The sequence below is a fragment of the Paroedura picta genome, chromosome 1 (genome assembly GCF_049243985.1).
Source record: "Paroedura picta isolate Pp20150507F chromosome 1, Ppicta_v3.0, whole genome shotgun sequence".
NCBI classification, from domain to species: Eukaryota; Metazoa; Chordata; class Lepidosauria; order Squamata; family Gekkonidae; genus Paroedura; species Paroedura picta.
This window is the reverse complement of record NC_135369.1, coordinates 15,479,412-15,591,947: the sequence shown is the minus strand read 5'-3', so window position 1 is coordinate 15,591,947 and position 112,536 is coordinate 15,479,412. Positions and strand designations below refer to the sequence as shown.

Here is a 112,536-nt window from a genome sequence, read left to right as displayed (position 1 = left end):
TGCCGCTCCCAACAAGCTGCCTCGCAGCGCTTTACAGAAAAAAAAAACATCATACTCTCCATAAAAATATACACAATAATTACAATTTAAAAACCAAAATACACAATAATTACAATTTAAAAACCAAACCAGTCCATTACTCCCAAAATTAAGAAAATCAGTGAATAAAGAAGAAAAGAAAAGGGTGCAAAAGTCACAGGAGATTAAAAAAAAATAAGGCCTAGGCCGATGGTGCAAAATCAAAGGAAATCAACATTTTATTACTCAAAATTCTCCAAAGATTCCCTGTGCATTTCATCAACAGGCTTCATCAAGGGAATCTGTAATGTATTATATATACAAATGCACTGCTGAGTTGACATAAATACGGACATAGTTAAAATTATATTTATTATACATACTTAGTGGGAGGTACATTTCTGGGTAGTGGTGTGTGTGAACGAGATCTTGGGGTGTTTGTTGACTGTTAGCTAAATATGAGCAGGCTGTGTGATGCAGCGGTAAAGAAGGCCAATACAGACTTGGGCTGTATCCACAGAGGCATCACATCAAATGGCCAGATGTGCATAGATCCGCTGAATCAGGGGTAGTCAAACTGCGGCCCCCTCCAGATGTCCATGAACTACAATTCCCAGAAGCCCTGCCAGCAAATGCTGGCAGGTGCTTCTGGGAATTGTAGTTCATGGACATCTGGAGGGCCGTAGTTTGACTACCCCTGCGCTGAATACTGCATTGGTCTGACCCCACCTGGAGTCTTGGGTGTAGTTCTGGAGGCTTCACTTTGAAAAGCACATGGACAAAATTGAGAGGGTTCAGAGGAGAGCAAGGAGGATGATTTGGGGCCTGGGGACCCAGCCCTGTGAGGAAAGGCTAAGGGCCCTGGGAATGTTCAGCCTGGAGAAAAGGAGGCTAAGAGAGGACATTATTGCTATCTTTAAGTATTTGAAAAGTTGACCTTTATCTGCATAGGATAGGACCCCACAGTAATGGCTTTAAACAACGTGTAGAACCGGTTTTGTGCAGTGGTTAAGAGTGGTGGCTTCTAATTTGTCAAGCCAGGTGTGAATCCCCACTCCATCACATGCAGCCAGTTGGGTGACATTGGGCTAGTCATAGAGCTGTTCTTACGTAGCAGTTCTCTTAGAGCTCTTTTGGCCCACCTCCCTCACAGGGTGTCTGCTGTGGGGACAGGAAGGGAAGGGCGATTGTAAGCCACTTTTGAGACTCCTTCGGGTAGTGAAAAATCGAGTATAAAAACCTACTCTTTTTCTTCTAGAACGGTAATGACTAGATATTGAGGGGGGAGGATTCACAGTCCAAGTAGTCCATGTCTGACCCTTGGGGTGACGCCCTCCAGCGTTTTCATGGCAGACTCAATACGGGGTGGTTTGCCAGTGCCTTCCCCAGTCCATTACCCTTTACCCCCCAGCAAGCTGGGTACTCATTTTACCGACTTCGAAAGGATGGAAGGCTGAGTCAACCTTGAGCCAGCTGCTGGGATCGAACGCCCAACCTCATGGGAAGAGCTTCAGACTGCATGTTTGCTGCCTTACCACTCTGTGCCACAAGAGGCTTTGATCTTTAATTTATTTATTTATTTATTTATTTATTTATTTATTTATTTATTTATTTATTTATTTATTTATTTATTTATTTATTTATTTATTTATTAGATCCTCCCATAGATTCTAATTAAAAAATTCCAGAAATAAATATAGCACCTTACTCCTTGCATATCATTTTAACCCCATCCGTTTTTAAGTAAAGTACTAGCTTTTTTGTAAAGCTCTATTTGTGAAAGAAGATCCGTCTACCAAGTGCTGTTGACAAAGGTGCTTCAACAGAACACCCCCCCTTCAGAAGAAGGAAAGAAGAAGAAGAGTTGGTTCTTATATGCTGCTTTTCTCTACCCGAAGGAGCTCAAAGCGGCTTACAGTCGCCTTCCCATTCCTCTCCCCACAACAGACACCCTGTGAGGTGGGTGAGGCTGAGAGAGCCCTGATATCACTGCCCGGTCAGAACAGCTTTATCAGTGCCGTGGCGAGCCCAAGGTCACCCAGCTGGCTGCATGTGGGGGAGCGCAGAATCGAACCCGGCATGCCAGATTAGAAGTCCGCACTCCTAACTACACTACACCAAACTGGCCATTTCATGCTTTGCTTCTGGCTTGTAAGAAATAGGCAGGCCAGAACTTTGGTCTTCTTCCAAAGACTCATCCCGAATTGATTCAAATGAGTAGCCGTGTTGGTCTGAAGTAGCACAATAAAATCAGAGTCCAGGGGCACCTTTAAGACCAACAAAGATTTCTTCAAGGCGTTAGCTTTCGAGTGCAAGCGCTCTTCCTCAGTCTAAGAACTGACCATCGTAACAGTAGGAATATATAAGCAAAAGTTACATTCGTAAACTGCATCACAGACTCCAAACAGAGCCACGTGATAATGAAGCTGGTTTGGCACTCGAAAGCTCACGCCCTGAATAAATGTTGGTCTTAAAGGTGCCACCGGACTCTGATTTTATGGCCATCCTGAATTGGAACACCATCCACAGAATATCTTTTATTGGGATCAACCAAATTGGGATCAACCAAACGGGATCAACCAGACGGCGGCGTGTTGACTTCAGAGTTCGCCAGACCTCTTTCTTTAGGCGGGATGTTACAAAACAATTTTTTCTAAGATGTTTTTTGAAATCCTTCAAGATAGGATGATGAGCCTGCATCGTGTGCCGAACGCCTGCTGGCTCCCAGTTACGCCCTTGGGGGAGGGGGAGGCACAAATTTACAGGCATTAACAAATCCCTACAATCATCTCTAATTACTCTCAAACCCAGCCAGGTTCAAAAATCTCTTTTCGGGGAAAGAGCACGGAAAATAGTTGGCAGCCTTTGCATTACCTTAGGAAGGAAATTTAAAATCTGGCGAGAGAGACGGAGAGTCGGGACAAATTCTGTATTTTGGCTCATGTTGTCTTCTCAGGCTTTGGAGGGTTGCCAACTCCAGAGTGGGAATTCCAGGAGATTTGGGGGTGGAGTCTGGGTAGGGTGGCCAGGTCCCCTGATGGGGGATGGGGGGTAGGGTTCTCAGATTCGGGGACAGAGCCTGGGGAGGACAGGTGCCTCAACAAGATACAGTGGCTGCTGTCCATCCCCCAAAGCATCCATTCTCTTCAGGTGATCTGATTTCTGTAGTGAGCTGAAATTCCAAGGGATCCCCAGTGCTGGCAAACCTACATCTGGGGAGGGAAGGTTTAGAAAGGGAAACGGGTGGAGGACAGTGGAGTACAATGCATAGATGCAACCTCACCCAGGGGCCAGCCAGTCCCTCTGCAAGGCCAGCAACAGGGCAGGGAGGCCGAGGCCTTCCCCTCATAAGGACACAGGAGAGCCCTGCTGGGTCAGACCAGGGAGGGCCCCTCCAGTCCAGCCTCCTGCCTCACCCAGGGGCCAGCCAGTCCCTCTGCAGGGCCAGCAACAGGGCAGGGAGGCCGAGGCCTTCCCCTCATAAGGACACAGGAGAGCCCTGCTGGGTCAGACCAGGGAGGGTCCCTCCAGTCCAGCCTCCTGCCTCACCCAGGGGCCAGCCAGTCCCTCTGCAGGGCCAGCCACAGGGCAGGGAGGCCGAGGCCTTCCCCTCATAAGGACACAGGAGAGCCCTGCTGGGTCAGACCAGGGAGGGTCCCTCCAGTCCAGCCTCCTGCCTCACACAGGGGCCAGCCAGTCCCTCTGCAGGGCCAGCCACAGGGCAGGGAGGCCGAGGCCTTCCCCTCATAAGGACACAGGAGAGCCCTGCTGGGTCAGACCAGGGAGGGTCCCTCCAGTCCAGCCTCCTGCCTCACCCAGGGGCCAGCCAGTCCCTCTGCAGGGCCAGCCACAGGGCAGGGAGGCCGAGGCCTTCCCCTCATAAGGACACAGGAGAGCCCTGCTGGTTCAGACCAGGGAGGGTCCCTCCAGTCCAGCCTCCTGCCTCACCCAGGGGCCAGCCAGTCCCTCTGCAGGGCCAGCCACAGGGCAGGGAGGCCGAGGCCTTCCCCTCATAAGGACACAGGAGAGCCCTGCTGGGTCAGACCAGGGAGGGTCCCTCCAGTCCAGCCTCCTGCCTCACACAGGGGCCAGCCAGTCCCTCTGCAGGGCCAGCCACAGGGCAGGGAGGCCGAGGCCTTCCCCTCATAAGGACACAGGAGAGCCCTGCTGGGTCAGACCAGGGAGGGTCCCTCCAGTCCAGCCTCCTGCCTCACGCAGGGGCCAGCCAGTCCCTCTGCAGGGCCAGCCACAGGGCAGGGAGGCCGAGGCCTTCCCCTCATAAGGACACAGGAGAGCCCTGCTGGGTCAGACCAGGGAGTGTCCCTCCAGTCCAGCCTCCTGCCTCACCCAGGGGCCAGCCAGCCCCTCTGCAGGGCCAGCCACAGGGCAGGGAGGCCGAGGCCTTCCCCCCATAAGGACACAGGAGAGCCCTGCTGGGTCAGACCAGGGAGGGTCCCTCCAGTCCAGCCTCCTGCCTCACCCAGGGGCCAGCCAGTCCCTCTGCAGGGCCAGCAACAGGGCAGGGAGGCTGAGGCCTTCCCCTCATAAGAACATCAGGAGAGCCCTGCTGGGTCAGACCAGGGAGGGTCCCTCCAGTCCAGCCTCCTGCCTTACACAGGGGCCAGCCAGTCCCTCTGCAGGGCCAGCAACAGGGCAGGGAGGCTGAGGCCTTCCCCTCATAAGAACATCAGGAGAGCCCTGCTGGAGCAGACCAGGGAGGGTCCCTCCAGTCCAGCCTCCTGCCTCACACAGGGGCCGGCCAGTCCCTCTGCAGGGCCAGCAACAGGGCAGGGAGGCCGAAACCTTCCCCTCATAAGGACACAGGAGAGCCCTGCTGGGTCAGACCAGGGAGGGTCCCTCCAGCCTCCTGCCTCACACAGGGGCCAGCCAGTCCCTCTGCAGGGCCAGCAACAGGGCAGGGAGGCCGAGGCCTTCCCCTCATAAGGACACAGGAGAGCCCTGCTGGGTCAGACCAGGGAGGGTCCCTCCAGTCCAGCCTCCTGCCTTACACAGGGGCCAGCCAGTCCCTCTGCAGGGCCAGCAATAGGGCAGGGAGACCGAGGCCTTCCCCTCATAAGGACACAGGAGAGCCCTGCTGGGTCAGACCAGGGAGGGTCCCTCCAGTCCAGCCTCCTGCCTCACACAGGGGCCAGCCAGTCCCTCTGCAGGGCCAGCAACAGGGCAGGGAGGCCGAGGCCTTCCCCTCATACCATGGACGAGAATGCTGGAAGGGAAGGGAGCATGTGAAGGGTGGGCGCTACTCCAACAAGAGCTATTGCATGCTCAATCAATGACTATTCCAGAAATACGAAAACACTGCAGGAGCTCTAAGAAGCCTATTTGGATGAACAGAGAACTTCAAGAGGAACTAAGAAAGAAAAGGAAAATGTTCAGGAAATGGAGGGAAGGACAGAGCTCTAAAGAAGAGTACCTACAGGCTACTAGGCACTGTAGATCAATCATCAGAAAGGCCAAAGCTGAGAGTGAGCTAAGATTGGCCAGGGAAGCCCATTGTAACAAGAAAAGATTTTTTAGTTATGTGAGGAGCAAACATAAAGTAAAGGAGGCAATAGGCCCACTGTTGGGTGCGGATGGACAAACTCTAACGAAAGATGCAGAGAAAGCAGAAAGGCTTAGTGCCTATTTTACATCTGTTTTTCCCACAGGTCAAAGTGTTTAGGCACATCTAGAAATGGCTGTAGCCAAAGGATAGTGTCTGGGTGGCAGGTTAACATGGATAGAGAGGTTGTCGAGAGGCATTTAGCTGCACTGGATGAGTTCAAATCCCCTGGTCCAGATGAAATGCACCCGAGAGTACTCAAAGAACTTTCCAGAGAACTTGCACAGTCCTTGTCCATCATCTTCGGAACCTCTTTAAGGACTGGAGATGTCCCGGAGGACTGGAAAAGAGCAAACGTTATTCCGATCTTCAAAAAAGGGAGGAAGGATGACCCTGGAAACTACAGACCAGTGAGTCTGACCTCTGTTGTGGGGAAGATAATGGAGCAGATATTAAAGGGAGCGATCTGCAAACATCTGGAGGACAATTTGGTGATCCAAGGAAGTCAGCATGGATTTGTCTCCAACAGGTCCTGCCAGACCAACCTAGTTTCCTTTTTTGACCAAGTAACAGGTTTGCTGGATCGGAGAAATTTGGTTGATGTCATTTACTTGGATTTTAGTAAAGCTTTTGACAAGGTTCCCCATGATGTTCTGATGGATAAGTTGAAGGACTGCAATCTGGATTTTTAGATCGTTAGGTGGATAGGGAATTGGTTAGAGAACCGCACTCAAAGAGTTGTTGTCAATGGTGTTTCATCAGACTGGAGAGAGGTGAGTAGCGGGGTACCTCAGGGTTCGGTGCTCGGCCCGGTACTTTTTAACATATTTATTAATGATCTAGATGAGGGGGTGGAGGGACTACTCATCAAGTTTGCAGATGACACCAAATTGGGAGGACTGGCAAATACTCCGGAAGATAGAGACAGAGTTCAACGAGATCTGAACACAATGGAAAAATGGGCAAATGAGAACAAGATGCAATTTAATAAAGATAAGTGTAAAGTTCTGCATCTGGGTCAGAAAAATGAAAAGCATGCCTACTGGATGGGGGAACGAGACCTTGGGGTACTTGTGGATTGTAAACTAAACATGAGCAGGCAGTGTGATGCAGCGGTAAAAAAGGCAAATGCCATTTTGGGCTGTATCAACAGAGGCATCACATCAAAATCACAGGATGTCATAGTCCCATTGTATACGGCACTAGTCAGACCACACCTAGAGTACTGTGTGCAGTTCTGGAGGCCTCACTTCAAGAAGGACGTCGATAAAATTGAAAGGGTACAGAGGAGAGCGACGAAGATGATCTGGGGCCAAGGGACCAAGCCCTATGAAGATAGGTTGAGGGACTTGGGAATGTTCAGCCTGGAGAAAAGGAGGTTGAGAGGGGACATGATAGCCCTCTTTAAGTATTTGAAAGGTTGTCACTTGGAGGAGGGCAGGATGCTGTTTCTGCTGGCTGCAGAGGACAGGACACGCAGTAATGGGTTTAAACTTCAAGTACAACGATATAGGCTAGATATCAGGAAAAGATTTTTCACAGTCAGAGTAGTTCAGCAGTGGAATAGGCTGCCTAAGGAGGTGGTGAGCTCCCCCTCACTGGCAGTCTTCAAGCAAAGGTTGGATACACACTTTTCTTGGATGCTTTAGGATGCTTAGGGCTAATCCTGCGTTGAGCAGGGGGTTGGACTAGATGGCCTGTACGGGCCCTTCCAACTCTATGATTCTATGATTCTATGATTCTCATAAGGACACAGGAGAGCCCTGCTGGGTCAGACCAGGGAGGGTCCCTCCAGTCCAGCCTCCTGACTCACACAGGGGCCAGCCAGTCCCTCTGCAGGGCCAGCAACAGGGCAGGGAGGCCGAGGCCTTCCCCTCATAAGGACACAGGAGAGCCCTGCTGGGTCAGACCAGGGAGGGTCCCTCCAGTCCAGCCTCCTGACTCACACAGGGGCCAGCCAGTCCCTCTGCAGGGCCAGCCACAGGGCAGGGAGGCCGAGGCCTTCCCCTCATAGGAACATCAGGAGAGCCCTGCTGGGTCAGACCAGGGAGGGCCCCTCCAGTCCAGCCTCCTGCCTCACCCAGGGGCCAGCCAGTCCCTCTGCAGGGCCAGCAACAGGGCAGGGAGGCCGAGGCCTTCCCCTCATAGCAACATCAGGAGAGCCCTGCTGGGTCAGACCAGGGAGGGTCCCTCCAGTCCAGCCTCCTGCCTCACACAGGGGCCAGCCAGTCCCTCTGCAGGGCCAGCAACAGGGCAGGGAGGCCGAGGCCTTCCCCTCATAAGGACACAGGAGAGCCCTGCTGGGTCAGACCAGGGAGGGTCCCACCAGTCCAGCCTCCTGCCTCACCCAGGGGCCAGCCAGTCCCTCTGCAGGGCCAGCAACAGGGCAGGGAGGCCGAGGCCTTCCCCTCATAAGGACACAGGAGAGCCCTGCTGGGTCAGACCAGGGAGGGTCCCTCCAGTCCAGCCTCCAGCCTCACACAGTGGCCAGCCAGTCCCTCTGCAGGGCCAGCAACAGGGCAGGGAGGCCGAGGCCTTCCCCTCATAAGGACACAGGAGAGCCCTGCTGGGTCAGACCAGGGAGGGTCCCTCCAGTCCAGCCTCCTGCCTCACACAGGGGCCAGCCAGTCCCTCTGCAGGGCCAGCAACAGGGCAGGGAGGCCGAGGCCTTCCCCTCATAAGGACACAGGAGAGCCCTGCTGGGTCAGACCAGGGAGGGTCCCTCCAGTCCAGCCTCCTGCCTCACACAGGGGCCAGCCAGTCCCTCTGCAGGGCCAGCAACAGGGCAGGGAGGCCGAGGCCTTCCCCTCATAAGGACACAGGAGAGCCCTGCTGGGTCAGACCAGGGAGGGTCCCTCCAGTCCAGCCTCCTGCCTCACACAGGGGCCAGCCAGTCCCTCTGCAGGGCCAGCAACAGGGCAGGGAGGCCGAGGCCTTCCCCTCATAAGGACACAGGAGAGCCCTGCTGGGTCAGACCAGGGAGGGTCCCTCCAGTCCAGCCTCCTGCCTCACACAGGGGCCAGCCAGTCCCTCTGCAGGGCCAGCAACAGGGCAGGGAGGCCGAGGCCTTCCCCTCATAAGGACACAGGAGAGCCCTGCTGGGTCAGACCAGGGAGGGTCCCTCCAGTCCAGCCTCCTGCCTCACACAGGGGCCAGCCAGTCCCTCTGCAGGGCCAGCCACAGGGCAGGGAGGCCGAGGCCTTCCCCTCATAAGGACACAGGAGAGCCCTGCTGGGTCAGACCAGGGAGGGTCCCTCCAGTCCAGCCTTCTGCCTCACACAGTGGCCAAACAGATGCACTAGACCTCTGGAGGTCCATGGGAGCTCTGGCAGGGGCTCGTGGCCTTTCCTCTCCTACCTTAATGGATTTGGCCACAAGCTAAGGAATTGCTTCTACCCAGTGGGCTTAGTGGATATGCCATGGACATAAAAAATCAACATGGAGGACTTGGTTGTGGCATGGTATGTGGATCCAGGCTGTCTTCACAGCTCCTGCCCTTCCTTCCTTCCTTCCTTCCTTCCTTCCTTCCTTCCCGTTTACATAAGGCAGAGGTGCCCTGATAGTAAAGGTGTGGGGGGGGAGTGAAAGTTCCATGCAGTGATGTCACTTCTGGTGACACGTCACTTCAGAAGGGCGTGGCAGGGAGGCGTGGCCAACGCACATCACTTCCGAGGGTCCTCGTAGCCAGAAAATTAATTTCAGAGGCTCCTCCACGGACAGAAGGTTGAAAAAGGCTACTCTAGAGGTCCACAAAGAGGGCAGAGAGGCCAAAGCCTTCCCCCAGCGTTGCCTCCTGGCCCTCCACTCTCCTGCCCCCAATCTCTAGGTTTTTCCAGTCCTACTCTGGGGGCTCAGTTTGGCCTGAGCAGCTGCTGCTTGGTGACTCTGAATGGAAGTTTTCCCAAATGCTCCCCCCCACCCCGACCCAACCAAGACAAGAGCAGGCCCTGTTCCCCTTCACAAGGAGGGGGCCTGGGTGGGAATCCAACTCCTGTTCAAACGCCCTTCCTTGACGGGAAATGTAAGAGCCGGTTCAACCGAACAAGGGGACGCCCCGGCTGGATTTCGAGCCCAGACTGGTATTTCCAGCTCTGCCTCCGCGCCGGGAGAGATCAGATGTCTCCTGCACTCAAACCCGGATTAGATTAAAGGGAACTTCAAACAATGTCTCTTGTTACAGCCCCTCGGAGGTAGTGATTAGGGGGAGGGAAAATAATCCCTCCGTCGCACACCTGCTGCCTCCCTCGGCTAGGGTGGGGGGCCTTCGGAGTCCCAGAGGCCTCCTTTGTGTGGTGGGGGGGGGGGAGAGGCGGGCTGCAGGGGGAGTTGGGTTTAGAAAGATGGGGAGGGGGAGGCGGTGGCCATTTGGGAGCTCTCAGGGGAGATTCGGCTTGCCACCTGACATGTCGAATCAGATCTGATCATGCACCTGCAAGGCTCATCTCTCGGAAAGGAACGTGGGCAAGGTGCCACACGCTAGATCGCTTCTGACAGAACCTCGGGGGTCTTGACGGTCTTGACCAGGGGTAGTCAAACTGCGGCTCTCCAGATGTCCATGGACTACAATTCCCAGGAGCCCCTGCCAGCATTCGCTGGCAGGGGCTCCTGGGAATTGTAGTCCATGGACATCTGGAGGGCCGCAGTTTGACTACCCCTGGTCTTGACGGTCTTGACTTCAGAGGAAGCTGTGATCGTGCCTCTCCAAACCAAGGGGCTCCTTCAGAGAGTAGAGATGGGCCTGAAATTTCCCTCGTTCTAATTTCTCCCTAAGTTTTGAATTCCCTTTCAAAGACTCCAGGAGAACCAGCTTGGTTTAAGAGTGGTGGCTTCTAATCCAGCAAGCTGGGTTTGATTCCCCGGCCCCTGCACAGGCAGCCAGCTGGGTGTGGTTACAGTTGTTAGAGCTGTTCTCGCTGAGCAGTTCTCTCAGGTCTCTCTCAGCCCCACCCGCCTCAAAGGGTGTGTTGCAGGGAGAGAAAAAGAGTTGGTTTTTATACCCCGCTTTTCACTGCCCGAAGGAGTTTCCAACCAGCTTCCAATCGCCTTCCCTGCCTCTCCCCACAAGAGACACCCTGTGAGGTGGGGGGGGGGGTGGCTGAGAGAGCTCTGACAGGACTGCTTGGTCAGAACAGCACTATCGTCACCCAAATGGCTGCATGTGGAGGAGCGGGGAATCAAACACTGCTCCTAATCTCTCCGCCAAGATAGATAGATAGATTGATTGATATAGATTGATTGATTGATTGATAGATTGAGAGAGAGAGAGAGAGAGAGAGAGAGAGTTTGAATCTAGTGGCATCTTTAAAACTAACAAAGCTTTCTTCAAAATATAAGCTTTCATGTGAGCGTCCTGCATAGTGCAGGGGGTTGGACTAGATGACCCGGGAGGTCCCTTCCAACTCTATGATTCTATGCGCAAGCACACTTCCGCACGTGAAGGCTTACACCTTGAATAAAACTTTGTTGGTCTTGAAGGTGCCACCGAACTCAGACTGGGCAGTGTTGTTTCAGAGCAGCATGGCTGCCCACCCGAATCTAGACAGATTGACAGACGGGGTGGCAGTTTGGGAGCTTGGATGGGAGATTCAGTTTGCCACATGACATGTTGAATCAGATTTGATCACGTACCTGCACGGCTCAGCTCTCAGGAACAATTACAAGCAAAATACATAGACACATGAACGGTGAGGAGGATTAGTGAGAGTCAGTGAGGGCACACCAAACACAAGAGAAACATCTCCCCCCCCCAGTGGAGGCCAATCATAGGTCATATAGAACCATCGAGTTGGAAGGGGCCATACAGGCTATCTAGTCCAACCCCCTGCTCAACGCAGGATCATAGAATCATAGAACCATCGAGTTGGAAGGGGCCACACAGGCCATCTAGTCCAACCCCCTGCTCAACGCAGGATTCGCTTAGAGTAGCGATCCCCAACTTGTGGGCTACGGACCACATGTGGTCCGTCAACTAATTGGAGGTGGGCCGTGAAGGATGCCTTCTCCACCACCACTACCCCGGCCCTTTACTTCATCCCCCCGGCCCTTTACAACACACTTTGGGTGTCCTTGTCTCCCATCCCTCCCAGATGGGACTATCTCGTTGCAGAGAAACAAGCTCAGGGTTCCCATTGATTTGTCATTGTCATGAGTTAAAATTTCCATGAAAATAAAATGTTCCTCATGTTCATTGTTGTGGCGTGTCTGTATCTTATTTTGAAGGGATGTTTAAACATTACCATAGCGATCAGAGAGCCTTAGGGCAGTGGTTGGGAGTAGAGGAGTAAACTATCCTCCCCCCCCACCGGGCCTCAATAAAATTGTCAAGCGTTGAGTGGTCCCCGGTGATAAAAAGGTTGGGGACCACTGGCCTAGAGCATCCATAGGAAGTATCTGTCCAGCCGCTGCTTAAAGACCACCAGTGATGGGGAGTTCACCACCTCCTTTGATGGTGAAAATTTCTTCCTGATATCTAGCTGGTCACGTTCTTTCCCTGCCCTCTTCCAAGTGACAACCTTTCAGATACTTCAAGAGAGGCATTCTGTCCCCTCTCAGCCTCCTCTTCTCCAGGCTGAACATTCCCAGATCCCTCAGCCTTTCCTCACAGGGCTGGGTTCTCAGACCCCAGATCTGACTCTCCCAGGAATTAGTTCAGCACTCTCCCCTTGTTCGGATGAACTAGCTCTTCTATTGTGCTCTCCTCTGCACAATGTTCAATTGCATAAAGTTATTTTGGTGGTTGTTTTATCCATGCCCTGGATCCCTGGTGAGCCCTGGTGAATCACCACCCAGAAAGGATCTTGGGTGCAGTAATAATTTAACATTGTTTTCCCCACACACAAAAATATGATTTCATAATGAGGCTAACATATCACTAGCAAGAAGCAGATTTTTTCCATGTTCCAATTCAGGAATTCATTTGAGAAATTATCCTGGTTCAACCAGAATACACTGAATCATAGAATAGGAAGGGGCCTCCTGAGTCATCTAGTCCAACTCCCTGCACTATGCAAGACACTCACATCCCTATCGCTCATCCCCTGTAACTTGCCACCCCCTTGAGCCTTCACAGAATCAGCCTCTCCATCAGATGGCTATCCAGCCTCTGTTTAAAAATTTTCAAAGATGGAGAACCCACCACCTCCTGAGGAAGCCTGTTGCACTGAGAAACCGCTCTAATTGTCAGGAACGTCTTCTGAATGTTTCGACGGAATTTCTTTTGCATTAATCTCATCCCATTGGATCTGGTCTGTCCCTCTGGGGCAAGAGAGAACAACTTTGCTCCATCCTCTGCATGGCAGCCTTTTAAATAGTAGAATATGGCTATCAGATTACAGTCGTCTCCTCTCCAGGCTAAACAGACCAAGCTCCTCCAACCTTTCCTCATACATCTTGGTCTCCAAACCCCTCACCACCTTAGAGCAGTTCCCCAGTGGCTTCCTCAGGAGGTGGTGGGTTCTCCTTCCATGGAAGTTTTTATGGAGAGGCCAGACAGTGATCTGACAGGAATACCGATTCTGTGAACTTAGGCAGATTGTGAATGGATGGGCAGGGCATCCTCTGGGCATAGAATTGGGGTCACTGTGGGTGGGCAGGCAGTTGTGCATTACCTGCATTCTGCAGGGGGTTGGACTAGATGACCCTGCAGGCCCCTTCAAACTCTATGATTCTAAAGATTCTATGAATAGAGGAGAGGTGGAAGGCAGCACAGAGAAAAATAACAACAGCACAAAAGGCAGGGGGAAATGCCTCGTTAAGTGTTCTGTGGATGCTTTGTAAGGATGCCAGCTTGCAAATTAGGACGATTAATCCCTCCTTTGGTATACATAACCTTTCTGCGTGCCGGAAGTGTGATGAAGGGGGTGGTGGTCTGGCATTTGGGCCCAAAACAGGGCTCATTCTGCACAGGTTGGATAATGCACTTTCAGGGTGCTTTTGCAGCTGGATTTTCCTGTGCGGAACAGAAGAATCTGTTTCTATCTATTCTGTGCAGCATGGGTACAAGTCTGGGGTTTAGATTTGTGATATTTATCATTTTACTCATTTCCCTCCCTTTCTCTGCGGAGCTCAAGGCTGTACACAATTCTCCTCTCTTCCAGTTTATCCTCAGCAACCTTGTGAGGTAGGTTTGGTTGAGGGACTGACGGAAGGAAGGAAGGAAGGAAGGAAGGAAGGAAGGAAGGAAGGAAGGAAAAGAGAGAGGGGGAGGGAGAGAGAGAGAAAGAGGGATACAGAGGAAGGAAGGAAGGAAGGAAGGAAGGAAGGAAGGAAGGAAGGAAGGAAGGAAGGAAGGAAGGAAGGAAGGAAGGAAGAAGAGAGAGAAAGAGGGATACAGAGGAAGGGAGGGAGGGAGGGGGGAGGAAGAGAGACAGACAGACAGAGACTAGTCCCCCCAGTGCTTTTGAGCACCTACAAAGTTTGTTTCTGCAGCCCCCTTCACCCCTCCCATATTCAACCCAAAGACAGCATGAAAACCATCACATGTCTTGCCCGGTTTGATGCTGCCTCCCCACGGAATGAAAGCTCCAAATAAGGCTGCCAACCTCCAGGTGGCACCTGGAGATCTCTTTGGTATTACGCTGCGTCTGCAGACAACCAAAATCAGCTCCCCTGGAGAAAATGGCTGCTTTGGAGGGCAGACTCTGTGGTGTTAGGCTCCTTCTCCTCCTGCCACCCCCAGGCTCCGACCCCCACATCTCCAGATATTTCCCAACCCAGAGTTGGCCACCCGAGGGCCAAAGGGGAGGGCGGTATATAAATCTAAATAAATAAATGAAAGCAATTTTATCTCCTTTCTTTCCTTCTGCTGGGAAGCTGGACTGGAGTCTTCCAGGTCCTAATCTGGCCACTATGCTCATTTTGCCCCCCCCCCTCCCTGGTACTCCATTCATTGGGAATAGCTATTGACTCCTTGCTGTTGGCTGAGTAATCAACACAACAATGGTGCTCGAGGATCAGTTTCCCTGGAGAAAACAGCTGTTCCGGAGGGACTGGATACCTGGAGGAGGCAGCGGTACTCTCATCTGTACATTTCTTGAGGGTCTTGCAGGGGCACGTGGCTGGCCACTGTTGTGAACAGGCTGCCAGCGTTAGAGGGATGCAGCTCTACATAGGCCCGAAAAAAAGTGGATTCAGAAAATCAGAGTAAGTTTAGAAGACAGAAAGGATTAAAAGGCTTGAGATACACTGCTGTGAGAAGATTCAAATGCTCTTAAAAATAAGCAATAAATATACAGAATCACAGAATCAAAGAGTGGGAAGGGATCTCCAGGGTCATCTAGTCCAGGGGTAGTCAACCTGTGGTCCTCCAGATGTTCATGGACTACAATTCCCATGAGCCCCTGCCAGCAAACGCAGGCCATTCGAATTGCCTGCCTATTGCAGGGGGTTGGACTAGATGACCCTGGAGGTCCCTTCCCTGTCTATGACTATATATTTATTGTTCTTTATGCCGCTTTCTTTATGCTGCTTTCCTTCCCCGTCCCTGACGCCAGGGAAGGCTCCGGCTTTGTAGCAGAACACGCATCCAAGATTCTGTCTTGGACCTCTTCAACGGAAAGGTTCACTCAGTAGCTGAAGGCGTTTGGGAAACGGTTTCTCTGCCGGAGAATTTCTGCCAGGAGACCATCCTGAGATGACTAGGCAGGATTATATTTGTCATCGTATTTCTCGTCTTGAAATAATTTATGAAACTCCCCGCCTGCCCCGTGAGGTACGGGAAGCGTCGCTTGGTTTAATCAAGAGGGACCCGAGAAATGCATCCAGGGTTCATGATGAGGGTCTCCTTCTTTTACCACTGGCCCCCCTCGCTAGCAGTGCAACACAATAGACCCAGCACTTGGCTCAAGAGACCTGGGTTTGAATGTGTAAAGATCCATTTGTCATTCATTATTTTGCTTCCTTTGTTTATGCCCTGCCGGTCTTCAGTGGAACAGGCTTCCTCGGGAGGTGGTGGGTTCTCCATCTTTGGAGATTTTTAAACAGAGGCTGGATGGAGAGGCTGATTCTGTGAAGGCTCAAGGGGGTGGCAGGTGACAGTGGGTGAGCGATAGGGTTGTGAGTGTCCTGCATAGTGCAGGGGGCTGGACTAGATGACCCATGAGGTCCCTTCCAACTCTATGATTCTATGATTCTGTGATTCCCCAAGGGGGACCCAAAGGGGCTCCCATCATTCAGGTCTCTTCCATTTTATTCTCACAACAACCCTGAGAGGCAGGTCAAGCTGAGAGCTGTGTGACTGGCCCAAGTTTACCCAGTAAGCTTCCACGACAGAGGTGGCCAAACAGGCATCTCCCCGGATTCTAGTATGATATTTTAGCCACTGTGCTACTCTGGGTCTTCCTCAGTATTAATAGATTCTCACACACTCAGAGATAAGGATGTCAGCTCTGGGTTGAGAAATACCTGGAGACTTTGGGGGTGGAGCCCAGAGTGGCAGGATTTGGGGCGGGGAGGAGACCTCAATGGTGTATAATGCTAGTGAGGTCACCCAAGCAGCCATTTTCTCCAGGGAAACTCATCTCTTTAGAAGATGAGTTAGACATTCATTCATTCATTCAATTTCTAAGCTGCCCATCCCAGTTACCTGGCTGTACAATTCCAGGGGATCCCCGGGCCCTGCCCAGAGGTTAGCATTCCTATTACAATTGATCTCCAGATGCCCAAGATCAGTTCCCCTGTTTAAAATGGCTGCTTTGGAGTGTCATTGGTCTGGTATTATAATCTACTGAAGTCCCTCCCCTTCCCAACACCCCCTCCCCGGAAATTTCCCCAACCTGGTCTGGCAACACTAGTTGGACTAGGATGGGAGAGATCAGTCACTGAGTGAACCTTGGCCAAGAACTCTCCCTCTAGCCTACTTTACAGGGGTGCTAGGAAGATCAAGTGGAGGGGAGAGAGCTAGATATACCATCCCGGGCTACTTGGAGAAAGGGTGGAATAACAAAGTAATAGATTGATTACACTGTAAACATCCCTCCGTTCCTCTAAAGTGCAATTCTTATCCTCCCCCCATCAGTTGTGAGCTGAGAAAGGGCACTCTGTGTATGCTCAGAGGTAGCCTCTCCTTGAAAACTGGTTCGGATCTAGATCTTGCAGAACGAAGAGTGGGTGGAAAGGATCCTCCTCCCTTTTCACAAAAGCCCATTCCGCTAGGGGGCACGCCAGAGCCACGCGCTAATAATCCTCCTTCCTCAGTAAGAAACTACAACTCCCAGAAACCTTTGCAAAGAAACCATGGATCTAAACCTGGCCGCACACCCCGTTAATTAATCTCTCCAGGCTCGGCCAGGATTGGAGGGTTTGGAAGGCGCAAGGGGGACGGCTGGGCCCTCGATTGGCTGTCCCTGTGGCAACAAAGAGGCTTGGGGCGGGGAAGCGGCCGGCAAGCCCCTCCCCTCCATTGTGTTCCAAGTTCTTGCCGAAAGCTCGCCTGGGCGAGCGGAGGGGAAGTTGGGGCTGGAGCGCGCTGAGCCGGAGCGCAGCCGAATTGCGCGCATCCTACGCTGGCGTCGAGAAAGGAGCGCGCTGAGCCCGTTTTTGCAAGGGGGCAAGAAATGCAAAGAGGCGCTGGAGGTGCAAAGAAAGCCAATAGCCCGGAGAGTCGCGGATCTAGACGAATATAGATCTTTGGATCCGCGCAGTCCGAAGGCGCCCCTTCCCTCCAAGCGCGGGGCTGGCGACTTGCTCCCGGGTGGAAAAGTTCGCTGCGGAGCGGAGGGCGAGGCAGACGCGGCGCTGCGTCGGGGATCGGCGGCTGTGGATGGAGCCGGCCGCTGAAGCGCAGAGGCTGGCCGCGCAAGCAGAGCGCGCCCGGGGAAGGGACATGGCCACGCGGAGCCCGTGCGCAGGTAAAAGCGCTCCCGCTCGGGCTCCCGCGCGCCGGGGGGTTCTTGGCCGGGAGCGGGTGGCAACTGGGCCGGAGAGCTGCTCCGATCGGGTCGCGTCACTTCCTAGCTCCGCGGGAGTGCTGCCTAGTGGTCGGGGAGGTCCGCGCTTGGTGGGATCCTGTGCCCTGACGGGGTTGGATCGGGACTTTGCGAGAGTTTGGGAGGGGGGCTGGAAAATCACTCGTCTCTACCCCCAATCCCGGCTCAGGTGGGAGGCCAACGGGATGTGCACTTTGAGTGCATTTCAGGAATGGATTTCCTTGTCCCGTCCAGAAAAAAAGCCCATTGAACCTGTATTAGCCAACGTGTGCTGAATGAGTTCCCGGGTTCCTTTTCCCTGCTCTCGGGGGAGGCAGAAAGAATGCAGCAGGTTGCACTGGAGAACCTGGAAACTGTGGGGTCTGCCAGGTATTCTTAGAGGGGAGGAGCTCCCTGGCTGGTCCCAGTTCTCTCAGAGCTCTCTCAGCCTCATCTACCTCTCAGGGTGTCTGTCGTGGGGAGAGGAAGGGTGGACGATTGTAAGCCACTTTGAAGCCGCTTTGGGTAGTCAAAAGCGGGGTACAAAGCCCAAGCGCCTCTTCTTTTTCCGGCTATAATGTGAAGGGAGCGGGGTCTAGTGGTAAGAACTGGGAAGCATGAGTCCCAGGTTCTAGTCCTTATTCCATCTCGGGAGGGGAGGGGTCAGGTCCGGGATGCCAAGTTGGCGGCAGATTTCCTCAAGGATTACGAGTTAGGGGTAGAGCTGCACTGACTCTGTCCCGAAATAACTTAGATAGTGCAGAACCAGCCAGAGAGGAGTACGATTGTTGACTTTGTACCTAATCTGCCACGCAATATAGACTGATCCGTAGCCACTGTCCCACGTGCGGTGTTTTGGCCGTGCGACATAGCCCTGCATAAAGTGGCTGGCTCATCTTAATCTTCGTTAGCCGTAATGAATGCGCTGTTATTTTCCTTGTGCGAAGGACTTCCCAGATGGGAGTCAAGAGGGGTTTAGGGGGGTGGGCATCGGCCAGCCAGAGGAAAGAGGTGTCCGGTGCATCTGTTTGGGAGCGAAAGGAGCTCCCGGGCTTGGAGGTTTGGAACTTTTCCAGTTGTTGCTAACGATAGCAGATGCGGTGTTGGGGCTTGGAGGTTTTCCCATGAGGATCAGCCAAGGGGAGGTATCGTCTGGGCTCTTTCCGGCTCTGCTCTCGCCTGGAGGATTTTCATGGCTCCGAGAATCGCTTGATTTGCTTCCATCTCTGATGCCTGAGTCAGAATCTTTTCCCCCTGCCAAATATCGGGTTTTGGCAATTTGGGAATGTGCTTTGAGTGCAGCGAGAGGGTAGTTAGCTCTCCGAAATGGTCAGCGGAGGGTTTGTTGTTGTTGTTTTTAAATCCCCTGTGCTTAATCCCGACAGCGGTTTTCAAGTGGTGTTATTGCTCCGCAAGTCGATTTACTTTTCTTTGCCAGCTAGTTATCCTCGTGTTTGTGAGTTCTGGATTTCAGGTGGGCAGCCGTGCGGGTGTGAAGCAATAGCACAAATTTAAGAGTCCTTTGGCCCCTTGGAAGACCAAGAAAGTTTAAGGCAAGATACGAGATCCGAAGAAGTATGCTGGCACACGAAAGCTTATCTCTTGAATAAAATTTTATTGGTCTCAAAGGTGCTACTGGACTCAGACTTCGTTTTGCTAGTTCTAGGTTTACTTATTTCTTTATGCTGCTGCTTCCGTCTGTTGCCCACGTTTCCCCCTGAGGAACATTGTAAACACATAATACATGGCATCCTGTGTGTGTAAACACCAGTTTAATACACTGTACTGCCTTGACATTATGAGAAGTCAGGGGTCACTGGAAACGACAATAATGCTAGGAAATGTTGAGGGCGGCAGGAAAAGGGGAAGACCCACAGTAAGAGTCAGTCGAGGAAGCCACGTCCGAAAGGTTGTCGACAAAATTGAGAGGGTGCAGAGGAGAGCGATGAGGATGATCAAGGTGCAGGGGTGGCAAAACTGTGACTCTCTAGATGCCCATGGACTACAGTTACCATGAACCCCTGCCAGCATGGTGCTTGCGGGGGCTCATGGTCATTGCAGTCAGTGGACATTTGGAGTGCTACAGATCGGCTACCCCTGATCCGGGGCCTGGGGACCAAGCCCTGTGAGGAAAGGCTGAGGGATCTGGGAATGTTCAGCCTGGAGAAGAGGAGTCTGAGAGGGGACAGGATGGCTCTCTTGAAGGATCTCAAAGGTTTCCCTTGGAGGAGGGTAGGGTTTTTTTATACCCCACTTTTCTCTACCCGAAGGAGTCTCAAAACAACATATCATCGCCTTCCCTTCCTCTCCCTGCAGCAGACACCCTGTGAGGCAGATGGGGCTGAGAGAGCCCTGATAGAACTGCTCAGTGAGAACAGCTCTGCCAGGACTCTGAGTAGCTCAATGTCACCCAACTGGCTGCATGTGGAGGAGTTGGGGAAACAAACCTGCCTCTCCAGATTGGAAGCCACCACACTTAACCATGACACCGTGCTGGACCAGCTCAAAGGTGAGGCACATCTGGGGGTACCCTCACAGCATTCTTTAGGTCCCCATGGAGCTGCAATTCGGATTGATGGTATTGGGGGTGGGTGGCATTTCAAATCAGAAAGAATGAGACTTCCCCATTTGAATGAAAACCCAACCGCAAGGACCCAAACTCTGCCAGCCAAGATCCTTTGGAGAGTTACCAGCTGGCAACGACACCAGTCTCTCTGTCTTTTACAAGTCTGTTGTCCCGCCTGAGTCTGCATGAGAAAGACAGACAGGACTGGAGTAAGCGAAGGTCTTTCCGGGATGCTCCCAAGAAGAGAAAGGGAGGCCTTGGAGAGTTGTGCTTGGAACAGGTTTCCTACAAACAGACCACCGCAACCCCCAAAGCTGTGGGCCTGCTGACCCCCACCTCGCTTCTGGAGAGTACCCAAAATAAGGTCACGGCAGACTTAACCTTAACGCACCATCTGTCTTTTCTGCTCCCCTGGCAAAGGGGGGGTGTGTCTACAGAAGGGTTGTGGCTGCAGCTCAAGAAATTTCGGCGCAGGGAAGCCAAGCAGCGTCTTTCAGATTGTTGAAAATGGAACTATTAGTTTTGTTGGTTTTTAATGGTACCCCCTGCATGGGAAGCAACTGCTTCACCCTGCCTCATGTTCAAAGCTGTTCCAAATCTACCGGGATCTTAGTGCCGGCTGTGCTTTTTGGTATCCGATGGAGCTGCTCCCCCAGAGCCATATAAACATCTCCAGCAGATGTTGACTTCATGACAGTCTTCTTCAGAGAATAAATCTAGCCTGGTGATTCAGGGTTTTTTAATTCCAGACCTTCCCTGTTTAGTCTGAATGGACTTCAGGGCCATGGATGACAGGTTTATAAGTGACTCCTAGCCAGAGTGACAGAAGCAAAGCGAACCTCCATATGCAAAGGAAGTAAACCTCTGAGTTAGCAGAGCCAGGAGGCAACCTGGTCTTTATGCTTTAATGTTGCCCCTCCAAAGGAACTAATCGGCCACTGTGTGAGTTGGATACTGGACAAAATGGACCACTAGGCTGATCTAGCAGGAAATGTTCTTATGTATAAATGTTGCTGGTCCTCCAGAGGATCTGGATGAGGCTGTTGCGTGAGGCAGGAGGCTGGACTGGAGGGACCCTCCCTGGTCTGACCCAGCAGGGCTCTCCTATGTCCTTATGAGGGGAAGGCCTCGGCCTCCCTGCCCTGTTGCTGGCCCTGCAGAGGGACTGGCTGTCCCCTGGGTGAGGCAGGAGGCTGGACTGGAGGGACCCTCCCTGGTCTGACCCAGCAGGACTCTCCTGTGTCCTTATGAGGGGAAGGCCTTGGCCTCCCTGCCCTGTTGCTGGCCCTCCAGAGGGACTGGCTGGCCCCTGGGTGAGGCAGGAGGCTGGACTGGAGGGACCCTCCCTGGTCTGACCCAGCAGGGCTGTCCTGTGTCCTTATGAGGGGAAGGCCTCGGCCTCCCTGCCCTGTGGCTGGCCCTGCAGAGGGACTGGCTGGCCCCTGGGTGAGGCAGGAGGCTGGACTGGAGGGACCCTCCCTGGTCTGACCCAGCTGTGCTCTCCTGTGTCCTTATGAGGGGAAGGCCTTGGCCTCCCTGCCCTGTTGCTGGCTCTCCGGAGGGACTGGCTGGCCCCTGGGTGAGGCAGGAGGCTGGACAGAGGGACCCTCCCTGGTCTGACCCAGCAGGGCTCTCCTGTGTCCTTATGAGGGGAAGGCCTCGGCCTCCCTGCCCTGTGGCTGGCCCTGCAGAGGGACTGGCTGGCCCCTGGGTGAGGCAGGAGGCTGGACTGGAGGGACCCTCCCTGGTCTGACCCAGCAGGGCTCTTTTTTATGTTCTTAGGAGAAGGTTTTGGCCCCTATGCCCTCTTGACGACCCTCCAGGACACTGGAGGAGCTCATTTGAGAAATAATTGGGAGTTCCTAATCTCAATATGCTAACTACGCACCTCCCCTGACGCCCCCTATAGGACGTTCTTCTCAGGCTGCTGCAGCATGCACACCACAACTCTTGCATATTCCGACAAGATCCACCCAAATAGCTACCTTCCCCGGGGCCTGTCCATTAGTGTGTTTGGTGCATGTCAAATAGAAGGGTGAAATGAGCAAAGAGAACCACCCACGTCAGAAGGAGTTGCGGCCGCCTGGATTCCGCATGGACCTTGATTCCAGGAAAGGCATGTGTTTTCCATTTAGGTGAGCCGTAAATATTGGATGTGGCGGCAGGAGGGAAGAAATAAAGTCCGTCGAAGGGAAAAAGAGATGATGGAGCAGAATCTTTTGGCTGGCTCTCGTAAAAGAAGCTCCAGTTAAGGGGGGTATTGAAGTGGGTGGGCTTTCGGAGACCCGGTAGGTCAGGAAAGGGGGGGGGGTCTGCTCTGTGCGAGGGGCTATGGCTCTGTGGTAGAAATGTTGGACATGTATAACAGGCTTTCTCAACCCGGTTTTTGTGAAACTGGGGGGGTTCCTTGACAGCTCTAGCATCATAGTGCTGGAAGGGGCCTCCTGGGTCATCTAGTCCAGGGGTAGTCAACCTGTGGTCCTCCAGATGTCTATGGACTACAATTCCCATGAGCCACTACCAGCAAATGCTGGCAGGGGCTCATGGGAATTGTAGTCCATGGACATCTGGAGGACCACAGGTTAACTACCCCTGATCTAGTCCACCCTCCTGCACTATGCAGGACACTCACATCCCTATCGCTCATCCACTGTAACCTGCCACCCCCTTGAGCCTTCACAGAATCAGCCTCTCCGTCAGATGGCTATCCAGCCTCTGTTTAAAAATTTCCAAAGATGGAGAACCCACCACCTCCCGAGGAAGCCTGTTCCACTCAAAAACCGCTCTAACTGTCAGAAATTTCTTCCGGGTGTTTAGATGGAATTTCTTTAGAATTAATTTCATCCCATTCGTTCTGGTCTGTCCCTCTGGGGCAAGAGAGAACAATTCTGCTCCATCCTCCATATAGCAGCCTTTGAAATACTTGAAGATGCTGATCAGATCCCCTCTGATAAGCCCTAGTAGAGTTTTCTCAATGGGTGGGAATTAATTAATTTTTTTGATATATTTTTAAAAAATTTTAAACATTTATCAGGTGATATGACAATAAATGGTCATATTTCCCCAACCCACCCTCCCGAAATGGCCAAGGATGGGCCTGGGGTGGGTGGGAGGGGAGGGGTCCCAGTTGTGCATATCCACAGCTCTGCTTCCCAACCATATTCTGCATGATCACACCACTTCTGGAGTTTCTTGAAGCCTGAAGAAAGTTTTAGGGGTTTCTCAGTGGTAAAAAAAAGAAAGGTTTAACGCTTTCAGTCTCAATGTTTTGAAACCTGGGGCTTCCTTCCTGTGAGGAATTCAGTGAAGGAGACAACAGACTTATTTGGTATGTCTTTGGGGAGGGAGAAACACAGAGATCCCTGTGGCCAGGTCCATCTGGACTTTTCTTAATTTATTCTTATTTTTGACGTTCTGCTCCACAGGCGCCGGCGTGTGCTGAGGCCATGCGTGGTGGAAGAGGGCCGCTGTGCGATCGTCTGTCTCAAAGGCTGTTTTCTCTCTGGGAGGCTTGAAGTCTGTGCTTCTGGCAGGGCACTGCGGGGATTGAGAACTGGAGGCCGGGCGTCGAGATACTTTTGCCGGGCCCTCGAGAACTATCCCAGGTCTTCCCAGCAGGACACGCAGACAACCCGACTCTCCGCTCCAGCCCAGCACTATTGCACAAGTAGGACTTGAAGGCTCTGTGGCCCAGTGAGAGGACGCATCCGGGCCTGGCGGTGCTGTGAGGGGTCGGTCGGCGGCACCTGTGCTATGAATTGGTGTTTCTGGACTCTCTACCTCGGCCTGGTCTGCAGCAGTTTCGCTGAGGGTAAGAATGTGCGTCTGAGCTGTCATTCAGTGGGTCAAAATGACAAAAGAAAACTATAAGGGAGTCAGCTCCCATGAGAACAGTTGGTTCCAAGTTTCATCCTGACTGGTGATTATTCCTTCGTGGTGTAGTGGTTAAGAGTGGAGGCTTCTTTCGAGTCTGGCGAGCCGGGTTTGATTCCCCGCTCCTCCACATGCAGCCAGCTGGGTGACCCCCGCGCCAGTCGCAGTCCTGATAGTGTGGTTCTCACAGAGCAGTCCCGTCAGAGCTCTCTCAGTCCGTACCTCAGGGTGTCTGTTGTGGGGAGCGGAAGGGAAGGTGATTTCCCACTCCTCCACATGCAGCCAGCTGGGTGACCCCGCGCCAGTCGCAGTCCTGATAATGTGGTTCTCACAGAGGAGTCCTGTCAGAGCTCTCTCAGTCCCATCCACCTCCGGGTGTCTGTTGTGTGGAGAGGAAGGGAAGGTGATTGTAAGCCACTTGGAGATTCCTTTGGGCAGTGAAAAGTGGGGTATAAAAACCAACTCCTCTACCTCTGGTTTGTGGCTGTTGTTTCTTTCACAGCTTTTGTCCTTCAGCCTATGTGGTGGCAATTTTTCAGTTGTAATAGGTTGTAATAGCTCCCATTGGGCACATGCTGCTGTAGTTGCTCCTACACCTTCCCTAGCACCTACCACACGTTGGTAGGAAGTCGGCATGGCCAGGTTGAATCTTTTTCTACCCAGCAAGGCTTTTGATTGGCTGTGAACACTTTCAAAATTGCTTTAGCCGCCTTCACGGCATAAGGATCTTCAGAAGAAGAGTTGTTTTTTTTATACCCCACTTTTCACTACCCAAAGGAATCTCAGAGCAGCTTCCTCTTATAACAGACACCCTGTGAGGGAGCTCTGAGAAAACTAATCTGTAAGAACAGCACTACCAGTGCTGTGGTGAGCCCAAGGTCATCCGGCTGGCTGCACATGAAAGAGAGGGCAATGAAACCCGGCTCACCAGATCAGAAACAGCCACTCTTAACCACTGCACCAAGCTGGCTGTGTGACTGAAGGCAAGCTATACTTACGCAAGAAATTATTTTTAAACAGTGTGTTCATTTTAAGGGCATCCTGTTGACTGAAGCATCTGCTTGAAAGGCTGAAGTGTTGCATTTGAATTTTGCATAACCTCACTCCCCAACATTTTGAGGTTGGTCCACCTCGAGGGGCAGCCATAGAATCATCGAGTCGGAAGGGACCTCCTGGGTCATCCAGTCCAACCCCCTGCACTGTGCAGGACACTCACAACCCCCTCGCTCATCCACTGTCACCTGCCACCCCCTTGAACCTTCACAGAAGGTTCCATCTTGAGGTTGCTTCATTAGAATTCCACAGGGTTCCCACAGGGTCAAGAAATCGGGGACCCCTTCCCTCCTTTTTCCCCACTGGAGATCAAGCTTCTGCGAGCGTATCTTTTGCAAACCTGAAAGCTACAAACGCCATTTTTCAGAAACCAGAGCTGAATTCTGAACTGACCGGCACAATTGGAGGATCTTGGCCGACGCACAGGCCTGAATACAAGGGATGATTTTGCTCACACTCAGAAATACCGTCCCGTTTCTGTGCCACTGTTTTCCTGGCCACTTGCTGCCGGCCCCTGGGCGGTGGGAGCTGTCACTCTAACTTCCTCGTGCGCTCAGCCTGCCTAACCAGCTGAGTTTGTGACTTGCCCGTTTTCTCAAGGGCTTTGACTTCCCCCTCTTAATAAGCGAGTTCATATTCCCGACATAATTCTTCCTGTCAGGGCTCCTTGCGCCTTTAAAAGCGTCTGAACCGGGCCCCTGTCACAGGGCTCTATGAGCAGGCCGGAGGGATCCTCCAAGCGATGCGCCTTCTCTTCCCCTCCTGTGCAGCCCACTAATTAGAGACTTCCACTTCCCCAGTGAGGATTGAACCGGCGGCCCCTTGCCAAAGAGGGTCGCATCGGGAAACTAGGAAGCGTTGACAGGAGTAACGGCACCCCACAACGCGTCTCGGATCTTGGGGAAATCTAATTATCCGGCTGCGTGTGAGGGGAGGCGGGGACGTACGGGCATCAGGATTCCTCGAGCACATCCTGAGTTTTCGCAGTTGAAGCTTTGGCCTTTTGCTAGCTGCAGAATGGTTCGCTTAGTGGATTTTTATTTCTCATCCTGTTCCCATCATGAGAATGTTTGCCTTTGTTTATAAAATGAGCGCTCCCATCCATCACTAAAAAATGCTTGAGAGGCATTTGCTAGAGTTGCGCCCAGTCACAACATGTGTCATTACACACACATAAGTCCTTCCTTCCTTCTCCCTCTCCCTCCCTCCCTCTGTATCTGTTTTCCTCCCTCTTTCTCTTTTCCTTCCTCCCTCCCTCCCTCCCTCTCTTTTCCTTCCTTCCTTCCTTCCTTCCCTCTCTACCTCCCTCTGTATCTCTCCCTTTCCTCCCTCCCTCTTTCTCTTTTCCTTCCTTCCTTCCTTCCTTCCTTCCTTCCTTCCTCTGCCTTCCTTCCTTCCCTCTTTCTCTCTCTCCCTCCCTCCCTCCCTCTGTATCTCTCCCTTGCCTCACTCCCTCCCTCTTTCTCTTTTCCTTCCTTCCCTCCCTCCCTCCCTCCCTCCCTCCCTCTCCCTTCCTTCCTTCCTTCCTTCCTCTGCCTTCCTTCCCTCTTTCTCTCTCTCCCTCCCTCCCTCCCTCTGTATCTCTCCCTTGCCTCACTCCCTCCTTCTTTCTCTTTTCCTTCCTTCCCTCCCTCCCTCCCTCCCTCTCCATTCCTTCCTTCCTTCCTTCTCTCTTTCTCTCTCTACCTCCCTCTGTATCTCTCCCTTTCCTCCCTCCCTCTTTCTCTTTTCCTTCCTTCCTTCTCACTCAAAGGATCTTGCAGCAACATTAAACCCACAGAAATAAGGTCAAGACAGCATAAGGTGAGAATATACAATATTAAGCTAACAAAAAAACAACTCAGGCATGTGGATTACTGTTCAAAACAATTTGGGCTTGCCTACACTGCAGAAACAACAAGACTGGCAGGTCATGGAAGTCATCCATGACTGCATTCTGTAGGGTAGGGGCCACAACTAAGAAGTCCCTTCCCCTTGGGTCAGCCTTCCTTGCAAGTTGTGGGGTGCAGGGGGATTGAACTCTCTGAAGCTTATGATACCTTCTGTCAATTTTCTACCAGCAGGTAACGGTGAGGCAGACCCCCGCGCTGTCGTAGGCCGAACAGGCGAGAGCGTCATTTTGGGCTGTGACCTCCTCAAGCCAAACGAGGCCAGTCCCCCCCTCTACGTCATCGAGTGGGTGCGTTTCGGCTTCCTGCTCCCCATTTTCATCAAGTTTGGCCTCTACTCTCCACGCGTGGATCCGGAGTACATTGGTGAGTCGGTATTGCAGCCCGTACTGTATTGACGAGGCAAGCTAATTAATTGATTTGACGGCGGACAGGGAGGTGGGAGGCGCGTTTCTGATATTCCTAGAAATACGGACATGGAAGGTAACCAGCGACCCGGGCGAGTATGCGAAACTCCTGTAAACTGCTGGGCTCCATTATTATAGCTTCGTCACTTCGGTGAGATGCCTGTAGCAGTAAGATAAAGATTTGCTCATTTAGCTCATTGTTTGCCTTGTCAGTGCCAGTTTTCCAGTTTCTCCCGTCCCCTTGTAGACACAGATCACACCCATAGAGTGTCAGTTAGTTTGGAGGAGGGAGGAAGAGCCTTTACCTGGCATAGAGGCAGTCCTACGTTCAGTCCCTGGCATCTCCCGTTAAAAAGGACCAGGCAGTAAGTGATGTGAAAGACCTTTGCCTGAGACCCTGGAGAGCTCCTGCCAGCCTGACCTTGATAAACCAAGGACCTGATTGAACATCTTTATGTGCCCTCTGGCACAGCTTGTGTGGAGTTTGGGGGCTGGGTTGTCATCAGTATGCAGACGACGCCCAGCTCTATCTCCTCATGGACGGCCACCTGGACACCCACCAAACCATGCTAGATGTATGGAAGCCATAGCTGGGTGGATTGAGCAGAGTCGTATGAAACTCAACCCTCCAAGATGAAGGTCCTGTGGCTGGTAGGAAAGTTCTTGAGATTTAGGGGCAGAGCAGACAGAGCGTGCAGGGACATAGGGTGGCCATCTCCTGTTTGAGAAATACCTAGAGATTTGGAGATAGAACCTGAGAAGGGCAGGGCTTTGGAAATGCGTTCTCTACTGAGTACAATGTATAAGTCCACCCTCCAAATCACCCAATTTTGGGCCGGGAGATTATTTTTAACCCCAGAGGATCCCCAAACCCTGCTTTGTGATTGGCAACTATTTGGGCAGAACTTTCCCTTCCTTGATTTGGACCTGTTGGGCAATTGATAATCTAGGAGCATGGCAATCTGTGCAAAGTACCACCCAGGTGTGGTTGAATCTGCGGATGGCGCTCAATTTCTAGAAGGGATAAAAAATTTTTGCCAGTACTGTGGCAATTCACAGGGAGAAATGGCCCCTACCAAATCTCTCCTTCCTCGTTGCTAGATAAGCCCAGGATCTCTTCAAATCATAGAGTTGGAAGGAACCTCCAGGGTCATCAACACCCTGCAAAATGCAGGAATTGACAACTCCCTGCCCACCCACAGGGACCCCAAACTCCTGCGTTGCCCTGCCCTGAATCTCCTGGAAACCTCTACTAAATCATGGCTGTTTCAACACTGTCTTCTGAACTGTGAATCCTTACGATTAACGTCCTTTCTCAGGCGCCTCCACTCCAATAAGAAACTTTCCACGGGGGTGTGATCCACACGGACCCCTGGAGGATTCTGGGACGGCTCCCTGGGCTTGCCAGATTAGGTGACACGTGAGGCCTGCAGTGGCGTGAGTCGCCCACCCTGCGCTGTCAGATCCGATCAGGGAGAGGGCCAGGCAGCCCCCGACGGCTCCAGGCCATGCAGGGACAGGGTCTCTTGAGTGTGGCAGAAGAGCAGGCAGGCCCGTTCCCAGCGGAAGCGGGGCTCTGCACACATCAGTGGGCACCCATTTGAGCGAGGCAGCAAAAGCCCCCGAGCACAGCCTGCGCCTCACTCAACCCACCCTAATTGACGGGCTGGTGGGTTACTGTCTGAGGGAGTGACACTCGGCTCGACTACCTGCCCCCGAGGCTGAGAAACAAGCCAGGCTCGGTACGGTGTGCGCCTGGCTGAACTTAATAAGAACATGAAAAGAAGAGCCCTGCTGGAGCAGACCAGGCACCCCTCTGGTCCAGCCTCCTGCCTCACACAGGGGCCCATCGGTTAATCTTGAGCAGCCATTCTCAATTTTTTTTACGGCGGAGGAAGCCCTGAAACATTCGTCAGGCTTCAAGAAACCCAGAAGTGGGGCGATCGTGCAGAATGGGGTTGGGAAGCAGAGCTGGAGACACACCTGCCCAGGGCTCCTCCCCTTCCTACCCCCTCCAGGCCCATCATTGGCCCATTTGGGAAGGGAGGATGGGCCGACAATGGGCCGAGGATGGTCGTGTCATCCGATAAATGTGTAACAAATCTAAATAATTTGGAAAATCATGCCAGGGGCGTCAAGGAACCCTGGTTGAGAAGGCCTGCTCTAGAGGGATAGGAACAGGGCAGGGAGGCCGAGGCCATCCCCTAATAAGAACATCAGGAGAGCCCTGCTGGGTCAGACCAGGGAGGGTCCCTCCAGTCCAGCCTCCTGCCTCACACAAGGGCCAGCCAGTCCCTCTGCAGGGCCAGCAACAGGGCAGGGAGGCCGAGGCCTTCCCCTAATAAGGACACAGGAGAGCCCTGCTGGGTCAGACCAGGGAGGGTCCCTCCAGTCCAGCCTCCTGCCTCACACAGGGGCCAGCTAGTCCCTCTGCAGGGCCAGCAACAGGGCAGGGAGGCCGAGGCCATCCCCTAATAAGAACATCAGGAGAGCCCTGCTGGGTCAGACCAGGGAGGGTCCCTCCAGTCCAGCCTCCTGCCTCACCCAGGCGCCAGCCAGTCCCTCTGCAGGGCCAGCAACGGGGCAGGGAGGCCGAGGCCTTCCCCTCTTAAAGACACAGGAGAGCCCTGCTGGGTCAGACCAGGGAGGGTCCCTCCAGTCCAGCCTCCTGCCTCACACAGGGGCCAGCTAGTCCCTCTGCAAGGCCAGCAACAGGGCAGGGAGGCCGAGGCCTTCCCCTAATAAGGACACAGGAGAGCCCTGCTGGGTCAGACCAGGGAGATCCCTCCAGTCCAGCCTCCTGCCTCACCCAGGGGCCAGCCAGTCCCTCTGCAGGGCCAGCAACAGGGCAGGGAGGCCGAGGCCTTCCCCTCATAAGGACACAGGAGAGACCAGGGAGGGTCCCTCCAGTCCAGCCTCCTGCCTCACCCAGGGGCCAGCCAGTCCCTCTGCAGGGCCAGCCACAGGGCAGGGAGGCCAAGGCCTTCCCCTCATAAGGACACAGGAGAGCCCTGCTGGGTCAGACCAGGGAGGGTCCGTCCAGTCCAGCCTCCTGCGTCACCCAGGGGCCAGCCAGTCCCTCTGCAGGGCCAGCCACAGGGCAGGGAGGCCGAGGCCTTCCCCTCATAAGGACACAGGAGAGCCCTGCTGGGTCAGACCAGGGAGGGTCCCTCCAGTCCAGCCTCCTGCCTCACACAGGGGCCAGCCAGTCCCTCTGCAGGGCCAGCAACAGGGCAGGGAGGCCGAGGCCTTCCCCTCATAAGGACACAGGAGAGCCCTGCTGGGTCAGACCAGGGAGGGTCCCTCCAGTCCAGCCTCCTGCCTCACCCAGGGGCCAGCCAGTCCCTCTGCAGGGCCAGCAACAGGGCAGGGAGGCCGAGGCCTTCCCCTCATAAGGACACAGGAGAGCCCTGCTGGGTCAGACCAGGGAGGGTCCCTCCAGTCCAGCCTCCAGCCTCACACAAGGGCCAGCCAGTCCCTCTGCAGGGCCAGCAACCGGGCAGGGAGGCCGAGGCCTTCCCCTCATAAGGACACAGGAGAGCCCTGCTGGGTCAGACCAGGGAGGGTCCCTCCAGTCCAGCCTCCAGCCTCACACAAGGGCCAGCCAGTCCCTCTGCAGGGCCAGCAACCGGGCAGGGAGGCCGAGGCCTTCCCCTCATAAGGACACAGGAGAGCCCTGCTGGGTCAGACCAGGGAGGGTCCCTCCAGTCCAGCCTCCTGCCTCACCCAGGGGCCAGCCAGTCCCTCTGCAGGGCCAGCCACAGGGCAGGGAGGCCGAGGCCTTCCCCTCATAAGGACACAGGAGAGCCCTGCTGGGTCAGACCAGGGAGGGTCCCTCTAGTCCAGCCTCCTGCCTCACCCAGGGGCCAGCCAGTCCCTCTGCAGGGCCAGCCACAGGGCAGGGAGGCCGAGGCCTTCCCCTCATAAGGACACAGGAGAGCCCTGCTGGGTCAGACCAGGGAGGGTCCCTCTAGTCCAGCCTCCTGCCTCACCCAGGGGCCAGCCAGTCCCTCTGCAGGGCCAGCAACAGGGCAGGGAGGCCGAGGCCTTCCCCTCATAAGGACACAGGAGAGCCCTGCTGGGTCAGACCAGGGGTCCCTCCAGTCCAGCCTCCAGCCTCACACAGGGGCCAGCCAGTCCCTCTGCAGGGCCAGCCACAGGGCAGGGAGGTCGAAAGCCTCCACCCTGCCACAAATCTTGCTGGTCTTTAAGGTGCCCTAGACTCTTGCTGTGTTCTTGAGTGTACATTTATTAAAAAACCTGTTCTGTAATTTAAAACCTGTTTACTTGGGGGATAGCTTTGGAGCTCATTAACGGATTTTATTTCAGTTTATGTTGGTTTTTAATCTGTCGCAATGCGCTCTCACCCGTGTTAGTGCCGAAGTGTGTTTTGATAAGTGTGGTTTGTCGCTGTAGTAGCCGCACATTTCTTTTTCTTACAAGAATGCTTTCCTGAAACTTATTTGGCTTTATTTGGGGTGGGGGGTCTCGTTGCAACCAGCATATAGGAAGAAATTTTAGTTCCCTCTTTTGCCTTCTCCCCCACCTCGCCCCGACCTCTGTTTTGTTATGAACATCTGAAGCCGCTTTAACCTGGTCAAAGAGCGTTCTGAGACTTGGGATCCGGCAAATGTCAAGTTTCTAGACCTCAGTGTGACAGTCGGTTTGTACTCCTTACTTTCAGCACTGGGCTTCCCTGCCTTCTGAAAGTATTTTGCGGTTTTCTTTCTCTTCCTTCTCCCACTCCCTCCCACCGCACTGCAACCCAGTGATGGTATGAGCAATATTGCAGGCAACACCAGAAATTCAGGTCAGAGATCTGGGCCGGAGAGTAGAGGGAGGTGGCCCCTTCACGGCCTCCGTGGGGAGGCCGCAGAGCTGGGGCTCAACTGGGGGCCAGCATAAAGAGCTTTTCTCTGCAGGGGGCCCCAATGTTGGATGGATGCAGCTCTTGAAGGCCTTTTGTTTCTGTACTAATCTGCTGGTGGAGGGGGGGGCTGTTGTGGCTCAGTGGAAGAGCCTCTGCTTTGCTTGCAGAAAGTCTCAGGTTCAATCCCTGGCATCTCCAGGTAAAACGAAAAAAGGTGCCGACGTTTCCTGAGACTCTGAAGAGCTGCTGGCATTCAGAGTCGACAGCTTCGGGTTTTGTTGGGGAGCTGTGGGGAGCTGTGAGGAGAGCTCTTGCTTTGCATGATGAAGAGTCCAGATTCTGCCCCAGGCATTTCCGGTTAAGAGGACCCGGCAGGAGGTAATGGGAAAAACCTCGGCCTGAGACCCTGGAGAGCGGCTGCTGGTCAGAGTAGACAATACTGACCTGGAGTGACCCAAGGTCTGGTTCTGTATAAGGCAGTTCTAGGTGTGTTTGTCTCACTGTAGAGCCCGGATTGTTCGGCAGCTGTTCATAGAATCACAGAATCATAGAGTTGGAAGGGGCCATACAGGCCATCTAGTCAATGCAGGATCAGCCCAAAGCATCCAAGGAAAGTGTGCATCCAACCTTTGCTTGAAGACTGCCAGTGAGGGAGAGCTCACCACCTCCTTAGGCAGCCTATTCCACTGCTGAACTACTCTGACTGTGAATTCCCCCCCCCCCCCCGATATCTAGCCTATATTGTTGTACTTGTAGTTTAAACCCATTACTGCGCATCCTCTCCTCTGCAGCCAATGGGAACAGCATCCTGCCCTCCTCCAAGTGACAACCTTTCAAATACTTAAAGAGGGCTATCATGTCCCCTCCTGGTAACCCGGAGGGGAACATGCTGAGAGGTGTATGGGGGTGGGGAGAGATTCTATTTGGTGCAGAAACCAGCCCCAAAGGGGAGCTGGGTGCCAACATCCTGAATCCCCCCCCCTGCTTCCCAGTGCTGTTTTGAGCATATGTTGAGCTTCCCCACATACACTTGTTCTCTGCAAAGGAGATCAGGGATCCTGCTGCTAGGAGAGCAGAAAGGGAGGATTTGGAGAGTTGCTATTGTTGTCTTTCCTCTCCCCATTGCTTAAGTTGCCAACCTCCAGGTGGAGCCTGGAGATCTCCCACAAATACAGCCGATGGCTAGAGCAAGTCAGTGGGTTCTTTGGAGGGTCGGCTGTATCGCATTATTCTCTGGCGAGCACCTTCCCAAACCTCAGCCTCCATACAACCTCACAGATCTCCAGGAATATCCTGACACGGAATCGAATCTCTGTCCCTTCCAGCATTATGACAATCCTCCTGGTTTTACTGTTTCTGCAGTGTTTACAGAGCCCTGTGTCTTATTCTGTCCTTCTCAGATATATCCAGTATATTCTGCCCAAGTCAGCCTGCCGTAATAAACATTTAAACAATTTAACAATAAATATAGATAGCAATGTCTTATCTCTTCTTTTAATTGTCATAGAACATCCAAAATGGCCTCCGGATTTAAACCGTTTTCAAAGGTATTTTCATCAGTGGTTGTTATCAGTGGTTGTTTTTCCAACTTAATATTTGCTGGTGAAGTCCTTCACTAGGATCTATTCTTCTTCACAAAATTTAAACAATACATATATTGGCCTTTGGCTCACAGGTATGCTAAGCAGCCAGCCTAGAGGTGGCCCTTACCATCCCTCCCTTTCCGAAAGCCCAGGCTTCGTTGCCTGCTCAGTCCTAGAGGGTTTGAAATTCAGCATTTCTCCTTCTGCTCTTGAGTTTCTAGTCCTCAAGCTTTTTTTGTGAAAAGAACACAGGTTTATGTCTGGGGGTCTATCATGGTTTGAGAAGAAGTTGGTTTTTATTCCCCACTTTTCACTACCCCTCCCTTCCCTTCCTTTCCTCACAACAGATTCCCTGTGAGGTAAGCGGGGCTGAGAGAGCTCTGACAGAACTGTTCTGTGAGAACAGCTCTTAACAGGACTCCTCTGGGTAGTAGAAAGCAGAATACAAAAAAAAACCAGTTCTTCTTAAATCATAGCAAGTTCATCAACATCAGAATTGGTACTGCGACTTTTGGAATTATGTGAGAGGCTCCAGAGTGCAATGGTCATTTGGGTCACTATTAGAAAAGAGCCGTTTTAGAAAAGCAGCACCTGACGGCTCACTCCTTCATATAATTGAAGTAGAAAAGAGCAGCAATCCAGTAGCAATTTGAAGACTAATAAGATTTGTGACAGAGCATCAGCTTTTATGATTCACTACTCACTTCCTCAAAAATTTGTGGCAGGATATAAGTTTTCATGAGTCATTGGTCCCTTCAGATATCTGAAGAAGGGAAAGGTGACCAATCCCTAGGAAGATAGGTTGAGGGAGTTGGGAATGTTCAGCCTGGAGAAAAGGCGGTTGAGAGGGGACATGATAGCCCTCTTTAAGTATTTGAAAGGTCGTCACTTGGAGGAGGGCAGGATGCTGTTCCCATTGGCTGCAGAGGAGAGGACACGCAGTAATGGGTTTAAACTACAAGTACAAAAAATTCACAGTCAGAGTAGTTCAGCAGTGGAATAGGCTGCCTAAGGAGGTGGTGAGCTCCCCCTCACTGGCAGTCTTCAAGCAAAGGTTGGATACACACTTTTCTTGGATGCTTTAGGATGCTTTGGGCTGATCCTGCGTTGAGCAGGGGGTTGGACTAGATGGCCTGTATGGCCCCTTCCTACTCTATGATTCTATGACTCCCGAAAGTGTCCATCTTTTGTTAGCCTTTAAGATGCTACTAGCCTCTTGGTCTTTTCTGCTGCTACAGACAAACCCGGCTGCACATCTGGATGGATTTTAGGTCAGTAAATATCCAGCATAGCAGGCAGCAACGGATCTGATCCCTTCTCTCCCCCCCCCCCCTTTAAATCTTGATGTCTGGGGGCCCTTTTCTTGGGTGGTGGTGGGGAAGCGTAATTGTTCGCCGGCATCTGAGCAAGTTGGGACGGGCGCATCGGTTGCGGGACGTAAATGACAACTTGATTGGGCCGGCTCTTTTGTAAGCCGCAGTCACGTTCAGGCTTGTGGCCCGGCAGTCGCTTCAAGGTTGTTCTCGGGGAGGGGATTTTCAGCCAGCTATTAATTGGCGGCCCTGGGGATTTGAAGACGGGCCTTGGGCAGCCGCAGCGTAGGCGGAGGATGTTCTTCTGGTTGTCGGGTAATTAAAAGTGGGCCACGGGCAGATTCCCCTGGGAGGCCTGTTGACCGTTAACAAAAGGAATCGGCCACGTGGGCAGTGAGCTCTCCTCCGTTGTCAGTAGAAGTAGGGGAGAGATGTCTTACGCAGTTCACAGAGGACAGCGTTTATTTATTTATTTATTTAGATTTATATACCGCCCTCCCCGAAGGCTCAACGAAGCGTTGAGGCCCGTGGCTAGGAATTAAGGAATTTTGGGGGGGTGGTTGTTTTTTTTTAAGCTGCTTCGGAAGGTCAGGGGTCCCCAACATTTTTGGGCCTGCAGGCTGTGGTGGGCACAGCCTCAAAATGGCTGCCCCCAGAGGAAGAACCAGAGTGTTAGAGAGCGAGAGATTGTACATAACTCTGAGAGTAAATTTTCGACATGTCTGGAAGAAGCTCTATTTAACAGGAGTCCCTTTAAAATCTGTGCAGCTAATCAGAAGTCCTGCCCACTTTCTAAAAGTACTTGGCAGCTGCCTTGGTGCCCAGGGCCACCGTGTTGGGGACACCTGCTGTGGGCCGATATGAGGGAGGGTCTTGCTTCTCCGTCCCCCCAAACTCCTGTTCCCATTTATGTGGCTGGTTTAGGAAGCGAGTCTTCTTTCTCATCCTAGGTTTCTAGCCCTCGTGGAGGGCAGAGATGTAAAGTGAGTAAAAAGACAGGAAGTTGAGACAGGGCTGGAAAATAAAGCTAGAGGTTCACTTCTGATGTCTGTGGAACTTTGATTCACTTAAACCAATGCCAGAGTTATGGTTTGAATACCCTTGGCCAGTGGTTCTCAACCTTGCTCATGCAACCCCCAGCTGTAAAATGATGCAAGTGTTCTTTCACAGAAATTAAACCGAAAATGACCAATGGCGTGAAGATCCCTTACTCATGATTGTACATAAATTGGTTTTTTCCCAGGGTTTCTCAGTTCAGTTCTGCCTCTTGTCCCACCATGCCCATCTTGCTCTTTTCCGCTGCTCCAGACAGACGAACGCTCTATCTCGATCTACCCCGCAAGTTTGTTGTGTGGTGCCCCCCAAGCTGCTTGCCCTGCCACGACCCCCGTGAAAGGGTCAATCGAACCCCAAAGGAGTCCCGACCCCCAGGTTGAGAACCACTGCCTTTGACTCTGTTTGCTGTGAAGGAGATGCTAAATGGTTTGGGTGCACGCACTTGTACATGGAAAAAAAAGAAACTCTCCAAAGCGGGGAGGGCAAGGCCAGGCCCCTGCCGCATCTTAGGGGTTGGCCGTAGATTCGCCAAGCGGCTCTTTGAGACGTCGAGGCCCTGTGGTGCAGAAGGCCAGGAACGGGGGAGACGGCATTTCAGAGGTTCCCATGGCAGCGGGCTGTGCATGTTTTAGCACTCCCTCATGGCCTGGGTTGGGGGAGTTGGAGGAGAGGCCCAGGGCCGGGTTGGCGGGAGCGAGCGAGGTGGGTGGGTTGGCTGAGCGGGATAGCAGCTCCCGTCTCCTTCCTGCACCCTGTGAACCGCCAAGGTCGGCCAAAGGGAGTCTAAAACGTCGTTGCCATGGTTCCCAGGTGGTCTTTCCCGAAAGCCTTTGGCAGCTGCGGGTGGGAGAGGCCTAGGCATGCTCTGGGAGACAACGGGCCGCCGGTGGGTCTTCGCCCAAATGAAACCTTCAGAGGGTAGCCGAGTCATGTTGGCCTGCAGTATGAGCCCCGTAGCACCTTCGACTAAGCTAAAAAAGACTCTCTGGTCTCCGTTTCGACTTCAGTGCGCCTGGCAGGGGGAGATCGAACTCTCGAAAGCGTAGGCCTCAAAACTCTTGTTGGCACCTGAGGTGCCGATCCACCCCAATCCCACTGAAGAAGAAGAAGAGTTGGTTCTTGTATGCCGCTTTTCCCTACCCGAAGGAGGCTCAAAGCGGCTTACAGTTGCCTTCCCTTTCCTCTCCCCACAACAGACACCCTGTGAGGGAGGGGAGGCTGAGAGAGCCCTGATATTAATGCAGAAGAAGAAGAAGAGTTGGTTCTTATATGCCGCTTTTCCCTACCCGAAGGAGGCTCAAAGCGGCTTACAATCTCCTTCCCTTCCTCTCCCCACAACAGACACCCTTAGAGGGAGATGAGGCTGAGAGAGCCCTGAGATTACTGAAGAAGAAGAAGAAGAGTTGGTTCTTATATGCCACTTTTCCCTACCTGAAGGAGTCTCAAAACGGCTTCCAATCGCCTTCCCTTTCCTCTCCCCACAACAGACACCCTGTGAGGTGGGTGAGGCTGAGAGAGCCCTGAGATTACTAAAAAAGAAGAAGAGTTGGTTCTTATATGCTGCTTTTCCCCACCTAAAGGAGGCTCAAAGCGGCGTACAGTCGCCTTCCCTTTCCTCTCCCCACAACAGACACCCTGTGGGGTGGGTGAGGCTGAGAGAGCCCTGATATCACTGCCCGGTCAGAGCAGTTTTATCAGTGCCGTGGCGAGCCCAAGGTCACCCAGCTGGCTGCATGTGGGGGAGCACAGAATCGAACCCGGCATGCCAGATTAGAAGTCCGCACTCCTAACCACTACACCAAACTGGCTCTGCACACAAGTTTCCAGCCCTTCCAGGGCTCAGCCCCCAAATGTGAGCTGCTTCCACACGCTCCTCTTCAGCCAGTTGGTCGCACACTTGTGATGGCTAGTTGTGCCCGTTGGTCGGATGCCTCTGTCCTGCAATACGAGCCCTCCCGCGTGTGGGTGAATGTCCTGAAAGAGACTTAGAGGTTTACCGGTTAAGAGCGGCGTCCTCTTAATCTGGGGAACCGGGTTTGATTCCCCGCTTCTCCACATGCAGCCAGCTGGGTGACCTTGGGCCGGTCCCAGTTCTCTCAGAGCTCTCTCAGCCGCACTTATGTCTCCTCTGGGGTGGGGAGGGGAACGGAAGGTGATTGTAAGGCGCTTTGAGACGCCTTGGAGTAGTGAAAAGGGGGATACAAAAATCACCTCTTCTCTCTTCCTCTCTCGCTTGGGGTTGTGCACAAAATTGATCATCGGTAACCTCGTCACTGAGGATTGAAGGGAACAGATGCCAGGTAATGAGTCTGGCTCAGAAGCAGCTCAGAGGGTCTCCCCCCCTCCCAGGCTTCTCATAATTATACATTAAATCCTGCCAAGTTCATTTTATTTATCCACAAATCCACCCACCCGCTACCGAATGCTGTGGTCTCCGCCCCTTATTTTATACACGGCAGTGAAATTCTGTGCTGTCTTAGAGCGTCATTAACCAACCCCTATCTATTCCAAATGTTTTATAAGGACTTGGCCAGCTCTGGAAGGGGGGGGGAGGCTTATTCAGCCCCTTCCCCCTCCCTAAATCTGAAGGCCATTGGGTTTTCACACCTGAGTGCTCTTACGTTCCCTCTGAACATGGAGGTTCCATTTAGTAGCAGTCATGAGGGTTGCCAGCTCCAGGTTGGGAAATAACTGGAGTTTTTTGGGAATGGAGCCTGAGGAAACTGGATTTGGGGGATGGGGAGAGACTTCAGTGGGGCATCATCCTGCAAAGTCCACCTTCTAAGGTAGCCATTGTTTCCAGATGAGCTGATCTCTGGAGATCAGTTGTAATCCCTGGAGATCTCCAGCTCCCACCTGGCGGTTGGCATCCAGTAGTGCGGAACGCATCCTGCTGTTTCTGACCCGGAAACTGTTGAGGCATCTTTTGACCCGTTGATACTCTATGGTGGGACCACTTCCAGCTTGGTACTTTTAACCAAAAGAACCAGAATCGGAGGCTACGGCAGGGGAGGCTCATAAGGCGTCCAACCAGGTGTTCTTCTGGCCATGTGTAACAGGGGTAGAGAGAACCAGAACCAATGGGATGAAATTAATTCAAAAGAAATTCCGTCTAAACATCCTGAAGAAGTTCCTGACAGTCAGAGCGGTTCCTCAGTGGAACAGGCTTCCTCGGGAGCTGGTGGGTTCTCCATCTTTGGAAATTTTTAAACACAGGCTGGATAGCCATCTGACGGAGAGGCTGATGCTGTGAAGGTTCAAGGGGGTGGCAGGTTAAGTGGATGAGTGATAGGGTTGGGAGTGTCCTTCATAGTGTAGGGGGTTGGACTAGATGACCCAGGAGGTCCCTTCCAACTCTATGATTCTAACCTTGGCATGAGAATTGGGGAGCTAGAAGCAGGGCTGTGTTTTCATCTTTGAAACCAGGCTCCCAGAACATGGCTTAAGCTCCCCAGACTCTCTACTGGTGCCGGTTTTGTTCCCTTGCTTGTGCGGGTGTGTATACTGAAGCAACTGCTTGAGTTAGCCCTTTGGGAACGCATCATTGTTTGCTCAGCCAGTCCTGGAGATCAGAGTCGGTATTTATAACCCGGCGGTTTTATGTGGTTTGAGCATTTGATCCCCCCCCACACACACACATACACACGCACATACTTTCTGGTGAGGGAGCATCAAGTTCTCAGGGGTGTGGAGAACAGCTCCTCTCCGTTTCTCATAACATGAGACATGGGAAGGGGGGAGCGGGGGGCGCTGGAGGAAATGGGTTGTCCCGGGTTGGACAAACAAAGCACGCCTTATGGGCTCCGGGGCCTCAAGGTGTGTGCCGATGGCCAGAGAGGATTGTCAGGTAGGGTTGATCCGTTCCCCTGGAGAAAATGGCTGCTTCAGAGGGTGGTTTCTTTGGCATCATACCCGGCCAACACTATTTTCCCCAGACTTTACCCCGAAATCTCCAGGTATTCCCTAAGTGGGTGTTGGCAACCCTATGTGTCTGCCTGCTCTTTGGAGCAATCCTAGACATGCTAACTCCTGGGGGAATGGGGTTTGGATGGGAGGGATTTCAGGTATAGTGCTATAGAGCAGGGGTGGCCAAATATGGCTCTCCAGAAGTCCATGGACTACAATTACCATGAGCCCCTGCCAACACACGCTGGCAGAGGCTCATAGACTTGCAGCCCGTGGATTTCTGGAGAGCCATAGTTTGGTTACCCCTGATATAGTCTGACTATAGCTGTCTGGTAGGTTATAAATTTAAAATATATATATTTTAAAAAACTTCCAAAGCAGCTTTTTTTTCTCAGGGGGAAATTATCTCTTTTGTTTGGTGATCATTCATAATTCTGGGAGGTCTCCAGGCCCCACCATGAGGTTGGCAATTCTGGAGCATCCAGGAATATCTTGATTTGGGTGCCAGCCCCGAGTTGGTAAATCCCTGGAAATTTGGGGGTGAGGTTTGGGTAGAGGATCAACCTCAACAGGATCTACCCAGGAAAAAAAACAACAACTATTTCGCCAGTGGAACAGATCTCTATCTGGAGATCAGTTGTAAATCCAGGAGATCCCCAGCCCCTACCTGGAGTTGGCAACCATAGCTGAGGAACATCAGGTGGAAACTCACTTGTAGCCCTTGGTGGCTGCCCGAAATTTTTAAAATTCCCTAGCCCCTGGATAGCACTAGATCCCTCTGAGTAGGTCTTCTGGAGACCCTTCAACGTATTCCTACCTTGGTTTTGAAATTGTTGATTTATTGCTCTTAGTTGCTTAATCTCTTGTCTGTATGGTTTCACATGTGTACCCATTGTAAACTACCTTAGGCAGTTCTCCAGCTGGAAATTAGGCTGATTAAGAAAAAGAGCCGTGGAAACACAATGGAACCTGTCTAAAATAAAACTTTAGCCCTGAAAACGAAACGGGGCCTGTCTGTCTGCTGGGGCTTTTAAAGGTAATCTGAACTGGCAAGCATCTTTTAGAGGAAGTGGTGTGGGGAGATTTGGGGTTTGTTATTTTATTTCTGGTTTTAAACTGTTCAAAGTTTGAGTTGGAGCATTATTTCTTTATGTATTTTACTTTTGACGTACACCACCCTAAGCCGACTTTGGGAAGGCAGTATATAAATTGTTATTCATTGTTTCTCTAAGCCGCCTTGAACCACCCGGAAATACGAGCTATAGATGCTTTGATTAATGAAACTTCCTGGTTCAGGGGCAGTCTACCTCTGAATATCAGATGCTGAAGATAACGCAAGGGAGGCTTCTATGAGGATTCCCTGCAAATATTTTGCTAAGGAGGGGTTGGATCAGGGGTAGTCAAACTGCGGCCCTCCGGATGTCCATGGACTACAATTCCCATGAGCCCCTGCCAGCAAATTCTGGGAATTGTAGTCCATGGACATCTGGAGGGCCGCAGTTTGACTACCCCTGGGTTAGATCCTGCTGATGTTAATGGGGAGTGGTTTTCCTCTGGTGTAAGGATCTCAATATTGGAGGGGATCCTCTGATGGATTAGTGGGAGAGCTGCCCTGGCCTCAGCCATATGCCTGGCAGAAGAGCTCCGTCTTGCAGGCCCTGCGGAAAGCTGGTAGATCCCGCAGGGCCCTTAGCCCAATTAAATGGACGCTTGGTGTGACCCAGAAGGGTATGGTAGACCGGTCTATCAGTAGTTTTTCACCGTGACTACTAAATGGAACTTCCATATGCAGGGGCAGCCTATCTCTGCTGGACGAAGGAACAGTACAGGTGGGCTTCCTGGAAGCGTCTGACTAGCCATTCTTGTGCTCTTTTGAGAGTGAGACTGACGGGGACCTTTTGTCCTGCAGGCTGTTCTGCTGGTGCCTTTGAAACGATGGATCTAAAGCCCTTGAGGCTGTTTGTACGGTGAACTTGGGCTGGCCTTGCCTTCGATCGTAAAAGTATTAAATAGGTTCACGCGGAGGGCAGGAAGCTACTGGTGGGATGGGCAGCTTTTTACGAGTCTCAGCGAGCAAATAAATGCCATATTCGAGCTTCCTGCCCTCCTTCTGCCCCCCTGTTCCCTATGCATTTGCAAACCCCCAGGTGGGGCGAATAAACCAACGGAAACCAGTTACACCCATGAAAATAGCAAGGAAGCTGTCCAATAAAGTTGATTTATTTAAAAAATTATAAGCCTAGTCTCTTAGGTTGTCTTTGTGCGACGTGATTTACATATTCAAAACAGTGATGGAAATCACCAAATCACCAGGGCCTGCAAGACGGAGCTCTTCCGCCAGGCGTTTGGTTGATGCTAGGGTGGGGGGGGAAGGTTGACCGGAGTTTTGGTCTGGGGGTCCCGCCCTATTTGAATGCCCCAGGGTTACACTAAGATCAGGAGATTGTTCCTCGGTCGGGAGCAGCAGAGTTGGGTTGGGGGGGGGGGGGGAATTATGATTTTACCGGCATCTTATAACTGGGATAATTGTGATTATTGTTACTGTGGTTTTAATGGGGTTTCATGGGATATATATTGTTTCATGGTTTTTATCTTGTAAGCTGCCTCAAGGCAACATCGTCGTGAGAGGCAGAATATAAATATAAAAATAAATAAAATGAATAAAATAGGTACCTAAGGTTCTACCCCGTTTTCAGCAGAAAACTTCCTCAAGGGCTACTCCTTTTTCAATCTATTAGTAAAGTAATCAGTTCTATAGGCAAGGAGAAATTCTTGTTTCTTCTTGTATAGATTACTTTACTAATAGAGTGAAAAGGGAGAAGAACCCCTTGAGGAAGGCTACCTCAGAACACATGGTAGAACCCGACATACCTGTTTTGGTGATCTCCATCGCTATTTTGACGTGTATATCGTACTGCCCAAAGAAAATCTGAGAATCCACATTTACAATTTTTTGTGCCATATGGAGGATGGAGCAGAATTGTTCACCCTTGCCCCAGAGGGACAGACCAGAACTAATGGGATGAAATTAATTCAAAAGAAATTCCTTCTCAACATCCGGAAGAAGTTCCTGACAGTCAGAGTGGTTCCTCATTGGAACAGGCTTCCTCGGGAGGTGGTGGGTTCTCCATCTTTGGAAATTTTTGAACAGAGGCTAGATAGCCATCTGACGGCTGATTCTGTGAAGACTCAAGGGAGTGGCAGGTTACAGTAGATGTGCGAGAGGGTTGTGAGTGTCCTGTACAGTGCAGGGGGTTGGACTAGATGACCCATGAGGTCCCTTCTACCTCTATGATTCTATGATTCTAGGTGGGGCCTGGACTTCTTCCAGAAGGAAAGCTGATGACTACGATATAGGGATCTTTTCCTAGGTTTGCCACCTTCGGGCTGGGAAATACCTGGAGATTTTGAGGATGGAGCTCTGGGTTGGAGGAGAGACCTCAGCAGGATAAAATGCCACTCTCCAAAACTGGCATTTCCTCCGGGGAAACATAGCTTCCCAAACTCCAGGTAGCAGCTGGAGATCTCCTGGGGTTACAATTGATCTCCAGGTGGCTGAGATCACTTGTATAAAATGGCCGTTTTGAAAGGTGGACTCTGTGGCATTCTACCCCAGCCGTTCTCAGTGGGGGGTCCTATGGCCCCCTGGGGGCTTGGGAACGTTTTATGGGGGCCACAAAGAGAAACATCTGGTAGAAAACCAGCACAACACGACTGGCCAGGTTGTAACTTTCTCTGTGCTATGCATGGATCACACTGCAGGGCTTTCTTTCTTTCCGAAACATAACTAAAACATTCCAAAAATACTGTGCACACCTGTCCTTTGAGGTGGTACAGTCATCTCTGCCGTTCCAGGGCTCTACTACCTTTATTCCACAGCAGATCCTACCCCTGCAAAGACGTATCTGCCAACCTTTCACAGTTGACAAAGGAATCGCCGTTAAGGAGCACACTCCTCTTTTCATATCAAGGCCCGCTGCATGAGCACCCTCCCCTTCCTTCCCTCTGTTGTTACCTCTCGTCAGAGGCTCTACCCTGGCAGCAATTTGCGCATCCCGGCCTCCGTTTTCCCCAAAGTAGCCTGTCCTCTAGTGATTTTTTAAAAGCCCGAGAGGGTGTTTGTTCATTTGCGTTTCAAGATTTAAGAGAGAGGCCTGTAATTATTTCGCAGTATGCCATCAGCTGCTCAAAATATATCTTGGCTTCTGGGGGATGTGAAGCATCCGGCTGTGCGCTGCAGGGGGTCCCATAGTGCTCGCGCACAGGCGCTTATGAGGGTCACCATCACAGAGATGAGATGCCTCCTCTGTGAGCTGTAATTTCTTGAGACACCGGGGAGGGAATGGAACTTTGAAAAATGACAACCCTAGATTACTTAAACGAGACATCCCCATAAGGCAATAAAGGGAAACTGTGGTTTTTCTGGAACAGAAGCTAACATGTCTCCGTGGTAAATTACAGCTTCACTCATGGGAGCCGACCGCTGTACAGGTGCCAACCTGAAAATGAGCAAAGTCAACAGCTGCCGGTCCACGTACCTTCTCGGTGGTGGCCCCCTGCCCGAGGAGGTTAGGAGGCTTTCTGCACTCTTGGCTTTCCATACGGTACTGTTACCTCCACTCTTGAGAGGAGACCGACAGGGATCATAGCAAGGTTAATTATTCCCAGCATTCCACCGTTAAGAAGGGTGCATCTGCCCACCAATCTCCAATTTTGATGTCTATTTCCCTCACCTTGTTTCTTCCTGGAACTAAACCCCAAACAAATAGTGACCATATAAACGGAGCTTGTTATTCCAGTTTGGTCCTTGCGTCTGTTAAACACCTTTATGAGGCTGTATGCTGATTTGCTTCCCTTCGTCCACCCATCGTCCACCCTGCCTATACACCCAGAAGAGCTCTACGCTCTGCCACCTGCAACTGGCTACGGATCCCTGGCCCTAAAGAGGCACATCGGACCTCAACAAGGGCCAAGGTTGACTCAGCCTTCCATCCTTCCGAGGTCAGGAAAATGAGTACCCACCTTGCTGGGGGGTAAACGGTCATGACTGGGGAAGGCACTGGCAAACCACCCCGTATTGAGTCTGCCATGAACACGCTAGAGGGCGTCACCCCAAGGGTCAGACATGACTCGGTGCTTGCACAGGGGATACCTTTGCCTTTACCTTTATTTTACCGTATAACCCGCCATGACCTAGCCAGACAGGTAACTTCCACCACTTCAAAGTATCTAAAGAATTGTGCACTTGACATTTTAGATTTTGAATAAAACTGTCCTTGAAATTGGTCCTGCTGCTTCAGACTGATGCAGCTACCCACCCATATCTATCTATATGCAAAACAGAGTTATTCAAGCTGCTTTATCTACATAGGCAGCAGAATTGCACTGGACTGAATGATTCACAAAGTTATTTGGAACAATTATGAGGCCCTGTTGTCTTTAGTCCTGTGCAGAGCTCTCTGAAACCAGGGTCCTGCTGTGGAACTTTGCATTCCTGAACATGTCATGTTCATATTTATGCTTTGCTTCAGTTCTGCTTTTTAGACTTCGACAGCACAAACCCCGTTGCCTTGTGCCTTGAACGTCCCGTCCGGGTGACTGCATTGGCTCTCTCTGTGTAATTCGCCTTGAGCCCAAGTGAGAAAGGTGGACATTAAATAGGGGCGGCCAAAGCATATAGAAACCCCTGGTGAAATTTCGCTGCCTTACTTTCTCTTACAAGTACTGAAAGTATGTAGATCGGGGGTTTCTTGACGGCCCTGGGAGGGTTTCCCAAGTAAGTGGGAATTAATTCATTTTTAATATACTTTTAATTTTAAAAATGAGCATCTTGTGGCGCAGAGTGGTAAGGCAGCCGCCTGAAAACTTTGCCCATGAGGTTGGGAGTTCGATCCCAGCAGCCGGCTCAAGGTTGACTCAGCCTTCCATCCTTCCGAGGTCGGTAAAATGAGTACCCAGCTTGCTTGCTGGGGGTCAACGGTAACGACTGGGGAAGGCACTGGCAAACCACCCCGTATTGAGTCTGCCATGAAAACGCTGGAGGGCGTCACCCCAAGGGTCAGACATGACTCGGTGCTTGCACAGGGGATACCTTTACCTTTACCTTTTAATTTTAAAAAAATATCAGGTGATATGACCATTCATTCATTCATTCATTCATTCCTTTTTTATACCACCCTCTCGTAAAGGCTCAGGGCGGTTCACAGAACATAACAGAACAATACATCGAATTCATCGATCATAATGAATAACAGTAAAAACAGTAATGAATAGAGAAAACCTTCAGCATGTAAACAGTCTAACAGGGCCATGGTTAGTTCAGGGAGGGACGATCGGGGCCCAGTAGCTGTTTTTTAGTTTTGGTTGACCTCAACCAAATGCCTGGTGGAGGAGCTTCCTTTTGCAGGCCCCGCGAAACTGTTTTAGGTCCGTCAGGGCCCTGATCTTCTCCGGAAGCTCGTTCCACCAGGTGGGGGCCGGGACAGAAAAGGCTCTGGCCCTGGTTAGGGTCAAGTGAACTTCCTTGGGGCCAGGGATCGCTAGCCGGTTGGGGGTGGCGGAGTGTAGGCAGAGAGGCGGTCCTTAAGGCCATGGTCATGTCACCTCACCCCTCCCTCCCAAAATGGCCAATGATGGGTCTGGAGGGGGCAGGTCCACAGCTCTGTTACCCAACCATATTCTGCATGATGGCAACACTTCTGAGGTTTCTCAAAGCCTGAAAAATATTTCAGGGGGTTCTCAATGGTAAGAATAATTGAGAAAGGCTGGTGTAGATCTATTCTTCCCCATATCGGACTTGCCATAAAAACCTGGAGCCCCTTCGACACAGACGCGGTGGTTCTGTTCTTCCTCTGTGGTTTCCTGCCCTGCAGCAATTCACACATGGATGGTTTTTAGACCCGCTGGTAAAGCACTGTTAAGAGTCCCAGCTGCTCCCCATTATTTCTGCTGCCGACCTCTCAAGATGAGTGAGGTTAGCAGTAAATTTTATGGGTAGCCCTGTTGCCTTAGCTACATCGTGAGGGCTGTGAAACGCCCACCCCAAGGAAATCACTTTTGGCTCCCCTCGCCATCTCTCGGTTTGCCCTCAAAAAAAAAATCATGGCGCTTCTAAATGAATTGCTTCTGAGTACGTGCAGCGGGTCTCGTGTCCGTCCACTTAACTTTTATCATAGTTTTACATAGCAGCAGATGGAGACAAAATCCAAGATGCAAGGTTCGCCGGGGAGCTGGCTTTGCGTCCAGTAGCACGTCAGGGTAGTGTTGCAGAACCTGTGGATTGGGACCCGCAAGTGGGTTGTGAAGGCTCTACCCTTTGAATGGGTCGTTCTCTCTCTTTCTCTTGGTCATCGGCAGCTCATCTTCTTGCCTTCCCACCCCCCTTCCTTCCTTCCTTCCTTCCTTCCTTCCTTCCATTCTGGACACCTTCCTTCCTTCCTTCCTTCCTTCCTTCCTTCCTTCCTTCCTTCCTTCCTTCCTTCCTTCCTTCCTTCCTTCCACTATTCTGGACATTGCATCTTTTCCTTCCTTCCTTCCTTCCTTCCTTCCTTCCTTCCTTCCTTCCTTCCTTCCTTCCTTCCTTCCTTCCTTCCTTCCTTCCTTCCTTCCTTCCTTCCTTCCTTCCTTCCTTCCTTCCTTCCACTATTCTGGACATTGCATTTTTTCCTTCCTTCCTTCCTTCCTTCCTTCCTTCCTTCCTTCCTTCCTTCCTTCCTTCCTTCCTTCCTTCCTTCCTTCCTTCCTTCCTTCCTTCCTTCCTTCCTTCCTTCCTTCCTTCCTTCCTTCCTTTATATTTATATTTATATTTATATTTATATTTATATTTATATTTATATTTATATTTATATTTATATTTATATTTATATTTATATTTATATTTATATTTATATTTATATACCGCCCTCCCCCAAAGTCTCAGGGCGGTTTACAGGGAACAAGAAACAGGTACAGATAACATGCTTTGTGACCCTGAAAGGGGGGGGGGGAGGTTGGGGAACATGTCCAGCAGCTAATGGCTTCATAGGTGTAGCAGGTAAGAGGTGGGAACAGAATGCCACTTGGTTGGGGCTAGATCAAAATGCATTGCCATGTTAGTCAGTCTGCAGCAGTGGAAAAGAGCAGGAATCCAGTAGCCCTTTAAAAAGTAACAACATTTGTGGGAAGGGCCATTGCTTTGAAGAATTTTTATTTTTGCATAGAAAAGAGTGAGATTGGCATGATGGGACAAGGGGCAGAACTGAACTGAGAAACCCCGGGGGGAAAACAATTTATATCCAATCCTGAACAATGGATCTTCACACCATTGGTCAGTTTTGGTTTAATTTCAGCGAAAGAACCCTTGCATAATTTTATGACTCGGGGTCACTACAACATGAGCAACTATATTAAAGGGTCGTGGCATTAGGAAGGTTGAGAACCACTGAGTTATTGGGTTGATGAATGCCGTCATCTTTGGTGTTATTTTTAGTTTTTGTATAACTGGGGCTTTTATGGGGTTTTAATGCTGTATTTTATTGGTTTTTATGTGTAAACCACCCTGAGACAATTTGTCCTGCAGGGCAGTATAAAAGTTTATTTTATTTATATATTCATTTATTCATTCATTTATTTATATTTGGGTTTATATACCGCCGTTCCCAAATGGGCTCACAGCAGTTTACAAACAATCAAGGAGTAAAAACACAGTAAAACCCCCATAATTTCTCTGAATAATATTGCTACTAATAATAAATAAACAAACACATAAAATAATAGGAAATTGAGAATTTCGAAGTCCTAGCTTGCTGGATTCCTGGCAAATAGATGGGGAAGAAATGGAGATAGTGACAGATTTTATTTTCCTGGGCTCCAAGATCACTGCAGATGGGGACTGCAGCAAAGAAATTAAAAGACGCTTGCTCCTGGGGAGGAAAGCTATGGCAAATGTAGACAGCGTCCTAAAAAGCAGAGACATCACCCTGCCAACAAAAGTGCATTTAGTCAAGGCTATGGTCTTCCCAGTTGCAATGTATGGCTGTGAAAGTTGGACCATAAGGAAGGCCAAGCATCAAAGAATTGAGGCTTTTGAACTCCGATGCTGGAGAAGACTCTTGCGAGTCCCTTGGACTGCAAGGCGAACAAACCGATCGGTCCTAGAGGAGATCAGCCTGGACTGCTCCTTGGAAGGCCAGATCCTGAAGGCGAAACTGAAATACTTTGGCCACCTCATGAGAAGAAAGGACTCCCTGGAGAAGAGCCTAATGCTGGGAGCAATTCAAGGCAAAAGAAGAAGGGGACGGCAGAGAATGAGGTGGCTAGATGGAGTCACTGAAGCAGTAGGTGCAAGCTTAAATGGACTCCGGGGAATGGTAGAGGACAGGAAGGTCTGGAGGATCATTGTCCATGGGGTCGCGATGGGTCGGACACGACTTCGCACCTAACAACAACAAGCTTGCTGGATAGGTGAATCTGAGAGTCAAATCCCATAATAAATATAGTATTTATGTGGCAGGAAAGGGGGAGGGCATCTAGTATTGTCAGGGATCCTAAGCATGAAGCTGGCTTCCGTCAGCGTATGAATTCAGTTTATCCAGATAATCTGCAAGGTCATGAATGCTTCTGGCCCGTAGGTTTTGAAAAGGTTTTCAGAGGGAAGGGGGAGAATACGGTGATCATCCCATGCTAAATCGACTGTGTGCAACTGAGCAAAAAATCACCGCTTGTAAAACCATCCTGACTCACCTGTAACAACAGAGATGACTGGGAGGGGGTTGTGAAATTGTGCCTAGTCTTTAGGGCTGCCAACCTTGAGATCGCCTGGATTTGCAATTGACCTCCAGGCGACAAAGATTTGTTCTTCTGGAGCAAATGGCTGTTTTGGGGGGTAGACTCAATGGCATTATACCCTGCTCAGGTCCCTATTCCAACCCCAGCCTTCCCTGGCTCCACCTCCCGAAAACCTCCAGAGATTTCCCAGTCCCGAACTGGCAACCCTGCTGGTCTTTCTGACTAGATAGGTTCTAACCTGCCCATTCCCGACCCACCTCGGAAAAGTCTCACATGTTGGGGGAAGGGGGTGATTCTTTGAATGGGGAGGATTTTATCCCACCCGGAAGAAGCTGGCCATCTCTGCTTTAAGTTCATCCTGTTTTGTCCCCCTGCTGCGCTTATGGAAGAGCTTTGCTTTAGCCAGAGCTCTCCCTCAAAACAAGCCTGCGTTCATCAAACGAAAGCTGTCCCCGTTGTGATCAAAAAGCTTGATTGTCGTTGTTCTTTTTTAAAACAAACCTGATGTGTGTATAGGGTTGCCAGCCTCCGAGCGGGGCCTGCAGACCTCCAGGAATCACAGCAAAGATCAGTTCCCCTGGGGGAAAAAGATCAAGATGGGCAACCAGGTTTGTCTGCCTGCAGCTGCGGGAAAGCGCGAGAGTCCAGGAGCACCTTCAAGGCCAACAAAATTTGTGGCGGGGGAGAAGTTTTCCGGATTCATGGCTCACGGACCTGAAGAAGTGAGCTGTGACTCACGAAAGCGCCTCCCCTGCCACAAATTTTGTTAGTCCTCCAGGTGCTTCTGGACTTTTGCTTGTTCCTGAGGAAAAGGCGACTTGGACTCTACTGCATTTTAACCCACTGAGGTCCCTCCCTAAATTCCCCCCTTCTTAGACTTTACTCAAAATCTCCAGGAATTTAGCCCATATTGAGTTGACAACTCCGTTGATAAGTCTTTTTCTTTTTGGCCATTCATTCATAGATATTTTTCTTTTGTTCTGACGGATTGGATTGTATGTCTTTCGGGGCGGGAGGAACCATTAGGCTGCCCCAGTCTCAGAAGAGGGATGGTTCAGGCCCCGCTTGGGTGTCTGGGACCCTCCTGAACTTTCCGGGCGGTTACTGTGGCGAGAACCGTTGGCCTTCTCTCCTCTGTCTTCCTTTTTCCGGGTCACCGCCTTCCAAGAGAGGCGTCTCTGCCCGGCCGTCTAGACCACCCCTGTGAACCCTTCCTTGTTTGCAGCTGCTTGTGGGAAGCCGGCTTGTCTTGCTGCAGCCCGAGGGCTGTGCAAAGACATTTCCGGAAAAGCATCGGTTTGCTCTTTTTGCCTTCCTCCTTCCATCTGAGAAAGTCCCAAGGAAGTCCTTGTTCATTTGGCTGGGCAAAATGACACTTGCTCAGTGCCTTAAGCCTACTTTATTCTCTCTCGGGCTAGCCTGACTCCCATGTAGGGTTGCCAGCTCTGGGTTGGGACATGCCTGGAGTTTTGGGGGCGTGGATCCTGTGGGCTGTGTGGTGTGGCAAGGGAGGGGACCTCACTGGGGATATAATGCCACATTGTCCACCCACCCCATCCAGGGGAACTGGAGATGAGCTGTAATTCTGGGAGATCCCCAGGCCCTACCTGGAGGCTGGCAACCTCACTCAGATGGCTGTTCTGATGCTAAAGAAGAGCTCGGTATACCTCCTTGCCATAGGTTGGTTTAGAAAATGCTCCTGTGAGGTTTTATGCTCTTCATTTCCCACCCCTTCGAGGAGAGCATCTATCCCCCCACACCCGTCTCCCCATCCACTTTCCCACAGATCTGTGGGGCCGTGCTTTTATTTATTTATTTAAAACATTTTAATGCCGCCTTTCCACCTGCTCCAGGTCTTCAGAGCGGCCAACGTAAAAACATTTGAGCGGCTAGTAAGGTAAAGGTACAGGTATCCCCTGTGCAAACACTGAGTCATGTCTGACCCTTGGGGTGATGCCCTCTAGCGTTTTCATGGCAGACTCAATATGGGGTGGTTTGCCAGTGCCTTCCCCAGTCATTACCGTTTACCCCCCAGCAGCAAGTTGGGTACTCATTTTACCGACCTCGGAAGGATGGAAGGCTGAGTCAACCTTGAGCCGGCTGCTGGGATCAAACTCCCAGCCTCATGGGCAGAGCTTTCAGACTGCATGTCTGCTGCCTTACCACTCTGCGCCACAAGAGGCTTGAAGCGGCTAGTAATTGCATATAAAAACATGAAGAAAAATTCAGCATCAGATAAAAGCATAAAGAAAAATTCAACACCAAACACGCACGCAACTCGATTCTGCATTTTTAATTTGTTTGCTACGGTTGGCCCTTATGAGGGTGACAAAGTTGGTTTTTATTTTAAAAAAATAATATCTCTGACACGCTCCCTTTTCTTTCCCAAACGACTTTCTTTAACCCGGTTTTCTTTTCTCCCACTGCTTCATGCCAGTCTGGGGGGGAGAGATTGATGGACACCTTCTGAATGCCTTTCAAAGAGGAGGTTGCTAAGCGACCGGAGGTTGCCCGTTGCTATGGTCACTTGATGGGGTTTTGTTTTGAGGGGGGAAACCTTCCTCATGAATGGAGGGGGGGGGTTAGTGATAGGGCAGGCTAGCCTGGGGCTGAGGCAGGGGAGGGGGCAATCCCACACCCTACCCCTGTTAAACTCCTTGGACTGGGGTACAATTGATCCTTGTCAAGGCCTCTTTGTTCAGGAGGGCGGGGCCCATTCTCCGGGTAGAGGGGTTGGGTCGGACCCTTGGAGTCTGAGCCATTGCCTGGGGAGGCGGTGAACTCCCCCCACCCCTCCAGCAGTCTTTCGGAAGCAGCTGGAAAAACACTTGTTAGAGATGCTCCAGGCGGATCCTGCATTGAGCAGGGGGTTGGGCTGGATGGCCTCTATGGGCCCTCCCAACTCTACGCTTCTGCGATCTTCATTCAAAAACTATATTAATCCCAGATTAACAAGGGATGAACAACGCTGCTTCTACTCCATGTGTGAGAAGATTCACGGCAGGTGGCAGGCCTTTCTGAATTTATAATTCTCCTCCTGGGGCGAGGACATCTTGCTGGGTGAGATTCCACCGTCGGATCAAGGGAGGCAGGAACTTCACAGTTCTTCTTCCGGTCCCTAGGTGGCCTCACCCGGCCTCTTCAGTTCGGTTTCTGCCTAGGAGGGAGAGCAGTTGAGCTGAGAGATCCCGAATTGAATTCAGTCTATTCTTCTTCTATCTACTTCAGTCTGATCTACTTACCCTTTGTGGAAAATACCTTTGTGTTTGTTAGTCTTCGTTTGTCTCTCCTCTTCAAAAAAAAAAAAAAAAGAGAAAATCCTTCCCCCCCCCCACCTTCCTTGTTGAAGGCTCGGCTCTGGAGAAAGCCGCTAAAGGCAAACCTCCCTGCAAAGCCCCTTTGAGGCTCGGCTCTGGAGAAAGCCGCTAAAGGCAAACCTCTCTGTGAAGCCCCTTTGCCGGCTCCGCTCTGTGCCATGGCAGACGACCTCCTGTCCGACGGAGAACTGGAGGCACCGATGGAACCAACAGAGCAGGAGCACAAGATGCTGGAGGGCGCGCCACAGGCCGTCCCTAAACCAGCCACCGCGGAGCCAAGCCGCCAAGCGGCAAAACGCCGCAAGAAGACAGAAGCGCGGGAAAAAAGCAAGGAGAAGACGCGCGGCGGCCATTTTGACGAAAATCGGGCGGGAGGCTCCGCAGCTGCGGCCCGGTCCACGCTTGCTCGCGAGGAGACCGGAGCCGAGATGGAAGGAGAGGAGAGTCAATCCAGGGATACAGTAAGGCCCAGTGGGCAACATTTATTATCAAAAGAACTTATTGCTTGTATTTCAGAGGTGGTACAAGCACAGCTAGAGAAAAGGGAAAAAGGGCCTGAGGGGCACAGATATTACAGGCAGGCTTCCCCTGACTCAGAGAGGGAGGAATATGGGGATCTGCCCGAGCATAGACCTTCCTGGCCCACAAAGGCAGCGCGCAAAAGACCCCATTGGAGCCCTGATAGGGGGGATTATCCTTCCACAGCAGATGAATCCTCAGTTAAGGAAGATGGGGAATTTTTATCTGATGAAGAAGTGATTGAGATTATGGAATTACCTGAGGTATCCAAAAGATTTTTTAAACCAGAAGATTATCAGTATCTCTTATCAAAATGCCTTAATGCATTAGACTTAAAATGGAAACAGGGAACGAAGGATCCTGAGGATCAGGACCCCAGGAGGCCTTATGGCAACAAAGAATACTTTCCCCCAGAGGAGGATGTCCCTAGAAACTTTCCCCTACCAGTATTTTTCGAGAAAAAATTTAGAGCAGAATGGGAAAAGCCCATGGCAAACAGACAGTTGCCAGCGTATGCAAAAAAGCTGTACACGATGCCTGATTATGCAGAAGAAATCTTAAAAACACCAATTGTGGATGCCCCGGTAGTAGGGCTGCAATCCTATGGTCTTCTCTCGGAAGATGGCCAGGGAGCTGTGAGGGATGTAATGGATAAAAAAGCGGACTTTGCCTTACGTAAAACCCATGAAACCTTAGCTATGTCTATAAGAGCGTCCTCTATCGCATCAATTGTGTCAAGGGCCACAATCATGTGGGTAAAGAAGCTGATCCAGCTACTACCAGATCCAGATAAGAGAGTGGCAGAAGGAATGAATAGAGTGCTAAAAGCAGCCTGTTTTTCAGCAGATGCCACCCTAGATGCATCTATATTCAACGCCAGAGCCATGGCCACCGCGGCAGCAGCACGGAGAACACTGTGGCTGAGAGCATGGCAGGCGGACACCAAAGCAAAGTCAATCGTCACGGCGGATCCATTTCATGGATCCAAGCTCTTCGGGGAGTCCTTGGATAAGGTCCTCGTGGAGACACGTGATAAAAAGAGAGTAATGCCACGAAACCTGAGGAGAACAGATAGGCGGTTCTCCCAACTCACAGGTAACTCCTTTCGTTCCTTTGGTGCATACGGCAGACAGAGACAGGACAGGAGATCTGGCTGGCCCAACAACAGGCAGTCCTTCAGGGGTAGCTACCCCAACAGGTTCCAGAGAGGACACCCTCCTCCGAAACAGGAAAGAGACGGGAAGCCTCACAAGGCGTGACTCCGTCGTCCCAGTGGGAGGAAGGCTAGCCCGATTCTTGGAACAGTGGACAAGATACCAAGCGGACAGCTGGTCGTTGGAAATTATAGAAAAGGGCTACGCTATCGAATTCCTAAAAATCCCGCCAAACCACTTCCTACAGTCGCCCCACCCAAAATCCAAACAAAAGCTAGAAAGAACCCAAGCCGCCATACAACACCTGATAGACATCGAGGCAATAGAACCCGTACCTCACGGAGAGGAAAGGACGGGGGTCTACTCGGTGTTTTTCACAGTACCAAAATCCAACGGGGATTGGCGAGCAATCCTAGACCTAAAATTTCTAAATCGCTTCATAAAACTTCGTCATTTCAGGATGGAAACACTCAAGTCCATCACAGAGGCGATACAAAGAGGAGAGTACCTCACATCTCTAGACCTCACAGAAGCGTACCTGCATGTCCCGATCCGACATGGTCACAGGAAATTCCTCAGGTTCTGCGTGGGCCGGAATCACTACCAATACAAAGCTTTACCATTTGGACTCTCGACCGCACCCAGAGTTTTCTCAAAGCTGTTAATCGCACCGGTGGCATACCTGCGAAAGCAGGGAATTCACCTGCATCCGTATTTGGACGACGTGTTGCTGAGAGCCCAGTCCCGTCAGCAAGCGGTCAGCCACACCACTATCGCGATGCAAATCCTTCAAGACTTTGGATTCATTGTGAATCTCCAAAAAAGTTCCCTGACTCCGTCCCAGTCCCTTCAACACCTGGGAGTACAAATAGACACGGTAGCGTCCAGGCTCTTCATGATAGAAGAAAAAATACAAAAAACCAAAAGATTGGCAAATCAGATAATAAAGGGAAGAACGTCACCGCTGATGACGCTAGCAAGCATGATGGGCGTCTTAGTATCGAACCTCCCCACGGTACAATGGGGAAGACTACATTCCCGCCGACTCCAGGGCTTATTACGCCCATTCCAACACCAAATATCAATAAAACTGGACAAGAAGGTGAAGGTACCAATAGACGTCAAAACCAGTCTAACCTGGTGGGCCGACAACGCCAACCTGTCCAAGGGAAAGCTATTCGGTCCCAGGAAGGAAAAACAACTGTTCACGGACGCAAGTCTGAGAGGTTGGGGAGCCACGCTAGACACCCAATCAGCCCAAGGAAGATGGTCCTCAGAGGAGTCGAAACTCCCAATAAACATCCTGGAAATGAAGGCGGTGCGCAGAGCGTTACATCACTTCAGTTGTCAACTAAAGCACACTCACGTGTTGGTCAGAACGGACAACATAGCAACCAAAGCCTACCTGAACAACCAAGGAGGGTCCAAGTCCTCAAACCTTCACAGGGAAGCCATGCAGACCCTGGCCTGGGCGGAAGCCAACCTGTCGTCAATACGGGCAGAATACATAAAAGGAAAAGAAAACGTCCAAGCAGACTGGCTGAGCAGAGCGACGGTGTCCACAGCCGAGTGGCGGCTGAAACCGCAAATCTTCACTTGGGTGACATCAGTCCTCGGCCAACCAAGGCTGGACCTATTCGCGACAGCGGAGAACAGCCAGATGCCCAGATTTTTCTCCAGGTACTTCCACCCCTCAGCGGAGAACACAGATGCCCTGTTGGCCCAGTGGCCGGAGGGCCTGCTGTACGCCTTCCCCCCATTTCCGATAATAACACGCCTGCTGGCAAGAGTCAAGGAGCTCAGGGCGGAGGTGATACTGATAGCTCCCAGATGGCCTCGTCGACCGTGGTTCTCGACCCTAGTGCGCATGTCGGTAAGGGAACCTCTGCTGATACCAGTACAGCCGGACATGCTCCAACAAGGACCAATTTGGCATCCGGACCCGGAATGGCTTCAACTGACCGCCTGGAGGTTGAGCGGGGCCATCTCTTAACTGAAGGCTACAGTACAGAAGTAGTCGAAACGATTATGGCATCCAGACGCCAGTCCACCAATAGGATCTACAATGCCTCTTGGAAGGCGTTCGTTCGCTGGTGCAAAAGGAAGAAGGTGAATCACCTGACTCCAAGGCTGCGAGATGTACTGCAGTTCCTACAAGATGGTATGGCAAAGCGACTGAGGGTAGCCACCCTACGCCGACAGTTAGCAGCATTAGTATCTGTCCTTCCAAACTTTAAAGGAAAACCTATTTCCAAGCATCCTCATATTATCCGCTTCCTAAAAGGAGCCACCCAAATCCAGGGCCCAATTTCCCATAGGTTCCCCACTTGGAACCTGAATAAAGTCCTAACGGGAATGACCAAACATCCATTCGAACCCATAATGGACATATCCTTAAAACACCTGAGAATGAAGACGATCTTCTTAACGGCAGTGACATCGGCCAGAAGAATATCAGAGCTGGCAGCTCTATCGGTCAGAAAGGAACTCTGTATCTTTCATAAAGATAAAGTGGTTCTAAGAACGGATCCGGCCTTCAAGCCAAAGGTGCTATCCAGTTTCCATCTTGGTCAAGACCTAATCCTACCATCCTTTTGTCCGAACCCGGTTCATCCCAAAGAGATAACTTGGCACACCTTAGACGTGCGGCGAGCCTTAAAGGCCTATATTATCAGAACAGAGAACATTAGGAAGTCCGACTCATTATTCGTGTCAATTGCAGCTCCCAACCAGGGTTCGAAGCTATCCAGCAGGGCTATTGGTAGTTGCCTTAGAGCGGCAATTGCAGAAGCGTATGTGGCTCAGAAGTTGACCCCACCACGGGGTATTACAGCTCACTCAGTACGGAGCACAGCAACATCAGCGGCCTTGTTTGGCAGAGCATCGATTCTTGAAATATGCAGAGCAGCAACATGGGCTAACGCCTCAACATTCATTCGCCGTTACAAAATAGATGCGTACAGTTCAGCCGAAGCGGCTTTTGGGCGAAGAGTGCTGCAAAATGTAATCAACATAGATGACGATGGCCCACCCTAAATTCTGCGGACTGCTATGGGAGGTCCCAGCAAGATGTCCTCGCCCCAGGAGGAGAATGACCATTGAATACCTACCGTGAAGGGTCCTTCTCTCCTGGGGTATAAGAGGACATCTTGATCCCTCCCTGCCATCGTCAAGCAAAAAAAAAAAAAAAAAAAGGTTACCTGGCCGTAAGGCATTGGGAAGTTAACTCAGAGCAGAGTTTTCCGCACGTGTCTTGATATGTCATAATGTGCTGTTTCGTTTTGTTCACTGTGACATGTCTTTCGTTCTTCTCCTACTAAGAGGTTCCTAGGTTATATGTTATAGTTAAAAGAGTGCCTGCGATCAGCTATGGCAGTGGGCGAACTGAAGAGGCCGGGTGAGGCCACCTAGGGACCGGAAGAAGAACTGTGAAGTTCCTGCCTCCCTTGATCCGACGGTGGAATCTCACCCAGCAAGATGTCCTCTTATACCCCAGGAGAGAAGGACCCTTCACGGTAGGTATTCAATGGTCAATCTCTCCTGTCACTTTTCGGGTGTTCCGACCAGGTCCTCCAAAATGGGTTTTGTTAGCAAGCAGACTCTCCCCCCCCCCTCCAATGCCCCTGCTGATAATGACCCAAATGGCCTTCGAAATGGAGTCAATAATCTCTGCAGTTTGTCAGATGTCCCTTTCCTTGAAGGGAGTGAGAGTCCCTCTCTTGTTTTGTTTTTTTACTGTCCTGTGTCAGATCAAGGATACAATCAGCAGCACCCCCCCTTGGATGCTACTAAAAATCCTGTCAGCTGAAACCCCCCCCTTTAAAATCGGCAGCACATTTCACTTATAACTACAAGAAAAAGTGTAGTGAGAAATTCATTCATTCATTCATTCATTCATTCATTCATATACTGCCTTCCCCTAAGGCTCAGGGCGGTTCACATGGAATGTAAACAAAGAACAATACATCTAACTCTGTGACTATATCGAATAAAGGTAACAGTGAATAAAGGTAACAGTAATATTATTATTTTTATTTTATTTTATTTATATCCTGCCTCCCCCCGGAGGCTAGAGGCGGGTCACATGAAAACCAGTCCCCTAAAACAATAAAAGCACAATAAAGACATGATACAATTAATACAAAAGTTAAGACAAGAATGGCGGCAAAATTCAATATAACTAACCCAATTCCACACCCACTAAGAAGGGAAAGGGAGGGGGCAGGTGACAGACGCAACCGTCACATTTCATAGAATCATAGAGCTGGAAGGGGCCATGCAGGCCATCTAGTCCAACCCCCTGCTCAACACAGGATCAGCCCAAAGCATCCTAAAGCATCCAAGAAAAGTGTGTATCCAACCTTTGCTTGAAGACTGCCAGTGAGGGGGAGCAGTAAACAACAAATAACATTCTGACAGTAAACAATCTAACCGACTCATGGTTGGTCAGCATATGGGGTCAAGGGAGGGCTACTCAGGGGTCCAGTTGACGTTTAGCTTCAGTTGATCTCAACCAAATGCCTGGCGGAGGAGCTCCCTTTTGCAGGCCCTACGGAACTGTTTTGAGTTCTGTCAGGGCCCTGATCTCTTCTGGGAGCTCGTTCCACCACGTGGGGGCCAGGACAGAGAAGACTCTGGCCCTGGTTGAGGTCAAGTGGACCCCTTGAGTTCTCACTGGAGTTACAGATCAGCATGTTTTCCTGTTGGAAGAAGCCATTCTGGTGTGTAGCAGGCAGAATGTGGGGGGGGGGGGGGCTAACAGTTGCCATCCTCCAGGCAGGGTCTGGAGCCCTTCCAGAATTACAAATAAGCCCCAAATGAAAAGGATCCATCCAAAAGCTGAGATTTCTTCCCCTCCTCAAATCCCACCCTCCCCTGGTTCCACCCCTAAATCTCCAGGAAATCCTTGATCCATGCTTGGCGATCTTGGCGGTGGTGTCAGAGGGTAGCTCTGTTGATCTGGAATAGTTCAATTTGAGTCCAATCGAGACCAACAAGGGTTTGAAGGAGTGAGCTTTTGAGAATCAAAGCTCCATTCGTCAGACATATTGGAGTAGATCTGTCCTGATCAAATTGCAGCTACGCCGACCTCAAAGGGGTTTCAAGGCAAGAGACAAACAGAGGTGCTTGCCTCTGCACAGCAACCCTGGTAGCCTCTTCTTTGGTAGTCGACCCTGCTTAGCTGCCAAGATCCAGCTAGCCTGAGTTTAAATGACCTCTTTGCTTCAGAATTCAAATTCACTGGGCATCTTTGAGCCAGTCTCTCTCTTTTACCCTAACCTACCTGACAGGGTGGATCTTGAGGGCAGAAGATCTGAAAATCCACAGAACTGGGTTTGATTCCGGACTCCTCCTCCACATGCAGCCAGCTGGGTGACTGCAGGCCAGGCACAGTTCTGTCAGAGCTCTCTCAGCCCCACCTACCTCACAGGGTTCTGTTGGGAGAGGGAGGGAAGGCGATTGTAAACCGCTTTGAGACTTCTTGCTTTAGGATGCTTTGGGCTGATCCTGTGTTGAGCAGGGGGTTGGACTAGATGGCCTGTATGGCCCCTTCCAACTCTATGATTCTATGATTCTTTGGGTAGTAAAAAGTGGGGTTTAAAAAAACAGCTCTTCTCCCAACTTTCCAGCTTCTAGATCCCAGGGGAAAGGAGGCTCAAAGCAGGCTATAGAGAGGAGAGGAAGTGATAGGATCAGCCTTTATGATCTCCGCTAATCTAGCCTAGATGTTAGGCTATAGATTCTTGAAGGAGGTTGCCTTCCTGAGAAGGGTTTTTCTTTTCCTTTTCCTTTTTTTTTTTTGCAAGCATGTGTCTAACTAGCAGTGATATTTTGTCTGTCTGCAGCTGGGGTCAGACTGGCTGACCTCTTGGGACTCCCTAGCCAAGGATGTTTCTGCTCAGCATGTACGCATTGCCAGGGCTGGTTCTGAGCCAGTCGCCTGCCAGGTTGCTGAGCTGCTTACAAGCCTGATAATAGCCTTGGGAAGGATTAGGCTGGCGATGTTTGCGGCTTCCTTAAGTTCCTTATCCTCCTCCTCCCTTCATAAAATACACAAACTATTATGCCGTGCCAAGAATCGAACCACAGAGATGCATGGCATGCATGCACGTGCCTAGGGTTGCCAGCCTCCAGGTGGGGCCTGGGGATCTCCCAGAAGTCCACTGGTGTGATCTCCACTGCGAGAGGTCAATACCCTTAAGAGGAAATGGCTGCGTTGGAAGGCGGGCTCTCGGGCATTCTATCCTGCCAAAGTCCCTCCCCTCCCCAGGCTCCACCCCCAAAGCTGAGCATGCCTCAGAGGTCGAACTGCAGCGAATAAAATATGTATCAAGAGGAGTTTGTTTATTATATGGTGTGCGCAGTAATGTAATTAAGAACGTAGGACCTGAATTAAAAATAACTGATCATCAGTTTTATGTAAGCTACTATGAATCTGAAGCTAAATACCAAATGGCCAACACAAGACCTTACGTGATTTGGCCTTAAAGCCCTTCTTCAGCAGTTAATAGTAGACAGCATAGTTTTTAGAAACACAACTGGAAAATAAGCAATATAGATCAGCTCTGATGAGGTGATGTTATCTCATGTGTGATTTGATGCTTGCTTGCTCATTCATTCATTCATTCATTCATTCATTCATTCATTCATTCATTCATATACCCCCTCCTGGCAGGCCAGCTCATGGTGGTGTATGACATCAAATAAACAGGAGTATAATTAGAATAATTAATAACTGATTAAAACCATTTAAACCCATGTCTATAACTAACAGCATATCAATTACAGCAATTATTTCTAGCGCTGTCCCTTTGAATAGGTCTCCTACCAGATTAGGTTGTTGACATGGGAGTGTTTTTTAGGGAGGGGGGCTGCTACAGGATCCCTGGCTCCAACCAAAAGCTTGGCAGAAGAGCTTCTTCTAGCCAGCCTTGCGGAACTGCAACAGTTATAAAGCTAGTGCAGGGTAACTGCTCCCACATCCCTTGTCCTCAGATACTATAATCTGGTCCAGAATTTCGGGTACTTCCGGATGTGTCTGTCGTTGTCAACTAGCGATAAGTCACAGTCCTTCCCCCTTCTCCTTTGCATTTCCCACCCACCCCCAAGCCTCCAGGATTTTCCCAGCCTGGTGTTGGCAACCCGGCCATCTCTGCTGCAGCAGCTACTGGCAGAGTGAGAGAAAGGGCAATCATCAGGCTTCAGGCCTTCTTCGAATCTCCAGCCCAAACAGATTTTAGCCTCACATTCTTCAGTTTAGAGATGGGAGTCCTCAAGCACAAATGATGTAAAGGTGTGGTGGCCAACTTCCAGGTCGGGCCTGGAGAGCCCCCAGAATTACAGCTCGCCTCCAGACCACAGACATCAGTTCTTCTGTAGAAAATGGCTGCTTTGGAGGGTGAAGTGGGTGGCATCGTGCCATGGTGAGGCACCTCCTTTCCCAAGCTCCACTAGACTCAGGTTGTACCCCCAAATCTCCAGGAATTGAATCATAGAATCATAGAATTGGAAGGTACCTCATGGGCCATCTAGTCCAACCCCCTGAACTATGCAGGACACTTACTACTCTCTCGCTCATCCCCTGTAACCTGCCACCCCCTTGAGCCTTCACAGAATCAGCCTCTTCGTCAGATGGCTCTCCAGCCTCTGTTTAAGAATCTCCAAAGATGGAGAACCCACCACCTCCCGAGGAAGCCTGTTCCACTGAGAAACCGCTCTAACTGTCAGGAACTTCTTCCGGATGTTTAGATGGAATTTCTTTTGCATTAATTTCATCCCATTGAATCTGGTCTGTCTCTCCAGGGCAAGGGAGAACAATTCTGCTCCATCCTCTACATGGCAGCCTTTTAAATACTTGATGGTTATCAGTCGTCTCCTCAGTCGTCTCCTCTCTAGGCTAAACAGACCAAGTTCCCCCAATCTTTCTTCATAGTCTTGGTCTCCAAACAACTCACCATCTTTGTTGCCCTCCTCTGGACACGCTCCAGTTTGTCTACATCCCTCTTCAACTGGGGTGCCCAAAACTGAACACAGGACTCCAAGTGAGGCCGAACCAGAGCAGGGTAAAGCGGGTACCATCACCTCCCGTGATCGGGACATGATATTCCATTTGATACAGCCCCAAATCCCATTTGCCTTTTTAGCCACTGAGTTACACTGCGGACTCATGTTCAATGTATGATCTACTAAGACTCCTAAATCCTTTTCGCACATGCTACTGCCAAGACAAGTCTCCCCCATCCTATTTTGCTTTATTTGGTTTTTCCTACCTAAATGCAGAACTTTACATCTGTCCCTATTGAACTTCATTTTATTCAGTTTACCCCCCTTCTTAAGAGCCTCTTGTGGCGCAGGGTGGTAAGGCAGCGACATGCTGTCTGAAGCTATCTGCCCATGAGGCTGGGAGTTCAATCCCAGCAGCCGGCTCAAGGTTGACTCAGCCTTCCATCCTTCCGAGGTCGGTAAAATGAGTACCCAGCTTGCTGGGGGGTAAACGGTAATGACTGGGGAAGGCACTGGCAAACCACCCCGTATTGAGTCTGCCATGAAAACGCTGGAGGGCGTCACCCCAAGGGTCAGACATGACTCGGTGCTTGCACAGGGGATACCTTTACCTTTACCCCCCTTCTCGAGCCTATCAAGATCATCCTGTATTCTGTTGCTGTCTTCAGTTGTGTTTGCTACCCCTCCCAGTTTAGTATCATCTGCAAATTTAATAAATATCCCCCCTAAACCCTCTAATTGCCCAAGGTTGACTTTGTGAAAAGTCTGGAGCTCTTCTGGGAAAGTTGGGTGGTTCTGGTCGTACTTGCATTGAAATCATTTCTGACAAAAATCATACCCTACTTGCAGGTGCTCATCCAATCTCCTCCTAAAAACTTTCAACGGAGAAGACTCCACAATCCTTGGAGGCAGGAGATTTCAGCTTCAGCCAGCCCTCACTGTCAGAAAATGCTTTTTCATATTTAAGTGGAACCTCCTTTTCCATTATTTGAACCCATTCCTCCTTGTCCCTAAAGCTGCAGGAAACAAATTGGTTCCCTCTTTGACAAGTCAGCCTTTTACGTTATTAAACACAGCTGGCCATATTGGCTCTCTGTGGATGGTCATGCACACTTATAATAGGTCCGTCAGGTCCGGCTTTGGGAGTTTCTGGAGTTGTGGGCAGGCGGGGAGTTCATCATGTCACTCTAGGGTTTAAGTTTCTCCCAGACTCTGTGGTATACCGGAGAGTCCCTACACCAAAGTCTGCCATTTCTTCTAGGGGAACGGATCGGTGTATTCTGGAGATTAGTGTTAATTCATGGTATAGGCCATGCCCCAAATAGAGGCTGGCCATCCTATACAAAGATGTTCTTTATTTTGTTCTGGAATCAGAAAAACCTGGAGATTTGAGGGCGGGACCTGTCAGGGCAGGGTTTAATGGAGGGACCTTGATAGAGTACAAAGCCATGTAGTCCACCTTCCAAAGCAGCCATGTTCTCCAGGGAAAGTGGAATAAATGTTTAAAATAAATAAATGATTGATAGAGCCTGGAGATAAGGCGATCTCTAGGCCCCTCCTGAGGTGGGCCACAGATTCTTTCTCTTGTCTGCCCCATGAGGCACAGCCAAAGCGGCCATATTTCCCGCCTGTTGCTTGGGCCACGGGAGACAATCGGCAGCCCCAAGCCGAGATACTGCTGTAAGCACAGATTCAAATAAGTAGCCGTGTTGGTCTGCAGTAGCACAACAAAAACAGAGCCCAGGAGCACCTTTAAAACCGACAAAGATTTATTCAAGGCGTGAGCTTTCGAGTGCAACCGTAGTTCACAGTCTGACGAAGAGTGCTTGCACTCGAAAGCTCACGCCTTGAATAAATCTTTGTTGGTCTTAAATGTGCTACTGGACTCTGATTTGATTGTACTGAAAGCACAGGCAAGCCCCTTTGTGGTTTCCGGTCCAGAACAAAGCCAGCCTGAAGAAAGGGGTGGGGAGGGGGGGTCCACCCCATCTTTGCTTCACCTACCCGCCCCTGCCTTGCATAGCCTTTCTATTTGTCTTCCGCCCGCCCGTAGAAAGGGCCACTGTGTAACACTTAATGTCTGTTTAATTGACCCCTCACCCAGCACCGCCAGGCTGGGGCCAGCCTCTGGCTTTTGTTCCCATGGCGGTTCCCAGCCTCACAAAAGCGAGGCCGTCCCTTCCCCGGAGGGAGAAAAGAGCCACCAGCCTCACGCTGAGGGAGAAGGGAGCAGGCCCCACGGGAGGGACGGAGCCAAGCTCGCCATCTTTTGAAAATGGGAGCTTGTGGAGAGGGGAAAGGGATTGTGTGGAGCCCTGTACTTGGGGGAATGCCAGTCCTCCAGGGTTGCCAACTCTGGGTTGGGAAATTCCTGGAGGTTTGACGGCGGAACCTGAGGAAGGCGGGGCTGGCCATAGGGGTTGTCCTCCAACACAGCCATTTTGCCCAGGGAGACTGGTCTCTGTGGTCTGGGGAGCGGCCTTATTTCCAGGAGATCGCCAGACTTCACCTGGAGGTTGGCAACCATGTACTAAGCCCAGAGAGCGGCTTGGGTTGAGCAGGACACTGTTTATCCATGAACCGGAAAGCTGGGCATTTGACATCTTTAAAAAAAAGAAAAGATAATGGATTCTTATTAGGGAATGCCAGCATTCCTCTACTCCATCCCCCACCACTCTGTGGATTAGCAGGGGGGATATGGCCAGTTTTGGCAAATAACCCAAAGTGATGTCACCTCAGTGAAGTGGAACTCTAGGATTTGCGCCAAACTCTCTGGATTTACAATAGAGTTTGGGCAAATCCTAGATCAGGGGTAGTCAAACTGTGGCCCTCCAGATGTCCATGGACTACAATTCCCAGGAGCCCCTGCCAGCGAATGCTTCTCTGATTAACATTAATACTTTGATTTGTATGACTGCCCCTCTCCGCATAGGGTGGTTTACAACAATTAACAAGGCAACATTTTAAAAAGCAGCATTATAAACCATTAAAAACTCTTAAACGCTGTAGCTGCCAGATTCGGATTGACTCTGATTCCCTTCTCGGTTCTGGGTGGGGGTTCTGGAAGGGATGGGCCTTTTCTGATATGTTGTTAATTAGAGTGCCAAATTCTGTGTTAGCCACGTATGGATGGAATTATGGGAGCTTCGTCAGCTATGAAGTTGATGAGGCAATCAGACTGCTTCCGTTTCTGGTTTGACGCTGTTTCAGCTTTTCAAATTTGAGCTCAGGCCAAAAACCCAAAAAGCTTTTGTAGCCTGTTTGGCCCACCTCTGGAACCGGTTCTGCTCCTGGAATCCTCATTCATGTTTTGTGGTGCTTGTTTGAAGTGTGGTTTGGGATGGGTTAACGTGTCTAGCCTGTTTTCATTGTCAGCCTCGATATTGAGAAGCATGCATGAAATCAGAAATAATACTAGCTTTTGTAATTACTGTGAATTTCTCCTTAACCCTTAGCAGGGGTGGCCAAACTGTGGCTCGCCAGATGTCCATGGACCACAATTCCCATGAGCCCCTGCCAGCAGGGGCTCATGGGAATTGTAGTCCATGGACATCTGGCAAGCCACAGTTTGGCCACTCCTGCCTTACAATAATAGACCGTAGTTCTGCTAGGGTGCTGTCCGGCTTACACGGTTTTAAAAGGCGGGCATACAGATTTATAGAGTGGGAGAAGCCAACTGTTGACCAAATGGTACCTCCATATTTAAGGGCTGTATGCTTTCCTATATAAGTTGCTGGGGACTCCTGCATGGCGTGTCTGTTGGCAGCTGGATGTGCTGCAACGTACAACAAGTTGTTAGGCTAGGTGAACCTTTTGGTCTCATCCAGTAGGGCTCTTCGGCAAATCAGAACCTCCATGTTTAGGGGCAGTCTACCTCTGAAATACCAGGTACAACAGGGGAGGGAGGCTATTGTTTTTATGCACTGCTTGAGGGCATAATAGAATGCTCACTTACAAGTAATGTCTGCTTCTGTTCTTCTGCCTCTGCTTTCCAATCCTTAAGAACAGGGCTAGTCAACCTGTGGTCCTCCTGAGGTCCATGGACTACAATTCCCATGAGCCCCTGCCAGCACAGGTTGACTGCCCCTGCTTAAGAAAGAATAATCCAAAATTTATGTGTCTGTCTTAAAAATAATCTTAACATGCTCCCGATTTGTCCAGTTGCACTGAGTGTATTATTGCCCCCTCTCCCCTTTTCTTCCTCTGGACTAGTCACTTGAATTTTTAAAACCTTTCCTAGTAACGAGCCCCCAGTTCTGTTCCGGCTCGAGGATCGCTGCTAAAAGTCTGACTTGCTCGATGGTACGGGAATCCCTGACTGTGATTTCTCACGTGTCGCGCAGGTCGGGTGCGGGTCTACCAGGGCGCCTCTCTCCGGATTGACCACCTGCGTGCCGAAGACCAAGGCTGGTATGAGTGCCGGGTGCTCTTCCTCAACCGACCCAACAGCGACGACGAGTTCCAGAACGGCACCTGGATCCACCTGACTGTCAATTGTACGTACAGGATATTTATGAACCTACTGCGTGTTCAGCTCCTGAAGGGACTGGCATCAGTTTAAAAGCAGTGGTGGCAGGAAAAGTGCCATCAAGGTGCAGCTGACCCTGTAGGGCACGGGTGGCCAAGCTGTGGCTCTCCAGATGCCCATGGACTACAGTTCCCATGAGCCCTTCCAGCAGTATAGGAATTGTAGTCCATGGACATCTGGAGAGCCACAGTTTAGCCACCCCTGCTGTAGGGCAAGAATCCCTGCTGTGGTGCCCACCAAGAGCTTTTAGAAAGAAGGTGGGTCCAGATGGGAGTTTTGCTTCTGATTGGCTACTGGAGATTTGATGGACTGTGCAGATTTTTTTTTTAAATTAAGTTGCTTTGGCTGCAGCTGCTCCATAACACAGGGTTCCTTACTGTGTGACTCAGGGTAAGCTGCAGCAATCCTTCTGTGGCCGGTTATACCTTTGGTGGCTTGGCCCCACCGTCTTAGGCCAGAGTTCCAAAGGCCCCTGCAGGCTCAAGTTGGTTTAAGACCTCTACTGTGGGATGTTCAGAGCAAGAGACCCCTGCCCCTTTGTGGCAGCCCTGGAATTCCACGGTGGTCCCCCGTCCAAGTGCCCCCAGCACTGACCCCTGCCTAACTTCCAGACTTGATGAGATTGACCTGACACGGGCCAGCCAGGACAGGGCCCTGGGGCATTAACCAGGGGGTTGAGCAGGGGGTTGGACTAGATGGCCTGTATGGCCCCTTCCAACTCTATGATTCTATGATTAAGAAGAACCCATGCAGAGAGCGATTGAAAGTATGGGGTTAGACCAGGGCTCAAAGAAGAGGGTTCTCAGAGAGACCGGATCCGGGCAGGGTGTGAACATGGCCTGGCTGCTAGTTCTTTCGAGGCCTGTGTCTTCTGGCAGCCGTTTGGTCCAGATGACAAACAAAAAGGGAGGAGAAACCCCATCTAAGAAAACAAATCAGGGACCTGAACGGTGAACAACAAATATATATTATATATATTAAAATCACTGTGCAATATTGTACGTAAACTTGCAGTTGTTGCTACCATAGACCAAACGCATTTCAACCCAGGGGTCTTCATCAGTGGTCCAGTGGTCCAGCACACACATAATAATAGGTAAAGATAAATGTATCCCCTGTGCAAGCACCGAGTCATGTCTGACCCTTGGGGTGACGCCCTTTAGCGTTTTCATGGCAGACTCAATACGGGGTGGTTTGCCAGTGCCTTCCCCAGTCATTACCGTTTACCCCCCGGCAAGCTATCAGGAAAAAATGTTTCGCAGTCAAGAGTAGTTCAGCAGTGGAATAGGCTGCCTAAGGAGGTGGTGAGCTCCCCCTCACTGGCAGTCTTCAAGCAAAGGTTGGATACACACTTTTCTTGGATGCTTTAGGATGCTTAGGGCTGATCCTGCATTGAGCAGGGGGTTGGACTAGATGGCCTGTATGGCCCCTTCCAAATCTATGATTCTATGATTCTAAGCTGGGTACTCATTTGACCGACCTTGGAAGGATGGAAGGCTGAGTCAACCTTGAGCCAGCTGCTGGGATCGAACTCCCAGCCTCATGGTCAGAGCGTCAGACTGCAAGTCTGCTGCTTACCACTCTGTGCCACAAGAGGCTCTGTACACATAATAATACAGTATATAATAATAAGACTTGATTGGTGGCATAAGAATCTTCCAACATGGAACTCCCAACAATATGTCATAATTATTTGAGACACGGAGCGCACAATCAAAAACCAAAGTAGTCAAGAACCACCATTCTTGTCCAGGTTCAATCCTGAGTGTGCATCCTCATGTGTACGGTGGTCATACTATGTGCAGACAATACGTTCAATTGCGCACAGACTCTGATTCTTGTGGTTTAATGTGGTTTTTCATTTGCTTCATCTGCACAATATAATAAAGATTTGCATTTTATTCTTAACTGGGGATGGGGACAAGACCTGTTGCATTCAGGAATGCTATGGGTGCTAGATTAGGGGATGGGGTGGAGGAACTCTACAGATGGCCTCTCTCTCCCCCCAGGACCTGGAAAGGCTGCAGGTTGGAGGCCCCAGGGAAGGGAACTCACTGCCGGGGCAGCTCTCACGCAGCAGGGATCTGAGGGAAACGGAAGGAGTAAGGAGTGGTCAGGGGTGGAGGACGGAACGTGATTGGCAGGCTGCTGGACAGACAGGCATGCTGGTTGGAGGAGGAGGCACTCAGGGGAGGGACAGCCGCCTTGAGTGGGTGTAAAACCATGAGACCAGCTCCTCCTCCAATCCCTTACCAGAAATATATAGTACAGAAGCTGTATATTTGTTGCTCAATCTTTGGGTTCCTGACTTGTTTTCTCAGGCCTTTAAGGGACTCAAATCTTACTCTTTTACTGCAGACCAGCTCGGACACCCACCTGAAACCAGTTCTACAGAGAGCTTGTTTTCTCTCTTTTTTCCTATTAATAAACTTGAGTGGGGGAGGGGGAGGTTTGTCCTGTGAAACTCACAAACAGGAAGTTTGGAAAAGGCCGGAGTGAGCCCTTTGGTTCCATAAGGTATTTCAGAATTCACGACGGGAGCTTATGGAACTCATTGCTTCAGTGTGAGGAGATGGACCTCTAACTGGGATGGCTGTCAAAAAAGGAGAAGAGGCAATTTTGCTGGAAGGGGGAGGGGTAAGCATACATGGGGTTATGAGCCAAACACATCTAAATGAAGCCTCCATGCTCTCGAGCAGTGTACCAGGATACCAGGAGGAGGAGGAGGAGGAGAAGGAGGAGGAGAAGGAGAAGAAGAAGAAGAAGAAGAAGAAGAGTTGGTTTTTATATGCAGCTTTTCTCTACCAGGAGTCTCAAAGCAGCTTCCAATTGCCTTCCCTTTCCCCTCCCCACAACAGACACCCTCTGAGGTGGGTGAGGCTGAGACAGTTTTATCAGTGCTGTGGCGAGCCCAAGGTCACCCAGCTGGCTGCATGTGGAGGAGCGGGGAATCAAACCCGGCTCACCAGATTAGAAGTCCGCACTCCTAGCCCCTACACCAGCTGGCTCTGGGATGCTGGGGGCAAAGAGCACAGGAGTGCTGCTGCTTTCCTGCATTGCTTGCGGGAACCTGGTTGGCCTCTGTCAGAACGGGCTTCTGCAACAGGCGACCTTTTGTCGTTTTATGCAAGGTTGCTCTTCTGTTTTGAATGGAAACAGCATACCCAGTCAAATCCGGGCTGCTATAAAAGAGAGGAATTGCCCCCAACACTAGCCTCGCCCCAGACTGTAAAATCTGGGCGCAAACCAGAAGGCTGGGGTGGACTTTGAGACGGTGGCTGTTCCCTAACTGAGCAGTTTATTGGCATGGGCTTATCTGTCTCTTTTCAAAACGTGTTGGCACGCCAAGAGAGCTCACAAAAACAAGCAGTGAAAAGAGGGAAAGAAATGCAAAACGGGAACGCCATTAATTTTTGTATTGAGGACGGCTTTCCTGAATTGGGAAGCCGAGCAGGTATTTTCCAGGCAGATGCTGCCGAGAAACTCACAAGCAGACCCAAAGACTGTGTCCCTGATGTTCTCACGGACTGTGGTATACTGCCCCTGTTCATAGTGGGTCTACTTAAGTCTCAAGTCTGCTGATAGGTCGGTCCTTAAAAGGGGAGGGGGAGATGTTCCCTCAGAACGGACCCCTTCTGCAGTTGGTGAACCATCCCTGGGCAGGCAGGGAGGGGGGCTCTTGGTAGGTGGTCATTCAGTCCTTAGGCATGTAGATAGATGGGTGTGAACCCATGAATTGACTGTACGGTGACTCGCTCACCTGGTATGAAGGAAGTGGACATAGCATGTGGTCAGGGTAGGCTGGTAGACCGTCCTGGGGAAGAGCTGGTGGGTCATGGTACATGTTGACACCAATAGTATGGGGAAGTGTAATTCTGGAGGAACAATTTAGGCTGCTAGGCAGAAGAAATGAAATGCTGATTCTGTGAATTTAGGCAGATTGTGAGTGGGTGGGCAGAAGGGATTGTGTCGGTGCTTGGCTCTTGTGGCCCTAGGGAAAAGCTGATCGCCACCTTGGGGTCAGGAGGCAAATTTCCTCTAGGCAAGCTGCTTGAGAGCAAATAGGCTCCATTTAGGTGTGTTTGGCCAACAGCCCCTGGTATGCTTACCCCCCCCCCTTCCAGCAAAATATTCTTTTCTTTTAAACCATCCCAGTTAGAAGTCCATCCCCACACACTGTGGCAATGTGTATTCTGAAATGTCTTCCGTTGTGTATTCTGAAATGTCTTATGGAACTACAGGGCTCCCTTAGGCCTTTTCCAGGGATTTGGGGGGTGGGGGTGGAGGTGAATCATGTGGGCAAGGAATTAGGGTCACTGTGGGCAGGCAGGTGGTTGTGAATTTCCTGCATGGGTTTGGACTAGATTACCCTGGAGGTAATGAGCCTCTTGTGGCGCAGAGTGGTAAGGCAGCTGTCTGAAAGCTTTGCCCATGAGGCTGGGAGTTCAATCTCAGCAGCCGGCTCAAGGTTGACTCAGCTTTTCATCCTTCCGAGGTTGGTAAAATGAGTACGGTAATGACTGGGGAAGGCACTGGCAAACCACCCCGTATTGAGTCTGCCATGAAAACGCTGGAGGACGTCACCCCAAGGGTCAGACATGACTCGGTGCTTGCACAGGGGATACCTTTACCTGACCCTGGAGGTCCCTTCCAACTCTATGAGACTCAAGGCCAGGACCTCCAAGGTGGCCTTCTCAGAAGTGTTCCACGCACAGGGGCAGTTAGACAGGCACAAATTAGGAGTCTCAACGCATGGATGACACAACAGCATCGAGAGGAAGGGTTTTGGTTTGTTGTGAGGCACCGGGATGCTTTTTGGAACAACCAGGACCCGCCTGAAAGAGACAGCCTCCGCTTGTCCAGGGAAGGAATCGGGCTGCTGGCATTTAAAACCAAAAAGGGGGCAGTTTTAAAACTAATCTTGGATTAAAGCCCACAGGAGACGAAACGTCTCTGGTGTGGGGTGGCTCATCTCTAAGGGGATGGGGGAAATCAACCAGGACCAGCCACGGAGGGGACGGCAAACAATATGGACTGTCCAGCAAGGGCCACCCACCGGCAGAAGGCTGCAGGCCTAACGTGTCTGGGAATTGGAGAGGTTTTTATGCTACAAGCAAAATGAGGATGCTTTAGGATGCATCGGGCTGATCCTGCGTTGATCAGGGGGTTGGACTAGATGGCCTGTGTGGCCCCTTCCAACTCTATGATTCTATGAGGGAGCCGGAACGTTTTGTGTCAGAGTTACAGAGACATTGTGAGATGAGGAAAATCGACGGGAGGAGTAACATTTTGGCTTTATGTCAATGCTGCGGCCTTCTTCTCGGGCACCAAGGCCCAGTCCCCGTGAACAGGTATTTTCAAAGCGGGTGTCTAGAATCTTGAGAACATCTCGCTCCACTCCTTCAAGCAACGGGGCAAAAGTTCTCCTTAGACAAAAATACAGGAAAACGTACAAGATACTGATAGGGTGAAAGGCAGGGGTAGTCAAACTGTTGCCCTCCAGATGTCCGTGGACTACAATTCCCAGGAGCCCCTGCCAGCATTCGCTGGCAGGGGCTCCTGGGAATTGTAGTCCACGGACATCTGGAGGGCCGCAGTTTGACTACCCCTGGTGAAAGGAAAGCCGAGTTGTATTTTTAACATCTGCTAAGTGCAAAGAATGAGATACGTTTTCAGGAAAAACACCTTCCTCGCCAACAACCCTCTAATTCCTCATCATTTACATCAGTGTTTAAAGCTATCTCTTGATTTTTAATCTCCAAATGGTAATAGTTTAATCTTGGCCAGAGGCTCACAATAGAATGTAATTGATGAAAACGGATATTATCTGGATGCCGTTCTGGCAGAAGCCCTGCTGATTAAAAGACAAAGGAAAGCACAATGGAAGGACACACTTTGCTTTGGATTTATAGTTTATCATATTGCCATTGGGATAGGCCTCCCCTTTTCTTCTTGGCTAACTGTATAGACTGTCCTCCATTGCTATTGTTGTTGTTGTTAGGTGGGAAGTCGTGTCCGACCCATCGTGACCCCATGGACAATGATCCTCCAGGCTTTCCTGTCCGCTACCATTCCCCGGAGTCCATTTAAGTTTGCACCGACTGCTTCAGTGACTCTATCCAACCACCTCGTTCTCTGTCGTCCCCTTCTTCTTTTGCCCTCGATCGCTCCCAGCATTAGGCTCTTCTCCAGGGAGTCCTTACTCCTCATGAGGTGGCCAAAGTACAATTGCTATTGTACCAATTTAAGAATGAAAATATGGCTCTTTCAATAAATGGCTCATATATGCTTATAAAATATACCTTCACTAGTATTTTATGTAAAGAAGAAGAGTTGGTTCTTCTATGCCGCTTTTCTCTACCCGAAGGGGTCTCAAAACAGCTTACAGTCACCTTCCCTTTCCTCTCCCAACAACAGACCCCCTGTGAGGTGGGTGAGGCTGAGAGAGCCCTGATTTCACAGCTCGGTCAGAACAGCTTTATCAGTGCCGTGGTGAGCCCAAGGTCACCCAGCTGGCTGCATGTGGGGGAGCGCGGAATCAAACCCTGCTCGCCAGATTAGAAGTTCGCACTCCGAACCACTACACCAAGCTGGCTAAAAGGTTACAAAAAAGTAAAAAAGCACAAAAAGCAACAGTATTCTTTATAAGAAATAGAACTATCTAAATGTCGAAAACGTATAAAGCAGGGGTAGTCAAACTGCGGCCCTCCAGATGTCTATGGACTACAATTCCCAGGAGCCCCTGCCAGCATTTGCTGGCAGGGGCTCCTGGGAATTGTAGTCCACGGACATCTGGAGGGCCGCAGTTTGACTACCCCTGGTATAAAGCATCAGGTAATCACTCCTTCAGCACAGTGGTTCCCGGATGTGAGTTGTTTCGGACGGCTAGGGAGGGACAGGTGGGAGGTGGAGTAACTCTGCCTGTCAGAGACGGTACACAGTCCAGTAAAACTGAGAACATACGAAAAATAGAATCGCTTGCAGAAAAGCTGTGGGTGAGAACTGCCTGCCAAAAGGAAGCTTAAGTCTGCGAGTTTGTTATTGGCCACCCGATCATAGGTTAGAGGATGATGTAAAAACAACAGATGGGTTAAGGAAATAACCGTGGCCAAAATACGTGACTGGATCAATATGTGTTCAAGTCAGGAGAAAGAGATTGGTTTTCCAGGTGCTCTTAATGGTGGTGCCATAGAGCAGGTGGGTGTGATTCTGGACTTGGCTCAAGACCTGGCAAGAGAGGTAAACAAGACAGAAACAGTGACATAATGCTTTTAAGCTTAGCATTTATGTAAGTAGGGAGTTACCCCCAAAGACTAACTCAACCACGGGTAACTTTAGAGGGGGTAAAGTCTCTCAAATTGGGGGGGGGGGAGCTTGAAAAGAAGAAACTGAAAGGAAAGATGAGGAGGGTCAAATCCCTTTGGGAAGCTCAGAGACTATTTAGAATCATAAAATCATAGAGTTGGAAGGGGCCATACAGGTCATCTAGTCCAACCCCCTGCTCAATGCAGGATCAGCCCAAAACATCCTAAAGCATCCAAGAAAAGTGTGCATCCAACCTTTGCTTGAAGACTGCCAGTGAGGGGGAGCTCACCACCTCCTTAGGCAGCCTATTCCACTGCTGAACTACTCTGACTGTGAAATTTTTTTTCCTGATATCTAGCCTATATCATTGTACTTGTAGTTTAAACTCATTACTGGGTGTCCTCTCCTCTGCAGCCAACGGGAACAGCATCCTGCCCTCCTCCAAGTGACAACCTTTCAAATACTTAAAGAGGACTATCATGTCCCCTTTTCTCAAGGCTGAACATTCCCAAGTCCCTCAACCTACCTTCATAGGGCTTGGTCCCTTGGCCCCAGATCATCCTCGTCGCTCTTCTCTGTACCCTTTCAATTTTATCTATGTCCTTCTTGAAGTGAGGCCTCCAGAACTGCAGTCCTGAAAGCTTATTTAAAGCTTACAGTCCTGGAAGCTCAGGTGAAAGGCATACCACAGGTTAGGAAAGGAAGAAATAGGTACAAAACAGGCCTGCAGGGTTAACAAAAAAAGTAATGTAAGCAGTGAAAGGGAAAAAGGATTCTGCTAAGCGGTGGAAGGCTAGGCCAAGCGAGGGAAATAAAAGGGAGCGCAAGCTCTGGGAAATAAAATGCAAGTTGATGATCAAGCAGACAAAAAGGGACTATGAGGAATATACTGCAAAAAACATAAATAGCAATCCAGGTATCTTTTTGTTAATGAGCTGCATGTCCCTCTTGCGCTCAAAGGTTCATTTCTTAAATTGTGTCAAGGATAGAAATAAGAATTTCTTCAACTACATTAGTAGCAGAAAAACAGGCCAGTGGCCCATCTAGTCCAGCATCCTGTCTCCCACAGTGGCCAACCAATGACTACTATGGAAGGCCAACAGCAGGGTAGAGCGGCCGAGACTGCCTTCTGGCACTGGGATTCAGAGGTCTACTGCCTCAGACATAGATAGGCCTTCCCTTGCAGCCAGATGGGTGTCCTTGGGCTTGCCACAGCACTGATAAAGCTGTTCTGACCGAGCAGGAATCTCAGGGTTCTCTCAGCCTCACCCACCTCACAGGGTGTCTGTTGTGGGGAGAAGAAAGGGAAGGCGATTGGAAGCTGCTTTGAGACTCCTTCAGGTAGAGAAAAGCAGCATATAAAAACCAACTCTTCTTCTTCTTCAGTAATATCAGGGCTCTCTCAGCCTTACCCACCTCACAGGGTGTCTGTTGTGGGGAGAGGAAAGGGAAGGCGATTGTCAGCCGCTTTGAGACTCCTTCGGGGATAGAAAGGGGGCATAAAAGAGCCAACTCTCCTTCTCCATGAATCCGTGTAATCCCCTTTTACTTCCACCCATGCCTGTGTCCATCACTACATCCTCTGGCAGCAAATTCTACATTTCATTCTCCATGTAAAGAAGTATTTCTTTTTGTCCGTCCTATTTCCGTTTCCGCCCAGCTGCTGTGAAGCCTAGGCAAACTTGAAGGCCAGCAGTTCAAAATTAAAGTGAATCATAATTGTGCATGGGGGGGGCGGATTTCAACTTCACACCAAAAATGCTATTAAAATTGTCAGGCCCCCTTGTGAGCTTAGATTGTGTGTGCTCCCCTTGGGGAGCTACTTTTCAGACTGCAGGGACTAGGGATTGTGTTTTTAGACAGCGCTGTCGATCTGCAGACAGCATTTAGCGTCTAGCTCAGTTGGGGAGAGGGGTTGGGAGTACAAGTGCCAGGAGCGTGGCCTTTGGACCTGGCACAGCCGTCTCCCAGCAGCACCTCTGGCCCTCATGCCTGCCAAGAGTCTCAAAGGAGACCATCTCCCAGCAGGACCCTCTGCAGGGCTGTAACGCTCTTAAGTCCTGTCCCGGCGGAAGCCCACCCCTTGCCCTCCGTGTTCCGGCTTCCCTGCAGTCCCGGCAGCTGTCCGCCCGGCTCCTCTTCTAGACCACCTTGTTTTTCTCTCCTAATCTTCCTTCTGTCTCTCCGCCGTCTCCCTGGCCTCTCATCCCTGCCCTGGTTTGTAATCAGTTGCTTGAGCAGATGATCACACACTCACACACACTCACACACACACACCATGTTCCACCCTTGGCTGTGACATTAAACAGAAGAGGGTCTTTGCAGGCGACGGCAGCCTTTGTGTTGGGAGAAGGTAGTTTCCCCTCATTATATTTTCTAGCAAGGTGCCCACCGTCTCTTCTCAGTTTCCTGACCATCGAGGTATGTTTTTGTTAATGAGTTGCATGTCCCTCTTGCGCTCAAAGGTTCATTTCTTAAGTTGTGTTGGGGTTAGAAAGAGGCACATTCAGTGTTAGGTTGTGTGTGTGTGTGGGGGGGGGGGGCGCTTCTGGATCCAGCACTGTGCCTGGAATTGCAAGAGGACCCTGGGGACAGGGAGTCCTGCCTGTGTTTCTCCACCACGACCACCAGATTTACGGATGACAGCCCGCCACATTGGAGTCGAAGATCCTGCTGTGAACCTCCTTCCTTAACGCTCTCTTTTAGCTCCCCCCACCTTCCAGGAGACCCCCCCGGCGTTCATAGAAGCGCAAGACAGAGAGCCCCTCTCTCTCAGCTGCTCAGCTGCCGGCAACCCTCGGCCTGTCGTCACTTGGAGGAGGGACAATCGAGCCATACAAGGTGGAGACAAAGTGCAGGTACGGTCACGTGTGCAGGTGTCTTACACTAACCAGGGGCACCATCCCATTGCAGGGCAGGAACGGTGATTTCAGACACAGCTGCAAACAGCAGTGGCAGAATTCCCCAGGATTTTAGACCTTTCCTGTACAAGGCACAATCATACTTCTAGAACTCATGGCTTTTTGTGGAGCAAATTTTGGAGGCCTGCTGCTTTTCCCACCCGCCCGGCAGGGTCCAAAGCAGAGTTATATGCCTCCAGAGTGCTTAAGAGCAGCAGCTTCTAATCTGGCAAGCTGGGTTTGATTCCCCACTCCTCCGCATGCAGCCAGCTGGGTGACCTTGGGCTAGTCACGGCTGTGATAAAGCTGTTCTGACCGAGCAGTAATATCAGGTCTCTCTGGAGAGCCTTGTTAGAACTGTTCTCACAGAGCAGTTCTTTCAGTGTTCTCTCAGCCCTACGTACCTCACAGGGTGTCTGTTGTGGGGAGAAGAAAGGGGAGGAGATCGGAAGCCGCTTTCTGCCTGGTAGAAAAAAGCAACATATAAAAACCAACTCTTCTTCCTCCAAGCTCATGGACTGCTGTTGACTGAGAAGGACACAACTCTCTTTAGGATAGCACGTTCAGCCTCCTATCTGAAAAGGGTCTTCCTGTCTGTTCTTGCTGCCCTCGGTGCTTGGCACACATTGTCTAGAACAGGGGTATTCAAACTGCGGCCCTCCAGATGTCCATGGACTACAATTCCCAGGAGCCCCTGCCAGCAGGGGCTCCTGGGAATTGTAGTCCATGGACATCTGGAGGGCCGCAGTTTGAATAACCCTGGTCTAGAACGTCCCCCTCTATATTCCTTGAAACTCACCTTTTCTTGGGAGGGTCGTCAGGTTTTGAGAATGCGGGACATCTCACTTAAAAACAAAAAGAAAAAATAAACTCAGTCAAATAATACCCCTGCCAGACCCCTCCCAAGTTGTCAGATCTCCTATCGCCACTAAAACAAAATTGATGTGTCCCTTCCCCCACCAAATCAAATTTCCATCACACCGTTTGTCACGGCTGCTCGCTAGGGAAAAAACAGCCTTTGTCGACCTCATCCCCAGAAATCGGAGAGATCAGTTCCAGAATCCGGGGAGATGGATTTCCTTAGGGGGATAACCAGAGAGAGAATTAATTTTCAGTTTTCTTTTTAAAAATACCTATGTTTTCTTTAACAAACTCCTCTGCCTGGGACCAGACTGACCCCTGCTGGCCATGCTGAGTAACACGAGAGTTTTCCCTTGCTCTATTTTTATAAATTGCTGTTGTAATGGGTGGGCAGGTTTGGAAGGGATCGATGCTATTTCATCTGTGCAATGGGGAAGGAGGCATGTTAAAATAGAGATGATGCCCCTTCTGTAGCAAAGAGCAAGAGTCCAGGAGCCATTTGAACACCATTAAAACTGTGGCAGGAGACGAGATTCCCTGAGTCACTGTTTCCTGTTTTAGCACAGCGACAAATTTATTTATTTATAACTAGGGGCAAAGTCCATTGTATCCAGGAGTACAACGGGCGCTGGAGTGTGGGGGTGGTAAAAGTAAGTCAAGATTGTGTTGATTCTAGAAGGACATGTGGATCCATGGGCAGCTTGTAATGTGGAGAGTCCTGTTAGAGCTGTTCTCGCTGAGCAGTTCTGTTAGAGCACTCTCCGCCCCACCTCCCTCACAGGGTGCCTGCAGTGGGGAGAGGAAAGGAAGGCGATTGCAAGCCACTTTGAGACTCCTTCGGGTAGTGAAAAGCAGGGTATAAAAAACAGCTGCTGTTATTCTAGATGACCCTTGGACTCCATGGTTCTACATGGGGGGGAAGGATCTCGGCTTTCTGAGCCATCCCGCCCTTTCCCTTCCACCCCAGCGCCTTCCTCCCTCCGGCCCTTTCTCTGGCTGTAATCAGCACTTGGATGTCCTCAGGAAATGTGGCCGCCTCCTGATTGTTATGGGTGGGGCAGTGTTTCCCAGAGATAGGCCAATTCCCCTAGGTTACAGCCAGGCAGCGTGGGGGGAGGGGGCGTGGATAGCTGAGGACAGGCTCGAAGTGAAGGCTTTCTCCAACACAGAAGCGTAACCTCACCTGCTGCAGACCCAAGTACTGGCTTTGCTGATCGAGAGAAGGGAACGGCCTCCTTCTGTCTCTGCTGGCTCTGGACCCCATACGGACCACAGCAAGGATCGGAAGAGTGCTCCCCCCCACGCACGTATCTGAACAGCTTCTGTTAAGTCCAAATCATAGAATCCGAGAGTTGGAAGGGGCCAGACAGGCTATCTAGTCCAGTCTTCCCAAGGGAGGCGGCTAAACAGCTCTCACCACTTTGGCGAAGAAGTAGGAATTCGAACCCAGGTTTTCACGGACCTCACCCAGCATCCAAACATCTTGGCCACACCAGATCCTGTCAAGACATTTCAGGAAGACAGACTTCTGTGCGTTGTCATTCCGTCTCGGTCCGTTTCCTTGTCTGGTCCATTTATCCTGTAAGAGGGCCGGACGAGATGCATAGCTCGTACTTTATCCTCACAACAACTCTGCGAGGTAGGTAAGACTTCGCAGTTGCAACTCTTCCAAGGCCCCCTGGCAAGCCAGTTGGGAACTGAACCAGGAGTCGGTGCAGTGCGCTATCTTTGCTTCTGCCAGAAATTCACTTACTTGACTGTTCCTTCTCTGCTTCTGAGAGAATCATAGAGTTGGAAGGGATCTCTAGGGCCATCTAATCCAGGGGTAGTCAACCTGTGGTCCTCCAGATGTTCATGGACTTCAATTCCCATGAGCCCCTGCCAGCAAACGCTGGCAGGGGCTCATGGGAATTGTAGTCCATGAACATCTGGAGGACCACAGGTTGACTACCCCTGATCTAGTCCACTCCCTGCAGAATGCAGGAAATTCACAACGACCTGCCCACCTACACAAACCCCAATTCCATGACCCTCGCAAAAAAAAAACCACCGGAATCCCTAGCCAGACTGGCCTGGAGAAAATTCACCTCCTGACCCCAAAGGGGCAATCAGCATTGCAAGAAAGGGCCATATCAGTAATTCTGTCCTACATTGCAGGGATTTTTGGAGATACTCTGCATAATTCTAAAACTTTAAAGGACCGCTAAGCATTTTATAATATTCTATTTTATATGTGTGTGTGTGTGTGTGTCTGTATATAAGAATTTCCAGCCTTTTAAGAAGTTCCCATTTTCCATTAAAACATCAAAGACTCTTGCCGTACCTTAAAAGTCTAAGAAATTTATTGTGGCTGCAGCTTCCATAAGCCAGAAGGCTGCTCCATCAGATATGTTGCTGATTTCAGTTAGCTCGAGGGGGAAAGGGAATTGCTTTAAAATGACCGTGCCGTGCCATCTTCGTCCTTGGAAGATTGCAAAGATATATAAATGAGGTTCGGTAAAGTTCTTTGGATGATGCAGGCAGAAGGGCTGAATTTTTCCATGCTTAGCCGTCAAAGCCGGTAATTTCAGGGAAACAATAGAAACAATTGCTGAGACACTATCAAGTATGTTAACTGGGCAATTACCAGAAACGCCGCTGATAGACATGCTCCGACAGGCATTGTCTAGGGCTGAGTCTCCTAGTAGGTTCAAGGTGGACAGAACTCAGGAAAAAATGGATTTCTGTTGCCTTCCTTTGTCACAGACATAGATCCCTGAAGTCAAGCGGTTCACTTTCTGGAAGAAACAAAACTGTCCTTTGAGTTAAAAATAAAATTAAACCGGCAGTCCTGTTCCTCAGGAGTTCCTCAGGGCAGCAGATAAATTTGAAACTAAAATGAATAAATTAAGAACATCAGAAGAGCCCTGCTGGATCAGACCGGGGGTCCATGTAGACCACCATCCTGCCTCAGAAAGTGGCCAACTATTTGGACAGCCATCAACAGGGCAGAGGCCTCATTCAGTCCCTCTGCAGGGCCAGCAACAGGGCAGAGAAACTGAGGTCTTCCTCTGATAAGAACGTCAGGAGAGCTCTGCTGGGTCAGACCAGGGAAGGTCCAGCATCCATCCTCAAAGTTAGCGGTCCCCAACCTTTCTCAGGTGAGGGACCGCCTCCGGGGTGAGGGGAGAGCCAGAGGCCCGGGTGCTGTGAAAATGCGCACACACAGTTGCCGCGCACGGACGTTTTTGCCACCAGGGGGCGCTAACGCGCATGCGCGGCAACTGCGTGCATGCGCGTTTTCGTCACCAGCATGCTGGCGGCTGCGCCTGCCTCTTCCATTCCTTCTCGCTGTGGGCGGGGGGAGGCAGGTGCAGCTGCCGGCGGCCCGGTACCGTGGCCTTTGCGGCCTGGCACCGGGCCGCAGATCGGGGGTTGATGACCCCCGCTCTAAGTGACAGCCCCTCAAGTATGTGGAGATGGTTATCATATCACCGCTTAGTCACTTTCTCTCCAGGCTAAACAGACCAAGCTCCCTCAGCCTTTCCTCATACAACTTGGACTCCATACCCCTCACCATCTTCATAGCCCTCCTCTGGACACCCGCCAGTTTGTCTACATCAGGGGTAGTCAAACTGCGGCCCTCCAGATGTCCATGGACTACAATTCCCATGAGCCCCTGCCAGCATTCACTGAGAGGGGCTCATGGGAATTGTAGTCCATGGACAACTGGAGGGCCGCAGTTTGACTATCCCTGGTCTATATCCTTCTTCAATTGTCGTGCCCTAAACTAGCGGTCCCCAACCTTTCTCAGGTCAGGGACCGCCTCCGGAGTGAGGGAAGAGCCGACGGCCCAGGTGCTGCGAAAACGCGCATGCGCAGTTGCCGCACGTGCGTGTTTTCGCCACCAGGTGGCGGTAACGCGCATGCGCGACAACAGCGTGTACGCGTTTTCGCCACTAGGGGGCGCTAACGCGCACGCATGGCAACAGCTCGCATGCGCGTTTGCATCACCACCATGCCGGCGGCTGTGCCTGCCTCTTCCCTTCCTTCTTGCTGCCGGCGGGGGGAGGCAGGCATGGCTGCCAGCGGCCCGGTACCGTGGCCTTTGCGGCCTGCCACCGGGCCGCGGACCGGGGGTTGATGACCCCTGCCCTAAACGGAGCACAGGACTCCACGTGAGGTCCAGCCAGAGCTGAGTAAAGCGGTAACATCACCTCACGTCATCTGGACACGACGCATCTTCGGATATTGTCACGTGCTAACGCCGTCCCTCCAGGGAGGCTCTGACAAGACCCCACCGCATCCCGTGTGACCTTGTGTTTTTCCCAGGTGAAGAATGGGACTCTCTTCATTGCCAGTGTGGTACGGGCCAGCGCCGGGGCCTACACTTGTCACGCCACCAGTGAGGAGGGCACCGTCACCCACACCACCCGCCTGCTGGTACAAGGTGAGGGGGCAGGGGGAGGGCATCCCTCGGTCCGACAAACCCACAATGGGACATTTGAAAATGCAGGAGACTCAGCCCGGCTTGGGAAGCCAGGCTTTTGCGCGACAGGCCCTCTCCCTCTCTGTCCTCCTTCTCAGGGCCACCAGTAATCGTGGTGCCCCCTCAGAACATCACTGTCAACCTCACCCAAGATGCCTTCCTGGCCTGCCAAGCCGAGGCCTACCCCGCCAACCTCACTTACAGCTGGTTCCTGGGGAATACAAACGTCTTTCACCTCAGGTAAGAAGGAAATTGAGCATGCATCACGTTGCCATAGAAACTGGAGTGTGGACGTTCAGAGGTTTGGGCAAAAACTCTATGGTGAAAACGGCTTCCCGGGGAGCGTTTGCCCAAATACCAGAGTGTCCCCATGTTGCCAACAATGTGATGACATCCCTTCCAGTGCACAGTGGAAGGAGACTGGCCAGGCAGTGCCGTGCTGTCAGCAGGGGAATATGGGTGCCCCCCGGGCTCTTAACCCAAATCCAGAAGAATGTCCAGTATGTTGGCGTCACCCAGAAGTGATGTCAGCACGTCTGAGACGTCAGGGGCAATGCTCTGGCTTTTGGGGAAACCCTATGCTAAAGAATTGGCCTCAAACCATAGAGTTTTGCCCAAAACCCAGAGCGTCACCCCCTGATGACACAAGCAGGCCGATGTCACTTCCAGGTCCTGCTTTATCTAGGAGGTCTAAAGATATAAGCAACACTAAAAGCAACCATTGCCTTTTTCGGAAGCCGTTTGCTTCGCTCCCGTGTAAACGCACGCCGATTTAATTGTCCCATTAAAATCAAAACCTGAACGGGCTGCATTTACGTTAATTGAGTGGCAGCCCAAACAGTGAATTATGCCGAATGAGTCACGTCCGATTCGGGAAAGTCTGCCCCACCTTCTCTCCTTGTTAAAAAACTATCTAAGCTTGTGGTTCAGAGGCTGGCCTCTTGGGAGAGACACTCTTGTGCAAGGTGGACAACCTCTAGGTGTGGCCTGCAGATCTCCTGGGATTCCAGTTGCTTTCCAGGGGGCATAGATCAGCCTGGAGGAAATGGCTGCTTTGGGTGGAGGGGGGTAGAGTCGATGGCATTGTCACCCCCAAATCTCCAGGAATCTTCCATCCTGCAGCTGGCAGCCCTACACTCTTGAGTTTCTTATCTCTGCCTTCTTCTTTTCCAGCCACTTGCAGTCCCGAATTCGGGTCTTGATAGACGGGAGCCTCCTAGTCCAGAAAACGACGCCGGAAGACTCAGGGCAGTACACCTGCGTTCCCAGCAACGGGCTAAAAAAGCCCCCGTCTGCCTCGGCTTTCCTAACAGTTCTGTGTAAGCCTCATTCCCTGCCCTGCCCCCATATGCAATGTCGGGCCTTCTTGGTGGTGGCATTGAAAGTTCAGAACTGCCTTTCCAGGGAGTCTAGTTGCCGGCCCCACCCGCCTCCGCCCAATAGATTAGAAGCTGCCGTTCTTAACCACTGCAACCAAGCTAGCTGTCTTCAATAAAGAAATAAAATTTGAGTGGAAAAGGAGCATATAAATATTTAAAATAATAATAACAACAATAATAATAATAAATAACGGTTAGATGCCTTGTAGGCGGGGAGGGAAATAGACCTGTGAAGCCAGCGTCACTTTGATCTACGCTCACCTAAGGAATCCCCTTCTGGAGGTCTCTCTACATTGACATTGCCGGGTTCAATTCCTCTCCCACATGCAGCCAGCTGGGTGACCTTGGCCCAGTCTCAGTTCTCTCAGAGCTCTCTCGGTCCAACCTACCTCGCAGAGTGTCTGTTGCGGGGAGAGGAAAGGAAGGCGATTGTAAGATGCTTTTGAGAGTCCCTTGGGTAATAAGAAGCAGGGTATAAAAAGCCAGCTCTCCTCTTTAACACAAGGCTGAGCTTCCAGTCATGGCCAGGAGACCCGGGGCTTTGAAGAATAGGCAGCCCTCTGGCCTGGATGGCTCCCCCTGATTTTGCTCTCCACCTGAACCCAGGTCCTCTTTCCTCCCGCAGATCCGGCCCGGGTCAGCGACATGCCTTCGGAGACCCTCCTGCCAATCGGGATGCGGGGCGCCATCCGGTGTCCCGCCAAGGCCAACCCTCCCCTGCTCTTCGTCAACTGGACCAAAGACGGGCAACCCCTGGATCTATGCAAGGTAGTGGCCGGGTTGGGCATTTCATCCCCCACACTGGCCGGCCCTCCCGGAGAGCCATCAGTGGAGCATTTTTTCTCTTTGTCTGTCTCTCTGGCTTTCCTCCCATTGTAGTTCCCAGGCTGGTCCACGAGGCCTGACGGCACCATCACCATTGCCACGGCAAACGACGACGCCCTTGGCATGTACGCCTGCACCCCGTACAACAGCTATGGCACCGCTGGCCCTTCCCCGCCCACTCGCGTCCTTCTCAAGGTCAGTCCTGGAGAGAGCCTCGTAGGGAAACAGGCGTGGGGAGGGAGTAGGGTGGTTTCCTCAGGTTTCCTCTAACCCAGTGGTCCCCAACCCATGGCTCCTTCTTCCCTCCCCCCCCCCCCCCGAAGCGAGAAGCTCGCCAGGCTGCGAGCAAATCAGCTGCCAAATCGGCCGATTAGCTCGCGGCCCAGCAAGCTTCTTGTTTCGGGAGGGGAGGGAAGAGAAGCTTGCCAAGCCGCGAGCTAATTGGCCGATTTGCTGGCGGCCTGGGGACCCGCGCACGCGCGGCAGCCCCAGCGCAAACGCACATGCGCGGACTGCCGCGCACGCGCCTTTGCGCCCCTACCGGGCGCAAACGCGCGTGCGCAGCAGTCCGCGCATGTGCGTTTGCACTGGGGCTGCCGCGCGTGCGCGGGTCCCCAGGCCACCCTTTCCCCCCACTTCGGAGCAGGGGTCCGCAGCGGCCGAAACCTTGCGGACCTCTGCTCTAACCCACTCCTTTTATTTAAAGGAACAGGCCTGGCCCTTGAGCTCTCTGTCATTTCTTGGACCCTCCACCAACAATTTATTTCTTTATTAGATAATCATAATATAATGACTCAGGGCAAATTACAGCTTTTAAAAACATATATTTAAAAAAAAACCCTTTAAAATTAGACAATTAAACATCACACCTTTAACAAGAAACCAAAACGGAAGGAGGATGTAAAAAATATGGTCCCTGAGATTTAAACTGGTCAGATGAACTTTGATAGGGAGGCCAGCAAATTTTGGGGTGTTGTTCCAGGGCCTCCCTAGGCCCGGCAGAACAATTCTGTTCTACATGCCGTGTGGAACTCTGAACTCATTGGGCAAAGTGTCCAGGGAAATGCCAATCGTCACTTTGGGCTTGGGAAGTGAATTTCTTACAGGCCAGACTATCCAGGGATTTGGGGGGGGGGCATCGTCTGGGCATAGAACTGGGGTCAATGTGGGCAGACATGGGGTTGGACTAGATGACCTTGGTGGTTCCCTCCAACACTATGATTCTTAGCTGCAGTATGATGGTTCTGTCAAGGTCAGCACTGACCTCGCATTCTTGGGTCAAAGCTTTCCTCCTCACCCACCACAAGTGGAGACGCCAGGGATCGAACCTGCGACCTTCTGTGCCCCAAACAAAGATTCTTCCTCTGGGCCACAGCCTCTGTACTCAGTCAATTGACTGTTTATTTCTGTATCCATTACGGATGCTGATTAACCCCTCCCCCCCACCTGGGGCACCAATTGTGTTTTCCACCCAGGATCCTCCCGTGTTCACTCAGCGCCCCAAAGAGGAGTATTTCCAGGAGGTGGGCCGCGAGTTGCTCATACCTTGTGCCGCCCGTGGGGACCCCCAGCCTGTCATCTCTTGGACAAAGGTGAGGCATCATGGTCAGAGGCCCCTTGTTTCGAATAAAGGCCTCATCTTTAGCAGAACAGACGTGTGGGATCCAACCCACTGGATCTCATGGCCGTATTTAGGGTGGGCCCTGGTTCCCTTGGGGCCAGTCATGGATGGAAGACAACAACAGCTAGAGAGACCCAGGTTCAAATAAGTTGCTTTATGGTTTGTTTTAACCTGACATTACGCACTAGGGAAGGACATAAAAATAAAATTATTATTATTGTTGTTGTTATTGTTGTTGTTGTCCTCACGGGCTCAAAAAAGGTTGAGGGCCCCTGGATTAGTCGGGTGTTGATCTGACCCAGCAGTATTCTGTTCCTTTTCCTGCCTGTGCCACTGCTCTGCTTTCCCCTTCCAGATCGGCAGCAGAGGGCTCGCCAATGCCCAGGTGGATCGGAACAACACCCTGACCCTGCGCCCACTGACCAAGGAGCAGCACGGCATGTGGGAGTGTGCCGCCAATAATGGCGTGGCCCGTGTCAGCACCGCAACCGCTGTCTACGTATTGGGTGCGTGTTCAGTTGTGAGTGCAGAGCGGTTAACTGAACAGCGTGGAAGCGCATTGAAATGCCTTTGGAATAGGAGAGGCCCTGAGGCTTGGTGGCCCATGAGCTAGAGATTGATATGAAGGTGGAGTGGTTCAGGGAACTACTTTTCATGAGTTATTTTATTACTTATCACAAGCTTGTTGGCTCACAGCTTGGTTCTTTACCACTTTGTGTGGAAGTCATGCATTTTGAGGGCACCCCTATGCATTAATGACCACGAACCATCCTATCCTTGAGCGCCTTGCTCAGATCTTGCAGACTGAGATCTGCGGATCCCTCAATTGAGTCCATCCATTGGGATATCAGGAAAAGGTTTTTCACAGTCAGAGTAGTTCAGCAGTGGAATAGGCTGCCTAAGGAGGTTTTGAGCTCCCCCTCACTGGCAGTCTTCAAGCAGTGGTTGGACAAATATCATGGATGCTTTAGACGGATCCTACATTGAGCAGGGGGTTGGACTAGATGGCCTACATGGACCCTTCCAACTCTATGGTTCTATGATTCTATCTCCTGTTGGGCCTTCGGCTTTCCCTGCTGTTTTCCACCACTTCTAGCATGGTTTTCTCTCCTGCCTACTCATAACGTAACCAGAATACAATACTCTCAGTTTAGGCATCCTTGTCTCTAAGGAGAGTTCGGCCTTGATATGTAAACCCCACTGATTTGGTTTTTTGCTGGTCTGCGATATCCAGAAAAGTCTCCTCCCAACACCCTGTCTAAAATGCACTTTCTTTCTTCTGTTGGCGCCGGCAGGCACTAGCCCCCACGGGGTGGCCAACGTCTCTGTGCTTCCGCTCGAGCAGGCCGTCAACGTCACCTGGGAGCCCGGCTTCGATGGGGGCTATTTCCAGAGGTTCAGCATCTGGTACACACCACTGTGAGTCCTCGGTGGTTTCCCGCTTGTGCTTCCCCACTCCTTGTTCTCGTTTGCCCCGAGGGAGTTTGATCAGAGTTCCCGAACATCTTCCCGGCCTTCTGCTCAAAACAGCATGGGATTTTTTCGGGGTGGTCCACAACAGCCTTCACCCATCTTCTACGTCCTTCCGCAGGTTGAAGCGCCTCAACCGCCCGCACCACGACTGGGTCTCCTTACCGGTGCCTGCCGGGGCCTCCCATCACATGGTGGAGAACCTCCAAGCCGACACCGGCTACCAGTTCAGCGTTCTGGCCCAGAACAAACTGGGCAGCGGACCCTTCAGTGAGATCATCTCTGCGGTGCCGCTAGGTGAGAGGTGCTCCTGGGCCCTGGATGCAAACTTGGTGCTCTGCTTTTAAAAAAAAAAAAGCCAAGCCAAGTCTGTTATTCACGGTTGTAGACCAGGGTCATAGTACAGACATGATACAAATAAGATATCAAATCCTTATCTATTGTTCCTCTTAATATTTGTGAAACAGCCTGGGGAGTGGAACGAGTCCGGGGTGTCCGAGTTGGAATAGGGCCGATCAGAGTTGGTATAGGGCCGATCAGGGTGCGGCCAGCAAAGCTGGCCGCACCCTGATTGGCCCTGCCCCTACAGCCGCCCTCTTTTCCTGGATGCTATCCACTTTGCTCTCAGACAACTAAGAGAGAAACACAGAGACACAGAATGCCCAGCCAAACTGCGAACAAGTCCTGATTCTTTGCTACAAGCGAGCCCTGATTACCTGCTATGGCTTCTGCTGTGAGGGAGAGAGACAGACAGAGACAGCCACCCCAAACTCTACAAATGAGCCCTGATTACCTTCTATGACTCCCGCTAAGAGAGAAAGATATTTGCACCTGCTGGTGTCCCCTGGGTCCTAGTGCCCATTGCATTCCTGGTTGCAATGGGCTTTCTTGCTAGAATAATCTAAGTACATCATCCTGTAATATAACATTAATAAGAATCACGAAAAGGGGTTCTTGCCATCTTGCCTATCAAATGCTAAAGACAATCAGATTGCTAAACAAATACATTTTAAGTTGTCACAGGCAAAAAAAAAACCCCAAACAAACACACTTCCGCATCTCACCAGAAGGACCTGAAATACGTCTCTCCCCCCCCTCCCCCGGTAGGATCCCCGGCTCTTGAATTAAAATTCAAACTGTTGCTGACTTGGAAATGCAGAGTCTAAATATTCAAAAACTGAAGTGGAATGCAGCCGACATCTAGGGTTTTATACCCCAGGTCATCCCTAAGCGTTTAGGACAGGCTTTCTCAATCAGGGTTTCTTGACAGCCTTGGAAGGGATCCCCAAATAGTTAATTAATTTTTATATTTTAAAAAGGACCTCAGTGGAGAGCAACACTATAGAGTCCATCCTGTAAAGCTCCCATTTTCTCCAGGGGAACTGATCCCTGCCATCTAGAGCAGGGATAGTCAACGTGTGGTCCTCCAGATGTCCATGGACTACAATTCCCATGAGCCCTTGCCAGCATTTGCTGGCAGGGGCTCATGGGAATTGTAGTCCATGGACATCTGGAGGACCACAGGTTGACTACCCCTGATCTAGAGATTAGTGATAAAAGTGGGCAGTCTCCAGACCCCACCTGGAGGTTGGCAATCCCATGGCCTCGGTCAGGCTCTCATGCGCTTTTCCTTGCTTCTCAGGTTTCTCAGCCAACACTGCGCCTCCCGAACTCCCAACCACCACCTGGCGAATCTTCCTTTCCCCACCCCATTCCCTGATGGCGAATGAGACCATGCGGGGAGTCCTGCTCCTCTGGGATCCCCCGTCGCAGAACCCGGTGGCCCTGACGGGCTATGCCCTGGAACTGCGGCAAGACCAGGGCGGGTGGGAGGTACTGGATGGAACCATCCCCAGCTCTCAGAGGCAGCTCCTCGTGCCCGGACTGATCAAGGTAGGTTCGGAGGGGCCCGCTCTGCAGGGGCGGCATGTCAGAACTGGATGATCGTAAATGACTGAATTAAGTCTTTTAAATATTTCCGTTCCCATCTGGTTATAATTTCCTCAAGTATGAACTTGTTATGTACTTGTCTTGTTCCACCAGCCATAGTTGTGTAGTGATTAAGAGCAGTGGCTTCTAATCTGGGAAGCCGGGTCTGATTTCCCACTCCCCCTCATGCAGCAAGCTGGGTGACCTTGGGCTACTCACAGCCCTGATAAGGCTGTTCTGACCGAGCAATGATATCAGGGCTCTCTCAGGTCCACCTCCCTCACAGGGTGTCTGTTGTGGGGAGAGGAAAGGGAAGGTGATTGTAAGCCACTTTGAACCTCCTTCGGGTAGGGAAAAGCAGCATATCAGAACCAACTCTTCTTCTTCCAGTGGTGGGCCTGGAGAGGGTGGGAAGGGGAGGGGCCCCAGGTGGGCGTGTCCACAGCTATGCTTCCCAACCATATTCTGCACAATTGTGCCCCTTCTGGGATTTTGTGAAGTTTGAAGGATATTTCAGGGGTTTCTCGAGAGTTAAAAAGTTGAGAAAGGCTGGGCTAGAGGAATATATGTATGTATTTGAGAGAGTGGAATGAAACAAGTTCATAACTGGAGAATTTGTCATACTGCACACTGAAAAATGAAAATTATCTACAAACTGGATGTGAATGAGAAGATTATTTAGAAGATTTGCGTCAATTAAGTTTTTCGTAATTATAATTCATTATACTTTATTGTACAGCCTGTCCCGTGCCCAGTTTTTGCATTCTGTATTTAGTTTTGCCCATTTGTACAGTGTATCCTCTCTGTATTTGGTAGCTGGGTATGTAACCTCAGAAGACAGGGAATGTGAGTTGAGAGCTATAGGGCAACCTTTTGTTGCCCTGAAATTATGCAAAATAGCCCCCTCCCCGGATGAGACTAAGGAAGAAGCTTGCCCACCGTGTGACCTCATTCTCCATAGCGACATCTGCTTAGGGATTCATAGCTGTGCGACTGCTTTCTCCTCCCCCCACTACAACACAGGACGCCTTCTACGAGTTCCGCTTAGTGGCCTTCTCCGGCAGCTACATGAGCGATCCTAGCAATACAGTCAACGTCTCCACAGCAGGTAAGGCGCTCTGGGTGAGGGCGGAGTTCCAGCAGACCAGGGGTTGGCTGGCTCACGTGTGTGTCCTCTGGGGCCTTTGCAAGCTCCTTGGCTGAAAGGGAGTTGGGGTTTTGGCATAAAGAGCACTCTCCATGCACAGTGTGGGACACTGGCTAGCCGCTTACAGAAAAGCTAAACAATCACCTTGTGTGCATAAAGCAGACAGGCTTCTCCTGCGGGGCAAAGTCATCCAAGCTGGTTAGGCCACACCTCTGCTCGCTCCGGTAGGGCTATGCAAATTGGCGTGGCATCCCGTGGGAGTGTCCAAGCCCTGCTGCATTTCTGCTTCATGGTTAGCTGCACCCGAGGGAGTCCTCTCGCCGTCAAGTCTGTGGACCAGTGTTTCATTTAGAGGCACCTGCAAAGCGCTGTCAAGCCACAGCCGACTTCTGACGACCCTGTAGGGCAGGGATGGCAAAACTGTGGCTCTCTAGATGTCCATGGACTACAATTCCCATGAGCGCCCGCCAGCCCTGCCGTAGGGTTTTCAAGGCAAGAGACGAACAGAGATGGTGTGCTATGGCCTGCCTTTGCGTCACAACTCTGGTGTTCCTTGGTGGGCTCCCATCCAAATACTGGCCAGGAATGACCCTGCTTTGCTTTGGAGAGTTGACAAGACTGGGCTGGCCTTGGCCATCCTGATAAGGGCCCCACCAAGTTTGGTTTCCACTATTTTTTTGGTAGCTAGGGGACGAAGTGGTTAGCGCAACAGGCTAGGATCTAGGAGACCCAGGTTCAAATCCTCACTCTGCCCTGGAAGCTCACTGGTTGACCTTGGACGAGTCACACACTCCTGGCTTAACCCGCTTCCCAGGGTTGTCGTAAGGATAGATAAATGAAGTGAAATAAAACCAAAATATATAAAGTGCACACCTTCATGGGTTGGGCTTCCTTGTCACATGCATGTTGTTGGAAGATGAAAGATCTGCACCATGCATGATTGAACAGAATATGGCAAATGTCCTGCAGGGGGCCTCAGAGGAGATGTGTATTTAGCATAGATGGATTGCGAACTTCCTGATAGTTTCAAACAATCTCCTCCAGCATCCTGATGGGCTCATTGGAGACTTCCTGCTTTTTTGAGCACACTTCCTCTCTGCTTCCTTCCAGAATGACTGAATGAAGACAACATAACAGTTAGACAGTGAGGTGTCTCTCTCTCTCTCTCTCTCTCCTTTCTATACAAAGTTGTTACTCTTCTAAATAAAACTATTTTATTCCTGTGCCGTGCTACTTTCCCCATATTTATACTCTGCCAAAAGTATCAGGCCCACTGCGTACATCTTATGAAGCGGGATGTTCATGTTAGAACAACATTATTTTAGTCTTTAAGGATTTTAGCCAGCCTGCCTGGCTCTTTGTTGTTAAAGAGGGTCTCTGCCCCAGGCAGCTTACAGTTTCATTCAGCGTGCCATGCACATATTCTTGGATCTCCATCCCCCCGGCTCTAGCCCAGCATTCTACCTACACGGGGTGTGGCCTGATTTGCTGTGCCCCATATATCAGAGGGGAATCCTGAGAAGAGGGAAAGGGCTGTTAGCTGTACGTCCTGCCTGCGGGCTTTCCAGAAGCACCCGGACAGCCATTGCAGGATGCAGGACCAGACAGGCCAGTGCTCTGATCAAGGTCCACTCTCATTCTTTCCACCTGACGAGGCTTTCCCCTCCTTGCTCCTGGGGACTGACGGGAGTTTCCTCCTCTCCCCATCAGGCATGGAAGTGTACCCCTCCCGCACCCAGCTGCACGACCTCCTCCCCCAGCCCGTCCTGGCCGGCGTCATCGGCGGCGTCTGCTTCCTCAGCACGGCCGTCATCTTCAGCACTATGGCGGCGTGCATCATGAACCGACGGAGGGCAGCCCGTCTCCGTAAACGCAGGCAGGGTAAGGCGGGACAGAAGGAGCCGGGAGGGCGGGAGGGGAAGTGGGAAGGATCATGGGTCAGCCCCTGCTGATTGGCTGGGATGGGTGGATGGGCAGAGAGCTTTTGCTTCCTGGGGCAAGAGGATCCTCGGGTGCAGGGGAAGGGTCCGAGCACTTCTGGAATCCCTAGATTATTATTCCCAGTTCTGTCCTGCAGAGAGCTGGAACTTGGGGCAACTCAGGCTCCTTTCAGGCTGCAGAAATCAACTGTTTCCATTCCCTGGTGCCATTTCCTTCACGGGAGCCTTAAGCTGAGCATCCCAACCGAGTGTATGCTGAGGCTATCCCAGAATATGGCAGAGTTTTCCAACCACGGTACCATGAAGGCCCCTCCATGGTACCACGTCATGGGGGGTTTCAAAATGGAGGCTGGGGAGAGCCCTCCCACCCTGTGCCTACCTTTCCCAGCTTCCAATGAAGAGCAAATTATTTTTAATTTACCCTTATTTGGACAGTTTGAGCCACCCCTCCCAAAGTGACCATTCATGGGCCGGATTGGGCCGCTGCCGCTTAGACCTTTGCCGGCCCAGGCTCCTCCCACTTCCAGGGGGCGTGGCCAGCTGACATCACTTCCTGGTCTCTCAAAGCCTGACAAATATTGCAGTGGCATCTCCCCAGTCAAAAGGTTGGAAAAGGCTGGACTAGGGTGTCCAGTGCAAAAATGGGTCCCTGGAACGCTGCGTTTGATAAATGAATGTTCATTTGTCAGAATGAGGAGATGTAGGCTGACGTGGGTAATCTTCTCCGGGGTGAAGAATCTGGCTTTTGGGCAGAGGAGAAACGGGTTGACACAGCCTGTCTTGATTTTAGTGTGTGTCTTTGAAGAAAGACCATTGGTTTCTTGTAGAAATACACCCAACATGTTATATGATGTTATACTAAGACAATAATCGCAACCACTGAAGAAGCAATAGAAAGCAGGATTGAATACCTGGGACCCCGTTCTGGTTGCAAAATTATTTAGGATTTAATAAATCTCAGGAAGATACAACGTTTTGCCTATTGGTTTCGTTCTCTTTGAAAACACGGCTGTGTCTTGCCACTACCAAAGGAAAGGGCAGGAAGTAACAGTCGTCACAGGCTGAGAGAGATCCAGCCAGCAACCTGTCCAGGACCCCAGATGCCTCAAGCTGTCCGCCCACAGCGGGCTCTCGGCTTCTTCCAGGTTCTCTTGCTGCAGCCAGAAAACAAAACTCACCAAAGGAGAAATGTCCCAGCTTGCTGTTGGGGATCCATTTAAGATTTCTATGCCTCAAAGGCGGTGGTCCCCAACCACCTGGCCGCGGCTCTCTCTCCCCGCCCCCCCTCCCGCAGTAAGAAACTTCCCAGGCCGCAATCTTGCGGCCCGGCAAGCTTCTTACTGTGGGAGGGGGGGAGAGGGAAGCAGGGCCGCGCATGCACACATGCGCCATGCGTGGCTGAAAATAGGTTTAAGTGCTGCACATGCGCGGCTGCCCTCCCTGCTGCTGCCGGTCCGCAATCTGTAAAAGGTTGCGGATCACTGCTCAAAGGTGTTCTCTGCCCCCGGCTCAAGGGTAGAGCATCTGCCTGGCGTGCAGAAGGACCCAGGTTCAATCCCCAGCATCTCCAGTTTAAAAAGTCAACAGCCGGTGTAAAGTGATGGGAAAAACCTCTGAGGCCCTGCAGAGCCACTGCTGGGGACCTTGGGAGACCAAGGGTCGGATTTGGGATAAGGCAGCTTCATTTTAGTCCATGTGCGGCCGTTCTCTCCTGAGATGGCTGGGTATTAGTGGCCTGCTCCAAAGGAACTCTGCTTCAGAACAGAAAGGAAGCCTGGAATTCTGCAATCTGTATCTGTTACGGGAGCTTGCCTCCATGGGCTGGTTGTGTACGGAATTTGGTGGCAGTGTGGTGTAATGATTAAGAGCAGCAGCTTCTATTTGGGGAGCTCCTCCACATGCAGCCAGCTGGATTGCCTTGGGCTCGTCACAGTCCTTAGTGCTGTTCTCACAGAGCAGTCCTGTCAGAGCTCTCTCAGCTCCACCCACCTCACAGGGTGTCTGTATGGGGAGAGGAAGGGGAAGCGATTGTAAGCTAACCTGAGACTCCTTCAGGTAGTGAATAAAGGGAATTTAAAAAATAGCCGTTCTTCTGTCAATTCTGGAGAGAAGAAGGCCGGGATTGACCCATGAGAAGGAAATGGTGTGTTGTGACCATCAGCAATCCTGCGCCAGTCGCAAAGTTCACTGTAAAGTGATTTAAATTAGAGAGCCAGTTTGGTGTAGTGGTTAGGAGTGCGGACTTCTAATCTGGCATGCCGGGTTCGATTCCGCGCTCCCCCACATGCAACCAGCTGGGTAACCTTGGGCTCGCCACGGCACTGATAAAACTGTTCTGAACGGGCAGTAATATCAGGGCTCTCTCAGCCTCCCCTCCCTCACAGGGTGTCTGTTGTGGGGAGAGGAATGGGAAGGCGACTGTAAGCCGCTTTGAGCCTCCTTCAGGTAGGGAAAAGCGGCATATAAGAACCAACTCTTCTTCTTCTTAAGAACCAACTCTTCTTCTAAATAAAATCTGGGTTCTTAAGGTGGCTGAATTCTGCACCCACTATCAATGGGCCTGCTTCCACAGACACAATGGCACACTTTGTCAGGTCTCTGCAGCTCACGTAACCCAGGGGTTTCCAACGTGCTGCCCAAGGGTACTGCTGAGATCTTTTTTGGCCCCCCACCATGGGTTTTTAGAACGTGAGTTGGCCCGGATGTGGCTTTTGCCCAGCAAGCCCTCTGACGGGCTGCTGGAGAATTGATTGGCTGTCCAGGTTCTTAACAACGTGGCTTTGGCAGCAGCTGCCCCTATAACCCAAGGATCTGCACCCTTTGGCTCAAGTTAATCGGCAGCAGCCATTTTGTCCCTCCAGTGGCGGCCATTTTGTGTCGCCCACCACACTGCGTCAAAATTCCAAAGGTGCCCCCAGACCGGAAAAGATGGGGGACTCTCAAGGGAGCCGGATAGCCGAAGAGCGCGGGCTGAGGAGAGGAACGAGCTGCACCACTCAAACCTACAAAGAAAGAAGAAATCCAGCACTGCCCATTTGCTCAGCTTTTGGCGGCTTTAGAGCTCAAAATGACAGAGAGGGGGCGAGAGGGCCAGGATGGGGCAGGCAGAGGGTGGCACTGTGCGTGTCGGTCTCACGGGCTGCAGTGTGGCATCCGTCTGTCCTCCTTCGTTGTCACTTTCTTTTCTTTTTTTGAGTTGCTCTCCATGTGATTTCCCCCCTTTGTGTTCTCGTGACCTTCCAGATGCACCAATCGTCTTCTCCCCCAACAAGAAGCTCCTGACGTCGCAGTAAGTCTCTCCATGGCATGCCCATTCCCTCCCTCCCCTCACACCCCCCACCCCACCCCATTCACGCCAACCTGCTTTTTTCTCCCCTCTGCCCCCGCCCTCGGACCTCTGTTTGCTGGCCACAGGGGAAGACATGGAGCTGGGGAAAGAAGGGGGTGCCAGGAAGGAGGGGAGGGGAATGGTTTGGGAGAAATAGCAGCTTAAAAAGCCACGTAACATGTATCTTAGGTCAGATATAGGGCAAGGCTGCCCTGCCTAGTGGCTACCACTGAGCCAGCTTGACGTGGCGGTTAAGAGCGGCAGCGTCTAATCTGGGAAGCTGGGTTTGATTTCCTGCTCCTCCACGTGCAGCCAGCTGGGTGACCTTGGGCTAGTCACAATCCTGGTAGTTCTGTCAGAGCTCTCTCAGCCTCACCTACCTCACAGGGTGTCTGTTGTGGAGAGAAGGAGGGAAGGCGATTGTAAGTTGTTTTGAGACTCCTTCAGGCAGTGAAAAGCAGGGTGTAAAAACCAACTCCTCTTCTTCGTTTAGGCTCTGCTTTTCTTCCCAGTGGAGGCATGAAGCAGCTTACCTCAGTCTCCTCTCCTCCATGTTATCTTCACAACAACCCTATGAGGTCTGTTAGGCTGAGAGTGTGCCCACTGCGCCCAGCAAGTCCCCCAGCAAGCTTCCCGAGGCAGAACAAGAATTCGAACTCGGGTCTCTCAGATCCTACTCCAGCACACTAATCGCTACATCACATTGGTAGATTAGGATGGAAGACTAAGAGGGGACCTGGGTTCGAATCATCGCTCTGCCATGAAGCTCACTTACAAGGGAGCGGGCCACTATGGCGTGCCAGCCAGAAAGTGGCCCAGATGGTTATGTTCCCTCTTCCTCCAAGCCCACCTAGCATGACAGGTCCTCTCGTTTTGCATAATTCTGCACACCTGAAAATTAAGTTTGAAGAAATCGGGTGATTTGAACACAGAACTCCCAGAGGAACTCTGGTTTGGGCCTTAGGCAGGCTTAGCTAATAATAATAGCGTTTTGGCCACATGTCCTGTAAGGCAGGGGTAGTCAACCTGTGGTCCTCCAGATGTCCATGGACTACAATTCCCATGAGCCCCTGCCAGCAAACGCTGGCAGGGGCTCATGGGAATTGTAGTCCATGGACATCTGGAGGACCACAGGTTGACTACCCCTGCTGTAAGAAGTAGAGGATCTCCCATTCAGTTATCTATGTGGTTTCTCCGGTTTCTACTCGATTCTCTTGTTTTGGACTAGGAAGGAGGTTTTCCTCCAGGTCATGCTGATCATTTTGACTCTGAGAAGTTTATGCCTTCTCCTGCCCTGTCTGGTTTGATTCCTTCAGGGCCTACCAGCCTATTCAGGAAAAGCACGTGTCAACAACTTTGAGGGTGTGGGAAGTAGCTCCTCTGTGGGAGCTGGGAGGAGCCTCACAGAATAACCCACACACCCTTAAATAACCCTGCAGGGATGTTTCCTCACAGGGGGCTGGACTAGGGTTGCCAGCTCACCCACCCTCAGAGGTGGGAGATTCCCCATGGCTGGAGAGCTTTCCTGAAGGAGGAATTACAAGGAGCAGGAGGGAGGCCCACTTGACGTCACCAGCACGTCATGGAAGCGATGCCATGACACTGCGGTGACACTCTGGCATTTGGGCAAAAACTCAGTGGTAGAAGCTGTTTTCACCATAGAGTTTTTACCCAAATGCCAGTGTTGCCACGACATCACAACATGATGTCATCATTTCTGGCACAGGACAAAAGTCACAATGCCCACCTCCCGCTCCAGGTAAGTCTGCCCCCCCCATATCCCGCCAGTTTGCAACCCTTGGCTGTACCCATTTTACAGTTCACAGTTTGAAACTCTCCATCACTTCAGACAAGAAGATGATAGGCAGACAGACAGACAGACAGATACAGGAAGTGACAAAAGGTAGCTCTTGGAATCACCAGAACCTCTATGGTAAAGCAATCATTTCCAGCAATACCTAGAGTTACCCTCTGTCGCTTCCTGTATGAACCAGTAAGTACACAAGGCTGGGTTTTTTCCTCTGCTCAGATCAGCTATGGACAACAATATAGTCCACCTTGCCTAAATAGTTCCTTTTGGGGCTAGGGGTCCTACTTTTGGCTCAAAGTGGCTGTGGAGGGCAACAAAGTCTCAAAAAAAAAATCAGCTTTTTTCTTTCTCCCTCCTTTCCCTGGCAGAAATTCTACAGGCACTGCTAGTCCAGACAGCGTTGTGAAACTGAAGTTCCAGACCTCCCCGTACCAAAGCCTTCGCCGCACCCTGCTGTGGGGGGAGAAGACCGGCCCCAACCTGGGGCTCAGCATCGCCAGCGCAAAGCCCACTTCCAAATACGCCCTGTACGAGAGCCACGTCGGGGAGCCGCTGCCGCTGGAGCGCATCTGCCGGGGCCCCGACGGACGCTTCGTGGTGCAGAGCGAAGCACGGCCCCGGGAGCGCTTGGCGGCCATGCTAGAACGCTGTTCCCTCTCCCTCGCCTCCTCGGAGAGCAGCGTGAGCCAGCTGGAGCCTTACCTGCAGGTCTACCCCTCCGCACGGCCCGAGGAACCCGTGTGGCAGAAGAGCGTCAACCTGAGGCCTAAGAACTCAAGCCAGGCCCGGCGCGATGCCAAGGCTTCCGGCTACCGCCAGGGCCGCTACTTCGACTACAGCAGCAGCAGCCCGGCGGAGGAAGCCAAGCCCTTGTGCATCGCCAACATCAGCCCGGTAGCCACCGTGTCCTACAGGGCCGCCGAGCAGCATACGCCGGCCAGCCGGGGCTTCGAGGGGCAGCTGGACGCGCCCGCTGCTGCTGCTGCTGCTGCCCCTCCCCTCTACCTGGGAAGCTCTTCTCCGCCAACGTACTGTAGGCCTCAGGGCCAGGGGAAAGCAAACACCTCAGCCCAAAGCGGGATCCTGCAGTACTTGAGCCTCCCCTTTTTCAAGGAGATGAACGTGGATGGGGACTGGCCCCCAGAGGAGGCCAAGGAGGGGGAAGGGGAACAGCTTTTCACGCAGGCCCTGCCCGAGGCCGCAGCTCCAGACGACAGGGAACTCACGCTGCTAGGAGACGAGGACAAAACCACTTGTCCCGTTTACATGGACATACAAGCCATCCCGGATTCCTCTCAGGAACGCGCTTCACCTAAGAGTCTTCTACGGCTTCCCGACCTGGACGCCGGCCCAGCAAAGGCCGCCTTGCCGGGCACCTCTGTCTGCCCGAGTTACCTCAGCTGCGCCGCGGAAACGCCTCAGGAGCCAGGGCGGTGGGCACGGCCGCTCCCGCCCCCCCAGCCCCTTGAGGACAATAGCCGGGCGGAGACGGCGTACGTGGCTCTCCCCCCGGAACGGGACTGGCTGCACACCCCGGAGCTGCCCCCGGAGCTGCCCATGCCCCCCGAGGGACACAAATTCCTCACCGCCGTTCCCCCACCGGGCCTCCCCACCGAGAAGCCGCTGAGGGGCAGCCTTACCAGCCAGAGCAGCGGCCGCGGCAGCGTGTCCTTCCTGAGACCCCCCTCGCTGGCACCATCCTTGGGGGGCAGCTACCTCAGCTCCCCCTTTGGGGAAATGGCCAGTTGGCAAAGCAGCCCTGTCGGAGAGGACTACAGGAGCAAACCTTCTGTCCCTGCCGTCAGCAAAAGGTGAGAAGGAAGGAGGAGAACCAGGAATTGTGTAGGTCGTTTCCGAGGTGAGCCGAGTAGGTCCACAGTAGAAAAGCTGGATTTGAGTCCAGGAACATCATAGGGAGCAACAGGGTAGGAGCTTTGGAGAGTCAAGGTCCACGTGGGTCTTCAGCACAGGACGGGTGATTAAAACATGCGATTTGCTACCAGGGGATATAGGGATGCCCAGAGATGGAGACAGCGATAAAAGAGGACCAGATCATGGTTGCTAACTGTACTGACTAAAGGAACCTCCATGTCCAGAGGCAGTAAACCTCAGAATCCCATTGCCAGAAGGTGACTTTCAGGGGAAGGCCTCAACATCTATGGACTGTTATATTTCCAGAAGAACTGGTTGAGAGCACTGTGTGAGGCAGGAGGCTAGACTAGATGAACCCCCACTGGTCTGACCCAGCAGGGCTCTCCTGTGTCCTTATGAGGGGAAGGCCTCGGCCTCCCTGCCCTGTTGCTGGCCCTGCAGAGGGACTGGCTGGCAAACTGTGAGGCAGGATGCTGGACTAGGGGGACCATCTCTGGTCTGACCCAACAGGGTTCTTATGTCTTTAAGGTGCTATTTGACTTCAACATTGCTCTAAATTTGAGTAGAATTTTTGTCTTGGATGCGGCTTCCCAGTGACAGAGCAGGATAAAGGAGTGCAAGTTCGTAGTCCTTGGGGCTCTGCAGATAAATGGAGTAAAGGGCCCATTGTCTGCTTAAAACTACAGCAGCCTGGCTTTCAAGCAAACAGGATTCCCAATAAGAGGTTTCCTGTGGCTCACAGAGGAACTTGTACAGATGGTTTTCTGAATGCGAAAACTTTCAGCTGGTTTCAGTTCACCTTCCCTCGATGCACATTATGAATTTTATTTCCCTCCAGAGGTGGGTTCTGAGCCTGGCGAGGATTTGTCAGTTCCTAGATCTTTCCGAGTGGCGCGGAACATGGAATTTCACGAGAGGTTGGCGCCTGGCCCCTGGGAGGCTGGCCGGCAGCAGAATTCTGGCAGGGATTTTCCTTTCCCAGCGCTGAAGAGTCCTCTGTGCCACCTGTCAGGGGCTGGATGTGGCTCTGCAGGAGGACCCAGTGCCAAAAGAGCAGAGAGACTTGGCCCAGGCTGGGAGCGGCATCGCCCATCCACAGGATCCTATTCCAAGGTGGCAAAAGGCCATTGGGGATCATTTGGTTTGCTGCCGTCATCCCTCTGCTGCCCACAAGGTGGAGCCTTCCTTCCAAACCCGGTTCTATCTGTCAAGTGTTTGGAAAGGGACTGAACCTCTGAATTTCTTACAAGGAAAATGTTTGGGCAGTTTCACTTTTACGTTTTATTATGACTTTGAACTGATCCGTGCAATTAAATCCAACAAGATGGATTGGGGGGGAAGACATTTCTGCACAGGGACATTCGATTGGTGGTTTTCCACCCAAATTTGGCTACTTCTGAAGACTTTGTTTTCTGTTTATCATAACTTTGTCCTGTCCCTTCACAACAGAGTGTTCATAAGGCCTCCTACTCCTCCCGTTTTATCCTCCCAGCCATCCTGAGTTGCAAGGGGGTGACTGGCCCAAGGTCAACCAGGGAGCTGGAACAGGGATTTGAACCCGGGCATCTGGGGTCAAAGAGAGACAGTACGGTGTAGTGGTCAGAGTGGGATCTAAGAGATTCCAGATTCACATCCTCCCTCTGCTGTGGAAGCTTGTTGGGCAGCCTTGGGCTAGTGGCACCTACCTCACAAGGTTGTTGTGAAGATAAAGTGAAAGAGACAAGAATGACGTGGGCCGCTCTGATGGTTTGCTGTAAGCCGCTTTGTAATGTTGTAAGCCACTTTAGGTCTGGCTTGATCCCCCACTTTTCTCTATTCTGCCAGTGGCTGACCTTGAGCGAGTCTCCGTTCTGTCAGAGCTCTCCTAGCCTCACAATCCTCACAAGGGGAGAGAAAGGGAAGGCGATTGGAAGCCGCTTTGAGACTCCTTCAGGTAGAGAAAAGCGGCATATAAGAGCCAACTCTTCTTCTTCAGTAATATCTAGGGTCTCCCAGCCTCACCTCCCTCACAGGGTGTCTGTTGTGGGGAGAGGAAAGGGAAGGGGAATGTAAGCCACTTTGAGCCTCCTTCAGGTAGTGAAAGGCAGCATGTAAGAACCAACTCTTCTTCTTCTGCAGTAATCTCAGGGCTCTCTCAGCCTCACTTCCCTCACAGGGTGTCTGTTGTGGGGAAAGGAAGAAGCCGCTTTGAGACTCCTTTGGGTAGAGAAAAGTGGCAAATAAGAACTTTTTCAGTAATCTCAGGGCTCTATCAGCCTCACCCACCTCACAGGGTGTCTGTTATGGGGAGAGGAAGAAAAGGTGATCGGAAGCTGCTTTGATATTCCTTTGGACAGTGAAAAGCAAGGTGCAAATAACCCAGCTCTTCATTGGGAGATATACAGAGTATAGATATCAAAATTGAGCGAACCAAAACTGAGTCCAATGAAACCATGCCGCCCTTCTTCTACATAGCTACATCTGTGTTCTCTTTTTCTCAAGCTCCATGAGTGCCAACGTGGTTTAGTGGTTAAGAGCAGCAGCTTCTAATTAATGTGGTTTAGTGGTTACGAGCAGCAGCTGAGAGCCAGTTTGGTGTAGTGGTTAGGAGTGCGTTCTAATCTGGCATGCCGGGTTCAATTCTGCACTCCTCCACATGCAGCCAGCTGGGTGACCTTGGGCTCCCCACAGCACTGATAAAGCTGTTCTGACTGAGCAGTGATATCAGAGCTCTCTCAGCCTCACCTCCCTCACAGGGTGTCTGTTGTGGGGAGAGGAAAGGGAAGGTGACTGTAAGCCGCTTTGAGCCTCCTTCGGGTAGGGAAAAGCGGCATATAAGAACCAACTCTTCTTCTTCTTCTTCTTCTTCTTCTAATCTGACAAGCTGAGTTTGATTCCCCGCTCCTCCCCATGCAGCCAGCTGAGTGACCTTGGGCTAGCCCCAGTCCTGATAGTGCCAATAAGAACCAATTCTTCTTCAGTAATCTCAGAGCTCTCTCAGCCTCACCTATCTTCCAAGGTTTCTGTTGGGGAGAGGAAGGGGAGGCAAATATAAGCCACTTTGAGACTCCTTTGGGCAGTGAAAGGCAGGATATAAAAAAAACAACTTCTTTTTCAAATGATCCCCTTTGGTTGGTTGGTTCATATTTATATATCCCCCTCCCTTTTGGCTCGAGGGTGGTTTACACCGTAAATAGAGAAACGCCAATACGATACAAGTTACTGGCATAATACAAAAGCCTTCAGGAACCCACAACATATATATCACTTGCAACTGATAACTGTTTTGACAGTAAAGGCCTAACCTTACAGACTGTGCATTAAACTGCAGTCACGGACATTTGCCAGCCTTTAGGCGTGTTTCCCCCAGGAGATTCACTCGACCTTGGGGCTTGCTTGGGTGACCTTGGGCCAGGCACATGCTCTCAGCCTAACCTACCTCGCAGGATTCTTGTGAGAAAAACACGGAGGGGAGGAGGAGGAGGAGGAGGAGGTGGGGAAACGTATCAAAAGCAATCGAGGGAAACCGAATTGGGGCCCAGGCGGCCCCTGCCGCTTTCTCAGCCCTCCTGTGCCCTGCAGTGAAACCTCCCCTTTGGTTCCTCTCCCCGCCAGGAGGAACACTTCCGTGGACGAGAACTACGAATGGGACTCGGAGTTTGCCCTGGAATCAGACTTGCTGGACGCCCTGCAGCTCTACCGCAGCGGCCATCCCAGAAGACCCGTCTCCACCATCGCTGCCCACGAACTGGAGAAACAGAGTGAGCGTGGCCGGGGGGAGGGGGCCGGTGCGGTGGAAGTGAGTCAGAACAGTCTCTATTCGCCAAGATGAAACCTCCATGTCTGTGCGCAGTCTACCTCCAAATGCTAGATGCTGGAGTCCAAACAACAAAATAAGGGTATTGCCTTCACGGCCCCTGGCTTGTGAGCCCCAGGAAGACCCCTTGCCTGGCCACTGTGGTCAACAGGATGTCGGAGCAGAAAAATATTGGACTTTGGCCCAATCCAGGCAGGCACCTCTTGCGTTCTTTCTTCGGTGGCACTTTCCAGACAAAAACGTGCCTTCCGAGACAGCCGAGAAAGTTCAGCATGCTCAGTTTCCATTCAGCATAGTTGCCTTTTTTGACTTTTTTTACCATTGAGAAACCCCCTGAAACACTCTTTGGGGTACGAGAAGGCCCAGAAGTGGGGCGATCGTGCAGAAGACAGCTGGGAAGCAGAGCTGTGGACACGCCCACCCTGGGCCCCTCCAAGCCCATCACTGGCCACCTTGGGGGTGGGGGCAGGCTGACAAGACCATATATGGTCCTTTCACCTGACAAATGTTTGACAAATTTAACAAACATATATATGAAATCAATTAACTCCTGCCCCTTTGGGAAACCCTTCCAGGGCCGTCAAGACACCCCATTGTTCCGAGAAAGCCTGCTGTGGGTACATAAAACGAGACCAAGAGTTATAAGGACCAACCCGGAGGGGGGAGGTTGGGTTTGTGTATTTATAGGAGTTTTTATGTATTAGGGGTTTTTATCGATTATATGTTGTTACCCGCCACGAGACTCATGGGAGTGGCGGGCTATAAATCTAATAATAATAACAACAGCAACAACCTGAACTAGGAGACCTTTGACACCAAGACAAGGCAGGGGATCCTTAGCTGGTTTTTGCACCCAGCTAGAAACCCCCCAGCGTCCTTGGGCTGGCGTCCTGGCTAGGAGGGGGCTGATTCAGGGCCAGCCACCCATCAGCCTTCCTCCTTCCAGCCAGGGACAGAAGCTGGCATGACCCTCCTCCAAGTGAGCATCGCAATGAGTCCCGCTTAGTGTTGTGCGTGGCGGTGTCCAAATCAGTCGATTTGTCAGCCGCCGCCATGCACAACCCTAGTCCCACTTCCCCTGGCTGGAGGGAGCCCCTCTCCGTTTCTGACCCTCCCACCGTTTTCTCCCCTCTGCAGGTTCCAAGTCCTCCAGCGAGAGCGGCGGCTCGCCCTCCAACTCCCAGTCCGTGGGGGCCTTGGACGGGTCGGCCTCGCCCGCGCCCAGCCCCGAGGAACGCTGCGCCGCCCTGCGCGAGGAGTTCCTGGCCTACCGGCGCCGCCGAGAGGCCACCCAGCAACGCCGGCAGAAGCTGGGCTCTGGCCGGAAGCGCGGGGAGGAGCGATTCCAGCAGGCCACTTTGCTGTGAGGAGACGGCGGGAGGCCCTCCAACGACCAAGCTTTGCCCTGCCACGAGAGGAGGAGGAGGAGGAGGAGGAGGAGGGAAGAGCGGCAGTGCCCGTCCCAGTCCCTTTTCGGCTAGAGGCAGGACGTCCTCTAGTCCAGAGCTGCAGAGGAAGACTGTGTCTCCCGGCTCCACCGGCAACGGAGCAGGGAAGCCGAGGGAGAGGGCCGAGGGAAAGGACCGGGCAGCGGCGTCCATAACAGGAGCGGATGTGTTTCACTACTGGCTTTGTGGAATTTTTTTAACGGGGGGGGGGGGTGTTTTGTAAAACTTAACATTAAAAAAGAAAACTTGTGTTAAATACGGAATTGTTTGGAATTGGAACGATGCCATTCTCGGGACCCAGGTGGGTTAGAGTGTTGGTCTGAAGCAGCAGAGCAGAGTCCAGCAGCACCAGTGGGTTCATTTGCCCTCTCACTCCATCTGTCAGTCTGAACTGATTCCTTCCATTCCGTGGCGTTGCGTCTGAGGGAGGGCGCGTGCACACGAAAGCTCAGCCCTTGAATGAAACTTGGTCGGTCTGAAAGGTGCCAGCTTTTCTCGGTTTGTTCTCGGGATCCCACACCCTTCCCTGAGCAAAGGTAGAAAAAGGTAACAGAACCCTCAGTGGGTTGGAGGGGCTGTGGCTGAACGATAGAGCCTCTGCTCGGCAGGCAGAAGGTCCCCGGTTCAATCCCCACCATCTCTCTTGGGGAGGGGCCTTGGCTTGGCGGAAGAACATCTGCTCGGCATGCAGAAGGTCCCCGGTTCAATCCCCACCATCTCTCTTGGGGAGGGGCCGCAGCTCAGCGGAAGAGCATCTGCTCGACATGCAAGTTCAATCCACCTCCAATCCCCAGCATCTCTGTTTGAAAGGACCAGGCAGTGGGTGATGTGAAAGGCCTCCACCTGAGACCCTGGCGAGAAGCTGCTGGTCTGAGTGGTCAATATTGACTTTAGTGGGCCAAGGGTCTGATTCAGTTTAAGGCAGCTTCAGGGAGCGTATTCCACTTGCAGAGAGTCTCGAAAGGCTGGGGCTCCTCCAGCTTGCAAGCAAAGACAATGAACAGGAAACAACAGTAGAGGCCTAGAAGATTACAAAGAGGGTGGGGAGAGGAATTTGTTTTTCTCCCTCGTAATAAAAGGGTGCTCAAGGGTCAGTTCTTGAGGAGGACTGGCAGGACATTCAGGACATACAAAAGGAAGCATTGCTCCACACAACACATCATTAACTGGTGGAATTCACGACTGCCAGATGGAGCAGCGGCTGCTTGTTTGTGCTTCTTTCGCAAATGACCAAGGAGGAAGAGACATCAGGAGAGCCCTGCTGGGTCAGACCAGTGAGGGTCCATCCAGTCCAGCCTCCTGCCTCACACAGGGGCCAGCCAGTCCCTCTGCAGGGCCAGCAACAGGGCGGAGAGGCCAAGGCCTTCCCCTCATGAGGACACAGGAGAGCCCTGCTGGGTCAGACCAGGGAGGGTCCCTCCAGTCCAGCCTCCTGCCTCACACAGGGGCCAGCCAGTCCCTCTGCAGGGCCAGCAACAGGGCAGGGAGGCCGAGGCCTTCCCCTCATAAGGACACAGGAGAGCCTGCTGGGTGAGGCCAATGACCTGCTGCTGAATGGATCGTTCTTTCCAGGAAGGGATCCAAACCCCTGTAGGGCTGGGGTGGGGAGAATCCAAGCACCTCTGGTTCAGATCCACCTGGGATAAATAAAATTCCCTTCCTGACTCTAAAGCAGCGGTCCCCAACCTTCATCTGGTCGGGGACCGCCTCCGGGGGTGGGGGAGAGCCAGCTGCCGCAGTTGCTCAAAAACGCGCATGCGCGGAAGTGCCGCACATGCGCGTTTTGGCCACCAGGTGGCACTAACACGCATGCGCAGAGTTGCCGTGCGTGCGCGTTTTGGCCACCAGGGGGCGCAAATGCGCATGCGAGGCAGTTCCGCGCGTGCGCGCTAGCGCGCCGGCTGCCGTGCCGGCTGCCGTGCCGGCTGCCGTGCCGGCTGCCGTGCCGGCTGCCGTGCCGGCCTCTTTCCCCCCCTCTCGCTGCAGGGGGGGAGGCAGGCGCGGCCGCTGGCGGCCCGTTACCGGGCCGCGGACCGGGGGTTGGGGACCCCTGCCCTAAAGGAAGCCTTTCAACACAAAGGCTCCTTGTGAGAACAAAATATTCATATCTGCAAAGAAGGTCTCTTCATTCATTACTCTGCTCTGGTTCGGCCTCACTTGGAATTCTGTGTTCAGTTTTGGGCACCCCAATTGAAGAGGGATGTAGACAAACTGGAGCGTGTCCAGAGGAGGGCAACAAAGGTGGTGAGGGGTTTGGAGACCAAGATGTATGAGGAAAGGTAGGGGGAGCTTGGTCTGTTTAGCCTGGAGAGGAGACAACTGAGAGGGAATCTGATAACCATCTTCAAGTATTTAAAAGGCTGTCATATGGAGGATGGAGCAGAATTGTTCTCTCTTGCCCGGGGGGGACGGACCAGAACGAATGGGATGAAATTAATTCAATAGAAATTTCATCTAAACCTCTGGAAGAAGTTCCTGACAGTCATAACGGTTCCTCAGTGGAACAGGCTTCCTCGATAGGTGGTGGGTTCTCCATCTTTGGAGATTTTTAAACGGTGGCTGGATAGCCATCTGACAGAGAGGCTGATTCTGTGAAGGTTCAAGAGGGTGGCAGGTTACAGTGGATGATCCATAGGGCTGTGAGTGTCCTGCATAGTGCAGGGGGTTGGACTAGATGACTCAGGAGGTCCCTTAGAACTCTAGGATTCTAGTGAAAAGCGGGACACAAAAAAAACAGCTGCTCTACTTCCTATTCTGTTATTCTAATTACTGTCTCTGCCAGGGATGAATGTTCCTTCTGCTGGTTGCCTGCTGGTGCATTGCGCCTTTTATGTTGGTGAATCCACTTTTTGCGATTCCCGAAGTCGCACTTTAAAATGGAGGATGTAGCGAGCTGGTTGCTGCCCAGACGCTGCATGTTGGCGATGTCATCTGCAGGGGCTGGAATACAGCGACTCCTTTCAGCAAACATTACGCTACATTTCTCGGGTGCGGAAATTCCCAAGAATTCCCTGACCATTGAGGAAGTACCCTGATACGGTACTGTATGAGTTTAGAAGGGACGTCCTGGGTCATCTAGTCCAGCCCCCTGCACAATGCACGACATTCACAACCCTCTTGCTCATCCACTGTGCCTGCCACCCCCTTGAGCCTTCACGCAATCACTGGTGTTGAGTCACTGATGTTGTTTTGCCTTCTTCAGTGAGATCCTTAGAACATTCCCTCGTAAAGAATCATGGCACGTCGACTCCATAAGGAGGGCGGGGAATTAGAAGAAGAAGAAGAAGAAGAGTTGGTTCTTATATGCCGCTTTTCCCTACCCGAAGGAGGCTCAAAGCGGCTTACAGTCGCCTTCCCATTCCTCTCCCCACAACAGACACCCTGTGGGGTGGGTGAGGCTGAGAGAGCCCTGATATCACTGCTCGGTCAGAACAATTTTATCAGTGCTGTCACGAGCCCAAGGTCACCCAGCTGGATGCATGTGGGGGAGCGCAGAATCAAACCCGGCTCGCCAGATTAGAAGTCCGCACTCCTAACCACTACACCAAACTGGCTCCTTGATATCTTCTGTTGGTAAAATAAGAGTAAAAAGTGTGTACTCACAGAAACCATCAGTGGTAAAACGTCTATTGAGGAGACGACAGAGAGGGGATCCGATAACCATCTTCAAGTATTTAAAAGGCTGCCATGTAGAGGATGGAGCAGAGTTGTTCTCTCTTGCCCCGGAAGGACGGACCAGAACCAAGGGGATGAAATTAATTCAAAAGAAATTCCGTCTAAACATCCGGAAGAAGTTCCTGACAGTCAGAGCGGTTTCTCAGTGGAACAGGCTTCCTCGGGAGGTGGTGGGTTCTCCATCTTTGGGCATTTTTAAATAGAGGCTGGAGAGCCATCTGACAGAGAGGCTGATTCTGTGAAGGCTCAAGGGGGTGGCAGGTTACAGGGGATGAGTGATAGGGTTGGGAGTGTCCTGCATGGTGCAGGGGGTTGGACTAGATGACCCAGGAGGTCCCTTCCCACTCTATGATTCTATGAGGCCCTTATGCTATTTACACAATTCTGCACAAGGGCAAGAGAAGCAGGGGATGTACCATTTCTCAATTTTCTGGAAGTGTGTTTTTACTAGAAAGACAAGTTTCAAGTCCTTAAAGCACCCTTAGTTCAGAGCCTCTTGTGGCGCAGAGTGGTAAGGCAGTGACATGCTGTCTGAAGCTGTCTGCTCATGAGGTTGAGAGTTCGATCCCAGCAGCCGGCTCAAGGTTGACTCAGCCTTCCATCCTTTCGAGATTGGTAAAATGAGTACCCAGCTTGCTGGGGGGTAAACGGTCATGACTGGGGAAGGCACTGGCAAACCACCCCGATTTGAGTCTGCCATGAAAACGCTGGAGGGCGTCACCTCAAGGGTCAGACATGACCCAGTGCTTGCACAGGGGATACCTTTACCTTTACCTTAAGAGTCAGTTCAGTGTAATTATTAAAGTGTATGATGAAGGTCAGGGAGGTGCAGGTTGTGATCCCCCATCTTCCTCAGAAGTCTGAGGGACCCAGACTGTGCAAACTCTGACGAGGGACCCAGGGCCAGTCACTCTCTCCGGCTAACCTACCTCACCTGGTTGTTGTGATGATAAAGTAGAGCCAGGATAAAGCCAGTGTGGCGTGTGGTTAAGGGCAATGGCTTCTAATCTGGAGAGCTGAGCTTGATTCCCAGCTCCTCCTCCACATGCAGCCAGCAGGGTGACCTTGGGCTAGTCACAGTCCTGATAGAGCTGTTCTCACAGCAGTTCCTCTCAGAGCTCTCTCCGCCTCGCCTACCACACAGGGTGTCTGTTGTGGGGAGAGGAAAGGGGAGGTGATTGTAAGCCACTTTGAGACTCCTTCGAGCAGTGAAAAGCGGGGTATAAAAATTAACACCACTGCGGTCTCCCTCTTTTCCTGCTCTCCACTTTTCCTAGCCTTATTGTCTTTTCCAGGGAATCTCACCTTCTCATAACATGACCAAAGCTAGAAAGCCTCACGTTAGTCATTTCTAGGGAGAGTTCAGCCTGGATTTGATCTCCAACCCACTGATCTGCCTTCCTGGCTCTCTGGGAGGAGGAAACCCAGAGGAATGATCTCATCGGCCAGAAGGGAGGGAAAAATGCATGGAGTCTAGTCCCAACCAAACTGCATATTTGCAGCCTGACCTCTCCAAGGGGCCGCAGTTTCTGGAAGGAAGACCTCCATGGGGGTTTCGAGGCATATCTGCCTTTCTGGGCCACGCACAGGCCCGATCTCCAGCGAAATGATGCTTTTCCCTTGGCCAGAGACATCAAAAGGCTCTCGTCCCCGGCCGGCCACCCGCTCTCTGCCGGGCTTCCCGTTCCCTTTGGCGTGGCCCAGCCAGGGTTAAAAAAGGAGGGGGGCGACCCTTTGCTGACATTCCTCACTCGCTTCCTCTCTTCCCAAATTTGGCCTGGCTCTTGCCAGTCACATGGCCCCAAGGGGGCCGAAGGTTGGGGAAGAGTCACAGCCGGGCGGGAAGACGCAGAGGGAAGGGCTGGGAGGGATGGGAAAGTGGCAGAAGCGAGACCGACACTGCAGTGGTTAAGGGGGAGGGCCACACTTTCCTGGGAGTAACGCCCGCTGAATCTGCTTCAGGAGGTTCCTGTTTAAAAGCTACTTTGGGAGATTTCTGCCTTGGCTGCTCAAAGTCACGGAGGGGAGGGATATTCTTGTCCTCTGGGTGTTTGGGGGGCTACAGTGGAGTTCTGGACTTGCTGGGGGACCTCCAGTTGGCCCCTGGGTTTTGGCCACTGTGGGTCACAGAGGGTTGAACTGGATGGGCTGCTGGCCTGATCCAGCATGGCTTCTTTTACGTTCTTACATCTGGGGCAGTGATGCTCCGTGTTCTTGGTGCATGGGGGGCAATTGTAGAGGGAGAGGGGTTTCTGGAGCTCTTGCCCGGCTGGAGGACCTCTGGTGGCCCCTGGTTTTTGGCTAATGTAGGACAGAGAGTGCTGGACTGACTGGGTCTGATCCAACATGGCTTCTCTTATGTTCTTAAGGAATCTTATGCAAGATTCCTTGTCCCAGAGCTGTTCCCCACTTCCCAAAAGATTAACCGGCTAAGCACATGCCTGGCAGTAATTCAAAATATTATGTGCCTTCGTGTGCCTATAAAAAAGCCTCCACATTCAGAAGCAGTCCACCTCCGAATCCTAGAGCCAGGAGGTGACATCACCGGAAGGCCTCAGCCTCTATGTCCTATTGCTGGCCCTGGAGAAGAACTGGTCAGCTACTGTGTGAGGCAGGATGTTGGATTAGATGGACCACTGCTCTGATCCAGCAGGGCTCTCCTGAGGTTCCTGCATTCTTATGTTCAGTCCAGGGAATCACAGAATCACAGAATCATAGAGTTGGAAGGGGCCATACAGGCCATCTAGTCCAACCCCCTGCTCTACGCAGGGTCAGCCCTAAGCATTCTAAAGCATCCAAGAAAAGTGTGCATCCAACCTTTGCTTGAAGACTGCCAGTGAAGAAAAGGATCTTTTTGCTTTGATGGCAGTGTTAATCTTAAGAGGCAGTCCCTTCTGCGTAAGAGTGATGGGAATGCCAACCTCCAGGCAGGCCTGGAGATCTCCTGAAGTTACAACTGACCTCTAGACTCCAGAGCAGGGGTAGTCAAACTGCGGCCCTCCAGATGTCCATGGACTACAATTCCCAGGAGCCCCTGCCAGCGAAGGGGCTCCTGGGAATTGTAGTCCATGGACATCTGGAGGGCCGCAGTTCGAGTACCCCTGCTCCAGAGACCTGTTCTCCTGGAAGAAATGGAAGTTTTGGTGGGACGCTACTGAGGCTGGTCCCCTCCCCAAACCCCACTCTCCACGATCCGCACCCCTGAATCTCCAGAAATTTCCCATTGTTGGCAACCTTAGGAGTGGCGCATGTCTGCCACTTTTTACCCTCGGAGGGCTTCCAGGGAGAACTCCTGCAATGACAGTCCTGCAATGTAGGCCACATTAGGATCAGAGGGATGTCATCTGTCAACTGTACGCTCCTCAGCGTGTGTGGCTGAAGTTCCCAGCCCTTGTCCTGTTACTACTACTCGTGAGTAAAGCTCTACCCGCCCAGAGACCTATCAGGCGGCAGATTCCACACACACGTGGGATAACAG

The 112,536-nt window shown here is 51.6% G+C and overlaps 1 protein-coding gene across 2 annotated transcripts; it reads left to right on the top strand.

The window, feature by feature from the left end:
• The first annotated feature begins 16,982 nt into the window (after nucleotides 1-16,982).
• IGSF9 (immunoglobulin superfamily member 9) lies at nucleotides 16,983-105,639 on the top strand. Of its 2 annotated transcripts, none has more exons than XM_077323399.1 (21): nucleotides 16,983-17,424; nucleotides 23,473-23,858; nucleotides 27,037-27,228; nucleotides 67,100-67,252; nucleotides 77,296-77,447; nucleotides 82,662-82,779; nucleotides 82,917-83,058; nucleotides 83,992-84,137; nucleotides 84,823-84,965; nucleotides 85,077-85,217; nucleotides 86,498-86,614; nucleotides 86,999-87,149; nucleotides 87,939-88,062; nucleotides 88,235-88,410; nucleotides 89,756-90,006; nucleotides 91,066-91,150; nucleotides 92,900-93,070; nucleotides 96,373-96,418; nucleotides 98,636-100,078; nucleotides 103,734-103,879; nucleotides 105,073-105,639. In XM_077323399.1, exons 2-21 carry the CDS (start codon nucleotides 23,801-23,803, stop codon nucleotides 105,300-105,302), a joined length of 4,185 nt encoding a protein of 1,394 aa, XP_077179514.1. In that variant the 5' UTR covers nucleotides 16,983-17,424; nucleotides 23,473-23,800; the 3' UTR covers nucleotides 105,303-105,639. The 2 variants fall into 2 exon arrangements, with proteins under 2 accessions (XP_077179514.1, XP_077179506.1); XM_077323391.1 differs by having other exon boundaries at nucleotides 27,034-27,228.
• Nucleotides 105,640-112,536: the final 6,897 nt, after the last annotated feature.

Excerpts from the sequence above, each read along its gene's own strand:
- IGSF9 (XM_077323391.1), top strand. The coding sequence starts at position 23,801 with ATGAATTGGTGTTTCTGGACTCTCTACCTCGGCCTGGTCTGCAGCAGT. Across the intron at positions 77,448-82,661 it reads AAGGTGGAGACAAAGTGCAG|GTGAAGAATGGGACTCTCTT; the intron begins GTACGGTCACGT and ends TGTTTTTCCCAG. Across the intron at positions 87,150-87,938 it reads AACCGCTGTCTACGTATTGG|GCACTAGCCCCCACGGGGTG; the intron begins GTGCGTGTTCAG and ends TGGCGCCGGCAG.